Below are 144,179 nucleotides of genomic sequence, written 5' to 3'. Positions count from 1 at the left end.
TTGTCCTCCAGCAGCCATTCTCTGACTTCCTCTCGAAAGGGCTCTCCCACGAAAGGGCTGACTGTAGGAGGAGCTTCCTTGTCCTTCCTGGCTAAAAAGTTTGCCGGAAGAACTTTCCCTAGCAGTCCTTGTGATCAGATCTTGCGTTGATTGTTGCGCAAGGGCTGCTGATAAGTCCTTAACCAGCTCTGAAGGAAGAGCTGTTTAGATAAGGAGCATACAACAGTTCAGATTTCTGAGCTAAAGTCACTCCAGAAGACACTAACGAACACAACATAGCTCGTTTCTTGATAACACCTGCTGTGAAAAGGGCAGAAAGTTCGACCGACCCGTCCCTCACAGCTTTATCGAGACAGGCAATAAGGTGCATTTGCGTGTCATTCTTCTGATCTGAAACCTCTGCAAGAGCTGCAAGAGTCCAGTCCATCAAGCTGAAGACTTCAATAGTTCTGAAGACGCCTTTCAGCAAAATGATCCAACTCAAGTGGACCACAGAACCTTGGCTTTAGTCATGGCTGTTCTCCGTGAAGAGTCAACGAGTCTGGAGAAGTCCCCTTGGGAGGAGGCAGAACTCCCAAACCGAGAGCTTCCCCAGTCTCACGTACCACACGCTGGATCTAGAAGCCAATCATGTCGGGGAAAGGAAAAAGTTGTCTTTCCTTGTTCCTTCTTCTTCAAAATCCAATCATTCAGTGTCGAAAAGGCTCTCTTCACTGATTTGGCCAACACTGTCTTTGAATGAGGAAGACTTCTGGGTCTACCCATCAAATATTGCGAGGGAGGACTCCGAGGTACGGCCTGATGAAAATCGTTAGGAAATAAGTCCACCAAAAGAGTAAGAAGTCTTTTCAGATCAGCGGCATGAAGAGTTTCTTGAGTTTCCTCTTCCGAGATCTCTTCCAAAGGATCCGCTATTTCCGATGTCGAACGAGAGGGGGAAACGTGTGAATCGTGCTGCTTATGCGTGCGCCACGCATCGCCCAACTTGCTGCGAGGAGCCGCGATCCTTGTTCCCTCCCCGTCACTGCATGCGGCTTGTTGCGGGAAGCGTCTATGAGCGCTGCAACTTGCCGCCAGTTTGCGATCTTGCTGGCTGTTAGCGTCTTGTTGTTCTGATTCTTGCCTTACCCCTCTTCTTGGGTCTGTTGACGTCCTTAGATTCCTTCTTGTGTGTTTCTTCTCTTAGTCCTTGCGACTTGTAAGAGTCAAAAAGAGACGCAAGGGACTGCTGGACTTCCAACAAGAACTTTACTTGAGGTGCCACTTGCTGCTGGGAAACAACTGGAGATGGCACTGCACGAGCTTCCACAACTTCGGAGACTCTAGCTGGGATCTTTTGATGAAGAGGTGGTGACGCAGTTGGCGACACGTCCCATTCTGGGGCGGGAGAAGCGTGAACTGAAGTCATGTATACGTCTTCTTCCTCCGACGAGCTATGCGTCTTACGCCTCTGTTTAGGCGCAGAAACGCCGTCTTCTTCCGACAGGAATCTCTCTGGAGAGCTCCATTTGCTGCAAGAGGGTTGTTGGAGCGGGAAGGGGGACCTGCATCTCTTGATAGGTCTAGACTCTTGTGATTGACGCCAACCACGCCTGGGTCTTGCGTCATCCGAGGAAGACGAACACGTCCTCATCTCGCCTTTCCTGCGGCGGGGGAGCGTCCTGGGATGCGTCAACAGGATCGCCGAGGGACGCCCGCTCGTTGTTCAACGTCTCTCACCTCCCTTAGCCTGTCGACGCCTTCTCCCAGGGTTGGGGAGCATGGAAGAGGTCTAGGGCTAGGAGCGTGACAGACACGAACGGACGCACCCTCCACTGCACTAACACTGTCACCGAACTTTTGTTGCAAACTATGCAGCCCCATATCACTTCCTATCCGAAGAAAGGGATTGTGCAAAAACTCCTATGGCCGAAATAGCAGCCATTATATCCTTTAAAGACGGATTACTTACTCCCGACTCCGCAGGAGGATCGGGTACTATAGCCTTAGGGTTAGGATCAGGAATATTAGTATCAGACAAGTTAGAAAGGACTTGACTATCAGAAGACCTAGCTGAAAGGACACTGGAAGATCTAGCTCTCCTAATTCTGTCCTTTTCCAATCGCCTCACATAGCGATCATACTCTCTCCACTCTTTCTCGGACAAACTTTCACACTCCTTGCATCTATCATCAAGTGCACACATGATCTCTGCATTTCTAACAAACTGTGTGGGGATCAAGAGCAGCCTTGGGAAGCCGGTTCTTGCATCCCCTAACACACTCTCTAACAACAGGGTCAGCCATCTTGAAAAGCAAGTACAAAGAACAATTGTAACAGTCAGAAACCGAACAGATAGGCTAACAATGAGAAACGAAAAATCCAGGGAAGATCCAAAATCAGCGAAAGCCATCAACGAAACCAAACAAGTAATGGGTACTTCACCAATTGTAGTAAAGCAAACCAAAGTAGAGCGAATTTCCAACGTGTTAATAGAACGACGGCAGGGAATTTCTGAGGACAATTGGGAATGGTTCTAATTACCTGGTAGAGGGCGCTCAGGTATGGCCACCTGACCATCTATCGCGATTGCCGCGAATTTTGAATTTCTGCCGTGCGCTACGACACTAATCGGGGATAAAGCTATATATATGTAACTACCAGGGAAGTTAGATATTTAAAACTTCACTATTTAAACCCAGATATAGGTAGTCCCCGGGTTACATCGGTCTCACCAGGATCAAGGTAAATCAATTGGGAAGTTTTCAAGACAACCAAAGGATTAAAGGTAAGGCTTTCACAACTTTATTTCTTATTTTTAGTAATTTTTTAATACGGTGTTCCGGATTACGTTGAGCTTCAGAAATGGAACCACTGAAGTAACCTGGGGACTGCCTGTACTTAGCATGATATAATTTGAGCTCTTCCTCTCCCCTCATGTTTTCTACGGTTACTTTTTTATGCTTTATTGCATTCTCATCTAATAACAGATGTTTCTGTCCTGTTACTTCATATTTCAGTATATTATTAGCTTTCCAGCACACTGATATAGTACTACATTCCTAAAGTATGTCAAGTCTGTATTGAACGTCTGTGCCACTTCAAATATGGTTGCTTAAATTACAAATCTACTTTGACATTCACCTGCATTTTCAAATTCCAGCTTTACTGAAGTGCTAACCCAATACTGTATGATGTTATACTCACATGATACAATGTAACTGGTATAAGTAATAGTCCAAGGGTAATAAACTCTAGACTTGGATTTGCTGTTATCCAGTCAGGGGCCAGCTGGTGTCACCACTGGCCTTTACTTAAGTATTCAGAATTGAGGTTCCTTGGTCCAAGCTCTAACAAGATAAAAGCCATCAGGTGATCAGTTGTTTATTTATTATAAGAACTGTCATTTCATTCCTCCATTTTTTATACACATACCATACTTCCTGACAGCTTGGGTACACTAATTACATAAGTCATCCAAAAGATTCATGCATAAACAAGTAGTGAACATAAGATGAAGTTGGTTAGCTATGTGGACACAGCCCACAAGGAACAGGTGTTAAGCAAATGGCAGAAAGCAATGCAGCCTTTAGCCAAAGGACTCTAGAGGACTTTTAGCACCATCTAAAGTGTGCCACGTGAAGTACACATCATGCAGTAACCAAAACACTGGCTTTTAGTAATTTCCCATTACTTGTAGTTCATCATATATTCTGTTCTAATTTCTCTGCTTGTTTCATCTGAATACTGTATACAAATATTATAATATTATGCCACAGTCAATCAAAGTAAAATACATATGAGGTAATTAATTTTCATGAAAAAGTCCATTTCTATATTATGCACACATAATGAAGAAACTACGATATCTAATGAATATAAATTGTAAAAGCAAAAATGGTAATGAACTTCCTGATAATTTAAAATAACTATGCTGCCTCATGTATGCTTACTGGTAAGTATCCTTTACGAATACAATTAAACATGCCTAGTCATTTAATGAACATGTACTGTAATAGTTCCCCTTGGTTTAGTAGCCAAACTTTGTGATTATTATGACAGATCAGTTTAACCTGTTCATTGCAGCACATTCCAATAAGCCTGGCCTGATGAGCCATCCTTAAATTGGAAATGAACACTGGAGCAAACCCTACAGATGGAGACTAAGCACTTTACTATAACATTTCTCAATGTAATTTTTTTTTTTAAATATTATAAGAGCCAAAAAAGCACAGCTCTTTCATGTAATTCAAGACAGAGCAACATGAAAAGCCCACACAATGAAGGACTTGTGATTGCGTGGAATATGAAGTCCAAAACTGCCTGAGAAATATAGAGACAACTTTCCTTATCAGGCAACTCATAAATTACTGGTAACGAACAGCTACAAGGAAACACTCTCATGAACAGTGGGATGCAATGGCAATTCTTATTTTAAATAAACAGCTGATCATAAACAACAAAGGAAAGACAGAGGAAAAGTTCATTATGATATGAAACATCAGAATGGGAAAAAAATTCACAAGATACTTCTGCATAACCATATCAGGTAGGTGATGAAGTTATGGGGATACTACCAACCACTGCCCACCAGTAACTACTCAGACATGCTTCTCTGTGCACTCTAGATAGCATGCCATGGAAGTTAATAAAGCATACGACATGTAAAGACAATTTATTTACCAATGCAGGCATGGTATGTCTATTTAACCACTGGACTTCTTTCAGCCACTAAGTGCATCACTTACTTTTTTCACTTATCACAAATTCCTTTGAGCCTCAATCACTTAGTTGTAAAAATACTTCCATGTTACCATTTTTTTTTTACCATTCAATCAAGATTAAAATCCCTTGATGTGTGAAAACGTTACTTAGTGCTCTCATCAGACAAACTTATAAAAAGAAAACAATACACTCAAAAGACAATGGGGATGTATTCTTCAGGCAAACCAGTCAAAAGTTCCTGGGTAAAGTATTACAGTCTTCAACCCACTAGATGAATCACACGCCTGAGGTAAAACCATTTCCGTAGATCTGAAATTCTACTTAATGCAGATACTGTACTTCTAAGTGCAATGTCCCTTAGTCCCTTTCCTTGAATTTTTCAGATTCAATCCCAACTGCTGAATATTTATGTAAATATTATATTTTCTATCTACTGTATTTGTTTATTTCAAAAGTATCTCAGCCTCATTTTTATCATCCTCCTCAAGAAGGTATTCTGTTCTGAAACAGCTTGCTCAGTAAGCAGGCAGTCTTTTTGAACTTGAATAATTTTGTTTGAAATCAATAAGAATTAAGTTTAGTTTGTTATTTAACAAATCCTACTTAAGTTCAAGTTCTTGGACACTACAGTATGTATCACAAGTTATCTCTCCAACCACATTTATGTGAATCCTCTTCTTTCAACAAGATGGTTAATTTCACATCAAGTCAACAGAATTCATGTCCCATAGTTGCAATAACTTCTCACACCTTTTGAAGCCCATTATTTCTATTACTGTATGCAACTCAACTTTTATGCAAAGCAACAAAACTGAATACCAATATGGGAAGAAGGAGACAGTATAAAAAACATTTTAGATTCAAACCTAACTAATTACATATACTCTGTATACATATACATTACACAGCAACTAATAATAAAGCATGGAAAACGTATACTAGTTCAACATACTCAATGACCTATGTTGTTAAACAGTGGAATCAATTATGACTGTAAACATGTTTAAAGGAGTACACAATTATAAAAACTTTGTTCTGCATGAGCTTACAAAAGTACCTTGTAATGAAGTTGTTACTCTATACAGTACTTACCAAAAGTAAGTCATGGTGCCATCATCAAAAAAGCTTTTGTCCTCCACCTTCTCTCCTTCCCAGTCGTGCACTGGACGGCTGGGAGTAACTGGAGAGAGTTCTGGGGAGGAGGCATCAGGGGAAATTCCCCCATCCGATTCACTCAATCGCTCTGTTCTTCTCATCTTTCTGCGAGGGGAAAAAAGAAAGAAAATCTGATAATAATCCCATATTCAGGATAATCTGCATTTTTCTATAACAAAAACCTTGAAATCTCTTTTAAGAATATACTGTTATGGTCACTGAAGTTGGTAACAAGGTATTATAGTTCAGGTACAGTCATTGAAGCTACATTTTCCTTAAGTAACAGGGACAAATGTATGGTTGTTGAGGTGGTATTATGGTAAAAGATTTCCAGTTTGCTTATCCAGGAAAAATGCAAGTTAATTTTCTATTTGTTTCAACAAGGATAAAAACTTTCATCTTTTATGTAGATTTAATCCTTAGCTGGGTGGTATTTTTTGGATAGCAGCCTGGCATATGTGATGTCAAGGCTGACAAGGCCCTACTACTTCACTTGGTTTTTGTAGCACACTCATTCAAAGGCAATTTAAGATTCAGACTTTACATATGTGATGGGAAAACCAGTTTTAAATGTAGCAAAATTACCAAGTTGACTCAGCATTAATAATGTAAACACCCATACGTTGCTGGGAAAAAGAAATTACAGAAAGGGAACCAGTCATCTAGGTTTCATCCAACTTTCAACCATTGTAAACCTTAAGCAAGATGTTATTAGTTGAGCTCAGATAGCTACAAAACATGTTGAGCAGCTCCCACAGGTCCAAAGACATTGGTATCAAAGGACTTGTGGGATGTAGGAAGAAGTAAATGAGTTCTGGCACACAATTACTTTTAATACCTAGGTAACCAAAAAGTTCCTCAACATAGCAAGGCACCTAACTTTGTGAGCACTTGCCTGATGACTGTGTACTAAAAGACTCCCTTAGCTAAAATGAGCGTTCTTTGTTACTTCCCTCTTGTATCTGCCAGTACTGTACTAACAAAGTCATTAACTCTCAGTCCTAGGAGGTTGTGTCCTGTGTACATATAACAACAAAATCTAACAGAACACAAAAGTATCTTGTTGCTATCATCACCTACAGTCCTGGAAGGAAAGGAATTGAAACCCTCTTGTAACTAACTACAGTCCTAGAAGGAAAGGCACTGAAACCCTCTCGTAACTAACATCATGAGCTGGTAGGTTTTGAATCTTTGCTAAGAGCTCAGGAACAGGAATGATCCAATCCTCAAAGTATCACACTAGGTAAGAGAGACCATACAGTTCACATAAGGTTTTTGTCAATGGTAAAACTAGCATAAAGAGCAATGTAGGCAACATTGCTGTCCAAAGCATCCCCTCATAGGGTCATACAGTGCCTAAGTGAGACTACAAAGCATAAGTATTACACCTCACCCTTGAGGCCTGAGCGCAGGAGGAAAGCAAGATTACGCAAAGCAGTAGACATTTACCAGAGAAAGAGAAGAACCTGTCTTAGTGGTAAACAGGTAAGTCTGGAATCTGCTATACAGTACAGTATAATGGTTCTGACTAGAGGGAGACCCCCTCCATGACACCAAAATCAGATGATGGCCCACTTAGCTTGGTACACACCTGTTGTGGACCTATGAATGTAAACTGACATCTCCCCTACAACCCTGCAAGAAAAGCTACTTTCTCATGGGAGCAGCTGGACAGCCTGCAGCTGTGAAGCAACTTCAGAGACTGATGGCTGCCAAAGCAGTATTAAACAAAGGAGTAACTTCCTCAGTACCTCAAGGACTCAGTGAGAAGCTCCTGCAGACTGGGATACCACCAAGCTTGTGACCAACAGGAAGAAACCTGAGTAATCCTGAGACAAGTAACCACCACGTGGTTGATAGTGTGACAGATCAGGCTAAACAGGGAAAGGCAGATAACAAAGTTGTCACATGTGCTGGAAGGCATCCTCCTGTGTATCCGATGGGTCTGGCACAAGAGAGCAGAACACCTGGAGCTTTCTTGTAAACCCTTGGTAAACAGGTCAATCACCTGCATTTCCTAAACCTTAAACAACCTTTCCACCATGTGTAGGTGCAGATACACTTCATTAACACAGTTACTGCTGGCAACTGAGCTTATCTTTCCACTACATTCCAATGACCTCAGAAGTATCTAGCTGACAGCTCAATGCGTAGCAAACCACCCACAGAGGCATTTGCCTTGCCAACCAGCAAAGGATGGAAGTGAGAAAGACTGTACCCCCTTGCTTGTTTGCATATGCTACTATGGTCATGCTGCCAGTCATCAACACTACCAAGTATCCCATCAACCAGTTCCAGATTGATTGCAGTGCTAGAGGCAATGCATCTATTTTGAGAATGTCAATGTGCAGATGGACACTGTCTTGTTCCACACTCCTAAAGTAAACAGGCCTTTCAGGTACAGTAGTACTGTATATGTCCCACCCCAATTTTGATGAGTCTGAGAGAAAGCAGTTGCAAAACCCCCATGAGGAGGTTATTGTCACCCACCACTCATGCTAGATCCTTCTTCACTTTCTGGCTGAGGGGTAAGGGGATTTTTGGAGAATCAAGCAAATGCAGTTGGATACAGGCAGTTCCCGGTTATTGGCGGCCTCAGTTATCAGCGATCCAGTTTTACAGCGCTTGTCTAGCGATAACAATAACTGGATTTTCGGCACTGATATGCGCCAATCCCCAGTCACCAGTGCCGATACCCACTTAACAATGGCGCTGATCCCAGGTTATCAGCAATGATAACCGGGGTTGGCGCTATTATCGCCAATTTTCAGTTATCGTCGCACCATTGGGAAAGGAACCCCGTTGATAACCGGGGATTGCCTGTATACAAATAAGGAACGAGCGTTTCCAGAGACAGCAAGAGGCAAAAAACAATCCAACCTTGTTGTTTGTTCCTGTTTAGACAGGAGCTATGCTGACATTTCCCTGAATTTGCTGTTTGAGCCTATATAAAAGACTCTCTGCTACTATATCAACCAACATGTGCAAGTACCTTGCAGGTTGCATTGGCTATAGATTTCTATTTTTCCGTTTTCAGTGCTCCCTTCTCCAGCACTGGCCAATTCTGCAGAGAATGTGAAAGATTAGTATGGTCCTTGAAAAAAAGCTGGGGATGGGATCAGTTGTGGAGAAAGGGAAGGGCATCAATACTTGAACAGTAGACTGTAGCCAATCTGAAAGAGACAGACTACCTAGGACTCATGCTACTGTCACTGACACATTGCCCAAAGATCTAACATGTAGTAGCAGGAGAGGACTAAGCCCTGAAAGAACACTGAAGGGGCTGGACAATTGTTGGCACTTTGATTAGGAAGAATACTGAGGAACTGATGAGGCCTTGGAAGAGGGCTGTCTTTATTCCAGCCCTGATCACAATGGTGTTGCCACCCTGACAACATAACTATGGTCCCCTTTGCAGATGCCTAAGGGACTTTAAAAGAAACTGCATTGTGGATATTGTTGTCCTGAGCATCAGATCTCCATTTCTCTATTGTCGACATAATCTTGCTCTTGAAACAGTGACAAGGACCCAGCACAGCCCCATCCATAATGAGAGACTGCTCTCAGCCAAAATCTGTCTTGAAAAGAACCCACAGAAAGAGTCCTGGTGCCTCAAGACAAGACTCACCAGAAGTTTGTGGACTGATGCAAATGGAAAGTCAAATCCTTCCCCCCTGATGCCAAGAACCCTTGGAACATCACTTTGTCTTCCTTGGAAGGCACACCAGAGAGGACCAAGTCAGCTATCATGTTTACCAATAAATCTAACCATGATGACACTTGGAATGAAGCCATGGTGACCATGAAGTAAGAACACCTCCAGAGAGGTACAAGCAGGATACAAGATTAAGGGTTGGTCCACCCCTCACAAGAAGATCACATAGGTGACCTACCACCTGCAAGCTCTTACACCAGGGATTTGTCACAAGCATGCCTCTGACACAAAACTGAAGTGTGTTGTTCTTGAAGGACACAGACAGTGCCTTCTTAGACATATTCCTCTTTGACCCCTACTTCTTCCACTAGAATGATGCAAAACAAGGACTCAATGCAGTTCACAAGTGCAAAAACCCAAAAAGTATAAGGATTGATGTTCACATGTGACATAGAGCACACATACACCTCTTCATGCCCAGAATATTTACACCAACTGAACTTTCTAAAAGGTGAAGAATCAGGCCTCATCATTTGTACCACAATCAAACACATAGTCACAGAGAAAGACAGAGTTGGTGACAGTAATTCATAAAAAGGAAGCAGCCATTACAGAGTCTAGAGGAAACAAAGATATTTGCATTAAGTACAGCTGTTAAAAAAGTGATGCCAAAACTCATTTGGAGAAGAAAATTGTGAAAACTCCAGCATCCAACAGCAATGTAACTGGAGAATCTCAAGATATAATTACTGATGCATATGTGTATAACCAAAATAAACAGTACCACTGATTATGGGAGAATAATGCTGAAACCTTTTAATTTAATTGATATCTTGTAACAGTAACACTTAAACTTAGCACAGTGTTACCAGATGATATGAAAACTTGCCTAATAGTTTTGTCAACATGATCCTATGCTACAGGAGGATGCAGTGCCTATCATTACAGTTACAGGATAAAACAGATAAAAAGTAATGTACAAAAGAAAAGGTAATACACACAGTACAGCCATCTGAGATTCTGATGATATCTCTGGAGTCATACAATTGTCAACCCTTGAGGCTGTAGTGACTATATATGAAGTCATGCTTGGAAAATGTTTGGGCACTATAACTTGTCATTAAAACTTTTTTACACTATAATAAAGTACTGTATGACCACTGAACATCCAAAGGACAAAACTTTTGGAACCACCTAGGAATCTCAAGGGTTAAGCATAAGACAAATGTCCACTAGTTACTACTGTTCAGTAATATCATTCTCAGCTAAAGTGCACCCAAGAGAACAAAATTATGAAAAAAAAATTCACTATACCATACAATGTACTAAGAAGACAGACTAGTAAACAAGAGCATGCCATCGATATCTTTTTACATTTTTATCATTTGCTGTATATCATAGCTGGTATAACGTTGCATCTTTCACACGAATGATTTATATTGTATTTAATTTCTCATCAACAAAATACTGTATAAGGAACTGGTTTAACTGGTTCAGCACTTAAGAAAACAAGTAAATCCACAAAACATGTATATCCCTCACTCATCCTGATCACCTCCACACCAAAAGAACTATCTTCCCCTTTAAAGTAGAATGTCTGTTTTATAATTTCTCACCATACATACTAAGGCTTTACATCACAGCATCTGTGTGGAATTCTCAATGAGGTCATTCATATTACAGGTGTAAAGTTTACACAAGACATTGTGGTCTCTATTAATGACACCTGTCTAAACAATTTACACTTGCATTTAACGAAGTCAGACTGGACTGAAAAGCAGGAAAAGTAAACTTTAAAAAGTTTTGAGTGTCCTTTCTACTGACCTTTCAAAACTCTGATGATATCATGCAAATTCCATCACTGGAGAGAGTCAAATTGCTTAATTTATTTAAAATTACAAAAATAACCATAAATATTTTGATGTTGGATAGCACTGGAATGGCATCAGGAATATGTTGGGGGTTGGTGTAACTCCCGTATGAGTAAGGGATGTTTGAAGTATACTAACCTCTCATTAAACCTGTCCAAAATAGAAAATAATTTTTGCCATTTTTCTTTGATTTTAATATGCAATAGCTGATATAATTAGCAATAACATATATGGCCTAATATTGGAAAGGAAATTTATTTTACTTTTTCACGTTACAACAATTTAAGGTATATTTTTTCTAATTCTGAATAAAGGAGTCCCCGGTTTACGGCGGGTTCGAACGTTTTACACATATATATTTTTTCTAATACTGAATACTGTATACTTAAAAACTAAAATTTCTATTCAAGTCATTCTGACCATAACATTTTTTTGCTTTGGCTACAATGAAAAAAAAATTTATTTGGCTCAAAAACGAGATACATCAAAGAAAGTTACCCCCAAGCTTGCAAGTGGTAAGTCAGAAGGTGAGTGTTTGTTCAAATCCCTCCCTCAAAGGAAAAGTCAAAAGGATTAATGATAAATAATTATTATGGTAATGAGATGACTAACAATATTAAATTATGGTTCTTGTGCAATATTATGTTTTGAACAAAACTCATACTGATTTTTGCCACAAATATAAAAAATATGATATTTTCATAATAAAATTAAGTTTCATATACTGTATACTTAACAAGTTTTAACCTCGCACGGCAGCCTTTTATATTAAAAATCGCTGTAGCACTTTGATAAGTTAGTGTAGGTGACAGGCCCCGCCCACTTAACAGGAGTGGAACAACTTAGCTGGCAGGGTCATTCTGTTTGTGCCGTTATGTCCATTAGAGGGGAGGAGGGAGGGCTCTGATCCAGTAATTACTTGGTAAGTATATATGAAACAATTTTACTATGAAAATATCATTTTCATATAAGTAACTTACCAAGTAATTACATAGCTGAACCCCACATTGACAGGGGGTGGGATGAATGGACATATTCTACTCCAAAACATTAAAGTGTGATAATGACTTTGAAATAGAAAGGCTGGCTAGCATTAAAACAATGCTTGTCGTTTCCTTACCTGGTAAGAGAGGTACTGCAAGTGAATACTGCCTCTGGTTGGTGCTCATCTTAACCTATAGTGGCGTGGCGGTTGATCCGAGGGTCGCCTCTACATAAGTGGGAGTCTTGCAACGGAGGGTAGGCCTGATCGCTGACAAGACATATATATATTATAAGTGCCCTTGCCCTGGGTGCAGTACCAATAAAACAAACAACCAGACAATGCTATCGCCTACACTGACAAAAAACCACTACCCATCCACTAAGACCGATGGGCACTCCAGGTACAAAGTAACCCCAGGCTCCCCAAAAACTCGACGCCTTGCGTCAAGGCTAAGAGACAGAGGAGAGAAAGAATGCTTCCTATGCTTCTTCCCCCAGTAGCATGCCAGCCACTGATAATGGCCCCAGGATACTGCAATTCTCAAATACTGTTTCAACTTCTTTTAAGTAGTGAGATGCGAAGATCGATTTGCACCTCCAAAAGGTCGACTGAAGAAGGATGAAAGGGACAAATTATGCTTGAAAGCGAGAGGTAGTGACTGCTTGGACTTCATGTGCTTCTGAGTGAGGTCCTTTAGGGAAGCGGAACTGAGGGATTTGAAAGGAGGGCCTGTGAGCCACTTGAGCACAAAGTCTATGTTTCCAGGAAACCAGCTCGGCCTTCTTCTGTTTAGAAGTTTCAAATGACTTGATGAGGACATTAAGGTCCAAGTTTGAGGATAGGTACAGACCTCTGTGTTTAAAAACCAAGCTAAGCATAGCTCAATACCCTTTAATGGTGGATGAAGACAGACCTCTAGAGGTCCTCAGATAGAGGAGAAAGTCTGCTATTTGTGTTAAAGATGTCTTAGAAGATGATACATTTTGTCTGAGACACCTTCTGCGAAAAACTGTTCAAGTTGCTTGGTAGATGTCACTAGAGGATTGTCGTCTGCATCTCGCGACAGCTTCCACAGCTGCTCTTGAAAAGCCTTTTGCTTTGACCAGCTTCCTGACAGTCTGAAGCCTGTCAGAGCAAGAGTGGACAACCTTTACTAGTATCTCTTGAAGTGAGGTTGTTAGAGTAGCCATGGTTCTTGGGAAATAGCCTTGGGAAGTCCGCTAAAAGCCATAGAAGGTCCAGGAACCACTCCTTCACAGGCCAAAACAGAGCTACAAGGAACTTTGAGACTTTGTGGTGCAGGACGAACTTGTTCAGCACTTCCCTTACCATGTTGAAGGGCAGGAAGGCATACAGATCCAGGCCTGACCAGTCCTGGAGCACTGCGTCTGTCACCCATGACAGGGGATCTGGGACTAGAGAGTAGAAGAGAAGAAGATGATGGTTTCTTGAGGTGGCAAACAGGTCCAATGTCGGTTTACCGATAATCTCCAAAGGTCAAGACAGACCACGGGATCCAAGGTCCACTCGGTGGGAAGGACAAGCTTCCGACGGCTCAGTTTGTCAGTGAGAATGTTCAGTTTCCCTTGAATAAACCAAGTGACCAGCATCACTCGATTCTGGTCTGCCCAAAGGAGAAGATCCTTTGCTGCCTGGCAGAGAGAAAAGGAATGAGTGCCCCCTGCTTTCGGATAAGGTCACAGCGGTGGTGTTGTCCTCGTGGACTATCACTGTCTTGTGGTAGGTCATGGTCGAGAAGCACTGAAGACCTAGATGAATTGCCTTTAAACTGCCTGACATTGATATGATGGTTCCATTCTTCTGGGAATCACGTCCCGGAAACTTCCTGACTTCCCAGAAGGGTTCCCAGCCTAGATCCGAGGCATCTAAGTAAAAATCTCGGTTGGGGCTCAGAGGAAGAAAAGACTTTCCCTGCGAAAGTCTTCCTTCAGACAGCCACCACTGGAGGTCCGATTTGGAGTGATGGGAAACACAACAGAGTCAGGTTAGGTTTTTCTGTCCCAGATGGCTTTCAGGTAGAATTTGAGGACTCTCATGTGGAGTCTGCCCAGCTTGACGAATGTCTCTATAAACGCTAGAGTCCCGAGTAGGCTTATCCATTGATTAACTGAACCAGATGAGAGGGCGAGAAAACTGCGGATCATCTTGAGGCAGTTGGCGATTCTCTTGGGGGACGGAAAAACCCGAAAAGTCCGAGAATTGAGCATCATCCCCAAACAGAGAATCTCTTGTGCCGGGGGTAACTGGGACTTTTGGAGATTTTACCACTAACGGACGGGAATCATCATATGAGTATCTATAGCAGGTTTTGAGTGATAGATGGGATAACTCATATGAGTATTGATATCAAGCACCATTCGGTTTAGATGAATTTAGCATTAAAGATGTTAACAGCACTTCAACGGTCCATAAATGACTTAGGGCAACAATAATAGCTCAGCACAGGAGACATCGATCAGTAGGCCTTGAGATTTCAGAGGGGGATGTACTGCCTACCTGTAGCTCCAGGATGTCTTTTTACTTATTTGTTCATAAATATATCAAAATATATCAGAGAATTGCTGTTGGTTTTAGTTCTTATCTTTTATGATAGTATGTCAGCTATAATTGTAATTTTGAAAGATATATTAGAAAAAACATGTATACCTCACAAAAAATTACTATATCTCCCCATCTCAGTAAATCTCATAAATATTTTACAATAATTATACTCAGAATTTGTTACTGATTTTAGTTCCTATCTGTTACGTTATTGTATGAGCTGTAATTATAATTTTACAAAATAAAATAAAATAAATTATTAGAAAAAAACATGCATAACTTGGTAAAGTTACATATTTTTACGAGTCTTGTAAAAGAGGGCCTCACACAGGGTTGTAAATAGTCAAGTGAGTCTTGTAAAAGAGGGCCTCACACAGGGTTGTAAATAGTCACTTTCTACTTCAAGTAGAAGGCAAGGAAAAATTTAAACAATTTTTTCTTACACCATGTGCATTTGCATATCTTCCTCTTTCCATTTTGTGTTTTTTCTTAAATTGGCCAACCTTTAAGTTTGCCTGGTCTGGGGGGTGTGCTTGAAATATCTTTAGCCCGTCCCTTAACATTTAAGAGTATTCCTAGTTCCTGAGTAAGGTGAAGAATGGTCTGCAAGTCTTTCATGCACTTCTTTGAAGGGGATTGAAGAAGCCAGTCATCCAGGTAAAGGCTGATGTTGATGCTGATCAGATGAAGCCATTTTGTGAGAGGGGCAAAGACTAGTCAATACTTGAGGTGCCATGGAGAGGCCGAAGCAGAGAGTCTGAAACTGAAATACTTTGACTCGGATGATGAACCCGAGATACTTCCTGGGAGTCCGGATGGATGGGGATGTGGAAGTATGTGTCCTACATATCCAACGTTCATATCCAATCGTCTGGGTGAATGGATGATACGACTGACTGGTTCCTCTCCATCTTGAACTTCATCTTCCTTATGTTGAGGACTGGTCTTCAACCCTCCGACACTTTGGGGACTACAAACAAAAGATTGTAGAAGCCCTCTGTGCAGATGTCCTCGACTTCTTCCATGGCTCTCTTTAGGAAAGAGGATACTCCCTCCAAAAGGGCCAAATGCTTCTCTGAGTCTTTTGAGTAGGCTGTCCAGATGATGGGAGAAGTGACCAAAGGAGGGTTCTACATGAAGGGGATGGAGTAGCCCTCCTTCAGAATCTTGATGATCCACTAGTCTGCCCCCTCCGTGACTCCACTTCTCCCGAAAATGGAGAAGTCTGGCACCTATTGGGCATGACAGACTTCCTGTTCATTTCTTAGGCACAGCCTTGGAAGCGCTCCTCTTGATGGTTCTAGCTGAAAACTGGACATTGGAGCAAGGTCTGGGTTGCGACTTGGGCTTGCTTTCATGAAAGGGATGTTGCTGAAGCAGAGACCGTCTTAGGCACAAACGACAACATATCCTTAGGGTGATTGGAAGACTGTGCTAAGAGGTCTTGAGTCGACTTCTGCTGGAGGTCCATAGCGATTTCTTCCACCATCATCTGAGGGAAAAGGTGAAGCGTATCCAAAGGCGAGTGTAATAACATTGCCCTCTGTGACTGTGTGACTCCTCTGGTGGTGACGGAGCACCAAAGTTCTCTTTTCTTCAGAACCCCAAAAGAGAAAAGGGCCGCAAGTTCTGAAGAGCCATCCCTGATGGCTTTGTCTGTGCAAGACAGAACTCCAAACAAATTTCGTTGCAAAGTGCTCATTCAGGTCCTTGTGGTCTTCGATCTTCTTAGCAAGGGTCCCATTGTCCAGTCTAGGAAGCTGAAAACCTTAAAAACCTTGAAGAGTTCTCAATTAGGTGGCCCAGCTCTGTTAAAGAGAACATAATCTTCGCTGAAGCAAAGCCCGAGTGACGGGAAGAGTTGATGAGGCCGGAGAAGTCCCCTTGGGAGGAGGCAGCAACTCCCGAAGAGCAAGCTTCCCTGATGGCATACGACAAGTATCTCCTCTTAACCACACGAGAGGGAGGATGGGCAAAAGTAGCTTTACCTTTCTCCCTCTTAGCAGAGAGCCAGTCTCTGATTTCTTTGATTGCCTTTTTAGAAGACAAGGAAGAACCATCTTGGGAAGCCTGAAACTATCTTCTGGGAGGCTCCTCATCAGAAAGGAAGAAAGAAGCAAGACTGGGGCAGCTGGAGCAAAAAATGAAGGAAAACTCGCCAACAATTTGAAGAAGAGCTGCATATATGCTAAAGGAGGAGCAGGGTCTTAGCTGAACTCCTCCTCTTCTTCAGAAGCAATCGGAGACATGGGCAAGTCATGAGCAGGATTGGAGGTGGGAGCTTTCTTGAGAAGCTCTGTTGCCTGGTGGGCGCCAAAGAAGGCTCATACTGATCTAAAGTGGGAGCTTGGCACTCAGGAGAAGAGACAGGTGATGAAAAGTTTGTGCAGGGTGCTTCAAGGAACTGGCACTGGGTGCTCAGGAAGATGGGCGTCTGAGGTGGTCCTTTGGGCACTTGTGATCCAAAGGAGGGCGCTCAACAGAAGGGCGTTCAGGAGAGAATATTTCTGGAAAATCTCATGGGTGAGAAGGAAGTCGGGCCACTGCACATAGCATGTGAATCATAACACACCTTAGTCAGTCTAGTTCTACAGCCATCACTACAACAGCGAACAATAGAAGCACTCGAATCAGACATTAACTCAAAAAGCTGACAAAAGCTTGAAGGCTAGACAAAAGTGACAATACTTTCCAAATTCCAGTGAGAATAATCCAAAAACCCTATAAAAAAGCTGCAGCAAGCTCAACGATGTTGACCATGTGAGCGGCAGAAACAGAATTACACTGCTGGCTAAGTCGTTCCAACACTCCTGTTAAGTGGGTGGGGCTTGTCACCTACACTAACTATCAAAGTGCTACTGTGATTTTTAAATAAAAGGCTGCCAAGCGAGTCAGAAACTATAGCTATGTAATTACTTGGTAAGTTACTTATATGAAATTTATGGGTTCAGATGATAGCTTTACTACTGTTATCACATCCTCTCTAGTTAAAAGGGATAGCAAAGGGAATCACACCTTACAACTGTGAAGTCTACTCGCATTGTGGCCCATCCAGGATGTGCTGGGCCTGGCTGCTACCTTAAAGAAGAAGGAAGAAAGGAAGAAGGGAGAGAGAGCCAGTTGCTCATCCATTCAACCTCCAACCTTGTGCCATTCAAGCAACTCAGGCAAGATAGTTTCTTTGTCTGAAAAGAGCTTGGAGACTACAAAACCTATAGAGCAGCCACCACAGGTCCTATGGTGAAAGTAGTCAGGCATCACAAAATCCAGTGAGTTGAAATGCCATGCCAGTGTACTTCCTTCTTGTGCCTGCCAGTACAGTACTGTACTAAGAAACAATTATAGACACTCAGGTCTAAGAAGTCAAGTCCCATGCAGGTAGAACTATTAAACTCACTCTGGACATAACAGAATTTCATCTTGATCATAATCTATACAGCTCGAAGGAATGAAATTGAGAAAGACTTGTATCTTTTATCAGGATCTAGGGGGTTCTGAGTTTTAACCAAGAACTCATAAACGAACAAGAACAGGAGGGATCCCATTCTTCCAAATGTTACACTAAGTAACAAAGACAGTGCACTTTACCTACTCTCTTCATTGATGCTAAGGCTAGCAGGGAGTCTTGAGTTTACTGTATCCATCTGTAGCCTCCCTGAGAGATCACACAATGCCTGGGTGAGAGAACGGAGGATGAGAGAGTCACATCTACCTTTGGAAGTCTGAGTCTACAGGCCAGGAAACTTTAAAGCTTCACATGAGCATGGAAACCTGTGTTGAAGCAAAGAGGTCTATGCCCTCAATCCAGGCCTGGAAAAGGGCTGAGAGTAGCCTTTGCATGCAGAAACAGAGAAAAGTTTATCTCAGCAGAGGTAAACTAGAAATTCCATGACCTGTTCCATTGTTGTCCTGACCACAGAGATAATCTTAAAACATCAACCACAGAAGATGCCCCACTTTGCCTGGTAAACAACTGCAATGCCTCTCTTCATGGTACTTGACATCTCCCATCAAACCCTGCAAGAAAAATCTCACTCACAAAGGATGCTGGATAGTCTCCAGCCACGAAGCACAAGCAACTGTATGGATAGGTAATACCTCGGAGTTATGACTGCCAAATCTATGTGGCCCATATGGTAGTTATTGCAGTGCCTCAACAAGAAGGTCCAAGCATATCAGGATATTGCTTGGCTAATGGCCAGCAAGGAGGCACCAAGGTCATTATGGGAGCAAGGGTGACCCACACTTTGTTGACAGCCCAATGAGTCAGGCAAAATGGCAGAAATGCACAAAGGTCAAAGTTGTCCCAAGGGTGTTGGGTGTCTTCCATAGGAGCCCAGAGGTTAACACGAGTGAGCAGGAACTTCTTGTTTAGCTGCATGGTACAGAGGTCAATTACAGGGGTTCCCAAAACCCCAAACACCTTCACTATGTGTGGGTGTAGAGACCATTCTGTTCCTATGACATGCCCTTGGTGGCTGAGCTGATCAGCCAAAACTCATCAAAGGTCCAATATGTGTCTGACTCACAGCTCAACAGAATGATGAACCACTCTTTCATGCACCCATCTCACCAACCAGCAGAAAGGGTGAGAGACTGTACTTCATTTCTTGCTGACATATGACACCATGGTCGTGTTGCTGCTCATTAATATGACAATGCTCCAACAAATGATCCAGGAATGCTTACAGTGCTAGAAGTACTGTGCCCAGCTTGAGAACGTTGATGCAGAGGTGGGAATCCGGAGGCGAATGAGCTGCTCAGGTGTGAAACCCACCCACCTTTGCCCATTGATGCATCTAAAACATAAGATCCCTGGTGGGGAGAAGTTTAGCAGAACTTCCAAAAGGGGGTTCACATCATCTAATCACCTACCAAGACCTTCCCTCCCTTTCCTGTTCAATGGAGCAGGGAGTTTTCATGGCGATTCAGGCATCTTTTCTTTCTGAGTCACCTTTCATGGCAATGACACTCTCTCTCCTTCCCATGCTTCCCTCCAAGGAATGACACCCTCCCCTTTCTCATGAACTTATACCACTTCCTTTTATAACCTCCAGAGCCATTCAGATCTCACTCTGTTGACTGACATGCTGACAATGCTGGGGAAGGATGCACTGTAAGTCATGGATAACTACTCTTCAAGCTTCTACAGTTGTTTCTTCCTGTCAAGGGTGACTGGAGGCTGGAGGCCAGTCTTCAATCTCCTTCCTCTGAACAAAATCATTCATAAAACTTCTTGTGACATGCTGACTTCTATCAAAGAGGGCAACTTCATGCTTTCGATAGATCTGAATAATTTGAATTTCAAATTACACATCCACTGGAAATCTCGCAAGCACCTCTGCTTCATCTGTGATGGGACATTCTATCAGTTCCAAGCACTAAGGTCCAGACTGTCAACTGCTCTACAACTGAGTCATTTTGGATCCTAAATCTGTGGATTGTAATAAACCAGAAATCCAATCTCCTTCCCAAAAAACAGACAAAATACCAGGGACAGTTGATCGACACAGAAACAGCAGGAGTACAACCTGAAAATAGACTCGGGGAAGAAACAGTACAATTCCTTTCCTGAAAGGCACAACCAGCTCACCTTTGGCCAATCCTTCTCTCTCACTGTTGTCTATGGAGGAACTCATGCCCCACAGGTGTAGGCTATCCTCCTCCCTCCCTTCCCCTTGCCTCCAAAGGCCAGTATGGAAGACTGAAGGGGAAGACTCCTGAACATTTCCTTGAAAAGACCCATGTTGACAAAGTAGCACCTTGTGGGCTTGGCTATAGCACCCTACAGGGACAATGAAGGAACTTTGATGGAAACCTACACAAGAGGAGTAAGGAGGGACAGAGAACCAATCCTTTCTGAAGCGCAAGATTACTCTCAGTTGTAACCTGTCTTGAAAAGAGGCTATGAACACTGTCACTCATTTTCAAGACCAAGTCAGTAAACAGGTTTTTGAAATGATGGATGAAGAATGTCAACATCCTTCATCCTAACCCACCAGTCTTTGGAACTTTGCCTTCTCTTCCATAGATACCCTGGAAAAGGCAAAGTCCACCACTATGTTGAGCCACACTTCCAACCATGATGTAGCCAAGAATGAAGCCATGACAAAAACTCAATGGCAACTACATTGGAAAAGGAGAGAGAGATACCGTTTCCATGAAGCCAATCCAAATCAAAGTTCTTTATCAGCCCAAAGACTAACTGTAGGGGGGGGGGCAAGTCTTGGCATTCCCCAGGATGTATACATACTTCTGCTGCCTTGCCACACGTGGGGGAAAAAGCCTGGCTTAGCAACCTGACAATAAGGAACTCTCTGATCCACAGATTATGACGAGTATCCCAGACACCAAATCATGGTACAAAGGCACTAAAGGTAATCAAACACAAGAAAAAATCAACAAAAACAAGAAAAGTCAAGGTCAGCCCTCCTCTTCTGAGAATGGTGTGCAGGTTAAAGTTAGTGAATGGAATTGTCCAGGGAGATAGTCATAAGAGAACTCATCCACCTGCCCCAACAAATGGGTTCTGGGAATGTTGTCACTCCCAAAAGAAAAGCAAACTGCTGAGAGAAGACTTCTTAGCCCACTGGAGAGTAGCCTTCCAGAGCATCTTAAGGAGGAGGAGGAGGACTTCTTCAACCTTCCACAAACATAAGCCTCTTTGTCTTTGCCAATGTCTGCTGACAACAAACACCCCCACAGGAGCTGCCAGAGAAGCTCCAGTAGGAACTGCCTAGAACCCACAACACAAGTGCACTTGTGTTTGGCAGATATGCCAGGATCTAAGCAATGGGATCCACTGAGACTGATGCACACAAAGGGTCTCCTGGCATGCCATGGGAAGGCTGCAATGCCTTAACCATCCCACTGGAAGCAGCAGGGGTCAAAGCAGAGGAAAAACAAGCTATGATGCCAGCAGTATGATGCCCTCAGAAGACACAAGAGCCTTTGACTTCTTCCTCTTTGATCCTTACTACTACTGTTGGTCAGACAATCAAGACATTCTTAGAATTCAGACAGTGTACACGCAAGACCTCTGCAAGGCCTTTAAACAAAAAATCAGGGTCAATTATCACTGGCAACATAAGCAGAAGGCACATTTGTTTCTATCCAAGGCATTTTCGCTGATCATTCTTTCTGGATGAAAATTATCAGACACCATCTTTCTAATCAATTCACAATAAACACAATCCATATACACGCCAAAGTTGTCAAACATTAAAAAGGAAATACTTTAGAAGCTCCAACTGCAGCCATGGTATGAGAGATACCCAAATGTGACTGCTCAGCAATGTGCCCAATGAAAAATTGACATGGCTTATTGAATGATTGGGTAGTCCCTGACCAACTAATTCATCAGCTGCTATCTAACTACCTTGTTAAGATAATAGACTTCAATGACTGTACCAGTTTCTGCTGAAGGTATCCATATAAAAGAGAAGGTTTGTATTTTTATAAGAATAAATGAGCAAACCATACAAAGTGTCTTATGCTTTGTTGTATGTTGGCAAAATAGAGAGCTATTAAATTTGTTACAATATTCAATTCTTACCTATTTGCATTTGCAGGATAGGCTTATAATTCAGGCATCACTTTACAATGTGAGAAATACACATCAAATGCAGTACTGTATTCCACTCTACCAGCTGAGGAGGAATCTAAAATATGCAACTCTCAATATTTGCAATTTTTCAGATCTCATTTTTGGCCATTTACAAAACAAACCTTTCTCCCTTTCAAAAACAATTTCCAGCAAACTTTATTTCCCTTTTAAAAATTTGTGGAAAAATAAATACTGTAATTTATGTTCTTATATCAATGATATGGCATACTCACTGTTTACTTGTCCTGCCCCATAAAATCATATATGAATGGCTTATTGCATACTGAACTATCCATGTATAGTTATACAGGCAGTGTGCAGTGTCTTTTAAAAGGACAATATACTAGTTCACAATCCAAGTTCACTCTTTCAACTTGCATCTGGCAGTTCAAGAACTAACTGCACAAATAATGAAATAATTGGTTGGTTATTTACTGTCTGATTAGTTAATCAGTCTATCAATTCTTATACAGGGTATTGTTAACAAATACACTTCCAACTGCTTCCAATGGTTATATAAGCTGTTCTTGTTTTGTTAAGGGAATTTAGTACTACTTTATAATAATTAAAATGTTAGAAAACTATAACAATTATTGAATACAAATACTGTACATCATGGTTTGAAATTTATTTTAGATGGAAAAAAAGAAATGTAAACTGAGGGTTGGATATTTTACATTACACAGTATTCCATTATTACTATATACATAAAGAACAGGCAACTGTACTTGATATTCCTTTCTCAAAGTAAAACATCATACATGTGCCTATTTAGATAGATAAATCTATTAAATCCATCACATTAAAAAGATGTAAAATTTAAAACTGGGTCAACTAACTGACTACTTACATGACAAAGTATCATGCTGAATATTTTATAAGGTCTGCACATTTTTTCCAGTCTGCGCTGGTTTGCAGTAAATATCAATGACATTCAACAATAAATATGGTAAACTAAGTAAATATACAAATTACAATTTATGCATTGCACATTACCTTTATAACTGTATAAGTAGGAAAAGCAATAAAAAAGTATTCCAGTTAGCTAGGTGAAAAATAAAACGCTGTCAATAACAAAATGTAATATTCCAAGTTAGCCAGAAAAATGTATGAAAAATTTGAAAACTGGTAACTATGAAATTTTTCTGGATCAGTGTGCAGTTATACATTACATAGAGGATTTTATTAAATCCTGTGAAATATTTTTCACCAGGCTAACTGGAATACTTTTTGTTATTGCTTTTCCTACTTGCAAATGTACAGTTATAAAGATAATGGTACAATGCATAAACTGTAATTTGTATATTTACTTAGTTTACCATATTTATTGTTGAGTGTCATTGATATTTACTGCAAACCAGCACAGACTGGAAAAAATAAGCAAACCTTATAAAATATTCAGCATGATACTTTGTCATATAAGCAGTCAGTTAGTTGACCCAGTTTTAAATTTTACCTCTTTTTAGTCACGTACATGGTACTAGTTTTATTGGCAATTAACTCCATGTAAGTGGGACCCCTCTACTTCCTGTCTGTCTATCAACTGGGGATTTTTAATTTTCTTCTTTTTTATTGACATGAAGATCAGCAGAATATTTTCCAGAAATGCAGGCAGTAATGGACTTGGTAATGTGTCAAAGCCTGAAAAGGTTGCATATACTGTACTGTACATGTTTTGTAAAGTAATCAGACTAGGCTACTTACAAATTGGCCAACATAATTTTAAGAGTGAAATATTGAATGACTTTCATGAATCTGAAGGACTTGTCTAACTTGTTATACATTGTCTTAAGTCTAACAACAATAGGAAACCTGATTACAGAACTGTACCACTGACTTAGGCCTAAGGATCAGGTTAAGTGGGGAGGTGCAAGGGCTGCCCACTCCTTTTGTGAATTTGTGGATGTTAAAGAAAATAACATGTTAACAAGATATGATTTACAAAATTCTAGGTTAAATTATGATGTGTCTTTGTTTCATCATTTAAAAATCTCCCACTGAAGCTGTTGTTAAGATCTAGTGAGGCGTGTAGTGGGTTAAGCAAGAATTCCAGGGGGAACCGAATGTCAAATTCAAGACAACATTCAAAACTGAAAGAAAAAGTATATATATTTCTTTTTTACTTAATTACTAATTTACAACTAGCCTAAACTTTTCTTTAGCTGTTGGTCTGAAAACCATGATGGGACCATAGTAACTAGGCTAGATACCCTGCTATAAGTGTCAGTACTAGACCTATAAAGGTGCCATGATGATGTATTTCGACGCGTTTCCTCTATTTCTTGGGATAACCTGACAGCCCGAAGTAAGTCTTTGTGAGATAAGCAACTCTTTTGTTTCGGCTTAGGCCTACAGGCTGTTACAAGGCTCAGAAAGGTCAATCTTTCAGCATAAATGACTCCTACTGGACATTTCTCATATACCGCATGTGGCCTAACCAGCCCGGATATAGGCCTAGGTTAGTCTACGGCGAGAGACCTATATTTGCCTGCTGGTTAAATACCGGTGCCCCTGTCCACCTACCACAGTCCCTACACCTAGCTTCATGAATTCGGGGATTACAGGGGCACCACTGAGTCTTACAGCATCGTCGTCCCTACCGAATAACCTGAGCCAGGTCACCCGAAGTGTGGAATACCATACGTAAAGTTTCATTAAACCCGACTCACCTTTAAATGGACTGGGTAGCCTAAACCCCAAAAGAACCGCAAACAAAAACAAACAACGTCTCGCCGAACACCGATGAAAAACTGGGTTACCCCGGCGAAGGGAGTGAAGTCATGTGTGTTTTCGGGTATTTAATTCCTCCTGTGAATTAAATAATAAGGGCTAGGCGTGACACGAGCGAGCACGTCGGACACACATCTTGTTTACACAACAGTTACCGGGCGACTGATGAGGACTGACCTCATAGGCCAGTCCGAAACCGACAGTTAGTCTCAGGTTGCAGTGTTCGGATTCCTTAATTGTGACTACTCTTCATTCTTTCATTTAACTGGTAAGAAGATGGGAGGTTTTATTACCAAGCAAGATATTTAAACTCACTAGGAAAATGTAATTTACGGTTAATGCACTGGAATTAAACGTATTGTCAAACCATGAACTATATTCACATGAAAAATCTAATAATCAGAAATATCAGAATAAATGTTGAACGTTTTATCTCTCGTTTTTGAACACCAGGAGAGAGAGAGAGAGAGAGAGAGAGAGAGAGAGAGAGAGAGAGAGAGAGAGAGAGAGAATTGGTGTTAAAAGAGATGATAGAGAGATATATATATAGATAATAGAGATAGATAGAATACAGTATATATATATATATATATATATATGTATATAAAAGTCCTTTAATATCAAGACGGTTGTAGCTTTTGATATATATATATATATATATATATATATATATATATATATATATATATATATATATATATATATATATATAGTGTGAGTGTGTGTGTGTGTGTGTGTGTGTGTGTGTGTGTGTGTGTGTGTGTGTGTGTGTGAGAGAGAGAGAGAGAGAGAGAGAGAGAGAATTCTGTAATTCACCTGTTACGTGTGTAACTTTATTGTTAGCTGATGAAAACCTGTTTGTTTGTAAGTACTAATACAGTATAAATGAAACATATATAAATAAAATATAAACACAAAAAGAAAAAATCTACAACACCTGCTTCATCCTAGGTATAAAGTTCATCAGCATTGCGTCGAACACCTCAGACACTCTACTACTCATCTGTATCATGCTCCCAGGATGGTAAAGCCTTTCCGTAATGTGTGAGCGTGTATGTATGTCTGTGTGTGTGTGTGTGTTTTGAGCAATTAAATCACAAATCAATTAAATATTAGGTGCCTTAATTTATTCTTTCTTCAGTGACAAACAGTATAACATATTCGATGTTACAATGATTTCTTAATATTTCTTTATCTATAATGAAACGGTCCGTTGTCTTCTCAATGCTGTTATCATTTTTGTTTTGTTGTTTTTTTTACCTAATCATTTATTTCCTTCAAATTACTTTCTATCTGGATTTTACTTTTTTCTGGTTGATGTAAGTATTTTTTGTTCAGTGCGTATTACAATCTCAAAAAGAAGCAAAATACATCTTATTGGGTAAGGATGAGCCAGTCTTCTTATTTCCTTTAACACAGTACTATATTTTGGGAAAGGGCTTGCGGTGGCACGAGGCCGTCTTAAAGTAAGCCAACCATTAACAGGGAGGAAAATTCAGAGAATATGTTCAGTGCCGGAATGTCGACCGGAAGTAAAAAAACTTGGACATCTCAAATAAAAGAAGAAGTATCAATGTGACTGGATCAACATCAGATCATTTGATTATCCTTAGTGCTATCATTGTGACAAGTATTCAGGGGCACTATATGTACTTCGACAAATTTAGCCTGACAACGCTAAGGAGTTGGGGAAAGATGGTGAGTGGAAGGAGGCTTCATTAATTTGTGAAAGGAATAGGAAAGGAGTACCGTGGTAGATAATTCAATAGAGAAAACAGGAGATAATGAAATACAAGGAAAAGTCAAACATGCTCAATATTTGAATCAAACTATGTCCAGTAGTCACTATCAACCAAAGAGGCCTCATACTCACAGTTAGTCATAGATTAAGCTCTTGGTCTAGGGCGGCCCGTAAAAACACATACGGGAGACAAGAACATCGCAGCGCTATTATATGTAGATGGCATCATGTTCTCTAACAGCAGAAAGGAAGGGGTTAAGGTGGCAATAAGAAATCTTGAAAAACTGACCTCCTTCATGAAGCCAGAAAAGTCAGGGGTCCCAGTCAAAATAGAGAAGAGGAGAAGCAAATGAAAGGCTGAATAAGAAATGGTTGAATGCAAAGAGTACACATACAAACACCTTTCGGAATGGTAAACAAGAGAGAGGTGACTATAAACTAAGTACAAAATAGTAAGATAAGTGGAATTCATAACTCATGAAATTATGAAATACGGAATAGTGGGAAAGGCTGGAAATATGGCTCTAGAAATAGAATTAAAATAGATGTGACTGGCAACCTTACTATCTTCACCAATGTAGAAACTTGGGGATAAGAACAAAGGAAAATTCCATATACATAACAGTGGATACGGTAAGGGTGGTGAAGAAGGTAGAAGAAGACCAAATAAGAAATCTTATAAAAACTACGGAGGAGACAGTACGATACATGCACATTGGGAGCACGAAATTAATGGAGAAGTAGTCGGACAGAATAGAAAGCGAATGCTCAAAAAGGAAACAAAAAGTAGGATTTACCAAGGATATTGAAAAGAACATATAACGCACGTATATAAAAACATATACAGTATAAGCTTACTTCACTGATGGGATGAGTAAATGGATATATATGGATGAATTAGGTAAAAGAGAGAGGCGGTAACAATGAAGGCCAGTTTAAATTTATCGGAACAGAATTTTAACTTTAAAGGAAAAATGAAGACACTAATTGTGAATTATGTGGGGAAGAAGAAGAAACAACACATCTGAGAGCAAAAGCCTTCAAGGGGTGAAGACATTAAAAAGCTTTTACGGTGAAGGAACCAGAAACCCCAGCTGAGGAATTAGCAAGAGTTTTAATGAAAGTAATGGAAGTCAGGAATATAGAGTAAAAACTTAGTCCTGTCACGATAGCGTATGCCCAACGAAGGTGAAATTTCCGTAGGTACCAACTCTTTGCACCTCCTTAAACAGTTTGGAGCTGTGGGTGGAGCATCGAGGAATCAGGAAACTTGACCACTTATTAAAAAATGTATAGCAACCGAGACAACAGGCCACACCAGTCTTCAGTCAATCAAAAATAGGAAAAGTGCGGCCTGCTGAAGAGCAAGAGCCCGTGACAGTCAGGGACTGGTTGAATCTAGGTAGTAGTATGAGTTAACGTTAATTCATTAAGATAAAGATGTCCTATAAGTAGGGAAGTTTCATTGAAACCGCACACGTAAAAGGGGCCTGAAATACCGGGCTGTTACTAAGCATATCAACAAAAGGTGAGGGAAATAATTAACTCATAATTATTTGTTAATTAGAACAAGAAATAATAACCCTGATATCATTTGTGCCATCTCAATGCACGGCGCCTTGTTTTAGGAAGTGCGCTGTGCCCACGACAAGTCGTGGAGTCAGCTAAGAGGAACCTGAAGTCCAGAACCAATTATGAACCATGAGAAGGAGACATCCAAGGTTAGAGATTCAGGGAGGTACTAAAGAGTCTCAGTGAAAAGACGATGACATGTGCAAAGGAGCCTTTTCCAAGGTAAAGATTGTAGGACTACAGTAACATTCAGCAGTCAAAAACAGTGCCAGAGAGAGAGAGAGAGAGAGAGAGAGAGAGAGAGAGAGAGAGAGAGAGAGAGAGAGAGAGAGAGAGAGAGAGAGAGAGAGAGAGAGAGAGAGAGTGTTGGGAATTATTGACAGTTATAGCATAGGCATGTGACTTCTGCTAAAACCACTAACATAGACGCCAATCATGATAATAGCATACATGCACTGAAAGAGGAACAATGTTCAGCTTAGTAGAAGGAACTTAGCGCACTGTAAATGCTACTAAAGATTTTGGCTAAATCCCATCGACGCCTAGCTGCAATACTTTCTGTTTTTTTATTCTTCACCTATTTCGGCTTGTCTCCTCTCACTTGGCTGTCCAACTATTTCAGCTTCACCCTGGTCCCCTTTTTTCCTTATAATAAAAAAAAATCTGGCAATGTGTCTGATTAGACTTTCAGTTATCCATTCCGGGGACAGTCTCTCACCACTGGCGCCTATAAAGCATGCACAATGAAGATACTTTCACTGGAATGGTGCGTAATGTTCCCATGGTAGGAACTTGCCATAAGGTGCGCAATCACACCACAAGTAGCTATGTTTGATGGATTTGCAGTATTACTCCTGCAGTACTTACACGTTCTGTACCTTGCCCCAAAGAGGAAGTGATACTAGAATCCACATCAAGTTTCTAACTTACTAAAGTAAGTCTAACTCAGTATTTAAAGGTCTGTGTTTCAGTCTTCATCATTTACCCTAATCTTTCGAATGAATACCATAATCCTGGGAAGCTTGAATTTCAAGTCATCAGTCCCTGTGGGCTTGTTCCATATGAATATGGAATTAATAATAATAATAATAATAATAATAATAATAATAATAATAATAATAATAATAAATAATAATAATAATAATAATAATAATAACCTCATCATGCATTTTGTTAAGCTGAACACTGAGCACCTAGTAGATTAAATACAATCAGTGTTATTTCATTCATGGCTTTTGCGTCTGGTTGACGACCTGACAGCTATTTTTTTTTTTTTTTATTTTCAGTAATTCTGAGTTATCGATCAATATTGTATTTTATCAGAGGCACTCTTAGAGTTCGTGAAGATGTTTCAACGGCTTTGCAAATGTGATTACATTCCACACACACGCACACACACACACACACACACACACACACACACACGGGTTGCCTTGAAGAGTAAACTGAAGATCAATAATTATGAGCTAGTGACGAATTCCTGTGAAACCACTGATGCATTCCAGGAGTCAGAATTATGTTCTCGTTCTCCCTATCTGTCTCGTAAGTTATGCGTACTGCTTTAACGTTTTATTTCATACACGAATAAAAAAAAGAGAAAGATTTTAATTTTTGAAAGTATGAGGCACTGTCGGATGGTAAGTGTTAATTAATAAAGTTTGCCCTAGTCTATTTATCTCTCCACAATGTTTATTTTAGGCACAAAATACACAACAGATTTAATGTAAAGGGAATTGAATATCAATTAATTCTAAAAACAAGCATTATGTTACGATGATGAGTGCTTAATATACATACATTATATATGTTGTATATAAATATATACAGTATGTATATATACATATGTATACATTATATATATATATATATATATATATATATATATATATATATATATATATATATATATATATATATATATATATATATATATATATATATATCGATTTTATCTGTGAGCAAATTCTGTGTGATTTCACTCACTTCAGGGACAGGACAATCACCTTAACCTTGAAGGGGGCAGAGCATCTCTTCCTGGATCCATGATGATGCTTAATAATCATTTGAAAATATGCCTTGGATAAGAATAAGAACATGTTGTCGTAAATTGTACATCTTTTTGTGACAGATAGCACCTGAATTCACACCTTGGTCAAAACAGATATTGGATCACTGACTGTAGGAACGGACTGATTTATAAAGTTAACCTACACTAAAGTAAGGTATTATTTTTAATATAGTTCTGCAATTAACCATTTTATCTGACACTTTACTCCATGACACTATATTGATATCAAAGAGATACTGTAATTTAGCAAGTAATTCTTTATTTGTAGATGAACTGAACAACAAAGGGTGAACTGTCTCATGAAAGTATCTCATTGAAATCTTATGGTCTGTGGTTTATAGATTCTTTGGGAGCTTCAAACTTAAGTGTTAATTAGGGTTTTCGTGTAGATCTGCCTTGATTCTAGATGGCGGCCAGTCATAGGCAGTCACCTCTCAATGGAAAGACCCACCACAACAAACCATCAGTCCTTGGAGAGCTAAGTTATCCACCGATTTGTGAATTAAATGTGGCCACAAAACTGCTCCAATATTTGCTGTTTGTTGTGTTAGTTGTGAAAAAAAAACTTTGGAATCATGATCAAGTTATTTTCCATGAAAAACCAGAAGAAAGATGGAAGCGAAGCACCGAAACAGGGAACACAGAAGAGAGCTTCCGCGGCCCAACTCAGAATTACTAAAGGTAAGAATTTACCCATTGAATTTCTCATTAGGGTCCCGTGGTGGGCCTACGGTCACCTGTCGCTCAGGTGTGCAAGACTCCGGACGCAGTCTACTCTCGTAATTTCACTTCAGTCTGTCAGTGTCTCTCCGAGGCTGCCATCTTCATAAGCCTGCGGTAGGCTATGCAAGGCATAAGGTAACTAGTCTGTTCTTACCTTAGGAGCAGGATAGGTAGGTAAAGGACCCTTAGGGTAGGTTTACCCATCATGGCAATTCAGATGGACCAGTCGTCAGTGTGTGAAGAAACTTAGTATTGCAATTTGATTTGCTCTAGTTTTTTCTGAGCTTACTCCTGGAGAACATTGCCGTAGTGAGGTGTGTGCAAAAAGAAATGATTTTCAATGATTTACTTATTTATTAGCCAGATATACTGCCACAAAAAATTATCTTTTATGAAATAGCCTAAATATGAGAGCCACTGCAGACCATAGGGTATAAGTATGTATTCTGGTAAAAACTCAAAAAAACATAATATAAATAAACTTTCCAGTAACCTAACCTGACACAGGACTTTGTGCCTTGACTTGATGTTGGCAGAGGTTTTGCCCCCCCCCCTTGATATATGAAGAATTTGGGTCCTACTAAGATCATTTAGCATATATCCCTTGGTCTCCAATCAGTCCTAAATGTTTTTAAATGATATACAGTACACTGTGCATTGGTGGTATGATGAAAGCACCTATATGTTTGAAAAAAATGTGGCATATGGTCATTAAGCTCATTTTATTATAGCTATTAATCATTTAAAGTAACAAAAAATTAGAGACTTTAGCGGATGATATTTCACTGGGGTTCAAAGAAAAAAGTTCACCATTGCATAGGCCAGTATAAACTAGTGTTTTTTAAACATGCAAAATAAGGAAGTCAAACAGCTCTTTTCCTGTATTTTCAGCAGTATAATTTTTGCCAAATGTTACGTTGAAGATGAAAATATATCAGTTATAGAATTTTTCCATTAAATCAATAAAGGGGAAATGAAAATGATAAACACCTTCATTAACCCTAGGCTGGGTTAAATGTCATACACATAAAATTGTAGGCAGGTTTTTGCTGCAGCCCTTCATCCCAAGCTGCACCCACTTCATAGCCTTTTACTGCTTCTTTTCACTGTCTCAAGTGCTCATTGGGTATAAGTTCCCAAGTGCTTGGCTATATAGCATAAATGTCACTTTTCATTCATTCTTTAAACTTTGGGAAACTGGATCAGAAGGATGGGAGATACCATACATGAATCACAGCATAATCCATTAAAAAAGTGAATAACTCATGTATGTCAATAGTAACAATCACCCAGAAATCTATAAAGTGGGAAAATAGTGTATAGCAGAGACGGATGAATTTAATTTTAAATGTTTCCTAACTTAACCTGATCTAGGGCACTGGGTACTTACTTTGCCTTGGGTTTTGTCCCCCATGAACCCCCTCCTTAACCCAATGTATACTATGGGACCACGTGCAAAAACTATCAGAAACTCCCATTTCATTTCTGCACTTGACACCTGAAGGTAGTCATATCCAAAATCTAAATACAGTATATGCAAGTATGATGATGTTTCCCCATGGAAGTGGTCAAAGTCACATTAAAAACTGTTAGGAATACCATAGCCTATTTCACATTTAAAATAACTTACCTCCTAAGTAGGCTGGTTATATGCAGAGCTTGTACACATTGAAATTGGTTAGATGCATGTAATTTCTGCTAAATTATAGTTTTGACCAGAAACACCTAATGGTCTTAATTTTACATTTTGAAGAGATTGTATTAGGAGGCAAAATAGTCTTCACAAACTTGCAAGGTTGGGATAGGGTTGTGTGTGTAGTCAAATGTTAATGAAGGGCCAACACTGCCCATAGATAACACACAGCTAACCAACAGTGAAACACTCAGTATCTCTTGGATTAGAAAAAATGTTCCTCCACCTGTTACCCATGTTGGTGATGTCTAGTGGTGCATTATAGATCAGTTGATGGAAATCAAGATAAAAAGAAAGGCGATTTTTCATGGACATGATAACATCATATACTAGAACAACATTCTAGAGCACATAAAAAGGGTAGCAACTCATGTAAAGTATCAACTTGTCAGTCAAGGTAGAAAAACATGACTTTTTTGAGAAAGGCAGGTGTTTTGTCCTTGATTTTTTAGGTGATTTAGTTATTCCTATGGAAATACAAAGCACAAAGAGAGTACTTCTCAGCATGAGCTGGAAATGATTGTTTAAGTTTGATAAAAAGTGATTACTGTTATTGGAGGTAGGCAGGGGAGTTGTGGTGGGGGGAAAACATACTCACTTGCTGTAATCCAGGACGTTTTCGTCTGCCGCATTTAAACATCTTGCTGGGCTCTAACAGAGAATGAGGTTTTAACTTTTTTTTTATCTAATTTATTGTATGTTTGATATTTGTGTTTTTTGTTCAGCATGGTTTTAAACAAGAAAAGTGAAGGATGTGAGTGGTGGTTTAGTTGCTTTATGTTGGTGTTAATGTAACCTGTTTGTTGTTCTGCAGTGGTAGGTCATGTGAGGAGTGTGCTGGTTATGCTCCATAATAGAAAGGTTCTGAGCAGTAGAGGAAGGCTAAAGGGTATTCACATTTCTTTAAAGGGGATTTCTCTGCCTTCGATACTGTTGAATCATTTTGGGTCTCTCTCTCTCTCTCTCTCTCTCTCTCTCTCTCTCTCTCTCTCTCTCTCTCTCTCTCTCTCTCTCTCTCTCTCTCTCTCTCTCCAGGTACTGTATAGTCTCTTGTGCAGAGGTCTCCTTAGGTGAGACTGTAGAGCATGTTTGTGTTTTGTCACTGCTTATCCTTACTTTAAAGATGTTGTCATGGTTTTTTCCCCTCTTGGGAACTTTTAAGTTATTGAAGAGGTATGGAGTGAGAACAATGGTTAATTCAACAATCTTAGGAAGTAAGTCAAAACAATTTCTCTAAACCTAGATTGATTTGCTACTAATTTTATTAAGAAATTTTGCAGTCAGCACAGGTTATCTGTGTATATTGCAATACTGTACCCTCCCTGAACACCTGAATTAGCCCTGGTTACCCACCAGCCCGAACTATATCCCCGTAACTTTTACCCACCAATTGGGTAATTAACTGTCAGCGTTACCAACGCTTACAAGAAATCTTGTCAAGATGAGTTACCTGAGACACCGTTGGCAACGCTGCTGCAAGCTCCAGCCGCGCGAGACCGGGTTCCTCAATTGCTTTCTGTTCGCCGTGCTGCTTAGATGTTTCCTGCTTCAGGTGAACTTTTGGTTGTTAGCCAGATCCCCGTATACTAACTTTATTGATATTGGATGATGACTTTGACCTGTTTTTTGCCTTTTTCTCCTGGATTGTTCTGTCGCGTGGCATTGGATTTTTCTCTCCTGTCTGGACTATGGCTCGTTTTGGACTCGCAGCTACTGTGACCAACACCACTACTGCTGGAGACGCTGCAACTCACCGATCGTACACGGCTTGCAAACAGAGGACGAGGGCCCTCAAACATGATAGACATTCAGTTTGTATAGCTTGTAGGAAGATGCAAGGTAGCTTAACTTTGAGATGTGACGAATGTAGGTCATGGTCAAAAGATCAGATGGAGGATTATGTTTAGCATAGAAAATCTCTATCTTCCAAGAGGAAACATAGGGAACCAGCTGTAGAAACTCGGAGTCTAGATAAAGAAGCTATAGAATCGAAGTTATTCAGGAAGTTGGAAGATAAATTATCAGTTAGCATGACAAATTTATTTTCTAGTTTTATGACTAAGTTATCAGAATTCAAAGAGCAAAATATAGGTAATAGGGAAATAGAAACTAACCATTCTTTTTCAGCTCCCCTGCCTGTTCCAGAACCAGCCCTAACGGGTGCTGGGGGTTATGGAGAACCGCAAACCTCGAAGGTAGGATCTGCCGGCCCCCCCGGTGCGAAGCAGGCAGTGTTAGCAGCAGATTTCCCCCTTTCTTTGGATAGTGTAAGTCCAGAGGTAAATTTAGAGATAGGATTGACACAGACGAATAGGGATAGCGAGGTAGCAAAGAGTGTACTGTAGGAGAGAAGTTGAAGGTGCAGTCTTCGGGGACAGGTGTAATTAAGGCTCCGGGATCTCTGTTAGATCCAGCAGCTATTCTTTTTCGGGCTGCAGTCTCCTTGCAACAAAATGTTGCTAAATTGGTTGAGGAGGATGTAGATTTAGTAGTAAGTTTGCCAGGTTCAGGAAGGTCGGAGGATTTCCCTTCCTCTTCGAGAGTTCCTTTTCCTTCTGGGGATAAATTTTCATTGGTTGGTGATGGTTCATTTGATTGGACATTAAATGTAGCAGAATACTGTATAATGCTAATTTATTGGGTCTTTCCAAAGGGTATAGTCATTGGTCAGACAGTTTTAATATAGTGTATTCGAATATCCATGATCATATAATGAAGAATTTCCCAGAATTCACAAATGATGTATTGCAAGGTTATCAGGGAGGACCAGAATCTGTATATTTTCTTTCTCTAAAATCTATGTCCTCTTCTGTAACCTCAGATTTCTCCCTATCCTCTACAGCTTCCAAACCTTCTTCTGCTACTCTTTCTCAACCTTCCCTTTCGGGCCACCTTTCGGGGGACATTCCGGGTGTTTTGGTAGTTCATCTGGCATCTATGCCATCAGCGGGTTTGTCTTCAGTGCCATCTGTGGCGAATCCTGTACCATCGCAGGCTTCTGATCTAGTTGCTGCTGCAGTTGGCGGCGCTCTTACCGCAGCATTTAATTCTGCGGTTCCAATAGTTTCCACAATTCCTCCAGTACCTAAGATGTCTGGTGTTTCGTCTTCTCCTGTTTCTTTGGGTTCAGTACCTCATAATCTTCCCTTCGAAACCCTTTCGAGTTTGGGACCAGCTGGAACATTCTGTACCTGCCCAACATCGTCAACAGGAGCTCCAGGGTAACTCCGAGTGTGGCATTTTCCTTTCTTCTTCCTTCAGTTCCTCCTTTCTCAACTTTTCCGACAGGTTCCTCTGTCCCTCCGGCTAAGGCGGTCTATGTAGGTTTGGATTTGATTTTGGGTAATCAGGGACCCTGTCCCTCTTCTTCTTTAAGTAGGGGGGCCTTCTGTTCTGGATCCCCAGTCTCATGTGACCCTGCTACATCCGGGTTTACAGGGTGCGGGTGTTGCGGTCTCTCTGCTCTCAGGAGTGGGTGTTGGACTTATCTACTTGGTGTATCCACAGTCCAAGGCTCTGGAGGAGCTGATACAGCATAACCAAGCAATGTTCGAGTCGCTTTATGCAATGAAGCCGGTGGTAACAGTCACCAAAGAATCTAGTCTGGTTTGGCAGGGTTGAGCAGGCTTTGAGAGAGGCTGACAATAGGTCGGCATGAATGATAGGATCGGGTAAGCAGGATTCAGCCTTGCTTCCTATTCAGAAGGGCTTTTATAGGGTCGCGGGTAACCCTTCTGCAGGTGTTAGGGTCCGCTGAACGAGTCGGTAGAGGCTGTCCTATGTCGGGTTCCATCATTGAACCGTCTTGTATCTATCTCGGCCAGAGAAGCCAGTATCTTAGAAGACACCTTCCACAACCAGGTGGAGGCATTATCACACACTATGTGGATGTTACCCGGTCTGATGGGGTTCCTCAAACAGGATGGTTATACTTGTCTGGCCCAACTCTTTTCGACAACCTCGGTTTCCACGGGGCTTGCACACCAGGCAAACATTTCTGCAGGATGTACTACGTTCTTAGGGAAGAAGAGGAGCTTCCTTATCTGAACCACCCACCTCCTCATTTTCCTGACATCCATAAGAGGGCACTGCTGAGGGCTCCAATGGCACTCAGTAGCAGTTTGTTCAGAGAAGAAGACATGTTGCGATGGTCAACTTTGTCATTTACTTCTGCAATGGAGTCGCTGCAGGCAATGATTAGGGTTGCAGCACAGAGTGCGAGATCCCCAAAGGGGACTAAAATGTCTTCTCCTTTGAAGCGCTCTCGCTCTAAGTCGCCGGGAAGTTCTCCTAAGGGAATACGATTTGCTTCCAAGCTTTCCAGTTCTGCCTCGGATCCGAAACCTTCCAATCGTAAGAAGGATTTTTGAAAATAGGAGACATTCCCTTTGCTTGCACCGGTAGGAGGTTGCCTTGCCCCGTTCTGGGACATCTGGAAGGATTGGGGTGCGGAGAGTTGGGTAGTGGAGGTCTTAAGGAAGGGTTACAGAGTCCCTTTTCACTCTCGTCATCCGCTGTCCAACTCACCAGTACATCTTCCCAGTTACTACCCCTCTTCCATCAGGGGGGGTTAGCTTTGACAGCAAAGATCTGAGCCCTTTTAGAGAAGGGAGCCATAGAGCCCGCTCCCCCTTCTCCGGGGTTCTACAGCCAGATCATCGTAGCCCCAAAGTGGGAGGATCTTGGAGACCTATCATAGACCTCTCAGGTCTCAACAAGTTTGTAACCTCGACGAAGTTTCATGTGGAAACTTCCCAGTCGGTAGTGCGGTCGGTCTGGAGGGAAGATTGAATGATTTCAGTGGACCTCAAGGACACTTATCTCCAGGTTCCGATTCATCAGGAACCTCGGAAGTTCCGTCATTTCTCGGGTCCAACTGGAACGTTTCGGTTCAAAGTCCTCTGCTTCGGTCTGACCACAGCACCTCAGGTATTCACGAGGGTGATGTCTCCTGTTTCAGACATCATGCATCATCGGGGATTCTAAATAAGAAGATACCTCGACGACTGGCTGGTTCAAGCTTTGTCAGAAGGCGAGGCTCTGTAGGCGAGAGATTTTCTTTTGAACTTATGCCAGGAGTTAGGCATAAGAATCAATTTCGACAAGAGTTCTCTATTTCCAAGACAAGTAAAGACATACCTGGGAATGATGATTCAAACGCGCTTTTTTAGGGCTTTCCCGACAGAGGAGCGGGTTCTAATGACTTTAAGCCAGCCGGAAACTTTCATGTCAAACAAAGTTCAACGTGTGAGTTTATGGAAAAGACTGCTGGGCCAGATGGCCTCCCTATCCCTTCTTGTTCCAGGGTCTCTTCTCCTGATGCGTTCTCTGCAGGTGTGTCTCAGGAATCGCTGGGACTTTCGAGAAGAGAACGCATCAATAATCTGGGATGATTCTTGCCTGAAGGATCTTTGGTGGTGGTCAGAAGAACATCATCTGACCACCGGCGTAAGATTGGACCCCCCCCTTCCAGGCGTACATCTGTACACAGATGCCTCAGATCAGGGTTGGGGTGTAACCCTGGAGGAATCTCAGGATCATGGTCTTTGGAGGGATCTGAATCGAGAGGAGTCCATAAATTACAGGGAATTAAGAGCAGTCGAGGAGGCTCCAAGATGCTTTGCAGAACAGGTAAGCAACAAGACCTTAGCATTGTTCTGCGACACCGTTACAGTAGTATCGTATCTCAGGAAGGAGGGAGGGAACAAGATCACAGGCGTTGAATGATGTAGCACAGAGAGTTCTCCGCTGGTGTGAAGAACACACAGTTTCGCTCATTCCCCAATTCTGAGTCGGTCTCAGGAAGTTCTCGGAGGGAATGGACTTTAGTGCAAGACGAGGTGCAACTGCTGCTCAAGAGATGGCCAGCGACGTTGGACCTATTCGCCACCAGGATGAACCATCACCTTCCAGTTTACTTCTCCCCTGTAGCGGATCCCATGTCCTGTGGGACAGACGCAATGTTGCACCCATGGGACAACTTACAAGTTTATGCATTTCCTCCTTCGGGATGATACAGGAAGTGCTAGCAAAACTCAGGATCTGCAAGAACACTCAAATGACCCTGATCTGCTGATTCTGGCTCAGATACCTTGGTTTCTGGACCTCCTGGACCTGTTGGCAGAAGTTCCGGTAGTCCTCCCAGAGAGGAGAGATTTACTCAAACAGGCGTGCTTCCACTACTTCCACCGGAACTTCCGCGTGCTGAAGCTAGCTGTGTGGAGACTGTCCAGCGAGTGGCCCGTCATGCGCGACTCTATAAAGCAGTGGCTAGACAACTGTCCTTCTTAAGGAATTCAACCAGGAAGTTATACCAGGCCAGGTGGGCAATATCTTGGATGGTGCTGGAAACAAGGACATTGTATTTCGCTCCTGACAGTTGCGAAAATAGCAGACTTCTTGCTATTTTTAAGGAGAAACAAGAGACTTTCTTACTCTACAATTGCTGGGTACAGGTCAATGCTGAGTAGTATGTTCCATTTTCATCTTCTGGAACTCTCAACCAGCAAGATTCTCCATAATCTGTTAAGATCTTTTAAAACAGAGCTCCCAATTCTTCCGCTCTGGGTCCCCTTGTGGGATTTAGCGGTGGTATTGAATTTCCTAAGATCGACAGCCTTTGAACCTGTAGAGTCTCTACCCCCAAGGCAATTAACTAAGAAAGTTCTGTTTTTAATTGCGCTGGCTACGGCCAAGAGAATCTGAGGAATTCGGGCGGCATCCAGGACAGTCTCCTTTTTGGGAAAGATATTTTTTTTTCTTACCTACTGGAATTTGTGGCAAGTCCGAATCAGAAATGAATCCTTTGCCAAGGGCATTCAAAGTCGCATCCTTAGCAGACTTTGTAGGAGGCAATGCTTCTGAGATGCTATTATTCCTAGTTAGGGCTTTAAAAGTCTATCTGTCTCGGGCCGAGAAACTTTTGCCTTGCCCGAGAATGTTATTCGTCTCCTAAATGCCCTTCGTGTTCGATCTCCAAGAACGCAATCAGTTTCTTTCCTCAGGAGGTTATCCAGCAAGCATCAGAAGGCTCTTCATCAACTTCGGAACCTTCCACTTCATTTGCGCATCCGGGGGTGCATAGTATCAAAGAAATGGCGACATCTTCGGCCTTCCTTAGGAATTATGTGGTGTCGGCGATTTTAGAAGCGGCCATTTGGAAGTCGGTGTCGGTCTTTACAACCTTTTACCTCAGGGACATCCAATTTTCGTCGGAGAAGGGTTACTCTTTGGGTCCTTTTGTGGCAGCCAACACGATCTTGCAAATGCAGGATGGGGAGTTAGGGATTCAAGATAGGCTAGGAATTTGGAATTCTCAATTGATCAGGATCCATAGGGGGAGCATTAGGCAGGACATTAGCACGATGAAACTAGGCTGAGCCAGATTGATAGGATCTTTCTCCAAACCCCCCCCCTCTTCTGCACAGGTATCGGCTGCATCATACGGCGAAGAACCCGAAGAGACTGCACATTCAACTTCTCCTCCATACATGCGAGGCTGCAATAGCCACATGGGAGGTTCATCGTACCCCTCCATACATGAGAGTGCTTTGATTAGCCACATGGGAGGTTCATCATCCCCCCATACATGAGAGTGCTTTGATTAGCCACATGGGAGGTTCATCGTCCCCTCCATACGTGAGAATGCTTTGATTAGCCATGTGGGAGGTTGTCGTTCTCTGCTACTCATGGGAGGCTGTGATTAGCCACATGGTAGGTTGGTTTTGATACCCCTCTATCCATGAGGAGGTTTGGATACCGAATGAGAGGTAGCTCGACTCAGACAGTACCGTTGAGACTGACGTCGAGGATACTCTGTCTACAGGCATCCTCTCCTGCCGAGTGGATAACCAGGTGAGGATACATGCCCCCCCGTTTGGCAGGTTGGGCTGAAACTAGATTGATCCCACTTCCTTAAAATTTTGTTAATTGGGCTAATTCAAGTGTTCAGGGAGTGTATTGCAATATGAAGTTTTCATAATAAAACTAATATTGTAATACTTACCTGAACACCTGAATGATTCCCACCCTCCTCCCTACTTCAATTTGATTAGTGAATTACGCAATTGGGAAACCTGGTCTCACGTGGCTGGGACTTGCAGCAGCGTTGCCAACGGTGCTTCAGGTAAATTATCTTGACAAGATTTCCTGTAAGTGTTGGTAATGCTGACAGTTAACCCCTAAACGCCGACTGGACGTATCGTAAGTCGACTAAAATTGTCTGTCGGGTGACGAGTGGACGTACCGTACGTCAACTACAAAAAATTTCAACGTTCGGTCAACTTTGACTCGACCGAAATGGTCGAAAAATGCAATTGTAAGCTAAAACTCTTACATTCTAGTAATATTCAATAATTTGCCTTCATTTGCAACAAATTGGAAGTCTCTAGCACAATATTTCGATTTATGGTGAATTTAAAAAAAAAAAATTTTCCTTACGTCCGCGCGGTAACTCGCCAAAAATTTCAGAAATTCTTTCACCATTTTGTCATAATTTTTGCACCATTTTATATTAGCCAATACATAAAGTTTTATATATGAAAATGTGCCCAATTTCATGTAAAATACAACAAAAAACAACCCATGGTTGTAGCTTTTATCAGTTTGGAAATATTTTCATATAAATCACGATAAGTGCCAAAATTTCAACCTTCGGTCAACTTTGACCCAACTGAAATGGTAGAAAAATGCAATTGTAAGCTAAAACTCTTACATTCTAATAATATTCAATCATTTACCTTCACTTTGCAACAAATTGGAAGTCTCTAGCACAATATTTCGATTTATGGTGAATTTTTGAAAAAAAACTTTCATTTCGTCCACGCGCGGTAACTCGGCCGAACATCTCAGAAATTCTTTTGTCACTTTGTCGTAATGTTTGCATCGTTTTATATTAGTCGTTACATAAAGTTTTATATATGAAAATGTGTGCAATTTCATGTAGAATACAACAAAAAATAACTCATGGTTGTAGCTTTTATAAGTTTTGAAATATTTTCATATAAATCACGATGTGCCAAAATTTAAACCTTCGGTCAACTTTGACTCAACCGAAATGATTGAAAAACACAATTGTAAGCTAAAACGCTTACATTCTAGTAATATTCAATCATTTACCATCATTTTGCAACAAATTGGAAGTCTCTAGCACAATATTTCTATTTATGGTGAATTTTTGAAAAACTTTTTCCTTACGTCCACGCTGTAACTTGGCCGAACATCTCAGAAATTCTTTCGTCACTTTGTCGTAATGTTTGCACCGTTTTATATTAGTCGTTACATAAAGTTTTATATATGAAAATGTGTGCAATTTCATGTAGAATACAACAAAAAATAACTCATGGTTGTAGCTTTTATCAGTTTTGAAATATTTTCATATAAATCACGATAAATAGAAAAAATTCTACCTTCGGTCAACTTTAACTCGACCGAAACGGTCGAAAACTGCAATTGTAAGCTAAAACACTTACAGTCTAATAATATTCAATCAATTACCTTCATTTATCAACAAACGGGAAGTCTCTAGCACAATATTTCGATTTATGGTGAATTTTTGACAAAACTTTTTTTTATGTCCACATGTTACGAATTCATGTATCATTTTGTGATAATATTTTCTCTGTGTTGCTTTGATTGTTTTACAATTTGTTATATACAAAAATCATCGCAATTTAGTGTACAGTACAAAGAAAAAAAAACTCATTAGCTTTAACCGTTTTGCTCACAGCGCGATTTGTTTACAATTATATATGAAATTTTTTTTTTTGCGCTGTCATATATATTTCAATATTTATATATGATAATGATATTTTTTCTCATTTCTGATAGTTGCATACTAAACTTCAGGCAATTACAAAAAAAGGAGCCAAAAATGAACTCTTAATCTTGAAAGCTAAGCGTGCTGTGATTTTTTGAAAAATTTTTTTTTTTCCGCTTCGGCGCTAACTCCTGAACTCTGCCGGCATACGGCAGACACTTTTGTAAATAGAGGCTCGGCGTTTAAGGGTTAATTACCCAATTAGTGGGTAAAAGTTACGGGGATATAGTTCGGGCTGGTGGGTAACCAGGGCTAATTCAGGTGTTCAGGTAAGCATTACAATATTAGTTTTATTATGAAAACTTCATTCCTGTTGGCAGTAATTCACTAAACCAATCCCTACATATCCGGTAACTCGCATAGATCATCTTACTTACACTAACCTAACAATAATTTATTTATAAATTATGGCTTACAACATTCTTATGACAACCCCTTTAGTGACATGAATAGGTGACAACAATACAAAGAATGTACATCATGACTAACAGAACTCCAGTATCCATTTTCTTCATATCCTTTGAATATACACAAACTACTGTAAATGGTTTCCAGGTTGGATGCACAGTGCAATTAGGTCATAAGAATTTTGAAAGAGTCTGATCTTGTTTGTATGGCAGATGTCAGTTTTGCACAAGCCTCTATCAGTGTCAGTGCACACTTTCCACTTCCTTTCAAACCCTGTTTACATACAACAGATTTAAAATACTGCAGACACCAGACTGCACAAAATTTACTGACAACTTTCTACCAGTCTGTTATTGGGTACTCTGTACTCACAGTGCCTGTTCACTTTCTATTGTCTTTTCTTATATCACTCCAATCACAACGCAGCCAGACACCACATCAGAGTGATAGTAATCCCTTCCACCACAGCTGACCTGCAGCAAGATGGAGTTACTATTAGTATTAATGGGAGAGAGAACAAGGACAACAAAAATTAAAAAACTGACTATTAATTTTTGAAGCATTAATAAATGTGACAATAAAACATTTTTTTTTTATAATTAATGCCTAAAAACTGGCCAATGTACGGCCACCATAATGTGAGTTTCTCTTGGTATTCAGGGAAACCCGTTGTTCTTTAGCTTTTTGGATCACTTAGTTACAGCTAAGAGTTCTTCTCTGATGCTTCTATTGCTGTTGTTCCCAGGTCTGTTAAGGAGTGCTAACCTTACTGAGCCTTCCATAGTTGTACCTTTGGAGATATGTGTGTGGTATCAAGTTGTACCACTTTATCTGCTGCATTTCCTGCTCAGATGAGATCTCAGAGTAAGTTCTTTCTCCTTGTCTTCTTCTGCCCTTTCTTCCTCCTAAAAGAAGAAGAACACGAAGAAGTAGTCCAGAATTTCCGATGTACACATACTTGATCCATGGCGCATGCACTTGCAGACAGATGGTTCATTCATAAAGTGCACTGCTTTATGTAAGGTGTTGTGGCAGGAGGTGTGCACCAGATCATGCAGACACTCGTGGTATTCCTGGTCTATGTAGAACTTCCAGCTTAAGCATATATGAGAGTGTGCAGGAGCATTCATCCTTACCTATCTAATTCAGTCTCGGCTAATCAAACAAAAGTCTACAAAAATATGGGCCACAATTTTGAGTAGCTACAAGTCAGTCTTTCGGAAATTTGTTCAACCTCTGAAGAAGCTTGATCATTGTCCTTCTTTTCTCGACTTACTGAAGTTGGTGCTGTTCTTTTCTGTCTTCTCGCAACCTTGAATAAGCAAGACATCTTTGGTATCCATTTACATCTGGAAGCTTACGTCTTTCATCATTCTACATGTTTTGAAGGTGATCAGTGAGATGGATCATTCCTCTTCTGTGGTCCTGTGGTTCCAATGACAGTATGATGTCTTATGTTGCCTCCGTAAAGACTAGACTTTCAACCCAATGCCAATGACTCATTTGTTAGTTCCGAGTTGGCCAAGAAGCGTCCAAATTGTCATTTTTCTCACTAGTGAGATGATCAAACAGGCGTACTCTGCAACTTCCTGTGGACATCAGTATGTTTTGGGCCAGATCTTTCGAGGCCAGGGCCATTGATCTGTCCATCGCATTCAGGAAGAACCTGTCGGTCGAGTACTAGGATGAAATGTAAGTGTGCAGATCACATTCATCTCCTTTTACCTTGGGACGTTGCCCAAAGGTCCTTGGACTCCTTTTTCTTGGATCCCATGGTGGATGCTCAACAAGTCATATACAGTAGTTCACCCAGCTCTTGAGGGACATGTTGCATCTTGCCTAAGGTGTGTGGCTGCAAGGAGAAGGTGTGTGTGGACTGGCCTCCTCCTTTTCTCTTGTCTTCCTTCCCCTTCCAGTGGGCAGAGGAACAGTGAATGAGCCGTCATATACTGAACGGGCGTGCATACAGGTGATCTAGATGACTGAGTATCCTATCTAAAATCTAGCTCCATTTGGATGCAAATCTTTCCTTCTCTCTAGCAAGGGGAGAGAGGGACTGACTATGAGCAAACCAGTTGGTTTCTCTTAGCTTTATAGTCTCCGACACTGTGGGTTCATCCAAACCTTTTTGAATCAAGGATATTACTTTCCTTTAATTCAAAATGCCCAGAAGTCTGACGATTGAACATCTCTCTTGTTCAGTAGATCAGAGGTATGGTCTTCTTCCTTTGCTCTTTTATGACTTGGAAGAGAGTACCCAGGTGAGCCTAACTACCAGTCAGTTCAGAGACTTACTCAGAATCCTCCCTCCAAGAGTAAGTCTCCCATATGTAAAGACCAAGGATTTTTATTTGTGTAGGAACAAATGACAAATTTTTTAAGTAATTTGTATTTTTCTTATCATACAAACCTGAGGTCTTTACATAAAGGGCCCACCTCTTACCACACCTCATTCTCTTACCTGGGCCAAAAGGTAAACTGGGTAGAATTGAATGTGCACCAATCTGGTGGGCGGTCCATCTGCCCCTACCATCGGTAGCGATTACCATAACCACCTTGCAAGTGTTTAACGGCTGGATTTCCAGCTCGCTGAAAGTTAAGCCTCAGGTTTGTATGTTAGGAAAAATACAAATTACTTTAAAAATTTGTAATTTTTCTAGTATTAGTGCTTGCAAACTTGAAACTGTTCACATTTGTGGAGGCAGTGTTGCAGAAACACTAATTGGCAACTTTTATGTTGCCACTGATGTTGGCAACTTATGCCAAGTTTGACAATGAGGAATGTTTGTGACACTGCCTTAATGTTCACTTGTGACATTGTCATATGATACTGCTTTAACATTCTTATAGGATATTTCCTAAATGTTCTTGTGACATTTCCTTAATATTCTCATATGATAGTGTCCTAACTAAGTTTAGTTTTGATAGATGGGTGGTGTGAATACTGTACCTGTAATTTATTGTTCAGAGAAAATTTCTAGTGTGGATCATGTGAGAATATGCAGTAGCAGATCACAAAGAATTTGCACACTGAAATTTATTAGTATTTTTATGCGTAAAAAGGTTTATACTGTTAAGGAAAGGAAAACATCTAGGTCTCTTAGCTGTTAAGGTGTCTATGTTTTGTATGGCAAGCCAGAGCATTTGTAAAGTGTCTTTTCCTGTTACTCTGTGAATTCTGTCTTGGGAAGTATTTTTGAAATGAACCTTACCTCTCCATTAATTCTGTCTTGGGAAGTATTTTTGAAATGAACCTTACCTCTCCATTATAGCATAGCTTTTGCAGTACTTCCATGCCAGCGGTTAGTTTGACAGATTGAAATAGGGGGCTAGTCTCTCACCATCTTCACGATTTGACAGTCCAATTACATCAGTGGACTGACTAGTGAGATGATGAAACAAGCATACTCTGCAACTTCCTGGTGGACATCAGTATGTTTTGGGCCAGATCTTTTGAGGCTAGGGCCCTTTGGTTCTGTCAACCAGGTACATTCCAGGCAAAAGGAACGTAGTGGCAGACAAATTGAGTCGTCCAGAGTCAAGTCTTGGGAACAGAGTGGTCATTGCACCAAGGAGTGGTGGAAAGGCTGTTTCTCCTTTGGGGAACGCCGATGGTGGATCTGTTCGCCACATGTTTCAACAGAAAACAGAAAGTATTCTTCTAAGTAGTTCTGGAAGATGCCCTTCAACATCTGTGGGACAACCTTGATGTTTACGCCTTTCCACCCTTTTGCCTGATTCGTCAGGTGATCAACAGGGTAATGACCTCCCAGAACATCAGGATGACTTTGATAGCTCCCTTGTGGCTACATGGCGGGTGGTACCCTGACCTTCTAGCTCTGCTGACAGAAGCTCCAAGAGATTTCTCCTTGATACAATCTTCTTTGCCAGCCTCACGTTGAAAGATATCATCAATCATTCAAGTCCCTATCTCTTCATGGTTGGAGACTATCCAGTATCTCCTGCAAGCGAGAGGTTTCTTGTGGGGCAGCGTCAGAGATGTCTGGATAACTCAGGAAATCATCAACAGCCGTGTACCAAGGGAAGTGGGCAGTCTACTGTGATTGGTGTCGTCAACGGGGTTTCTCTCTGGTTGGAACTTCTATTCAGCAAGTAGCTGACTTCCTCATTTTCCTACGTAGGGAAAAGCTCCTTTTTGTGTCAGCCATAGGGCTGCCTAGGCCTAGTTCTTCATCTGAAAGGAGTGGATCTTTCTTCTTCATGGGAGATCTCTATGCTCTTATGAAGTTTTGAACAATCCTGTCCACCTAGGGAACTCAAGCCTCCTAACTGGGATTTGATGCTGGTTCTTAGCAGCCTTACTCGTGCCCCTTTGTGCCTTTATGGGGTTCTTCGGATAGGGCTTTAACCCTCAAGGTGGTATTTTTGCTTACCTTAGCGTCAACCAAAAGAGTGGGGGAAATTCATGGCCTCTCTTTAGAGGTGAAACACTCAAGGGGCTGGAGTCTAGTGTGTTTTGAATACGCCCCAGAATTTGTGGCTGAGACTCAGAATCCATCGGTTTCCCAATGACAGATTCAAGTCCTTTTTGATTCTGTCCCTTGCAGATATTGTTGGTGATAAGCCTAGTAAAATGCACTTTTGTCCAGTTCAGGCATTACGCTACTATCTAAAAAGAACTCGATACCTCAGACCTGGGTGTCAAAGGCTTTTTGTTAGTACTGGCTGGAACAAGAAAGAAGTGTCCAAGAATACTATCTCCTTCTGGCTATGGGAGGTTATCAGAAGTGCATGTACTTCTTCTAACGTAGATGACAACTCAGTACAACCTAAAGTTCATGGTGTCAGGGGTCTTGGCCCCTCCATCGCTTTTAGGAAGAATCTATCGGTTCAAAGAGTTTTGAAGGCTGGTATATGGAATTGTCAGACCACCTTCACCTCTTTCTACCTGAAGGACATCACTCATAGGTCCTTGGACACTTTTTCCTTGGGTACAGTGGTGGCTGCCCAACAAGTTGTCTAATTTGCCAGTGCTCCTTATGGATAAATTGTATCTAGTCTAGATGTTGGTGTGAAAGAGGTTGTGATTGTGGTGAATGGTCTTATTCCTTTCTCCTTTTCCTTCTTCACTCATGGCGAGCAGCGAAGAGAACAATCTTTGGTAATGGATCTGTCTAGATATGGGTGAGGAGGACGTCTTTATTTTTCTTTACTTTTCTTACAATGAATGAATTTCAGGAGTAGAAATGATACCTTCCTTCCCTCAGTAAACAGAGTATTCTTCTCATAGATCAAGATAGTTAACCAATTGTTTAATTTTACAACAAATACAAATCCTCCCTTTCTTCTTGGTGCATTATGGAATCTTATTCCCCTCGTGGCAAAAGCCCAGATGTCTGGCTACTAGGAAAACATTTTCTCCTCTTAGTCAGAGGCTGTCAACTCCTTCCTATAATCCAACAATGGTCAGGAAGTGAGCCCAGGTGAGCCAGACCTACAATCAGTCATTGCTTACTTTTCCTCCTACCAGTAAGTAAGTCTCCCAGTGTAAAGGCTGAAGGTTTGTATTTGTATGGGAACAAATCACAAATTTTTAATCGGTTTATATTTTCTTAACCTTGAACGTCGAGCCTCTATTTACAAAAGTGTCTGCCGTATGCCGGCGGGGTTTGGGAGTTACCGCTGAAGCGGAAAGAAAGTTTTTTTTTAAAAATCAAAGCACGCTTAGCTTTTCAGATTAAGAGTTCATTTTTGGCTCCTTTTTTTCTCATTGCCTGAAGTTTAGTATGTAACTGTCAGAAATGAAAAAAAATATTATCATATAAATATTGGAATATATGACAGCGCGAAAAAAAAATTTCATATATAATAGTATACAAATTGCGCTGTGAGCAAAACGATTAAAGCTAATGAGCTATTTTTTTCGTTGTATTGTACACTAAATTGCGATGTTTTTGGTATATGGCAAATTGTAAAACGATCAAAGCAACATGGAGAAGATATTATCACAAAATGATGCATGAATTTGTAACGTGCGTACGTAAAAAAAAAGTTTTTTCAAAAATTCACCATAAATTGAAATATTGTGCTAGAGACTTCCAATTTGTTGCAAAATGAAGGTAAATGATTGAATGTTACTAGAATGTAAGAGTTTTAGCTTACAATTGCATTTTTCGACCATTTCGGTCGAGTCAAAGTTGACCGAAGGTTGAAATTTTGGCACATGATTTATATGAAAATATTTCAAAGCTGATAAAAGCTACAACCATGAGTTATTTTTTGTTGTATTTTACATGAAATTGTGCACATTTTTATATATAAAACTTTTTGTAATGGCTAATATAAAACGGTGGAAAAATTACGGCAAAGTGACTAAAGAATTTCAGATTTTCAGCAGAGTTAGCGCGCGCGGACGTAAGGAAAACTTTTTTTTCAAAAGTTCACCATAAATCGAAATATTGTGCCAGAGACTTCTCGTTTGTTGTAAAATGAAGGTAAATGATTGAATATTACTAGAATGTAAGAGTTTTAGCTTACAATTGCATTTTTCGACCATTTCGGTCAAGTCAAAGTTGACCAAAGGTTGAAATTTTGGCACTTATCGTGATTTACATGAAAATATGTCAAAATTGTTAAAAGCTACAACCATGAGTTATTTTTTGTTGTGTTCTACATGAAATTGTGCACATTTTCATATATAAAACTTTATGTAAAGGCTAATAGAAAACGGTGCAAAAATTACGACAAAGTGACTAAAGAATTTCTGAGATTTTCAGCAGTGTTAGCTGATGCTTTCTTTTGGGATAAGAAAGAAATTCGTGCATGCGCAGCTGGGTCACGCTTGTAAACAAAACAACATCGTGAGCCGTGAACTCCCAGCATCCCTCAAGGCGCAATTTAAAATTTTTCGCAAACGAGGCCTATATTTTTCCACGAATATTTAAAAAAACTTTTTGGAGTTGACATATTTTACGTCCACTTGGCACCCGACAGACAACTTTTGTCGACGTAAAATACGTCCAGTCGGCGTTAAAGGGTTAACATACAAACCTGAGACCTTTACATAAATGGCCCACCTCAGCCACCCCTCATTCAGTTTTACTTGGCTGGAAGATCACTGGTACGTCACGAGATTCTTTGGGGCAAGCAAGAGGAGACTCCTTCCACTCGCTGGTCCCATTGGGTGATGCTATGAATTAATGTACTTCGCCATACCCTGATCGTATTATGGCAGATTTTTTCATAACCAGTATTCCAGCAGTGCAGGAGAATTTTTCCAGTTTAAAGGCCTCAGGTTTGTATGTTAGGAAAAATACAAGTTGATTAAAAATTTGTGATTTTTATTAACTCTCATGATATGTTTTTTGTTGAGGGAAGGGTTATGATTGGATAACTGTGTGAATCGTAGTTTAATGAAATGCGGAGATTGATAGCGAGTGGAGAGAGCTTGTTAGGTTGTAGAAACAACTGTGAGGGATAAGTCTTGTAAGACTTGAATTGAAGTGATGCATGTTTTGTCTGCTTCCCCTTTTAGTAACTGGTTAGATCCTTTGCGGCTTCTCTGCAGTCTTTTACTCCAAATGACCTCATCGGTTCAGGATAGATTTGATAGGATGGAGCCATTTTTATGTTTCTGTGCTACCCTCTCAAGAGCCTCATTAAGTTAGGGTTTTTCCCATGACTGAGGAAGGGTCAGTGTCCCCACTATTTTCTTGCCTTGTCCTTGGCACGTCCTGTCGTACTCCCTCGTGGCTTGGAGTAAGAGGGAACTGGGCATGTTAGAAGTGATGCAGATCAGTGCCCTTTGTCTCTCTCCTTAGTTCGGTCTGGCTTTTGCTGCTCCACTACCTATGTCAGCAGTGGGAGTTCCAATGTTAGCAATGCCAAGTCCCGCTTTAATGGCACCAAGTCTGGCGTTAGCGGCATCATGCCAAGCATTAATGGCGCCAAGTACGACATTAACATTGCCAAGCCCCACAATAGTGGTACCACCTCTGGCACCAGAATTCATTCTCTGATAGGATGGCTTGGTTAAGAATAAGAGGAGTCGCCCAACGTTTTTCCTTATTTTAATTTTACTGTATCGGATCAGCTTGGTAGGAGTGATGCTTCTACTCTTTCTGGTAGTATTTAAGTGAGTTTTAGCTGCTTCTGCCAGGTAATAAGCATCAACTAAAGCTGCCTCACATAGAAAAGCTACCTTTTGCTTTTATGAGTTTCGCTTGAATCCTATTTAGCTTTGTTTATTTACGGCATCTATCACTGCTGATTGCCTCTAAGAGGTTTTCAGCCCTTTTAGGAGTTTTTTAGCGAAACAGAAGTCTTCTCATCAAGGTCATGGTTTGGGGAAGTTTTTTGACTTTGCAAAAATCAGGCTTGGATTATTTCCTTTAACATGAACATGGGTCAACAGGGGGTCTCCATCAGGCTCGATGTTAGTTCAAGCGCTCATGGGAAGATGGATCCAGTCCTTTAGATGCCCCAGTGAAGGTCTGGGGCATGATTATGAAGATTTAGAATTTCGGGAGTTGAACGAGTATTTGAGGAGTCCTGTTACACCTATAATCCCGAATTCTTATCAGTAGAGTAGGAGAGTCCCTTCTTTGGACAGAAGCTGGGAAGATTGTGTCATTTCCGTAGGTTGTTCTGAGTAGGAACAATGTACTAAGGGACCAACTAAAGAGTAGGAATCTGATTCTGTCTACAGAATGGTCTCTGAATTTTCAGCTGTGTCAATTTCTGTAAGAACTGTAATAAACTCCGATTGTAGGCATATTCATGACTCGGAACAGACAGTTGCCAGTCTTTTACTTTCACTTTCAGGTCTTCAGACTGGTTTGGTGGGAATTTTTCATCTGTATTAGTTGGTAAGAACCTTACATCTTTCTTATTTTATGTTTGGAAGAGAGATTCTTATCAAGTTTAGAGGATCCAAGGACTATAGGATGTTCCTAGTACAGGGTAGTTCCTTGGTGTGGTTGTGCTGTAAGAAGATTGATTTTGCATTCTGTTTCCTCTGTAGTATATCTACCTAGAACTCATCCTTTTAGGAAGTTGTTCTAAAACTTTTTTAGCCCTCTAAGAATTTCAGGACTGAGTGATGGGGCACTCCTTGGTGTTGATGAGCGACAACACTACAGTGGTGTCATATATCAACAAGCAGGAGGGCTAGCTTCCTTCTGGCTACATAAATTTGTGGTGCAGGTGCACGAGTGGGCAGTAGCACACTCAGTAGAGCTGTCAGCCAGGTTTATTCCGGGGTTCTGGAACATTGTGGCAGACAAGGTCAGTCTCAAGAGTCAAGTGATAAGGACAGAATGGTCCCCACACCAAAACATTGCAATATTATTCGAACTTTGGCGGCCTTCCAGTCATAGATATTTTTGCAACCTGGTGCAACAGGAAGCTACTGGTGTTTTTTTTTTATTGTACCAGACCCATGGGTGGCAATGGAAGACATATTCCAGGCCCCATGGGACAACCTAGAAGCATACACTTTCTCTCCGTTCTGTCTGATTTGTCGAGTGATCAACAGAGTCATGAACACCCTGAATCTCAAGTTGACTCTGTTGGCTCCCAAGTGGCTACATGCTGAGTGGTACTCGGACTTGCTAGCGAGACTATCTGGCGTCTGAATACCTGTGGAAATCCTCAGTGGCTACATACCAGGGGAACTGGGTCATCTTCTGTAGTTGGTGTTGTCGGTGGGATAGTCAGATCTCAGGTAGGAGATTTTCTCATTTATTTCTCTCAGTTGCGGCCGTCAAGGGCTATAGAGCTGCCCTTGGCCAGGTCCTCTGGTTGAAGGGGATAGATCTCTTGTCCTCATGGGAGATCTCAGTGCTTTTGAGAAGCTTTGAACAACCTTGCCCACCCAAAAACTCAGGCCCCTTGAGTGGGACATGCCTGTTGTTTTAAGGAGCTTGACATGCACCATATGAGCTGTTGAGAGTCATCGGACAGGGATCTGAACTTTAACTGTTTTCTTGCTTGCCCTGGGTTTGGTGAAGATAGTAGGCTAGCTTCTTGGCCTTTCCTTTGATGTTAAGCACTTGAGGGGATGGGGATCTGTTATGCTCAAGTTTGCTTAGGAATTTGTAGGGAAGACTCAGAATTCGTTGGTCCCTGATGCCAATTTAAGTAATTTTCAATCCCCTCCCTAGAGGACTTAGTAGGTATTGATTGTGAAGAGATGCTGCCTTGTTCAGTTAGGGTGCTGCAGTACTACCTTAAGAGAACTCGGCATCTCATGCTTTAGTGTCGACACCACTTCGTTAGTACTGGCTCAACCAAGAAAGAGGTGTCCAAGAACACGATTCACGAGGCATTGCCCTGTCTCTCGCATTCTGGAAGAACCTGTTGGTTCAATAGGTATTACGAGCAGGGTTGGTCTCGCCAGGCCACATTCATGTCATTTTACCATCGGGACATTGCCCGCAAGTTCTTGGACATGTCTTCCCTGGGTCCTGTGGTGGCTGCTCAGTAAGTTGTGTAGCTCATGTGGCTCTCCTAAGGGGACACGCAGCATCTCGTCTAAGGTGATTGGTAAGCAGGAGAGAATGTGTGTGAGAGTGACTGGTCTCCTCTCTTTTCTCTTTTACCTTTCTCTCGTTTGGCAGATAGGCAGGTGGCGAGCCACCATGCACTGGAATGGTAAGTCATGCAGGTGAGTATATATGACAGCGGCACCCTGTCTTTCATCTTATTGTAGATTGTTAGATGCATGTCCCCCCTCTCTCTAGACAAGGGGAGAGAGGGATCGAGAGTGAAACAAACCTGTTGGTTTTTATTAGCAGTTTTATTGTTTCCGACACTATTGGGTTCATCCAAGCCTTTATGGAATAATGATGCAAATTCATTACTTCATGCCCAGGAGTCTAGCAGTTGCAACATCCCATATATTCAACATATTAGAGGTGTGGGATTCCTTCCTCAACTACCAGACCGGGAAGGTATTCCCTAGTGGGAAGAACTAGCAGTCTGTTCAAAGATTTACCCAGACTTCACCCTCCAAAGGGTAAGTCTCCTATGTAAAGAACGAGGGTTTTTATTTGTGTAGGAACAGATAGGGAATTTTTATAAAGTAGTTCATGTTTTTCCTAACATACAAACCTGAGCTCTGTACATTTGTGTCCCACTTCAGCCACCCCTCATTCTGGTACCTGGGCCGAAAGGTCAAGTGGAGTGCAGACCAATGAGTGGGTGGGACTTCCCCCTACTGTCAGTAGTTAATGACCTTGTCTGAAAGTTAAACTTTCAGCTTGCCTCAGCAAGTTAAATCCTCTGTAAAGAACTCAAGTTTGTTAGGAAAAATACAAACTACTTTAGAAATGTGCTATTTTTGCTTGATTTAGGTCTTTGTATCCATGCCATTAACATTACACTGTTCAAAACATGAGGAGAGGTAATTTGAACTAAACTAAGCAGCACAATGTTAGTAGTAATTAAAGGCTGTTGTTGAATTGTTGTCTTTCATTTCAGATATCAATGAGCTGACATTACCAAAAACATGCGACACAGAATTCACAGATCCTGACGATCTCTTGAATTTTAAACTAATCATATGTCCAGATGAGGTAAGTTGGATTAGGCACTCCAAATCTTAGAAGTTTTTATTTTGTAATTCTCTGCATATGTACAACTGATTTATTTGGGATGAATCTTACCTGCTGTTAAAGATAGCTTATATCTCCGGGCCAATAAGCGAGTCAGCATTCAAATAAGAAGATCCAGTGGCTGACCCGAAAGACCATCTAATACACCCGTTCTCTACCAAGTTTGTTTCAAATGTTTTAGCTCTTGTCAGAATTCTCCTTGTCACCATTGTATATAGATATTCATTGGTATTTCATGGTTTTGGCTGTCTGCTGCTTTCATGGTAGTGTACATTTATTTTTCCTAGGATGCCTTCCACCAGAATCAGAGTAGAACATCAAGTTCTGTAGGAACGATTACTGTGTTAACAGGAGGTTGATTTTTAGGGTAGCTAGACACACTGTTTGTGCCAGCTGCAGGGGTGTAAAGTGTGATCTTGAGAGTAGATTTGATTTGAGGAATATAGGGATTTTTGAAGGGACTTACTGCTAAAGTTCATTAGTATAGGAAGAGAAGGGAAGCTGATCAATTTCAAAAGCAAATAGTTAGGTCTGGTCATAAACATGTCATTTCTCTCCCTTCTCCAGGTCCTTTTGTTTTTAGTTATCTTTACTGAGTCTATGGCTTTTCCTCTGCTAATGCTTTAGCTAGTAGTGCTAAGACTTCCTCTTTAGCTCCATCTTCCACTCTCCTTTCAGTCAGGACACAAACCTTATTTTATTCAGTAAAATATTTGTCTGAATTTATGTTAAGGGAACCATCCTGGGTCCTCCCATAGGGTGCGATCATTTTCGCGTTCTCCTGAAAGAGGTTAGGTACTGGTGCCCTCGCCTGTCTGTAGCCCGAGCTTACGATTGCTCTCCAACAGTTGGAAGAGTCTGCTGCCAGGGGAACTGGGTTGGTTCTCGGGACAATGTGGTTCTGTGCCCTCCATCACCTGCCTTTCACTTTTCACGCTCTGAGTCTCGTTTAACCCTTTCGCCGCGAGCCTGTTATCGCCACTGGTGACAAGATCAATGTTCTGGTAATCATGTAACTGACTAATTTTCTTCCATTTGTATTTGTATTTCAGTTCTTTGTTATTTTCATTACTGTAATATGTTATAATGTATTATAGCAGAGTGATAGAATATGAAAATGTTGTGTAGGTAATTATTCAGATACTGAATTAAAGGATTTTGACAAAGGAAAAATCTATTTCTGGGGAGAGACCTGTGTCACCCGGTGAAATAACCTTTCAGCACTTATTTCTAGGTAAAGCTATTGCTAAATATACCAGAGAAAAGCTAAAAAGCTAAGCTGGAGTTACTACCCCGTGCGAGCTCCATGAAATGGAGTCGTGTATGAGAAAGGGTGAGATTGTCACAATCACAGGCCTCTGCCCTGTAAACATTCCCAATGTCCAAAGTCCCGCAGTGAGGTGCGATGCCAACCCCGCACCACTCGCGGACCGTAAACAAACCCGGCGTCACCCATTCCACATTAGCACCCCACACTGGAATGGTATTTTACCAGGGGGGGAAGAAGGAATCATGGGGGGGTCACCGGGTGACACAAGTCTCTCCCCAGAAATAGATTTTTCCTTTGTCAAAATCCTTTTTCTGGGTTTTCCAACCTGTGTCACCCGGTGAAATAATAACAGAGAAATCAAAATACCATCCTGAAACAATAGGAGACTTGTAGAGGAAAGTAATAAAACTAAATTTCCACAAGAGTTTTTAATTATCCCAGTAACCAAGGTCTTGGTATTAAGATATAATAAAGATATAATAAATATACTTAAATTTAATGCAATATTAAAGTGTGCATGAATATAAATCATCCTTAGATTAATGAGTACACTAAAAATTGAAAGTGGGTACTAAACATTTATACTTAAAACTAAGGTGAAACTATGTCCCTAAGATAATACATGTAACATTTAAATTAAACACATAGACAGGACAAAACTATGACATGGTCAGGAGATAGGCTGTGAAGCATGCCTGACCTGGAGATGACCGAAGGGGAATAAATGAGGCAGGTAGGAGGGAGGAGAGTGACTGAGTACTGGAAGGAATTAAACTGGGGAGCGATGTTCCCTACCGCCTGTAATTAATTTCAGAGCTTCTAGTGATTTCAGGTAGTGGCGTTTAAAAACTTCTGAGACTTCACCCGTGTATTTTGAAGATCTCCCGAAATTCATATAATGGAAATAGTTGATGGAGGTAGCCACTGCTAATGTCATGTACTTTGGGACTGAATCTGGGTTTGCATATTTAATGAAACTACAGGATCTGTTGCCTAATGAAGCTTTCAAGAAATAGTTCCCTCCCCTTCCCTTACAAACAGAGGCCTGGAGGTTATGTGTGAGAGTCCTGTCTAAATAGGCTTTCAAAGGTAAAAAGAGACTGGGCATAAAGGCAGGTCCTGTGGGAGGATGACCTTCAGAGACCACCTATCTCGAGGATCTTCATTTTTGGCTAGGGCTTAGGGTGAGAGAGCTAGCAACACTTCACCTGATGGAAGGAAATCAATATGATTGGGTTCTAGACAGGGCAGACAGTTCAGAAATTCTAGCACCTGAAGCTAAACTAATAATCCAAAAATAAGGTCTTCCTCAATAAGTTGAGTAGAAAGAGCAATTTTGATTATCTGTTCTGAGGCTAACTTGAGAACATCATTTAAGAACCAGGAAACCAGTGTGGGCGGGTTACTGGTCTTAAACAAGCTTACAGGCTTTAGGGATAGGCGAAAATAAAAAGAGTCTGTTAGGTTAATCTTAAACCGATGCAAAATATCTTTTCAAAGCCCAGTTTTGCTGTGTGTCAATGGTACTTGAGGCCAGACCTTTCAAATAATGACACAAGTAAAATAGCTAAATTAGTGGTCATTACAGTAGCTTCAGATTCTTTTAAAGTGCTAATTTCTTAACTGCTGAATCATACTGTCTAAGAGTGGATTCCCTTTTATCTGATTCTAGGAACAAAGTGTTAATAGGATCAATATTAGCATCCTTCTGAGCTGCAAACTTCATGAAATCCACAAAGCCAGGGCATTCTGAATTCTTGAGGAAGCTGACACAGTCTGAGTTTGTACTATTTAGTCAGTTTGGTTGGAATTTGCAAACACGACTTCAGCTGTAGAATAAGTGGAAACCAAGTTACTCTTGACCAGTTTGGAGCTACTAGGGCTATCTGACCCTTGAATGTCTGAGCTTGTGAAGGACTTTCCAGTAACAGGTTTACTGGAGGAAAGGGGTGAATCCCTTTTCCACTTATTTCCAATCTATGGACATTGCATCTGTGGGTGAGCTAGAGGGTCCAGGTCGGAGCAACATAACAAGGCAGTTTGTGGTTGCATTCTGTTGCAAAGATCTCGCCGAGACCAGACTTGATTACTGGAAATCCATTTGAATGAAGTTTTGTCCAGGGACCATTCCAGAAAGCTCCAGCGGAGTTGTCCTGGATAGAATCTGCAATGACATTCCGGACCCCTGCAAGGTGGGTAGCAGACAGATGCCACGATTGTTTACATTTGCTAGAGAATATTGCTATCATAACCTGGTTGATCCACGACTCGACTTGGAACCTCCCTGTTTAAACAATGTAATATTACTACTACTGCGCTGTCAGGACCAATCTTATATAGATCAGATTGTTCGGACATGTTTCTTCAAGGTCTTAGAAAGACTGCCATAGCTTCCAGGACATTGATATGAAACTGGCGGAACATGGAGCAAGTCTGTACCTTCTTGTGTTGGGAGTATCACTCCCCACCCGCTTAGGAGCGTCGGTGTGAATCACTAATGATGGCGGAGGAAACTGAAGAGGCACTGACTTGATAAGCTCTTGACGGTTGTCCAGGCGAGTCTCTTTTTCAAAATCCCAGTAGGAATCAGAGATATTTTGTCTCTGAACCTGACATTGGCTCGACTCCGCCATACCTGTTTATGTCTTTCAGTTTGGATTTCAAAAGAAAGATCCGTCACTACAAGCAAACTGAAGAACCTAAGACTCTTTCTTGGAGTACGATGGGAAGCTTTCTTATTCTTAGGAACTGTCTGGTTGCTTGCTATTTCTCTCCCGTTTAGGCGGCGGGAAGAGATAGTCTGTGTGTGCACAGGTCCCATTGAATTCCTAACCATGAAAGCGACTCTCCGGCATGGTGGATTTCTCCTTGTTTATCTGGCTTAGTGATTCAGAAAGCCCGATTACTATGGCTGTTGCTTTCGGCATTCGTTGGCGTTGGATGCCCAAACAATCCATCTCGTCTGGTATCGACTAGCATGATCCCCTGAGACGGGTTGCTGAACTACCGTATCTGCCAGTTTGGTGGCAGAAGAGATTCTGGGAGCTATATTATTGAGACCGAATGTATGACCCTGAATGAGTATGCTTGATTTCCTAGTCTGAACCCCAGATAAGGAGAGAACCTTCTCACAATCGGACGTGATAATAGAGCGTCTAGAAAGATCTATGAGGTGATTCTGGCTCCGCGGGGGCAGTAGAGGTCGAACCTGCGAGATTGTAAGCGTGCCGAAACTTGTCGCATTGGATGCTGCAGGAATTTGACAGGACAAGTCTGCAGGAGTACTCTTCGCTGACTGGAACCTTTCTTTGGAACACTGAACAGTCTGCCTTGAAATTTCAGATGTCGCTTTCTTTGTGCCCTCTTTAATAATAGATCTTTTAAAGTCCTTCAGAGCCTTGGGGTGATTGATGGAACCTGACTGGGTGGGAGGACTTCTGCACCAACTCCACCCCAGTCCTTGGGAGCCTATGCTCTGGGCCCAGGGACTGGCTCCACTGGTCGAAAATGGTCATAACCTCCCACCTACTGGGATCTCTGCTGGGCGGGAGAGGTCTGCCTCCTCTGGAGCCTCTGCCTCCCCTTCCTCCTGGAGGAGGCGGGATGTTCCTCTACCACGGAAGTACCCTAGCTCGTTCCTTTGCATTTTGGATGGACCGGAAATGCACCTAGCCTTTCATAAGAGCGTTGGCGGCTGGGAGGAGACGTATGAAGAGGCTTGCGAGAGGTTGATGTTTGTTCAGTTGGACCAGCACATGCAGGGATTGAGGTTGAGGCTGGGAGGTTGAGGATGACCAGGATGGGACCTGGGCCAGCCACTGCAAGACAGTCTGAGTCGAACCACGTTTAAACTTCTTGAACTTCTTCCTGGCTTGGGATGAGTTCCGGCGGGCTCAGACTGCTTCCTCTTGAGATAAACCCCATGGGGCGGAATAGTTGGCCCTAGTTGCCTCGGCTAGGACTGCATCAACCTCTTCCTGGGAAGGTGGCTCACAGATGGATCTTTTTGTAGGCCTGTTAAGAGGCTCATAGCAATGGATGAAGCTGCCGAAAGATATGTTTTATGACAGTTCAACTAGACTTAATGAAATCATACAGGTCCTGCAAAACTCCTAAGAGAGATTTAGTGTTAAGATACACATCTTATATATACTACTGGCGTTGCCTCTGCCAAGTCCAGAAGTTTAAGGACCTACTAAGTCTGTCCTTAGACTCAGCTTCAGCCTTCAGGAGCGACTCCGGGATCTTAGGTTGCTCGTGAAAGTTCAGCGCCAGTCAGGGTCGGCAGTAACCGTGAAGGTATCGGGCTCACCACGTACTGGGAATCTCGGGTAAGACAAGAGGTGGGATCTGTCTCCCGAGATGAGGAAGGAGCTTACCCTCTATACAAGCCTGGTTGGTGAGGAGGCCACTTTAGAGAGTGCAAGGGGTGGGAGAATTTCTCCCAGAGAGAACATTGTAAGAGGCACCTTTGGCCGGGAGTGAGTTTGGTGTTCTCCATGCCACTCCGACCAAGGTCCGTGAAGTAGGGCAGAAACTGGGCCTGGTCTCGGAAGATGACAGTTGTGAGGACCTTGCCGGACCATTATGCCTCCTCAGTAAGCCTGCATAACCTGCATAAGATGATTTCCAGGTTAGGAGGAAGAATTTCCATTCTCCAAAGCCCTCTGAGTGCTGGGACCTCGATGAAGTGAGGGTTACCCTCATGCTGGGAACGAGGTCAGCTTAGGGGTTTCCTTTATCAAGGAGGTAGGCTGGAGGTGTCGGGACGGAGAAAGGTTTTGTTGTGCTCTTGCACTCTTGAACTCAGGAGATTAAGTCCTTTGAGACTTAACCTATTCTACGACAATGCCACGGAAGCATTTGGCCAGACAGCTGACTTGAGAGTTGACAACAATCGTCAACCCCTTTGACCAAACAACTTCATAAGAAGCTCTGCAAATGCTTCAGCATCAAAAGGAAGGAGGGGTGGAACCTCCTTACTTTGTTTAGCTGTACTCCCTTCCCAGAAGTAGAGGCCTTTCGTAGATGGCAGGGGCTGGGGAGCCGTGGCGTCTTCGGGGAACCCCGGGCGGACTTTCTGGGACTTTAAAGGTCTTTTCTTAACTGATTTAACCTTAGGGGCGGTAGACCTTGCACCGTCCATAAGGCAAAGGAACTACGATCCTCGGAAGGAAGAAGCAGTGGAAGAAGGAGAACTGAGAGATCGCCTGCCTCCTTACCCCCTTACCTGCCTGCCGTCCAGGTCAACGTTCATTGGCTCGAGTCCAGTTAAGGCGCGGCATCTGGCGGCAACTCCGCGTGCAGCGACTTCTTCCTGGGAGGGCTCGTCATTTCGGATCCCAGCAGTCAAAGGGGCGGCTACCTGCGTCCGCAACTGAAGCTGAGATCAGGCGCCCGAGAAGAGCGTTACAGGCGTGCCCAGACAAAGCGTAGGGTTTCTGCGACGTTCCTCCCGAAGCCGTGACCCAGGTCTTGAGGGTGCGACAGAAGAAGTCGAGCTGCGGTCCAGTACGGAAGGAAAAGTCAGGTGACTGAGCCCTCCTAAAGGGAATATGTTATAATTATCCATAAGAGACAAAACTGAAGGTGAGCGTAGATGCAGTGAAGGCTAACTTTGCTCATCCAGAACCTGCTAGAAGTAGAGAGCACACCTCACAACCATCAGGGTGCCAGGCAGTCAGGTCCCCACATGGACAGCACACCTGGAGTGGGACCTGCACTTCATGCCATGGCTTGATGCAGCTTTAGCGGTGCACCCCTGCTCCTGACACGCACCATCTGTAAGTTGACCCGGTATATAGTATGCTGATGAGCTGCGGTGGTGCAGACGATGTCTTAGTACTAATAGTTGCTCAGGTAGGTCCGCCCAGAGGCTTTAGGGAGAATAGAGAGCCTACTGGAACATGCAGATCAACTACCTAGAGGACCACGGAGTTAATCTCTGGGCGACGGGAGGGTCCCAAAAGGCCAATTAATCTAAGGTAATAAATAAATGTGTATATATAAACAATATCCAGATAGGTCCCACCGGAGCGTACCGGGAGGTTAAGGGGCCTACTGGAACATGCAAGATAACCTAAAGGGACCACCGGAGTTAGTCCGGGCGACGGAAAAGGTCCCAAGGTAAGTATATAAACATAATATAATATATATAAAATGAATATATGTATGCATCTGAAAGTCAACTATAAGTGGATAATTGGCTTGGAGCCGGGGTCTGCCAATGCTGGTGGCGCGGAGGAGGTGTAGTAGGCACTGTCGACCAAACTCCGTACCCACGGAGTGGAGCGACAAAACGTCCGACTACCTAGCAGAGAAAACACAAAAGACCATTGGATTGGCGGAGTAGATACTAGGGGCCTCAGGTGTTCTGAGTGAATAGAAGATATAAATGTCATGCGTGTGAACAACGGAGAGAAGACAGTCAGGTAGGAAACTCTAACTGGCAACATGAACACAAATTTTCCCTCCCCGAGATATTGTTCTGAAACGACACTCAGTTGGAAAAAGCGCGTACTTTATTTACTATAGGGGAAGAAGGAGGAGGATGAGTATAGGCCATGGCGAGAGGATCCAAAGGTAGCGACAGGGTGAGTAAGCACTTTCTGGCGCCATGAGATCCATCCTTCTCTGATCGGACAGAACATACGAGCGATACTGAGAGAGGAGACAGAACTCTAAGGCCAAAAGCAAAGAAAGGAATGGAAACAGGGGTGTAGGGCACGGTCCCTAACTGAGGTCTCGTTGGGTGTGGCCGGGTAAGGTCGGAACCGTTAGCGAGAGATCAGACCAATCAATGCAGAGGAAGGGAATATAGAAGCTATGAAGGAACAGGATAAACTCTCAGGCCTTGGTAGAGTTAACTTAATGAAAGCAGACAGGGTGGAAGGTGGGGAGGAAGGAGTAATGGGGTAGGAGAGGGGGTAAACATGAAGATGGAGAATAGCCGAAGATGTATGGATTCCCGGGATGAAGGTAGGTATGCGAAACCCTTGCTATTCCGAAAGCAACCTTTTTAGGACTCTAGAGCCCCTAGCGGAAGGCGAAGCAGGGAGAGGGAGAGGCGCTAAGCCGACTTCTCTAACCAAGCGCCACACAGAAAGCTCAACTATGAACCCTCCTACACACCAAACCTTCTCTCCCTAGCAGGGGAAGGGCATGCAGCTACAACCTGGGCTAACTAACACAGCCAGTGGCGCTGGGAGGCTTGGAAATAGTTATCTACTCAACTAGGCCTAAAGTTAACTTCACTCTAGGCAATAAAATAATAATGATTTAACTATCCCTTAGAACATGTAGAAGGAGGCCAAACTAGCGCGATATGAGCGCGGAGGAAATAGCTACGACCTTCCAGATAAAAACTAAAAGGATATAATCATAAATATAAAGACATCCGTGCGCTAGGCTTATGAAATAAACAAACAGCATAACTGTACCATCTCAAATAATATATCCAAGCACTGGAGAAGTGAGGGTCCTAAATACTTGCGTATAATAATTGATAAAAGAGCAGATAGGCGAGGGAAAGCTAGCAACTAACGGCCGGGACTAACTACAGAAGGATAAAAGCAATAATATAAAAACGAATAGATGGCAGGGCACAACATAAGAAAATGAAGGGGCGAAGCCCGACATAATCCCTTTTGAGACTGATGAATTCACATGAGGTCGGGAGAAGGTGGATAAAGACGAACGTGTAAATCCTCTAATTATTAAATTAGAGGAAATAAGAACCTCAACCGCCTAAAATAAAAAACAGAGATGGTACTCAACTTAGGTGAAGAGAATCCAGGGAGGATGCCATAGTAAATCAATCAAAGAAACACAAAGAAGCTTTACGAACAGAGCAACAACAGCGAATGCGTGCTAAAGATGGAATGTAAGGTGGCGGTTTGTTTACAGTCCCATGGTAAGTGCGGGTTTGTATCGGCACCTCACTCGGTGGGACTTTAGCATTAGGAATGTTTACGGGGCGGAGGCCTGTGATTGTGATAATCTTGTTTCTGTCACACGACTCCATTTCATGGAGCTCGCTTTTGAGGTTAAATAACTCGGCTTAGCTTTTTTAGCTTTTTCTGGTATATTTGTAGCAATAGCTTTGCCTGAAATAAGTGCACAGTTGTTTGCGGAGTGACACAGGTCGGAAAAACCAGAAATGTGAACACATTGGTGATTATTTCAAGTATGATACCTCTCAAAGCATAGAGTAAAGCAACACCATTTTTGTTTTCGAGTTTGAAAATCTTTATTACAAAGCTTGAACACATGCACGTGGCCAAAAATTTCATCCAGAAAACCTTGAAAAAAAATTCTCAGAAATAGACTGCATTCCAGAGAAAATGTGAATTTATTATCTCCAGCCAAGAGTTTCCAAACCACAATTCTTTACTGAACTTAATCTTCAGTAGTCTTCCATTTGCAAATTTTGCCATTTTCTTTGTTTACTCTATATAGTGCTGGTGCTTATTGATCACTTCATCTCTATCGTTCTCGATTCTTGATCATACAATCAAAACTAAGTAAAAAAAATTTATCTAAGGTAGGTTTGTCTATAACTATGATATAATAAACATCACCACATTCACTGCTGTCACTATGAGAACTGTCAGATAGTTCAGGTCTACTACCATCATTGTCATTTCCATATAAAAGCCTCTGTACTACTCCATCATGAGAGAAACCTCCTCCCTCAGAAACAATTTGATGGTTACTGGAGGTACCTTTTGTCCTGGGATTATCCTGTAAGTTGGAAATCAAATGTTGCCATTTGTTGGTAGAATATAAACAAAATGAGGAAAATGTATCTGTTGTTACAAGATGCTACGATACGAGAATGGTGACTGAGAGATCTGTGGGTATTGCAGTGAAGGACAATGTGTCAACCAAGGGATCATTTTGATGACATAAATGTTGCACTGTGTTTAACTATTACAATAACGACATCAAAGTAATGAAGTTATTGCTGATAGGACTTATTATGTAGGTATAGACATTGTTAATAATAATAATTAATCTGTAGTAGTTTGTTTCTGGTGTTCACGTTGGCTCAGTCGATTATTAAACCTATGTCTTCATCTACTTCTCATTTCTAAGCCCCTTGTCTTCTATTCCTCTTTCTTGATGCATGTGTTCTTTACACCTGCTTTTCTGGTTTTTATTCATCTCTCTTGGGACCAATGTTAAGCAATTTTGAGGTGTGGGCACAGTAGTGGTCCACTTACGATCTTGAGGTAAATCAATTCTTTTCTGCTGCGTAAAGGTTTATTTTTCTAATAGTTTTACAAAATTTCCAGTCAGGCATAGGTTAGCATCCCTGTAGACAATGCCTAACTGAACAAATCGCCCTAACCAGGGACTAACAGCCCAAGTTATCATCAATTGAACAGCTCTTGACCTTTTGTAAGTTCAGTCACAGGAATCTATTTAACTGCTTAAACAAACTATCAATATACCAACACAACACACTGACACTTGCAGCCTGTTAACTCTTCCATGATTATCAACCCTTGCATAGAATAGTTTGACAAGAGTAGCAAGCTTGTTGCAGCACTGTCTGCAGGCTGCACACAAGTACTATTGTGTTCGCACAACGTGCGTTTTCACACAACAATAGCCAGCATTGGTGCTTAACTTTCTTCAGTCGAAGATTCCCTTTTTTTTTGCCTGTCTCATTCCTTTGAAGAAACTTACCCTTGAGACTGACTTAAACTGTCCTCAGTTGAAGATTCATTTTTCTTTGCCTGTCTCATTCCTTTGAAGAAACTTACTCTTGAGACTGACGTAAACTGTCTTCAGTTGAAGATTCACTTTTCTTTGCCTGTCTCATTCCTTTGAAGAGACTTACTCTTGAGACTGACAGAGTGCTTTGGACATGCTGAGACAGAGTTTGTTATCCAGACCTCTGCTTATATTGTTGAAGTTTTATCTTTTACTGAAGTTTCACTCAGTATGATTGCCTCTTCTCTGTGCCAGCGCACAGACATTGTGGCACCAGATTATTGTTTGTGGTGCCAGCTTAGAAAGTTTTTGGCCCCAACTTAGAGAGATTGTGGTGCCAGCTTAAAGTTATTGTGATGTCAGTGGGTTTTTAGCTAGTTCTGATGCTGCCGAATGTTCTCATGCTTATACAGTACAGTACTAACTTTGTTTTGAAGAAGTGAGAACAGTTGTGCTCATATCTGTTGTCCATGTTTCTCCTACAGAGGTGGTGGCAGCTGTTTTGGTTTCTCCTTCCGGTCGCCTTCTAAGCTTGACTTTTAAGGTGATAAGGGAGGATATGTTGGTACAAAGTCGTACCTCTTTCTCACAGGTCTTTTTTATACCTTTTGGGGATCTGTTCATCCCTCAGGTTCTGGTAGGAGGCCAATTGCAGGCCTTCTGGCATGTTTGAGAGACTCAGGAGCAGAACCTTGGGTGGTAGAGGTACTGAAGGAGAGTTATGATTCCTTTTGGGTTTCCCCTCCACTAGTGTAGTCTCATAGAGCCGTTGCTTCACATCTTCTCCAGCAGTATCATTCTTTAATAGGAGGTTGTAATTAGAGAAGAATGTAGTGGAGCAGTGTCAGTAATTCACTGGATTTTACCTCTGGTACTACTGATTATAAACTAATGGTGGGATCAAGCGGGTTGGGTGATATCAGTTACAGACAATACCATGTCTGCCTCTTTCCATGGGATACATTCCCTCCGCAAAGTTCAATTATTCAAGCATTGATGATTTCTGTTGTCATGATCTTAATCATTCAGTGAGTCCTTGATCCCGCAGAGGATTTCGCTGATGTGTTAGCCAACTCTATCCGGTATCTTGAAGCCCAAGGATCTGCTGCTTTATCTAACTGAGTCTCTGTGCATTATTTTCCGGTAGACTTTTCTTTCTTCATAGTTCTGTTATTTTGGGAAAAGTATTTTTGTCACTTGGTCATAGCAATTTTTATGTAACTGAGTGAAGGGAAATTGTCATCATAACCTAGTATGTTAAAATATTTTACATTTATGTTTATAGATTTTACTTTACTATGTACATAATAAAGTATTAGGCTAAATTACTGTAGACTTTCCTTGTCTTTGCCATTATTACTCATTTTATATGAAAATACAAACTGTTACAATTCTAAATCATTTGACTTAGTACTTTGAAGAACAGGCGGGGCAACTATTGTTTATAGTAGATAAGACAATTAAAACAATAATTTATTTGATAATGAGACTGAGAAATTGCTTTGAAAGTCACAATTTATGGTTTTGTTTACATTTTCTTTTTTATTTATTTAATTGACTTCTTATATGGGAAGCAATCAATGTTCTGTATGCGCTCAGAAGTGATGCTACGTGACTGCATAGGATTTCATTTAAAATTCACTAACTGGCAATCTAACATGCTGCATATTTAGCTCTTATTTCATTGCAAAAACATGATTATTTCATTGAATAAGGCCATCATATATTTCATAAGAGTGAAATCTGTTGTATATATCAAAACTGTAAGAATATATTGCGTGTTGCCAAATTTCGTAAAAACAGTGACAAAACATTTCCAAAACTTTCGGTCATCCAGCGCTGATGTGTTTGACAAGAAAAATCTTCATCAAACCTATGTTCAAATATTAAAATAAAAAAAAAAAATCTTTGTAACATTTTCATCTTGCTTACATGCAACCATAAAATTCCAAATATTCCTGTTTGATTATTTTTATGCCTCGATGCAGAAAAAAGATAAAGAAATAAATTCAAAAGTGTTACTGCAACTAAAATGCATACCTTTATTATGGATGGGCCTGGCCTGTGTGATGCAACTAATATTTGAGTGGTGGTAACATGAACCAACTGGAACATAGTTCTACAATTTGTCGAGTCAGTGGAATAATTTTGAAATTATTTAACTTATATTTGTTACTGGAATAGTATTGTCATTAAATTTAAATTATTTATGTTATATTTCATACCTTCAAAAATAAGAGCTTAATAGTGAACACTGTATTCCGCGCAGTTACATTTTTGTTGACACCAAGATTGTGTTCCTAGGCCTAGGCATGGTAGTTTTCTTTACTTGCTAAAAATACATTACACTGAACAATCACATTTCTGTATTAACAATTTCTGGCCAGAAAGTACATGAAGTTATCTGTACATTTTGCACTTCAAGATAGCTTATGAATGAATAGGTTATACACCAAAAGCAAATAGAACTTTCAAGAAAATAGTATTCTTCATCAGTTAAGAAAAAATTGTTGCATAATCCTTTGCATTGTTACTAATAAATATTTAGATCATAAGCTATCTTCTTGATATAATTTAGAGAATTGTCATCTTTTTTTCTTCAAAAATCAGGTAATCTGTAAAAGTAAATCTTTTAGTAAACGAGATTATATCTCAGAAATCTTAGATTATTTTTGTTAGGCGTATAAATCATTTTACAACATACAGGCACCTTGAATGTACCTAAAACTTAAAAACCTAAAGAAAACTTTGTGTGATATATGGTCTTATTTTGAAAATTTGTTATGACCGTTAAGCTTATTAGGTCTACTGTTATATGTAGTAGAGGTGGCTATGAGGACCACGCCGAGTAACAAGTTGAGCGTGCTGGTATTGATGAGAGTGCTAACCTTCTCACACTGTGCTTTGAGCTAAGCAGTGTAAAAAAAAAAAAATTAATTCATGTCAGTTAGATATGAAATATACCATTGCATTAAAGAGATCATATTCCTGTACCCTTAAGGAAATTAGTATTAGCTGTGAATTTGCAGACTTTTTGATGTATATGACGTTGGATATAAAAAAAAGAAATTCAGCACTACTAGGCAGCCGTTACACTGAAACTGATATTTTGGATGATACAAAAAGAATCTTGCTGCATCACTTACGTACAAGCCTTGTGAATAAGAATTCTCTCAACCCCTCACTTATGAGCATGGCTGTACAAGCTTTATGAATAAGAATTCTCTTAACCCATCACTTATGAGCATGGCTGTACAAGCCTTATGAGTAAGAATTCCCTTAACCACAGTCAATATTTCATAGATGTTATGCATGGGAAATTAGTACATCCACTCATGTTTTAATCTGTTATAAGAGAGAAATCTGAGAATACTTTGTTTTCTTTCAGGGCTTCTACAGAGGAGGGCGTTTTGTTTTCAGTTTTAAAGTTGGTCCCAACTACCCCCATGAGCCACCCAAAGTCAAGTGTGAAACTATGGTAAGTATTTTATGATAAATTTCAGTGTCTGGATAGTTGTTTATGTGTCAATGGATTTTTCTTCTCTTTTTTATCAAAAGGGTAGTGAAGTGGCAGGCTAATGCCTATTTCTAGACCAGGTTGGAAGAGGAAAACAAAAGGAAAGGAAGAAATGTGGAGCTTAATCACAAAGGAAGCAAAGGCTCTGCTTCTTGAAGGGGTAAAGATTACAGCAGTGAGGGGAAACAAATGGGAAGAAAATGGCCCACAGAGTAACTGTGGGAAGAGGTGCATGAATGCCAAGCATTTTTTTGGTTTTGTGGGCTGTCGTACATGGTAAAGTTGGGTGCTTCAGGTTGAAATGAAAACCAGTTAGTGCAGGTAGTAGTGCTGTTTGGTAAGCTAGGAGGACATTAAAGTAACTCCCAAATTTTGTTCTGCTGTATGTATTGCTCCAAATTTGATATGGCTCTGATGGAGCTTCTGTTGTCAGTGTTTTGGGTTTCTCAGCTGTGGTTAGACCTGTGATTACCGTATATCTCACTGATTTTGTACTTTGTTTCATGCCTCTTGTGATATAGCACTTAGTTGCATATTCGTGCAATTCACCTTGAAAATTTCTTCTGATGTTGTTTGTTATTTTTGACAAACAGGTAATCTTTACTTAATGTTCTCAAGTGCTGTGGTGCTTTATTAGGTATGACATTGTCTTGTGCCATTATTGACCCCTTTTGTAAATGTAAGTATTGTCAGACAAAAAAATAAACCAGTAAAAGGAGAAAAAATATTTATATTCTTTAAATGTTTTCGGTCCAGGTGATTCTTGTACATCTACTTTCTTTTGACTTTTTTTTTGCTCTTGTCTGCGGTCCTCTTGTTGCTGGATCCTGGTTGTAATGTCTTGCATATCAGCACCCCTCATCTTCTAAGCAATGATTTAGCTTGTATGGTGATGTGCAGATTTGTGTGTGTGACAAGGGATGCTTCCTTGACATAATGGTTTTCTGATTCAGGGTTTCAGTACTGATGACTATTGTTCCTGTACCATGACTATGAAAATGTCTTTTAGACATGTCCGTCTTCATTTAGCACTGTGCACACTAATTGAGGTATTATCTTCAATGGAACTGGGTTCTGTCAAGTTTTTTAAACTTGACCAGACAACTGAGTCACATCTCCAGAATTAAAGTTGGTGTGGAGGATTTGTTTTTAAGTCAAGATTGAAAATTTGATGGTCACTGCAAAGAATCTTATGTACTGTCTATGGCTTGCCTTACAAGGCACACCAGATGGTAGTAGGAGGAAAAGGATCATCATTGTCATCAATCAAGGACACCAGTCTTATGATTATTGTTCCTGTCGTCTGGGGAATCCCGTAACAGGTTTATATAACCCCTTGAAGCTGGCAGACCTAATATTAAGGCCTGTACTTTGCATATGAGTATCCTCATTTGGATGAAATTTGTGGGAAAATGTTTGTATGGCTTGAAAGGGCTATAAATAACTAATTGGTAACCTAGAGGCCTAAGTTCAGTGAATGGGTGTCAGGCCAATAACCCATAGAATTTCATGAGGAAAAGTACTGCTTTTAATCCTGGATCTCCCCAGCTTGGTTCATCTACTGCAATTTTGGCCTCATTTGAGTTAGCAGGGTTGGATGATAGTTATACTAACTGGCAACTTATCATGCCTTAGCTCAGGAAGTATCTTGGCTGGCCAGATGTCCACAGAATTATGTGAAAGAAGTAATGCCTTTAATACCGGATATCCTCAGCTGTTCACCATCTTTGAGTTAAGGGTTATTAAATGGTACTGGTGATGATGATTCAATTTATCAGCCAGAATACAGAGGTGCTGAAAGTGATATTAATGCACATTATGATTTGGGACAAAGCAGAGAAACTCATAAGAAAAAAGTTATTGCTGATGTGTTATTTTGTCAGCTGATGTGTTATTTTGTCATGCATTTTAGCAGAGGCTGTGTCCTGGGCCTATACTTCCAACTTTCCCAGACAGCTGCTTCACCACACATTGTTAGCAGATCATTGTATGTTCAATTGTGGTAAGAGCAAAAATCTTGTTACATTTTATCATATATATTTTATATGTGCATGACACCCTCTTTCTATTGTGATTTTTTTTATTTTCTTACTTTTAGGGAGGCTGATGTAGGTTGCCATATATTTAGCCCAGAGTGTGAGGATTAAAATTGCTACTTTGCAATATTAGATGCTTATGGCCACAAATGGCTGTGTCCCCTAAATATTGTTGCCAGTTTCCATATTTACTACATATCTGGATATAATAACCTTGACAGAGATGAGTAGAGAAAATTAATTTCATGTCAGACTCCTTGAATGTGCAAAAGGACGTGAAAATGTTTATGGTGATGACAGACATAACTATACCATTGGAACTATTGTGTCTGGTTATTTATTCTAATTTATGAGGGCGGTAAAGAAGAAACCGAGGCGTTGTTCCTTCGATGCATTCAAGAAGGAACTTGACGGTTGCCACTTAGGCCTATCTGCCTACCTCGTTGCCACCAATTCCTTGTTTGCTGGTTTCCAGCTGGCACTAGAGTAATTATCCACAAGCTAAGACTGCAGGCTTTTTTAACTATGAAAAATACAAATTGATTAAAAAATTTGTCATTTCGGTTTGGTCCAGTGATGACCCTTGTTGCATTTAGGTGACCTCTATGTGAGTTTTTTGTTAATATAATGCTTTCTTTCTAGACCTTACTAGGAAACTTTATGAAGTACATCTTTCTTAAGATGATCCCACTGAATTGCCATGTCATACATTGTCAGCCTACCTCCAAAATTGCTAGTCAGGCACATGGGTATTAAAGGTTTGTTTTGAATAAGCAGTTTTTTTTATAGTACATAAATGTCCGGAAGTACATTGGGTAGCTTTGGCTGGCTGGACATCCTTTCTACCCTTTTTCCACCTGGGTACCCTCCTTGTTAATCATTACACGACCGGTCCAGTGCATGCTTTGAAGGATACTCCATGTATGAAAGACCCCAGTTTGTATACCTAAGAAAAATACAAATTAATCAGTAGGGGTTTGTACCTCCTCATCCTATCCTTGCAATTGCTCAGTTTAGACTATGAAAGCACAAGAGTTGGCTTTAAACGTAGACCCTCGCATGCACAAAGGATTTAGGGTTGATGCAAAGAGCTGGGATGAGTGTAATGGTGGAATTAGTGGGAGTATTCAGTTCAGCTAAAGCAGGTTGGTAGTTTTGCAAAGTATAAGGCATTCTGTGATTAATTCTTAAGGGGATAATGCCAGCAGTGCATCTCTTGTCGTCACTTTAGGCATTATCAAAGGGAGTTTGCACCATACCTTTGGCCCCCAGCTGCACTCACTTTTTAGCCTTTTACTTTACCTCCATTCCCAATTTTTTTCTTCAGTCTTGCTTTCCAACCTCTCTGACTACTATTTCCTAGTACAACTGTGTGGTTCTCTCCCAATTCCACCTTTAGATCCTTGTACTTCATCTCCCATGTTTTCTGGATCTCTTCATCTTGCTGTCCAACCACTCCTTCCCTCTTTTCATTGTTTAAAGCAGTGATTGGTCAAAAGTGCTCCAAGGCTGGACTTGACAGCCTAAATTTCATACAGTAATCAGAATCTTATGACTAATGAGTTATGTGAAAAGCTTGTTATTTTATAAGAATATGACTTTAATTCATGTTATGTATAAACTGATGGAAAGGAGCAAGAAGAATTATCATATTTTGGTTAAAGGACTGACTTAAGATGAATATTTATTACCTTGAGGACTTCATGGCACTGAAGTGATTTTTCCCCAGTTGGTTCCCTTTTTCACCTGAATACTGAAGATTCATTCACTGATGGATGCCATTATGGTATTCATTGGTTCTCAGAAAAGGTAGTTAGATTAGTTTGGTGTGATCATTGATCTTTGTACTTTATCTTTTATCACTCACCCCTGTCAAGCAATCTGATCTCTATTTTCCTGTTGTGTTTGATTGACTGAGTTTTTGCAATGAGATGGCAGAGGGCAATGCCAAAGGTTCTTAGCAACATCCTTGTAGCACATGGATGTATTATTTGCTGCCCTTTACTTTTCATCGTTTCTTTCTAGTCTCTTTACTAGCTAGGTTCCAAGATCTTTATTTTCTCTTGTCACAGTTTTCACCTGTCTTCTATGAACAAATTCTTGGGCTAGCCCTGGGAATCTGAAAATAACGTTGTGGTCTTGTGGGTTCTTCAGTTTCGCCAGTAAATGTTAACCCTTAATGGATGGGAATCCTCATATGAGTACAGGCAGTCCCTGGTTATCGGCTGGGGTACTGTTCTGAGGGTGTGATGATAACTGAAAATTGCAGCTAACCAAAAATCGGCGATTTTCGGCAGTTCTTTGGCGAATTTTCGGGCTTATCGGCGCCTCTGTTAGGTATGTATTGGCGCCAGTACCCAATTATCGGCACCAATAAGTGGAAATCGGTGATTTTCGTTGCTATACAAGCGCCATAAAACCGGGTTGCCGTTAACTGAGCCTGCCGTTAACTGGTGACTGCCTGTATCTATAACAGGTTTTGGGTGATGGATGGGAATCCTCATATGAGTATTAATATTACACGCCATAATCTTTGAATGAATTTAGCGGGAAAGATGTTCATAGCACTTCAGTGGTCCATAAATGACTTACAGCAACTTGTTACCTCAGCACAGGAGAGACATCATCAGTATGCCCTGAGATTTCAGAGGAGGATGTACTGCCTCTTTGCAGCTCCAGGATGTCTTTTTATTTATTTGCACATAAATATACCCAGGGATTGCTGTTGGTTTTAGTTCTTATCTTTTATGATGGTATGTCAGCTGTAATTGTAATTTTGCAAAGATATATTAGAAAAAACATGTATACCTCACAAAAAAGTTGCTGCATCTCCCTATCTCAGTAAATCTCGTAAATATTTTACAACAAATATACTCAGAATTTATTACTGATTTTAGTTCTTATCTGTTATAATATTGTGTGAGCTGTAATTATAATTTTACAAAATAAAATAAAATAAATTATTAGAAAAAAACTGCATAACTTAGTAAAATTAACATATTTTTATGAGTGTTTTGTAAAAGAGGCCCCACACAGGGATGTAAATACAGTAGTCACTTTCAACTTCCTGTTGAAGGTAGAGAAAAATTTTTAGAATTTTTTTCTCACACCATGTGCATTTGCATATCTTCCTCTTTCCATTGATGTGTTTTTTTTCTTAAATTGGCCAGCCTTAAAGTTTGCCTAGTCGGGGGATGTGCTTGACAAATATTTAGCCCGTCCCTTAAGGGTTAAATAGCATTGCTCAGTTAGTGGGAATGGAATATCATAAGTCTCTTGATAAAAAAATGAATTTTTTTACAGTTAGAATAAGTTGGTTACTACCTGGTAGACACATGACTTTTTGCAGTACCAGAGGTGACTTAAGATTCCAAGTACACATCAGTGGCTAAGGGAACTCTTGGTTGAATGATGCAAATAGCTTTCAGAATTTCCTTAGGATAAAAAGTGTTTTTCACATCTGCTGGCCCTCATGGTTCCAGTGGTGAAATCGTGAGAAAAAATGCTCAAAGATTTTCTTTTGTATGTCAGGAACTTGCCCTTTACAGTCCTGACTTTCTTGATGTTGATCAAAAGTAACATAGCACTTTTGTATTAAAGGAACAGGATGAATAGTATCGAATTTTATATATTTGAAATAACAAGATGTTATTTGCCTCACATCAAATTAACTTACAATACATGAGTTGATGAGGATGGAAGGTAATTTTAATGGCTCAAATGTATTTTCAGGTTTACCACCCCAACATAGACTTAGAAGGGAATGTATGCCTTAACATTTTACGTGAGGATTGGAAGCCTGTCCTCACCATCAATTCCATTGTCTATGGACTCCAGTATCTGTTCCTTGTAAGTACTGTATATTGTTATTGCCTTATTGCTGTAGTTTTGTAGCTTTTTTATGTATATTTTTCTTTGTAAATTATATTCTTGCTAATTAAAATAAGGTTTATTCATAGCTAACCCATCATTCGTAAATAGCCCAAATTGCAGTTGGAATGCCCTTAGACATGCCAGTTTTGAAATCTTTAGCTACTGAAGACTTAATAGAATACTGCACCCCTAAGGATCATTGGTCATAGGTAAGAACGTACTTCATTCTATCATGTGTTACTCAGTTATAAGATTTTTAAAAAGCTATAATGTAATAAATTAAACCCAAACTTTTTATTAGTAAAGACAAATCCTTCAAGCTAGCCCTGTGAGGGGTGAATAAGTTATCTTAGGGGCCTGGATAACCTTTTTTCTACAAGCCTGTGATCACTACTAGTGACGAGATCTGTGTCCTGCTGATTGTGTAACTAACTCAATTGTCTCCTTTTTATATTTGTACTTTGATTCTTTGTTATTTTCCTTACTGTTATAATAGTGCATTACTATTATGTTGTTTTAATGTTTTATTATAGAAGAGTGGCAAGATATGCAAATGATTTGAAGGTAATTATTCAAATACTGAATTATGTAGCTTTTACTGGTGATTCATTTCATTGTGATACCTCTCAAAGCATGGAGCAAAATAACACCATTATTGTTATTCATTTTGAAAATCTTTATTGCAGACCTTGATTTCTTGCTCTTGGCCAAAAATTTCATCTGGAAAACCTGACAAAAAAAAATAGACTGCATTCTGTAGAAAATGTGAATTTATTATCTCCAGCAAAAGTTTCAGAGCATTGATTTTTTATGAACTGAATCTTCAGTGGTCGTCCAGAAACCTCCTCCCTCTATGGTATTTTGATTGGTTACTGAAGGTCAAGCCCATGTCCTGAGATTATCTTGTAAGTTGGAAATCAAATGTTGCTATTTCTCGTTAGAATATAGACAAAAACTTTTAAAAATGAAATGGGAAACGAGTCATCTTTTATGAGCTGCATAACTTGAACCAAAAGAATGACCACTGAGGAGATCAGTCCCATGCAGCAGAAGGGCTAAACTACTTGATAAGAATATTAACATTGCTGTGTGCTTCAGCAAGAGTTATCCTCTAGCTATGTATTGAGCCATCATTTTTTATGTATTTCATATTCATTCTTCCAGTCTTTTCTTTTTTTTTTTGGCCTTATCAAGTTTAATTAATCCTTTTATTGTAGAAATAAGTGAAGTTCTAGTAGTCTGGTAGGAACTTGTTATAACCTTCCATTGGGCTCCATAAATATGAGTGGATTGTTGCTACTGTACTTAGCTGTGAAGGGCAGAATTATAAAAAAATATAAGGCCCTGTCTTACAAGTTACGGTGTTACTAAAGTAACCTCAGTAACTTCTGTGTATTGCTTGTTTGTCCTTCAAAACTTTAAGCTGGGTATAATTTCAAGTGTCATAACCAGAATGGTAGCTTTTGAGACTGAAGAAATGTAACCTGCCCTGTATTTCTTTGCATTTAGAAACTTTGTCACCAGCAATTTAGTGGGATTTTTAGTTTTACCTTTTTTTCTGGTAAGTGCAATAAGTCAGAGGGCTGCTTTCTGTCTCTTTCTGTGCAGGACAAATGTCTGATGGTCTTCCAATCTCAACCATCCATCGCTTTCTTATTGCCTTTTGATAGTGACTGCTCATATGAGCTGTTGTGTCTGTTCACATTCAGGATCCTATATGGATTAAAAGAGCATCACATGATTGTTGAAGCTTGGTAACAGATACTTAACTAAGGCCAAGCAAGCAAGAGGGTGGGAGACCCAGCCACTTACTTGACTGTTAGTGTCACTGATACCTTTATGGGAAACATCACTAGTTGTCTTTCAGATACCTGTGTTTCAGGAATGTCTTGGTCCCAATAGAGTTGAACCAAGGTTGGGGTTGGTAGGCCATTGTTATCTTGGCGGGCTCTTTCAATAGTATTGCTAGATTCTGAGCTCTTTGTTTTATCACACACCTGGGAACCAAGGTTTTTCAAATATCCTGGAGTAAGGTTATGTGAAAGCCAAACTTGGGTACAGGGCCATGTCAGTCTCAACACCTTACAGTATATGCCAGGCTATGTAGGTGGTCACAGGAGTCATCCATCTCCTGCTTACATACATGATTGAGAAGCTGGAAAGGTAGAGAATGACAACTTGAAAATAGTCCCACCCAAGAAGTGAGTCTCCATATAAAGGATGAAAATTTGTATTCTTGCAGGAACAAATTGCAAATTCAGGATAATTTGCATTTTCATAGGTAAACAAATGCACTCTCTTGGCCCTAACTAACTACCTAATTACTAGTATGCAATGACTGAACTAGCTTTTGCCAAAGGTATAGCCATGTAAAAACCAGCTACTATATTTTTGAGAAGTGCAAATTATCCAGAATTTACAATATTAACATGGAGTTAAAATTCTTGTTTTATATCCATTTTACAGACATGGCAGATAAAGCATATAGAATTTAAAAGTGGAATTCTCTGAAATATTGATATAGCTTTAAAAAAAGTTTGTGGGAGTTGAGAGCATTACATCCAATGTTGACATAAAATATGTCTTGAATGGTTTTCATTTCATTGATCAAGAAGCACATTATTAACATTCTTAAAACTCTTGGATTGGAAATATGAATAATGTTCTGTTTTAATGTGTAATTCCTTGTTCATAAACAGGCAGTCCCTGGTTTACGATGGGGGTTCCGCTCCTACGCTGCTTCGTAAGCCGAAAATCGTTGTAAGCCGAAAAATCGTTGAAAATTGTCAAAAATCCTAAGAAAACCTTACTTTTAATGCTTTGGTTTATTGAAAATGATGTAAACAGCATTTTTATTGAGTTTTTCATCAAATAAACCTCCAAATTTTGATAATTCTGCCATTTTGTAGCCATATTTCTTCCGTCGGATCGGCGTCGTAAGCGTCATAACCCGGGAACCTGTCGTAAACCAGGAAATAATTTCTGATGAATATATTTGAAAAGCGTCGTAACCTCGGAGCGTTGTAAGCCAGACCCATCATAACCCAGGGACTGCCTGTATTCACTTCTGAAGATGAAGGTTTAGACATTCCCCTGGTTTATCTGTAATTGTTGAAATACATAAGATTCTCATATACTGTATTAAAAAGAAAATTTATGGATTGATGAATTGCTTGTAAAGCATGAAGTTTGTAGCAAGATTTGTTTTTGTGCTTTAAAAAGGCTGTAATATTAGTTGTCTTGAAACTAAACAAAATATTAATTGATTTTTGGTTTTCTGTAAAAGAAAACTATTGTGCCGGCTTTGTCTGTGTATCTGCACTTTATTCTGTCCGCACTTTTTCTGTTCGCCCTCAGATCTTAAAAACTATTGAGGCTAGAGGGCTGAAAATTGGTATGTTGATCATCCACCCTTCAATCATGAAACATACCAAATTGCAGCCCTCTAGTCTCTAGTTTTTATTTTATTTTAGGTTAAATTTAGCCATAATTGTGCTTGTGGCAGTGATATAGGATAGGCCACCACCAGGCTGTGGTTAAAGTTTCATGGGCTGCGGCTCATACATCATCATACCGAGACCACGGGAAGATAATCTACTTTTGGTGGCCTTGATTATACGCTGTAGCTGCTACACAGAAAACTCGATTTTGCCAATGTTTTTTTTACTGGTTATTTATTGGTTCACATGACCATTTCCTAATTCCATACAGTAACCATACCCAATTATGCCAGAGTAACTGTCCCATAGGAGGTAGTCCCGTGAGTGCACATCACATGGTGCACTGTAAGCATTACAAATGGTGTGTGCAGCATCCCTTTAGCCCCTTGCTGCACCTTTGTTTTTGCTAGCCTTGTACTTTACCTCCATTCCCTTGTTCTTTGTTCAGTCTTGCTGTCCATCCTCTGTAACTATTACTTCTTAGGGCAGCTGTAGGGTTTTCTTTGAGTTCCACCTTTAGATTCTTTATCTTCTGAATCTCTTTATCTTGCTGTCCAACCACTCCAACTGGCTTTTTTCACTGTCTTTAGTTCTAAATGGCCAAAAGAAGGCTTGACAGCCTAAATTTCATAAGTCAGATCAAGACACTGCAATCCCATCAGAGTTTGTTATACTTGTGTACATCATAGAGGTAGAATATTGGCCTGGAGACGGGGTGAGGAGATTAAGCTGTACTCCTGGGTGAAGCCAGGTTGACAGGTACTCGGCCACGCCCAGTCGTGGCAAGAAGCAGGAGTGGGACACTTTGGGTAACTCAAACTCTTCACTAAATACGTCAGTATTTACTGTTGTTTATTAAGGAAATATTTACAATAGTGCTGGTAAAACATAAGAAATCAAAGCACGATCATTTTACTCATGAAAAAAGAAAGAAAGAAAAAAAAACATGCAATTCACATTAAATCATTGGCCGCTAAACTGGATAAGTTTTGTGTATGATTGTCTACTCTTCACTGAAACTTGAGTCTGCAGCTTAGCAGTTAGTCGTTTTCCAACGTAATGGTACCTTACATTCAAATATTTTTCAGCAACTGCTTTTGTTAATAAATGTATATGATTGTCCAAAGGATCAGTATCGTACATATGATACCCAAAGTTAGTAAAGATTTCTTTGTCTTTATAGACTGCTAAAACTGATGTGACTAACTTATGAAAATCTGTTTTTACTAAAGATTTTGTACAGGACATCATTTCTCTTAGTTTCTTCTCACAAATTATACATATGTCTATTACATCATCTGATGGGTTTATCAATTTTCCTTTGGTTTTCAGTTTAATAAGAGAATGGCGATCACTGCCATTCGACATGGTTAATGCATCAATGCATATTTCACAATGTAAACCCTTTTTCAAAGAAAATGCCACAAACCCCCATAATATATACAACAATGTGGTTTGCACATTTTGTCAAATGGGTAGCCTATTGCTTCGAATGTCAACATAATTATTCATCATCACCGCTGTTTGTCTCATCCGTATCACAGTCATCTAAAACTTTATTTCTCAAAAGAGACATATTTATACCTCTTATAGATGCATTATTTCCATATGTACTTGCAACTGTTAATATTGGCACGGATTTTAATGGTAAACAGTTGCCTTTAACAACATCCATTATGTCGTTATGCACAAGTAGCTTTTTATAGGCAGCTGAGAATTGTCTAACCGTGGGATTGTTGTTAGCTCCCCCCCCCCCATACTCCTTATTTGTCCAAAAAAAAGCTCAATATGGTCTTGACTTAATTTGTAAGTCAACAGAAATGTCAATGGTGCCTCAAAAGCCGAAATATATCTTTCATAGATAATTTGGAGACTTCTTATACAAAAGAGAAAACCAAGAAATCCAGTTTTTCTTTTTGTGTTTATTATATCTTGGCCATCACTAAATTTTAATGATCTAATATACGTTTCAGCTATTACAAGAAAATCCTTGATTTGGTCAATATTTCTCTTCTGAACTGGACATTTGTAGCCCCTAGATTTCAGATTTCTAGAGTTCATTATGTCATGCACACACACACACACATATATAAATATATATATATATATATATATATATATATATATATATATATATATATATATATATATTTATATATATATATATATATATATATATATATATATATATATTTATATATATACATACGTGTGTGTGTGTGTGTGTATGTATGTATACATATTTTCTCTTTTTACATTTCGTTGAAACTAAAAGAATTCAAGAAAGAAAGAAAAACGAATTTCTTCAGTATCTCCGTTTATTTTAATCAAACTCAGCAGGGAAGACGACAAAGCGGGTGGCTTACAAAATATAAAATTCTGAAGAGTTCGGTTGAATACAAAGCCAACAAGTCAACAGAGCTTAAACCAAAACAGTAATCACCTGGGCAAATTTTATGGCATCTGCTAATCTCGGTCAAAAAATTCTGAGCTGGTTATACTGACCATAGGATTAGTCCACATGTGTTTTAGGATTAAAAGCTGGACGATTCCCCTGGGAATTCATGAACATGCCACTAGTCAACTACAAGTAAAAACAACTTACAATAACCGTCCAATGATTTAAACGCACACACTAACCCTTACTTCTGAAACTTCTATTTTCGACATCAATTATTATTATTATTATTATTATTAAGTTAAATAAATATTCTTAGCTATTTTTACCTGGCTTGAAAAAGTTCTGTCATGCTACAACAAAACCAATGAATTGTCTGTAAAGGTACCTAAATAAGAAAATGTAGGGGGAAATGATTGTACACATTTTTAGGGTCATGAACATATCCACCTGGATTTTTTTAAAAGCTGTATACACCAAGGTTTACTAGATGTTATTGTACACTAATTCTATGAGTAAATTATGGAAATTAGAAATGCATAATTTGAAATTCACTTACCGATGAAATGTCCGAGTAGGATCTTGTAACTTGTTGTATTTTGCTGTGCAACCAAATGCTGAACAAGAGCTTGGCATTCTGTAAAAAATTAGCTATAAAAACTCCACACTTCTGCCTCGAATGATAATATGGATCTGACTGACAAGGAAGGTCAGTCACTCTTGGTATACTCCTGTGAGTGTCCCAGAGCCTCTTGCCACGACCAATATGGCTGCCCAGCTGTCAACCTGACTTCACCTTTTCCGCGGGACATCGCCTCCACCCTAATCTTTCCTCCAAGGTGTACATACACTGAGCAAAATTATTGGCAATTATTTCTACATGTAAACAACTTTAATTATTTACATAGGATTTAGCTTAGAATGTGAGCTGGAAATGGACATTCAAACTTTCTGACTGTGCCTCCGGCTGCTGTTGTGCACAGATAGACACCTTTTTTTTTGACAGACTTGAACTTTACTGTTTTCTTACAAATAAACTTTTTGCTTTAGTATCTTGCATTTTGTTGGTTTTGATTTTGCATTTATCACTGATTATGAGTCAAACTCATGACTTATCTAAGCCATCTTCCTCTATCCCAAGGAAGCCCATCAACCTTAGATACTCTCTCCTGCTAAAGAGAAGCTCTGCAACAAGTTCTTGGTGTCTATTGAAGTTGATCTGCATATCCTCTGTGTCATGCAGGAAGCATATGTGCAGCTGAGGTAGTCCTTGTACAAAGTGTCATGAATGGCTGTCTGAACAATGGGTGAAGTTTCCCTTGATGAAAAGGAGAGAGTAATTCTCCCCAGTGTCATAGGAGGGTAATACTCCACTGGGACACTTAAAGAGGTCACTAGTATCTTTCTCCCCGCTGCTAAACTTCCACCAGTTTTTGCTACCCCTAAGGGGCTAGCTTCCCCTTTGCTGACTTTCACTGATTACTTGGTGGAAAGTCACCAAGGGGAGGATGGCCATTCTGTCTTCTTTCTTGGGGTGTCTTTCCACTCTTAAGGCGAGTTCTTACCTGGCGAGCACTCTTTCTCAGAGTTGAGGAAAGTGCCTCCCATGAACATGAACTCTTTTGCAGGTGCATTGGAAGTGAAGAGACTCAGAGGGTTGGGACATTCCTGAGGCTTCTTAGGAGAGTCCAGTAATTCTACTTTACTTGATCACCATTCTGCCTTTAGGATGACCCCCTGTGACTATATCCACAGCTCTCTGACTGGCCCTGCCTACACCGTATCCCTGCATGTTCCATCAGCAATGTGTCCTTAGTAGTTGTCATCCTCCTCCCTAGGGGTGGTTCTCCATAAGCTCTTTTCAGCATTGACCTTGGCATGACTGGGCAGGAAGAAGTCAAAGATGCTTAGGAGAAGGTCGTCTTCATCCTATGGTTGTTCCACCTCATCTCCTTCTTCCAAAGCTCCTAAGCAGAGGAAAAAGGCCATAGCAGCCCCCTTTTTCCTCCCCTAAGAAAGTCTCATAGGACTTCCAGTGGTCAGTCTTCCTCTGTTGAGGTGACTGATATGGCTCACACTAGCTATGCAGCAAGCACTGCTGTACCCATTGCTTTGTATAAGGGTGCAACCACTACCCAGGATTCTTGGAACCCAGGCATACCAGTACTGGCCGGGCTGACCAGGATACCTGTACCACTGGTACAGGATCCTCTGACGGGTAGGGGTTCTGGGAAAGTGACACATCTAGAGTGGTGCCATTACCCAGACCTAGTATGAGGAGGTCCCCCATTCAGCCTTCCCCTCCTTGAGAAGCTCTGGCTTTGCGGAAGGCTGGGGCATGTTTGCGGGACAGCCCTTGCCCATGTTTATGTGAGCAAGCAAGCTCTCCCTAACTCGTGCAGATGTTGTTACTGCAGGTTGACAACTGCCCAGGGCCTCATTCACCTGGTAGGGGTCTCTGTCTTTACCATTGGTTTGTCTTCTTTGGGTGTTCTCAAGAAGCAGGGTCTGACTGGTACAGGGGCCGGGATCGGTTGCATTTGCGCTCTTTTCCCTCCCACGGAACCTGTGTTCCCGGGTCTTTCATAGGACTGGATAGGATGTACTCCTGAATGGTGGAGTGGCCCCCTGAGGGCTCTGATGAGCTTCCCTCTCCTACAGAAGGAGTGCCCTGGAAGGACTGAGAGCTGGAGGGACCCAAAGATCCTTCACCCAGGACTCTTGACACCCTAGAGGTGCAGAGGCAAGCACTTTCAGGTCATTTGGCTCATTTGTGAGCAGAATGATCTCAAGGAAGGAACTGACTACAGACATTCATTAACTTTTTCTCATCCATGGTCCTGACTTGCTAGCAGGATTTTAGATTAGGTGAATTTTATGGTTTTTAGGCAAAAGAATTCACTCCGGTTGAGCTGGTCTGGTAAGTTACTTCCTCCACGCCAGGCTTGTCAGAGGAAATACTATATCACAACCAGTAGTCCCCAGCTGGCACTGCAGATTGATCTGCCCTTGGCTGGCTTGTCCCTTAGTCTTTTGCTGGACTACCTCCATGCAGAGGGGGTCTCCCTCACAGGTGGAGGGGACAGCTTTTGAATTTACTGCAGTGGCTGCATTCCAGGCAGTCTTGTGGTTGGACTTGTGGTCTTTCATGGTAGCAAAAGTGGCATCCTCTTTGGAGCATTGTACCCTAGACATAGTTGCCTCTTTTAAGAGACTGCTGTTGCCTGGAGGTAGGGCAATTACCTACTTAGCCCACCAGACAGCAAATATGTGGTCTGACCTAGTCTTGGAAAGGTGGGATGCAGTGCTCTCCCAACTCCCCAGGTGCATAGGTTTGGAGTGGATGCTAAACACCCAGGAAGGGCCCAGTCTTGGTAGGTATCTACCTCTCTCTTCCCTCTGAGCAAAGTAGAGGTAGTGTAAGAGAGGTTGTATGTTGACAACAGTGATATCCTCCTTCACCAGGCAGTGTCCCACAAAGCCCCCAGGTTTTTGAGAGGCATTTTGACAAACCTCAAATTTGGCTAGCCCTTCATCTTCAGGTCAAGAGGAATCCCCAGGCTACTTCTGCTCCTGTAGATTACCCCATTCTTCTGCTCCAGTGGGGAAAGGGACTCAGTCACGTTCCTTTCAGCCTCCCATGCACTCTTGGAGGGCAGGCAAAGGGAAGAAGGAAAGAGGATGCCAAGGGTGGTGTTCCTCCCCACCAGCTGCAGATGTAACAATTTACTTCTTCATGAATATTATTGTACAATTTTCATTATATAACATACTTGTATGTGTGTAAAACTGACCCTGTGTTTACATATTAGTACTCACAGTGTTTCTTGTTGATGACACATGCCCAAAGTACTTATGGTGTTTCTCATTGATGACATGCCCAAAGCAAATTCTTTTTAAGAACACTATCAAAAAGTAATTACAGTAATCATCTTCTGTTACACGGTAATAATCAATTTTTCATTTCACCTCATATCATTGAAGCTTTAATTGTGTGAGTGTGAGTGTATTTACATCTATGTGTGGCATCTCATCAATGATAAGGTCACTGTTTAGGTTTTGTTTAACATGACTCTAACATGATTATCACACACATTACAGTACACACCCCCCTCGATGTGGGACCACCTTGACGTGGTGAAGGGGGCCCCTTGAACCCCAGGAATTGTTCCCAGGTTTGAGTCTAAGAGTCTCATATATTATTACATATTTCTTTGGACTAATTTTGTGGAATTTTCCACTTTTGCTAAAATTTATTAGGCCTGTTAAATAGAAAAATATATCTTAGCTGGGATTGGGTTTATATCCGGAACTAAATAGTGGGAACTGTGGTAGGATCATCAACTACCCGATAATGTTTGGGCCTGAGAGATAGCAGATTGATATTTCAAGGGCGGAACTATTCTGCAGGGCTGGGCCATGGATTCCAGGGGGTCTGGCTCTGGGGATAGGACTCTCGGCATTCTATTCAGTTTTCCTATAATATGATTAGGGTGGGGATGACTGCATTCTTGCAATACTCTCAGTCCTAGCAAGCAGGTTCGACTTATGCTTTGGCCACTCTAATTGTATTTTGCCATCCCTTGTGGGGCATGGTAGGGGGCAGACATTTGGGAGTCGGCTATCACTTGTGCCATTAGTGGAAGAATAAACACCATGAAAGGCTAATGATATCATTTTAAAGTTTTCAGGTTTATTATTTTTTTTTTCTATTCGATCTTTATGAATAGTAAGAATAAAGTCAAGTACCCCTGGGCCCTCTAATGATACTGTTTTGGCACAGATGACGACCTCTGCACCCACCCTGGAGATTGAAAATTCTCCAAATGTTGACGACCCATGCGAGAAAAAGGATATCCCTGTGAAAAAAGGACCTGGCATTGTTACAATGGATCCATTCTCCTGTGAGCCAGATGTTTCTGTGCCTGTGTCTCCATCAAAGAAAGGAACAAAAAATAGTTCAAACTTTTCAAGTATGGGCCCTTTGGAGCCTAAAAGACTAAATAAAAGAAAATATAGACCTGACTCAACCGTGGTTCACTTTGATTCCCTCTTTGGAGAATCAAACTGGTCAAGGTTTTTGAAATTACAAGCTGACCAAGATATATTCTTATTAAAATTGGAAAATTTCTTGTTGAACCGATGCCCATCAAAAGAGATGAGCATAAGACAAATTAAAAAAAGGATATGATTGGTTGAAACTAACCAGAATCCAGTCAGAAAATTATCAAAACATTAAAAGTATAGAGAACATAAATATAAGCATTACAAGGCATGATACCATGAATAGTGTACAAGGCACAGTAATATTGCTGAATCTAGAAGAAGAAATAAAAAACAAATCAGTGTTTTCATATTCATTACAGAAAAGATACAACAATGTTGAAAACTTTGAATTATATGAGGTCCCAAACAGGAAATACAAAAATAAATCTATCAAAATAGCAAAAATAAAGTTCAGTAGCCAAACCTTGCCCTTGAAAATTAAAATACTGGGATTAAACAGGGAATTAAGACCTTATGTTCCCAAACCCATGCAATGCAAGAACTTGCAAATATGGCCATACAGCCATTAAATGCAGAAATTTTCCCAGATGAGCCTATTGCAGTTTGCAAGAACATAAAACACGCTGGGACTGATGCCAACCAAAATGCATAAATTGTGTCCTAGAACATCATGCCCGATCTAAAACGTGCATTCTATAATTACAATACTGAACTTAAATTACTACAAGAACGAACTGGAATGTCAATCAGGGAAGCAAAGTTAGAACTAAAAGTGAGAGGATTGAATGACCCAGCTAAGAAATTTAGGTATGCAGATACTTCAAAATCAAATAAGTGAATGACAATGGAAATAAAGAAATATCACTAAAAAAAAATACATGATCAAATTGTTCTCTTCTATGGAGATTTCATACAACAATGACATTATCACAGTGGACAATAGATTTACCTCCTTACCAGAAGTAGATATGAATATTGACACAAAGAAAGCTGAAGAAGAATTAAAGTTACGAGAATGTGATAAAACAGATAACACAAATCGGAAGAGGCAACTAGGTAAGACCCCACCTAATTCCACCAAAGAACGCTGTAAAAAGATAAATAACCCGCCAATCTCACCAAAAGCTAAAGTTCAGAAACAGAACACTAAATCAAACATTCCACTGTCTCCCATAGTAACAATAATACCTCTAGGAGCAGAGTCACAAAACTCAGATGAAATGGAAAACCAAAACATAGAAACATAGATAACTACAATGAATGCAAAGAAATTCACCCTTCACCAATTATAGGCGCCACAAGAAGAACCAAGAAGGAACAACAAACTAATGAACATAAAGACACATATGGTTGTAGTAAATGCTTTGTAGCAATGTGCCACAAAAATAAAACTATAACTAAAGAAAGCCTAACCAACACCATAAGAAATTTCATGAGGTATAGAAATAAGGAAAAAACAAACATCAAATCTCATGAAGAAGGTTGTATGTGTATTGAACATTTAGAATATTACAAAGAAAAACATATCAGTGTTGTAGATATTCTTAAAAAAATCAAAATGGAAAAATTAAATCAAGATAGTAAAAATGTAACAGTTAACGAAAGTCAAATTAAAACTACAACAAAAAATGAATCAAGACCTACAAAAATACAAATTAACTTATAACAAATTTTTAAAAATATCAGCTTAAATAATTTAGAGTAATTTGACCACTCTCATGTTACACTATTCAACGGAATATAAATGAATTATTAACCCTTAAACGCCGAGCCTCTGTTTACGGAAGTGTCTGCCGTATGCCGGCGGCGTTCGGGAGTTAGCGCCGAAGCGGAAAAAAAGTTTTTTTTCAAAAAATCACAGCATGCTTAGTTTTCAAGATTAAAAGTTCATTTTTGGCTCCTTTTTTTCATTGCCTGAAGTTTAGTATGCAACCATTGGAAATGAGAAAAAATATCATTATCATATATAAATATTGAAATATATGACAGGGCAAAAAAAAGTTTCATATATGATTGTATACAAATCGCGCTGTGAGCAAAACGGTTAAAGCTAATGAGTTATTTTTTTTCTTTGTATTGTACACCAAATTGCGATGATTTTGGTATATAACAAATTGTAAAACGATCAAAGCAACACAGAGAAAATATTATCACAAAATGATGCATGAATTTGTAACGCTGGATTTAAAGAAGTTTTTTTCAAAACTCACCATAAATCGAAATATTGTGCTAGAGACTTCCCGTTTGTTGCAAAATGAAGGTAATTGATTGAATGATACTAAACAGTAAGTGTTTTAGCTTACAATTGCAGTTTTCGACCATTTCGGTGGAGTTAAAGTTGACGAAAGGTCAAATTTTTTCTATTTATCGTGATTTATATGAAAATATTTCAAAATTGATAAAAGCTACAACCATGAGTTATTTATTGTTGTATTCTACATGAAATTGTGCACATTTTCATATATAAAACTTTATGTAATGACTAATATAAAACGGTGCAAACATTACGGCAAAGTGACGAAAAGAATTTCTGAGATGTTCGCCGAGTTACAGCATGAGGCGTAAGGAAAAAGTTTTTTTCAAAAAATTCACCATAAATCGAAATATTGTGCTAGAGACTTCCAATTTGTTGCAAAATGAAGGTAAATGATTGAATATTACTAGAAAATGTATGAGTTTTAGCTTACAATTGCGTTTTTCGACCATTTCGGTCGAGTCAAAGTTGACCGAAGGTTGAAATTTTGGCACATCGTGATTTATATGAAAATATTTCAAAATTGATAGAAGCTACAACCATGAGTTATTTTTTGTTGTATTCTACATGAAATTGCGCACATTTTCATATATAAAACTTTATGGAACGACTAATACTGTATAAAACGGTGCAAACATTACGACAAAGTGACGAAAGAATTTCTGAGATGTTCGGCAGAGTTACTGCGTGGATGTAAGGAAAAAGTTTATTTCAAAAATTCACCATAAATCGAAATATTGTGTTAGAGACTTCCAATTTGTTGCAAAATGAAGGTAAATGATTGAATATTACTAGAATGTAAGAGTTTTAGCTTAAAATTGCTTTATCGAACATTTCGGTCAAGTCAAAGTTGATCGAAGGTTGAAATTTTGGCACTTATTGTGATTTACATGAAAATATTTCCAAACTGATAAAAGCTACAACCATGGGTTGTTTTTGTTGTATTTACATGAAATTGCACACATTTTCAAATATAAAACTTTATGTAACGGCTAATATAAAACGGTGCAAAAATTACGACAAAATGACGAAAGAATTTCTGAAATTTTCAGCCGAGTTACAGCGTGGACATAAGGAAAAAGTTTTTTTCAAAAATTCACCATAAATCAAAATATTGTGCTAGAGACTTCCAATTTGTTGCAAATGAAGATAAATGATTGAATATTACTAGAATGTAAAAGTTTTAGCTTACAATTGTGTTTTTCGACCATTTCAGTCGAGTCAGAGTTGACTGAAGGTTGAAATTTTTTGTAGTCGACGTACGGTACGTCCGCTCGTCACCCGACAGACAATTTTAGTCGACTTACGATACGTCCAGTCGGCGTTTAAAGGTTAAAATCATTACATAATAATAACATACATGGCCATCTTTCTAAGTTTATTAAAAACTTTATGACTGATTGCACTTTCCAGGTGAGAATAGATAATGTTTATTCCGAAACATTTCCACTTGAAAATGGAGTTCCACAAGGGAGTGTCCCTAGTGGTACTCTATTTACATTAGCAATTAGTGATATCAGTAACATGCTACCAGTTGGAATTAAAAGTAAGCTATGTATGGATGATTTTGCCATATATTATACAGCATCACGCATAAAGCATGCAGAACGAATGATTAATAAAACCATAATAAAAATATATGAATGGACCTCATCTGTAGGCTTTAGATTTTCCGTAGAAAAAACTCAAGCTGTCATGTTTTATAAAAATATAAATTGGAAAAAAGGTGAAGAAATAGAATTGAAAATCAGAAACCATATGTACCAATTAGCCAAACGGCAAAATTTTTAGGATTAATATTTGATGCACACCTGAATTGGAAAGCCTATATAACTTACATAAGATCAGAATGCAAAAGGGCACTAAGTCTAATTAAAAAACTATCACACACAAATTGGGGAGCTGATAGACATACTCTTACCATACTGTATAAAGCAACAGTGTTACCAGTCATTGACTATGGAAGTGAAATATATGGTTCAGCGTCAGAAACAGCACTGAAAATATTAGATCCAATTCATAATGAAAGACTAAGAATGTGCACAGGAGCATTTAGATCCTCACCAGTCTCCTCGGTACAAGTCAAATGTAGCGAACTGCCATTGTTCCTCCATAGAGAGTTCATAACAATGAAAAGTGCATTAAGAATTAAGACAAGTGATTCACAAACAAAAAATCTATTTGATCTAAGGGATATATTTATAAACAATCATCCGCCTCCTTTCCCAGTTAGAGAAACCATAGATCATATAAGACAAAAACTTTCACATTAAGCGATTTATACAGGTTTGCACAGTTGAAAACAGAACACCATAGACAAAAAACCATAGATCATATAAGACAAAAACGTTCACATTACGCGATTTATACAGGTGGGTCAAAATCACAACATTCGGTAGGATATGCAGCTATATATCAGAACAAGTCATATCAGTTATCTTTGCCTAATAATGCCTCAGTCTTCACAGCAGAGTTGTGTGCAATCAATTTAGCCATCAAAATTGTAAAGCAAATGTCTTTCAATAATTTTGTGATTTTTAGTACCCAAGAAGTGCTATAGAAGCCATTCAAGGTTACTATTCAAAAAATAGTATTGTACAGGAAATTAAATATGAACTCCACAAATTGTATAATAATGGAAAATATATTGAAATATGTTGGATCCCTGCCCATGTAGGGATTAAAGGAAATGAAGAAGCTGGTAAAGCAGCTAAAGAAGCAGTCCACATGGCAAGAGCAAATGTAAAAATCCCAGGTAGTGATTACATAAGAGATATAAAAACAATCATTGTAAATAAATGGCAAAATATATGGGACGAGGAACTTATAAATAATAAATTGAAACAGATAAAATCCACTGTTGGAAAATGAAGCTCATCATTTGAGAGAGAGAGAGATGCACACAAGTAATTTTGATGCGTCTGTGAATAGGCCATACTTGTTTGACACATGGACACTTGATGAACAGTCCACATGGCCCTCCTCCCAAATGCTCAGAATGCAGTGTTGATAACAGTCAAACATGTTGTGTGACTGTCCAAAATAGAATCAACAGCAAGTATTAGCCTTTGGAAATAAATCGATGGGGGAAATTTTGTTGGAATCCTATACATTTTCAGTCATCCCAATTTTAACATTCATGAAGAAGTGTAACTTAATAGACAAAATATAAAACCAAGTAAATCATGAAAATACAGAAGCCCACAGGGTGTTTAATGAATAAAAAAATTGTGTAATTTATTCTGAATTTTATTTTTATTAAATATTTTATTCTTTTTAATCTTTAATTTTTTTGTATGTATGGAAACAAGCAGTGTATTTTGTTGGTATACATGTGTTTCAGCTTAAAAGCATGTTCGTTTTAGTTTTTCCTTTTAAACTTCATTTTCATTTATTCATTATCATGCGAATGACCTGTTTGGTCCCAGTTCTAGGCGTATGGCCTGGACCTGGTATTTCATCCTAATCCTTCGGGCCAGCCCTATGGGAGCTGATAGTCAGCTCAGTGGTCTGGTTAAACTATTTTAGTAATAATAATAATTTTGTTTTTCAGTTCACCTCATAATGTTTATAACTTGTGCAGTGTTTACATTCATATTTCATAAGCTGGTAATGGAGATGTGTCCAAAATCACTTTAACTTTATTTCAATGCCTCTCAGATGATTATCACACTATATTAGTTTATTATAGAAAAACAACTAACCAATATTGGTCTTTTGTTTGATCTCAACCATTAACTTATTTCATAGCATACTGTTCTAAAACATTTATGCAATGTTTACATTTTTGGTGGTGTTGCTTACATTTTTCATGTTGATTTAAGTGTTTTTTTTTTTAGTGTATAGTGTGAATGGTTATTAAATTTCAGTTTTTACACACTAAATGTTATAATTTCTAATTGTGTTCCATCAATGTTTTGATGTATTAACTTTTCAATCATAGAAAGATTCAACAGGTACATTGGGTAGTTACATCGTACTATTTACTTTTATTTAGTGTACAGTAATTACAAATATATAAAATACTGTAGAAATTTGTATCGGACAGTATATCGTACAGAAGGTCAAGTTATTGTACTTTACAATAATTATTGTATGTCTTGGAACCTTGTGTTGGTTTCACCTCTCCTGCCACTGGGTAGTGTTCATAATTGTCATTGCCACTCGGGACCATCCCAGGCATGTGGCTCACAAGTAGATTTGTACCAAATCAAAATGACCTTGTTAGAAAAAGGTACAGTACTTCTATAAATACTGTATTTGCCTTTGATCTTTAAACCCGTGTTATTCACGAGGTGACTTTAGTGGCATACTTCAACAAGCAAGAAGGGTAAGTATGTCTTCCCTCTACCAGTTGATGAATCAGAAACACCAGAGGGTGGTAGACTTCTAGGTACATTCTGTGGTCTCAGAATGTAGTGGCAGACAAGCTTAGCCACCAGAAGCAGGTAATAGGGATGGAGTGGTCCTTACCCACTTGTGTTGCAAGGAAGCTATTCAAGGTTTGGGGGACCCTGAGCATAGACCAGTTTACCACTTGGCACAACAAGAAGCTCCTGGCCTTCTGTTCAATAGTCCCAGACCCATTGGCAGCGATGGAGGATATCTTTCAACACCCATTGATCAATCTCAGTGACATGCTTTTCTGCCATTCTGCTTGATCAGAAGGGTGATCAACCCCAAATCTCAGGCTGACTTTGGTGGCTGCTAGGTGGTCTCATGCTGAGTGGTATCTGGACCCATGGCACAACCTGTTGTGTCAGCCACACATAGAGAGTTATTACCAGGTGTAGAAGCGCTGGCACTTCATCCCTGGAGACTGTCCAATGTCTTCTCTGAGCAAGGGACTTTTATTGCCAGACTGAGAAGGAGATGTCTTGATACCTATGCAAGTCCTCAGCAACTGTCTGTTGGGAAATGGCCAATCTTCTGTTGGCGTTGTAGATGGGATATCTCTCTAGCCAGAGCCACTCTTCAGCAAACAGCGGACTTCCTAGTCTACCTTTGACGTGAGAAGCTTCTCTCAGTATCAGCCATTAAAGGCTATAGGTCTCCCAAGGGCCAGCTCTTGGGACTAAATGGAGTAGATCTTCCATCCGTTTTGAATGGTCTTGTCTTCCCAAGGACCTCGGGCCCCTTGAATGGGACATGACACTCATCCCTAGGAGTCTGACTTGATGGCTTACAAGCCCTTGGATCTCACTCTAAAGACTGTTTGCCTCCTAGCCCAGGAATCAGTGAAGACAGTAGGTAAGCTTCACAGCCTCTCATGTAATGTTAAGTACTCAAGGGGGTGGGGATCTGTTTCACTTGGATTTGTCTCAGATACCAGGTTTGAAGTCAGGTTCAGGTTTGTCTTGATCTCCTCCCATTTTGGTGCTGAAGTACTACTAAAGGGAGCTTGACATCTCAGGTCTGACTGTCTAGGAACACACTTGTTCCAAGAGATGATCAAGCAGGCAAATGACTCGGCCAGTGAGGAGGGCGAGTGTACCGTCTGGGTGAGACTCATGGGTTCAGGGCCATCGCCCTGTCTTTTGGCATTCCAAAAGACCTAAAGTTCTTTACATTTACTGGGCCCCCCTCATCCACCCCTTTTGTTTGGCACCAAAAGGTGGGCTAGGATTCCCCCTGCCTGTTGATAGTTAACTACCTTGTCAATAAGTCTGAATGTCTGTTTCTATCTTGTACTGGAAGCTTAATCCTTTGTAAAGAGCTTCAGGTTTGTATGTTAGGAAAAATAAAATACCTTCTAAAATTTTATATAATTTAGGCATGAGGCTTTATTTAAGACTAAAAAGATTCATCTGTATGATCAGGGCTTTAAACAGTAATTTTGTAATAAGATCTATACTTTACACTAATGAAATTTTAGTTTGCCACAGTTGAATGAAAATCAAATTAGCATAAGTAAGACATTTACATTCCCCTACTTCTGAATTTATTCATTCATACTGTGTTTTAACAGGAGCCCAATCCAGAGGATCCATTGAATAAGGAAGCTGCGGAAGTTTTACAGAACAATCGGCGGCTATTTGAACAGAATGTAACGAGGAGTATGAAGGGTGGTTACATCGGCAATGTTTACTTTGATCGCTGCCTTAAGTGACATGTGACACTAATTACACAATTCTTAAACCTACCATTGGGGTTGGGACGTGTAGTGTTCAAGCAACAAAAGATATAGTGGCTATGTTATTTTATACAATGGAGTTATTTAACTGGCTTGCAGATACAGCTTTTTATATGGTTACTGTGGTAAGATTTGTGCAGGTTCTACAGGCAGCATCAACAGTGCACCAACAGCAACCTTTGAAGGTAAATGGGTTCAGTTAGAATCGTGGTGCTGTCTCTGCCAATTTCCATTTCCCCTCTGCAGCTTTCATTCACCCAACCATGGACCTGCTACAATGACAGGATTTAGACATTCAGTTGTTTCTCTCAAGTGTTGTTGAACCTTTGCAGTGTGTTGAAAGTATTCCGTTCATTAGTCTTTTGAAAAATGATATATCCTTTGCAAATTAAATTTGCAAACATTGTAATGCTAATACAAGTACCTAGATTGTGAGGACTTTGTGTGAAAATAGTTATCCTTTTAAAACTACACCTTTCAAGTGACACTGTGGTGATGAAACTGTGCTGTTCCACATTTTCAACATCAAGGATAGTCGTGCAGGAAGGAATTCTTAACCTCTTTGAGTAAACAGCCTATTCAGCCGATTCTTTGCCTCTCACGCTTTTAAGGTCATACAGTACAGTAATTGGAAGTAGATAGGTGAATGTGTCTTGATGTCATCAAAGCTTTTCTGTTTAATACCTCATGGAAAGATAAGTTTACATTTATCAATAAAGAAATAGTCATTAAGTACTTTGGCATCTTGCCCATTACCGTCACATTAAATGGTCGCTGCATCATACTGTACAGTAGGGATAGAATATTGTCCAGTCTTGCACAATACCCACACACTTCATAGATGCCTCTGGATATAACCTTTGGGGATTGGAAGAAGTAACTGATGTTTTGAAAGGGAGGGAATAGCATACATTCTCACCTCCCTTAGTTTAGTGAGTAGAGCTTTTGATTTTATGCTTTTCATTCAGAATTTTATGGAGTCTTGTCTTGTCCATGGAAATTTTGAGTCTCACTGGCATTAATGTAACAGCAAATGTTTCTTAACAACAAACCTTGGAAATTATGTAAATTTTTTTTAGAAATTTTATAGTAGGTGATAACGTTTGCCCTGATTATCTCAGTTTTCTCTCTCTCCCTTCCTACTTGTTGTACCTTTTTAATGAATCAGGGTCCATTTGTTCTCCTTTGTGCTTCTGTTAAGTTCTTCATTGTTTGAGGAAGTTGCCTTTAGACACCCAACTCTCTGCTCTACTTTCCACTTCATTAGTGTACAAATGTTTTTCCCCTTTGTAGGCTTTTTGAGTAGTGTTTCTCCTCAAATTTGCTCTGTAAAATTGTTTCTGTCTCTCCCACAATCTGTGGCTATCTGTTTTTCTTCATAAAAGGCTATTTCTTTTTTCCTTGCTTTCTTGTGTATTTAAATTTACTGTCATCCCAAGAGATGTTTACCTTGCTCATTCCTTTCTTTACCATTTCTTTTGTGCCCTTTTGTTGTTAAGGGTTGCTGGGGGTTGTAGGCTATAACAGGGTTCTTCCCCCTCACAAATTAATTTTCTTATGTCGCCAGGATTCTCATGGTACCTTTTTTCCCTCTTATGTATGTGTTTATGTGTGAGGGATGTCCTCTCCCCTGTAACATTTAGTCTTGTCATCCTGCTCTCTCAAGATCCATTTCTTTATACATGAGGGTCTCATTATGTTAATTTTCTCTCCCACTAATAAAATTTCCTTTATGCGAGGGTGTTCCATCATTTCCCTTCACATTTCTCTTTCACAGTTCTCTCCCTTGGTTGGAAATCTGTCTAATATATTTAAGAACTCTGGGGAATATCCATATTCTGAGGAATTTAATATTTTAGGTTGAACCCTCTAATGTCCATAATTTGTCAGTTACAGAAAGTTTATAATGTTGCTTTTGTTAAGAACTGAATCGAAATTTCAGCTCATAGATTACATTGTCTCCTACTGTATTCCATAATTCAAGATTTATTTAGTGGACAGAGAATATGTCTACCTATAGTAGGTTTATTTTATTTTAGTGATCAGGTGCTTAATTCATTCTAATAAAAAGTTTATCCTGTACTTATTTTCATCCTGTACATGTGACAACAAATGAAAAATGAAATGACTTGCTTATGGGAAGCAAATGACTGTTGTAATGCGAGATTTGGCAATTTTTTTTTTTCTTATGTTACAGTGAAATTAACCAAATCCTATATCATGGTATTTTGATGGATTTTCCTGTAAAGCAAATAAAGAAGTGAAGTATATCAAGGTGTTTCTTGTTGTTTATGTGGAAAGACAGGAGAAGGATTATACAAACTTTTTTTTTCACAAGAAAACATTGTTGTTAAAGCAGGAGGGCAGTATTATGTTCTGTCATGATGTTTAATGAGAGAACTGTTGTTTTCAGAGTTGAGACAGATACTATTTTTTGACAAGTTTTTATTGATGGAGAACTTATTTCATGTGAACCATTGTTTATAGGTAAGTGAGAGTAAGTTGTGGCAGTCATGATTTAAAGTATTCAGTTCTATAGCACTATGAAACAATCCACAGCTTCTCAGTTGAGAGAGAGCACCATGAGGGTATTTACTAGAGCAGTGTTCTAACCAGCTAAGGTACAGTATGCAAATAGACTGATATGTTGTAATTACTGCTTTAGGAGTCAAATTCAGCAGCCTCACAAACCCAGTAAGAATAAGGTCATGCTGACGAGAAAGAAATATAGTTTGATTATAAGGCCCATTGAATTTATCCATGCTGACAGTAAAAATTAAGCATTTTGATATCATACTTTGCTTAGAATGTAATCATCAGCCTGAAACGTAACCATTTAGATGTTTTTAGTTCATGATGAAAGCTGAAATAATGGCAAAGCCTTAGAGGGTAATATGTTAACTTCATTTCTCGCTATAATGTAGTTTGGATTCCACAGTAAGCTGTAGGTTCCGTTGCTAGGTAACCAATTGGTTCTTAGCCACGTAAAATAAATCTAATCCTTCGGGCCAGCCCTAGGAGAGCTGTTAATCAGCTCAGTGGTCTGGTTAAACTAAGGTATACTTAACTTTTTGATCCTGCAAAAATACCCTTTCATATGCAATACAAGCACTTTTCAAGTACATTGCAGTCTGCTCTTAGTCGTCATTGACTGACCCAGATATCTGCCTTTTTAGTTATTTTATGTGTTTTGGCTTCCTGTATGCAGTAAGCCACAAAATAAAACCTCTCTACGCCACTTTGGCAAAGAATTTTTAAGAAAATGTGGTAAAAATAATGAAACCACATTTGGGAAAAGACAACTGTTTTTCAGTCAGCAGTTTGTCAAGTATATATTTTGTTGTGCACAAGAGGGCATGAAGCCCCGAAATTGTTCAAGGTAATGTTAGATATCGTTTGGTGTTCTAAAATGCAGATTTTTTAATAAATTATATCCTCACCTTTTTTATTTCGTGCATTTGCATGATTTCACATCTTGTTCAGGCCCCTGTCGGTGCAATTTCTGGATCGGGGTCCCGTGTCAGCCAGTGAAATAATCCATTCAGCACCCACCCCACTAGATCAGCCTGCAAAACCAAGCTAAAGGAACTGGATGTTGTACACAACATGGGGTTGAATATGCTCACGGCTTTGAACTTCGCCTGTTGAAAGCATATATGTCGAGACAGATCATTTATGATCTAAGAAGGCAGAGCTAAGTTTGCGATACATGGCTAGAATAGAAAGATGCTCCCAAATCCCTCCTTTCAAGCACTAAAAGGAAACAGACTCTCAGAAGTTTTTCTGGTACAAGAGTTTCTAAGCATTAAATTCGACTGAATGAGGATGTTAGAATAATCATGTTAAATCCCAGAAAGTCCTGGAAGTAGAATATCCTGTAAATCCTCATGGCTTATCCCAGAAGCATCAATATATAAGAAACTGTTTAACAAAAAGACTGCACTGTAGAGAGGGTGGGGAAAATTCTTAGAGCACGATGTTACCCATACTAATTTACAAAAATCTATACAGATGGATCAAAGTCAGATAGTAATTGTTGGTGCGCTGTTATCCTTGGTGATACAGCGTACACAATAGAATACCTGACTCTGCATCCATTATTTACTACTGAATTAACAGCCATAGTGTCTGCCTAGATTTAGTTTTCAAAGTAGTGACTCTAATTTTTATTTATATACTCAGACTCTAGAAACTTATGAAGCCTATTGAAAAATTTAATAGCTTTCATCCATTAATTCAAAAGTTCAGGAGTGGCTTTTCCAGTATATGTGTCGACGTAAATCAGTCTCTTTCTATTGGGTCCTTCTCACGTGAGGGATTCGGAAACGAGATGGCAGACGAGAAGCGAAAGCTGCTAGTGTTTTATCAGAAGCCTGCCTGAAAAATTGCCTCATACGGACCTAAAAGGTCCAGTAGATCTTATGTTTGAAATAAAGTAACTAGAAAGGTGGACTTCTATCTCTTCTTGCCAATAATAAGTATAGAAATATTGGGGATAATATACTACCATGGTCTTCGTCATTTCCGCTTGCCTGACAGACAGAGGTTATTTTAACAGACAAGGATTGGGCACACTTATCCTAACCCATGAGTTTATTTTAGAAGGAAGCAGCCCTCCAGGTGTACTTACTGTGACGAGACACTAACAGTGGAGCACATTCTGATGGTCTGCCCCAGATATTTTAACCAAAGAGAGAGATAATTTTCAGGGTAAATCCTGTCTGATATTTTGGAGATGAAGCAGATATTTCTGCTATCATCTCTTTTAAAGTGTATTAAAATTTTTAACGATATTTAATTTATTTAATATATTTATTACATCACGTAAATTTAATGACGTTAAATTTTTATGTATATATCACATCATTCATTAAACTTCATACACTTATTTATTGGTCACATCACTTCATTTTATTTATTAATCATTTCCTTCATGAATTCATAACTTTAACATAATCTATTTTCTCTCCATTAGGGCGCTGAATGGCCTTGTTGGCCCCAGTGCCTGGGCTTGTGCCCTAAATATCATACATCCATCCATCCACTGAGCTGACTTTCAGCTCTCACAGAACTATTGAAGTATTCGATTAAAATATAGGTCCAGGAGCTGAAGTCAAACTCTAGGACCCAATAGATCATTCGATACAATGATAGATAATTAGAATGAAGTAAAAAACTGCATAGATACATCCTCTCTGTCCATCATTTACTCAGACTTCCTTACATACATACTAAAACGGTATATTAAAATTCAGAATATAAATTAAGCTAAATTTTAACATTTTCTCTTTTTTGTAAAATTCAAATGTTAAAAGGCTTTTCATGCTTTTATTATTAAGTTACTTTTATATTTTATTAATTAAATTACAGTTCTTCAAGAACATCAAGTGGAATGATTGAAAATGTGAAAGATTCCTGACAAAATTTCTTTCATTGATCTATTTCCAAAAATGGAGCATTCGTTGTTGGTCATACTTTGGACATTCACATAACACAAGGCTGACCGTTATCATTACTCTGCATTCTGAGCACTCGGGAGCCGGGCCATGTGGGCTGCTCATTAAGTGCCCATGTGTCAGACGAGTATGGCCTATTCTGAGACTTGTTAAAATTACTTGTGCGTGTCTCTCTCTCTGATATAATGAACTCCATTTTTTTAACGTGCTTTATTTCTTTCCAGTTTATTACTTTCAGGTTCTTCATCATATATATTGCCATTTATTTTATGATATCCATTTTTATGTGAGGTTACCTGTAATCTGTAACAGGGATATTCATTTGATCTTGTCATGTGAGTTTGCTGCTGCTTCTTTTGTCTGCATCTTCATTTCTTTTGATCCCTACATGCGCAGGGATCCAACATATTTTTCATTTTTCCATTTATTATATAAAATTGGGAGATATAATTTATTTGTTGTACTATATTATTTTGATTTAGCAGCTTTGAATAGCTTCTAAAGCTCTTCTTGAATCACTAGATATCAAAATGATTGTGGATGATGATTCTTTATTTGTACATAGCTGGTGCAATTCCATACAATTCTGCTGTAAATACAAGAAGCATTATTAGGAAAGAGAGAACTGATAAGTTTTGTCTTGGGACACTGCTGCATATCCTGCTCCGTGTTCTACAGTTGCAGTAATCTGTATATATTTGCGTAATGTGGACCTTTCGGTTTATAATAGCTCCTATTGTATATTTGTCTATGGTGTTCTGGTGTATATGAGTTACTTTTGATAAACTTGAGGTGTGTGCAAATTCTCATTTTATTCATTGTCAGGGAGGTAGTTTTACCATTAAAGGCACTTGCATGTTATATTCAGCGACAAAACAATCTTCTACCTCTAATTGGGAAAGGTGGTGGATGGTTGTTTGTGTATCTCTTAATTCAAATAATTTTTTGGTTTGAGAATCTCTAGTTTGAATTCTTAAAGCACTTTTCATTGTTACTAGCTCTCTATGGAGAGACAAAGGCATGATTTTGGTGATGATTTAAAGGCTCTGAGCATATTCTAAGGCCTTCATTGTGAACAGGGTCTAACATTTTCAGCACTGCGTCAGATGTCGAGCCATATGCTTCGCTTCCATAATCAATGATGGACAGAACTGTTGCCTTATACAGTACAGTAAGGGTATGTCTATCGGCTCCCCAAGTAGTGTTTGATAGTTTTCTCATTAGATTTAATGCTCTTTTACTTTTAGATTTTACATATGTAATGCATGACTCTCAGTTCAAATGGAGGTATCAAATACTAATCCCAAAAATTTTGCTGTTTGGCCAATTGGTATACTGGTTTCTGATTTTTAAATCTATTTCTTCACCTTTTTTCCACTTTTATTTTTATAAAACATGATTGCTTGAGTTTTATCTATGGAAAATTTAAAGCCTACAGATGAGGCCCATTCATCTATTTTTACTATGCTTTTATTAACGATTCTTTCTGCATGTTTTATTCGAGTTGCTGAATAATATATGGCAAAATCATCCAATGTACAGGTTTTAATGCCAATAGGTAGATTTTACTGATATCAATAATTACTAAAGTAAACAGTGTGTCACTAAGGACACTTCCCTGTAGGGACACCATTTTCAAAATTGGAAATGTTTCTAGACATCATCATCAATTCTCACCTGAAGAAGTACGGTTTGTCAAAAGTTCTGTATAAACCTAGGTAAATGTCTACGGATGTTGTTGTTTTTGTAAAGTATTTAATATAGCATACCTCCATGTATTATCGTATGCTTTTCAATGTCACAAAAGACATTCTACAGTAATTTGTTTTCGTTCAAAACCTCTATGTATATGGTCTTCTAAGTTGAGAGAGGATCAATGTAGATCTGTTACTGTGACTCAAACTGAGTGAGGTTAAAATTTTATTTTCTCGAATGTACCATGTTAGTCGAGCATTTACCATTTCTCTAACAATTTGCATAAGCAGCTTGTTAAGAATTGGTCTGTAATTATTTATATTACTGGGATCCCTTTCAGGTTTGGGAATGGGAATTATGGCTCTGTATTCACCTGAAATAAATTTCGAAAACCATAAATGATTATAAAACTCTAATAGTATGACTTTGCCAAAGGTGACAGTGGCAGATCATCTCAAACAAATATTGTCATCCAGGAGCAGATTTATTGCTGTTCGAGAGAGCATATTCCATCTCTGACATTCTAAATTTTCTATTATAATATATATCTTTTATTGTTTCAAAATTTATTGTTATTAATTCTATTTCATTTTCTTTTGTGCGAAATTGTTCATCTAAATTCTCATCACTACTAACATTTGCTAAATTTTCTCCCATTATATTACTTATTTCTTTTGGATCAAGTGTTCTTTTCCCATCTTTTAATATGGCATGTCTAGGTGGTTTGACATAGGTTACCATTTATTTTCTGAATTTTTCCCATTTTTTTGTATGGGAGTATTGAGAGAGAGATGTTAGTATATATTTCCTCCATGAAATGATTCTTCCTTGAATTGTTTTTTTTAAATTTTGCAGATATTTTTTGTATAGAGGTTTTAATGTATAATTTTTAGTAATAATACAGTCATTTTTGTAAAGTTCTTTCTAATATCAGTAATTTTTATTCATTTATTGAACTTTCTATTCAAATTATCTAATTGTCCCTATTGTGTGTTTACATTTATTAATTTTGTTAACTCATCAGACCACCAGGAACTTTGTATTGTTTTGTTGGATGAAGTTTTGACTTTGGTATTGCTTTATCACAGCATTTTAATGAAATCCAACAGAAATTTAATGGCATATATTGTGGTCTTTCAAATGTGTTCAAATTGTGGGATATTTCTAGTGTGCATTTCATATCGCTCCCAATCTACTTTATAAATGTTATAGTGAGGGACATGTTTTGCAGGATTATTTTGCAATAAGGAAATTAATATTGGGAAATGATCACTGGTGTACAAGTCATCCAACTGTATTCTTATTCTAATCAATCTGTCCAACTATGCTTGTTGTACATAAGAGTTAAAGTCTACTGAGGAAAATGTTCCATGTACTTTTGAAAACATGTGCTAATTTCGTCCATCATTTATACAGCACATGTCATTTGAATCACGAACTCTTCTATTTTTACTTCCTATTCTATTTGAGTTTGTACAATGACAGTCCCCATATCTGAGTTTGTGGGTGTTAAATCACGTACTAATAATGTAGGTTCCTTGGTATTGTTAAGTAAATTTTAAGTTTATCAATGTCGCCCAACTTTATTAGATTGGGTATATACATTTATAAATTATGTAATTATCGTTTTTATTCGGCAGGAAGGTCTGGGGTGTTCTCTCAGTGGGAGCTGAGAGAGCACTGTCGTGGTTTATTACAGATCCAGGCGACTTATATTGCGGCCGACTGACGCCGGGCCGTGAGAGAGACAATGGAATTGACTGTGACCTGAGGTCGAAACAATAAACAATAATATGCAGTGAGCGATGCAATTACAATACGAAACATACAGAGACACAATATAGATACAGTCTTGATGCCTGTGAATGAAGAAACATGTGATACACAATGTGTGACATTCGTATAAATACCATAAAGTAAAAATGATTAAGATGCGTGACCTGGCACGTTTTAGGCGTGACTAATTTAGCTTGAAGAAAAACGGGGAAGTCACCAAAGAAAACAAGCTCAGCGGAGACTTAATTAATGGCGCCACCAGAAACACTATCCTGGCGCCGAATTGGTGACTTTACAAAGGAAAGAATTGTTCATACCAATCATGTAAAGGTAATAAAACAGACTCTTGGTCAATAAGAGATAGTTGAATTATTGAAAAGAAGTTGAACAGGAACCAATAAATAACAAATACAATTTAAGAAAAGATAAATTTATGTAAAGTGTTGAACTATTAGATATAAACAATGTGTAGGCATTAAAATACCTCATGTATACAGAATATCTGATAAGGCTTATTCTTACAGATACAAACATGCGGTTCTTCTTGGTTATCATAACACTGCTTTATGTGTCATCTGAGGTGGTGATCCGGAAGGGTGCACTACTAGAGAAAGGATCTGTAAAATTAATAAAATTAATAAAGGACTTGGGCATAGTGAGTATTGACATTACATCAGTGCTTATCAATGAAATGACATTGAAAGATGTCCAAAAGGAATTAAAATCATTAATTAGGAAAAAGTGAAAATAACAGTGTTTTACCATTGTTGGAAAAACTAGATAATGACATAGGAAGTGTGTTAAATACAAGATCAAACGATCCTCTTACCTTTTATAGGAACAGCACTTAATCAATTATTTGGAGTCGCGACAGACTCTAATGTAGAAAAGAAAGTGCCCATATAGACAAACTGGAGAAATGGGCAGCAACAAGAGGCATTGTATTAAATAAGATTATAAGCTCTCAAACTTAAACAGTGATGAATTGAAAAAAATAAAGGAATTTATTAATCAAGTGAACACAAAAGATATTACAAAGAGATTAAGATAATAACAGATGAACAACATTTAAGTACATTTATGAACAATGTTAGAATTGTATTGCAAGACCATAAAGATCTATTAAATGCCATTTTGTTAGCCTATAAAGGAATATTAAGTCCAACATTAATAAACCCAAGAGAATTAGAGGGCATAATTAGTGATTTTTGGTAGAAGGACATTATACCCCTATGGTAAAAGGATATAATGGTCTATTATAATTTGATAACCACCAAGGTAGTTAGAATAAGATCCTTCTAATTTTACCTTTTAATCAAAAAGAGGCAGATGTACTGATGTCCATACATCCTTTTCCCATGTTGATAAAGGAAAACGTAATTATCTCAAATGTCAACCACATCAATTTTGCATTAGAAGAACATGGACTAATGATGTCATTTATTACTGATGCTCAATTAAGTGATTGTATACTTTTGCAACCTTGACAACCTGTATGAAACTACTAATGCCTATCCTTGTGTTCAAGAAATAATTGAAAACAAGAATCAAGAGACAGTACTGTGTACACAATTATCCAAACATGATTTTGTTTCCATTATAGTAGAACAGTCAGTTTTGTGTTTTCACTAAGTTCAGTAACAGCAACTATTAATTGCCATAATATAAGTACTGAAATTAATTTCAATAATGTCCATGCTTTTGATAAGACTTGCAAGTTAGTTATTCCTAATAAATTATATTATGAACCTCATGTCTTCACAGAAATCACAATCCATAAAAAATAAGCCCTACATGAACTACTCTAGTGAAGTTAAAGAATTTAAACTGTCTCAGTTAGAGTTAAAACAAATAAATGAGTTGGCTTTAGTAGATGAATTTTTCTATTACAAAGAAAATGTTTCACCAATTCTGTCTCTGTTCAATTTGGGCATAATCATTATTGTAATAATAGTGTTTGCAATTTTGGTCAAACGTGTGGTAATTTCAAATGTAGAGCAGATTATAACAGAAATAAAGAGAACCAATGAAGAGTAAAATGATCTTATACATAATTTGCTGCTGAATTCTTTATGTATTATTATTGGCATTGTGTGTTAAAACAATTAACCATTTTACAGTATAACAATTCATTATATGTATATATATGTATGTATATGTATCTCTTTTGATTCATGATGTAATGTATGTGAAATTTCTCCATTATATTATTAATTGATTTTTTTGCATTAGTGCATTGACACAGTTTGTGCAATTTAAATATTTTTTGAGAATTGACTTGATGGGCAATCATATAAATACTTTATTTTGTTTGTGATTTTGCAATCATCCATTGAAATATATTCTTTTTGTCACACTGAGGACAGTGTGAGTAGCGTGACCAGTGATGTTGTGGTGTAGAATAGATAGGAAATTAAATAGAAAAAGAGAGAGAGATAGAAACAGAAAAGTTAGGAGAGAGAAGGAGAGAGAAATAAGAGTAAAGAGAGAGGCAAAGAACACAGTGATAACGGCCAAATGCTGTTGGTCGTGTTATCAATATCACGAGATGTTTACATTGCAGTATATCGTGTTTAAGCCATAAAAACAGTCGTAAAAATGGGAAATAATGGCCTCACGATTGAAGCCAAGCAAAACATGAGTCAGCACAGTCTAAATGCTTTGCAACAGCTGATTCTATAGTCCCGCCTTCTCCGGAAGGTGTTTTGGGAAGTTCCAGGAATTTGGGGTTGACCCAAGTGATATACTTCTTCAACCTCCGATCAATTATGTGTGGGAGGGTCTTTCCCACACCCTCCTAAGATCACCTCCTATCAAGTCCTCTAAGGAGAGATTTGAATCACACCCACTACAGTCCTTCAATCAGCTACTTGAAGGGAGGCCTTGCTGATTAATCCTTCCAATAAGGCTAGAAGGAGGTGGAGATTTACAGATGTAAGTTTCCTGAGGGTTCAACGAGTGAGAGACCGACGAGGGAGGCGAGTCAGAACTGTGTCCTTCAAGGAAGAGTACTTCTCCCAATCAGCTTCGTGTTCCCCATATAGACTGATTCAAGAGTGAATCGTTTCTATCATGTAACTTGTTAATTTTGTACTGATCTTTATAATATTAAGTACTAATTAAAGTGAAGAAATTACGATCTCGTCTCTATCGCCTTTCTGAGAGATATCAATATTTAAAAGGAATAAATATACAAAGATAGCACATCATCATGAACAATCTGAAGGACACCTCGAAAGAAACCAAGGTAAGAAGAAGACTAAAATCTATGCAAACATATAACGAAGAACGTAAAAGAAAATAAAAACTTACAGAACGGCTTGGGGGAGCCGGGAAATGTTCGCTGTCCCCGCCACACCAACTAGGCTAATATAGTAATCTAGGACGTGCAAGAGGACGACTTGAGGTTGGCGATCGGAGAACGGCTTGGGGGAGCTGGGAAACGTTCTTTGACCCCGCCACACACCCACTAGTCTAATATAGTAATCTTGGACGCGCAAGAGGATGACTTGAGGTTGGCAATCGGAGAATGGCTTGGGGGAGCCGGGAAACGTTCGCTGGCTCCGCCACACACCAACTAGGCTAATATAGTAATCTTGGACGTGCAAGAGGACGATTTGAGGTTGGCGATCGGAGAACGGCTTGTGGGAGCCGAAACGTTCGCTGGCCTCGCCACACACCAGCTAGGCTAATATAGCAATCTTGGACGCACAAGAGGACGACTTGAGGTTGGCGATCGGAGAACGGCTTTGGGGAGCCGTGAAACGTTCACTGGCCCCGCCACACACCAACTAGACTAATATAGTAATCTTGGACGCTCAAGAGGACGACTTGAGGTTGGCGATCGGAGAATGGCTTGGGGGAGCTGGGAAACGTACGCTGGCCCCGCCACATACCAACTAGGCTAATATAGTAATCTTGGATGCGCAAGAGGACGACTTGAGGTTGGCGATCAGAGAATGGCTTGTTGAGCCACGCGACACTCATTGGCCCCGCCACACACCAACTAGGCTAATAGATCTTGGATGCGCAAGAGGACGACTTGAGATTGGTGATCAGAGAACGGCTTGGGGGAACTATGCAACGCTCGCTGTCCCCGCCACACACCAACAAGGCTAATAAATCTTGCACTTGCAAGAGGACGACTTGAGGTTGGCGATCGGACAACGGCTTGGGGGAGCCGTGAAACGCTCGCTGGCCTCGGCACACACCAACTAGGCTAAGGAATCTGGGACACGCCAAAGGACGAGCCAAGGTTGGTGGGCGAACAGCGGCTTGGGGCGAGCCGTCAAACGTTCACTGGCCCCGGCACACACCAACTAGGCTAAGGAACCTTGGACACACCAAAGTACTAGCAAAGGTTGGCGGGCGAACAGTGGCTTGCAGGAGCCATTAAACCCTCGCTGGCCCCGGCACATACCAACTAGGCTAGGGAATCTCAGACACGCCAAAGGACGAGCAAAGGTTGGCAGGCGAACAGTGGCTTGGGGAGCCGTGAAATGCTCGCTGGCCCCGGCACCTACCAAGTAGGCTAATGAATCTCGGACACACCAAAGGACGAGCAAAGGTTGGCACGCAACAGTGGCTTGGGGGCAGTGAAATGCTCGCTGGCCCCGGCACCTACCAAGTAGGCTAATGAATCTCGGACACACCAAAGGACGAGCCAAGGTTGGCGGGCAAACAGTCCACCATTCCATTTGCTGCAGGGTTGTAGGCGGTGGTGCTGTGGCGAGTGGTCCCCAGCAGGCGTACCAGGGCGGTCCACAGCTAGGAAAGGAAAATAGGACCTCTGTCTTTCGTTATGTGGTCCGGGACGCTGAAACGGCTGATCCAGCTAGAAAGGAGGGCTTCTGCACACTCACGGGAGGTCCCTCTTACATGGGCGTACCTTCGGGCCACCTGGTGGAGAGGTTGACGACTGTTAGAAGGTATCTTGCTCCTCCTGATTGGGGATGAGGACCCACCACGTTGACGTGGATGTGCCCGAAGCGTCTCTTCGGCTGGGGAAACTTGCCCACCCCAGACTCGGTGTGCCGTCCTACTTTGCTGGCCTGACACTGCATGTACTGCCTTGCCCAGGCCGCTGCGTCCTTCCGTATGCCATGCCAGATGAACTTCTCCATCAGAAGCCTGGCTGTCATCCTTCCGGAGGGGTGGGATAGGCAGTGGATGACGTCGGAGACCAGCCGACGTCGGGAGGCAGGCACTAGGGGGCTGGGGCGGCCAGTGGTCACATTGCTCAGCAGTGTTGAACCTCCAGGACCAAGGGGCACGTCCTCCCACTTCAGTGACGTTATGGCTGTGTGGTAGGATGGGGTTTCTGGGTCGGCGGCCCGTTGGTGGGCGAGGTCCTCGGAGTCGATCCTGAGCTGCACTGCGTCGATCTCGATCCTAGAGAGGGCGTCGGCTACTGGGTTCTTCCCGCTGGGGAGGTTCTTGATGGTGCAGGTGAACTCTTCGATGGCCGCGAGGTGCCGCTGCTGCCTAGAGGACCATGTGTCCCCCAGCTTCATGAAGGAGTGGACCAGCAGCTGGTGGTCAGTCCAAATCGTGAAGGGCGTCCCCTCCAGGAGGAATTTAAAGTGACGTACCACCTGGTAAACTGCAAAGAGTTCCCTGTTGAAGGTGCTGTAGCGGGACTCGGTGGGGCTGACCTCCCTGCTGAAGAAGGCGATGGGCTGAGGGGTCCCTTTGATGACTTGTTCCAGGATGGCTCTGCAGGTGACATTGCTGGCGTCCGTCATCCGCTGGAGGGGAGCGTTGGGGTCTGGTTGGCCAAAGATGTTGCCTTGGCGAGGGGGCCTTTGTCAGGAGAAAGGCCTTCTGCTGGTTGGGGCCCCACACTAAGGTCTTTGGACGACCCTTGAGGACCTCCGCCAGGGGGGCCATGGTGTGCATGATCCCATGGATGAATCTCCTGTAGTAGTTGACCATACCAAGGAATTCTTGTACGGCCCTGATGGAGGTAGGGGTGGGGAACTTCTCGACAGCCTCAACCTTCGATGACATTGGGCAGATGCCCCCTGGGGATATCTCGTGGCCCAGGAATTCCACCTTCTCAATGCCGAAGGTGCACGTGTCGAACCTGACAATGAGGCCACTCTCCTGCAGGTGCTGCAGGACTTTCCGGATGTGCTGCAGGTGTTCCTTCTGGGATCTGGAAAAAATTAGGATGCCATCGACGTAGCAGACACAATTATCCAGGTCCCCCAGGATGCTTTCCATCAACCTCTGGAAGGTCGCGCCCGCGTTTCTCAGGCCGAAGGTGGAGAAGGCAAAGACTTAGGACCCGAAGGCGTGACGATGGCGGTTTTGGGGATGTCTTCTGGCGCTACTGGTACCTGAAAATATGATTTTAAGACGTCTAACTTTGCAAATATTTTGGCCACATGGAAGGAGGGCGTTAGGTCCTGCATGTTTGGTAGAGGGTAGTGGTCAGGTTCTGTAGTGAGGTTGAGCTGCCTGTAGTCGCCGCAGGGCCTCCAGGTGCCGTCTGCTTTCTGCACCATGTGAAGGGGGGAGGCCCACGGGTTGGGAGCCTTTTTGCATACGCCCATCCTTTCCATCTCAGCAAAGGCCTTCTTGGCCTCCTGAAGGCGCTGTTGGGGAAGCCGTCGGACTTCGCATGCGTCAGGGGCCCCCTTGCTTTGATGTGATGATATATCCCATGTTTGGCTGGGGCCACGGGCACCTGGCGAAGCTTGGGTTTGAAGACTTCTGGAAATTCCTTCAGGAGGGAACCATATTGGTGGGGCATGACAAACAGATGGTGAGCTCCCTGAGGACCGGTGACAAGGGTAGGACTCGGTGTCCAGCAGGCATTTGCGGCAGATGACAACTGCTGGTCCGGAGTGGGCGAGGAAGTCTGTGCCCAGGAATGGGGTCCTAACGTCCACGACGATGAATTTCCACTTGTATCTCCAGCCAAGGATGGAGGTCGACAGGAGCTTGGTGCCGTAGGAGAGGATGGGGGACCTGTTGGCGCCCGTCAGAGAGGCAGTCGGGTCCGGCTGACATCTGCAGTCCTCTCTGGAAGGCGGGAGCACTGACCGCATGGCTCCAGTGTTGAACGACATCATCCTGCCGGAGATGGTGTCGAGGACGTAGAAACCTACTGGTGCGGGGCCCCTGGGTGTTTGAGTTGCTGCTGCCATGGCGGCCTGTGTGGGTGGCTGCCGCCTCCCCCGTTTTTTGAAGGGAAGAAAAGGCAGGGGGCTTCACATCTCTGGGCAGCTTTCCCGAACCTCTGGTGGTAATAGCAAAGCCCCGGCCTCTCCTTCTTCTGCTGGTGGGATGGCCTCTTCTGGGCGACGACGTTGATGGCCTTCGTGGTGGGGTCCTCCGGCTGGAAGCAGTTGATGGGGTGTGCGGGCGTGGACGCCCACTTTGCCTCCTCCGTGGAGTCCGTCAGCTGCTGCGCCACCCTGATCAGGTCCTCGACCGGCAGGGTGTATGCCTCTGTGATCTGCTCACGGACCTCTGGCAGTAACTGCCGCAGAAAGATCTCCCTCGACAGACTGATTTCTTTGCGCCTGCTGCTGCTGTTAATCTCGTTTCCAAGAGGTTACCCTCCAGCCAGGGGTTGAGGGCGAGTCGGGGGTGCGGGCGGCTCTCTTGGAAACCGGCAGGGAGCAGGTCTCGACAAGAGTGGCTTTTAACTCCTGGAAGGTGGCGGGGCTCGACGACGTCATTAACCACGGGGCGATCTTCTTGCATATCTCCTCTAGGAGGGTGTTGATGGTGATGTCCGCCTTCAGCACCTCATCGGTTAGGCCTGCTACCCTGAATTGCCCCTCGACCCTGTAGAACCAGGATGCCGCATTTTGATTGGTGAATGGCGGCAGCCTTATGCTGAGGACCGCCTTTGGTTGGTCTGACAGGGGGCCATCGCGCGAGGTGCAGGTACCGGTGTGGAAGAACGCACAGGAGGGGGTTGCACAAGGGAGGCATCTGCCTCTGAGAAGTTCGCGGTAATTTGTATGTGGTTGGGAATGTCTGCGTCCATGCTCATTCCACGCTCTCACTTGGAGTGTGAGGGAACACTTGCGTCAATACACGCTTGGGAGCCTGCCATGTGGGTCCGCTAATGACACCAGTGACCTGACGACGAGGGTCAGTAACGCCTGAACGCTTTGTTAGAGTGCCGTATTTAGTCCGGTAGGGGCATGGATTAGGTTCATCGGGCCAAGACTTAGTCGCTGTTTGGGTCCGTTAATGGCTTCTGAGAACCACTCTGGGGGTCACCACTGTGAGAGAGGTACAAAATAATGAACAGGAAGACAAATACTGCTAGTTTATTGATGAAGCAATCCACTTATAAAACAGCGTGCGGACGTCTGCATATAACGCAGAGACCGCGGGTACAAAGATTTACAGGTGACCTGAGGTCAAACTATTTCTCTACAAAAAACAGGACAGGTACATACAGAGAACATAATGATTAACAATGTCTGGTCTGTTACAAAAATACTCTGTTACATATACATAATGCATGGTCACTTGAACAGACAATAAAATATATAATTCACAATAATGATAATATATGTTCGGCCGACCCCAGGTCGCATGGGAAGGCACCGCAGAAAACAGGATGTTCATCACAGAGAACGTGTTGAGCGGGGACTTTACAAGCTAACATAGCAAACGGATGTGCTCAGTGCTTTTTCTAAGCACTCTTTGTTTCTCCCTCTTTGTGTCCATCATGTGGGACGATTGTTATACCTAGCGGACCATGGAAGCTTAATGCAACTGATCATTGCATAATTTAACCCAGCGGTAAGTTGTATTGTGATAATTACTCCCAGTTTCTTTCTCTTCAACTGAATATCTCATATTTCTTGTTCAAATTTTCATCTCTTAAAAAGTCCCTAACTAGAACCCCTAGCAAATCATATTTCCTTTATCAAGTCATATAGAATTGCAGTCGTTGTCTAGTGAAATAACATAACACCTTCATGGCATTAAAGGTACTTTGTTCCGACACAATATACAAACCCTCGGTCCTTTACATTAGGAATTACCTTCAGGCGTAGGCTGGAAACGGCCGTTACACTCTTGAGCAAGGTGGTTAGGCAGTAACTATCACCAGGTAGGCCGGGATACCCGCCTGCCCGGATGTAAACATTCCAGTTTGCTTTCGGCTGTCATGCGTTGCTGACGTGTTTTCGTTCTCTCCGCTTGACTGTCGTTAAGCTCTTATTATCCCGGTGGGATCTTTCTGTTTTTTTGTTTATATATACGTGTGTTTGATATTTATTAATACAAACCCACAATTTGTGATAACCTTGCATAAGCCGTCGTTCCCTGCCTGTGTCTTGGGTTTGACGGCCAAGGGTTTAACTGGAGTAGCGTAACCAAGTGGTAATGCTTCTCTCCCAGTTCAGCAGCTCTTTACATAAATACTGAAGGCGCCCCTGTACTTTCGGAGACATAGTTTGGGACGTAATATCTTCACTCCCCTACATTGATCGGGACGTAAGAGTTCGTTCCCTTCTTGGGCTTCCGCCCTCCGTGTATAAGGGGCATCACTAATTCCTTCCTACTTATGCTGAGTGTTGCTCGCCGCCTGACCTTGGAGAATTACGGGCCAGGTGGGAGGTTGCGGGCATCGTCAATAAGTTCTGCTTCCACGGCGCCCTTGCTGACCTCCCCTCCATCCTTTTTTCTCTTCCCGTAGGTTCTTCCTTCCCCCCTTTAGTAGATCTTTCTCCTTCGCCCTCTTCGCCCACTCGTCGGGTGAAGTCCAGGGGTGGGGAGCAATCGGGCGACCTCTTGTAGAGTACCTCCTCCCGCTGCGTAGGGCAGTTCCCTTGTAGCGGGAGGGATCTCCCTCTACTAATCATCTTTGCTTGTCATTCAGGTTGACAGTGAGCATCGCAGACACAGCAGTAGTTGGCTGGATATATCGAAGGGTATCTCGCATGAAGCAGTCCCAACATTCATTCAGTGTTGCTTCGGGATCGACCACAATACCTGATTAGATGACATATTTCCACGTCGGAATCGTTCTGACTCTTTCCCACCAATGTGGATCGATCGCTGTCATTGCTGGTCTTCATGTATGCTGTTGCAATGCCTCCGGCGTATCTGTGTTCCATCTGCTCCTGTGTTATGCTCTTGTCAACTCGACGACAGACTGTGGGCTGCTCTTCCTGGTCTCCTGCCGCAGCCGCCCTGATTGTTCCTGTCGCTGCTGGTGACTTTCAAGTGACATTTCTGTCCATTGCAGTAGCTCCTGCCTTCCGAACTGCTAATGTAGCTTCTGCATCGGGTGTCCTGATCGTGCCCGCTACTTCTCCTAGTGGTCATGCCCGGGGCCGCTTCCATTGTGTTCCTGCCAGCTGCCTTGGAGGTTACGATGTCCGCCATCCTGTAGAAGATGTTGGCGTGAAGGGGAAGGAAGTCGCCTTGTGGAAGTGACGTTCCTGGCCATTGCAATAGCTCCTGCCCTCCGAACCTCTGCTGTAGTTCTTGCATCGGCTGTCCTCCTGGCAGTCGTGCCCGGGGCCGCTTCAGTTGTGTTGCTGCCAGCTGCCCCAGGGGTTACGATGTCCACCATCCTGTAGGAGATGTTGGCGTGTAGATGAAGGAAGTCGCCCTGTTGAGGTGATGTTCCTGGCCGTTGCAGTAGCTCCTGCCTTCCGAACCACCTCCGTAGCTCCTTCATCGTCTGTCCTGATCATGCCTGCTGCTTCTCCTGGTGGTGGTGTCCTGGGCCGCGTCCGTTGTGTTCCTGCCAGGCTGCCCTAGAGGTTACGATGTTTCGTGTCCACCATCCTGTAGAAGACGTCAGAGTGGAGATGAAGGAAGCCGCCCTGTGGAAGTAGCCGGCGTCTTATTCTGCGTCTTCCCTTCCTCTCCCAAGGTCCAAGGGGGTCCCGAAAATCGGACAGACCTCCGTTGGCCGAAGGAGAGGAAGGCTGCTTCTTCCCTTGATGCCCTTGGACGTCTAGGGACTGCCTCCTTCTGAGGAGGCAGTGGGTCTCTCGGTGGCTCTTCCCAGCCTTCGGGTTAGGAAACCGATTTGCATAGCCCTGGGTTTTGTGTTTCGGAAGCCGCAGGCACGCAGACCTCGGTTTGCATTCCTGTTCCCAGTCCTAGAGGTTCCGCCTCTAAGACGGGGGCTGCTTCGGGCGCTCGTTCGCGAGCCGCTCCGATTGCTTGAGATTCTATGGAATATCGAGTATCCCGATCTGGTCCAGAGAGATTTTTCTCGGCCCAGTTCAGGAGCAGTGCGAGAGAAAGGGCCGAGGCACCCAGGTGTCTCGGCTCCTCTTCCTGCCAGCACCGCAAGCGCTCCCAAGTGTTTGCCAGTGCTCGGTCGGGTTCCCAGCTTGGTGTCTCGATCCTGTCGGCTCGAACATCAGAAGAAGCAGGGAAGAGATTCCTTTCGGGAGTCCTGCGGTACTTCTAAGGGACTGACTCTTCCGGGAGACAAGTTTCTCTCGTTGGCTCTTTCCGCCCTTGGGCGGGAACCGATTCGCATTCTCCTGCAGGATCTTGCATTTCAGGGACCGCAAGAGTGCGGCCTATCAAGGCCACGCCCTCGTTGCCAGTCTTGGAAGTCTGTGTCTAAGACTGGTTCTGTGCTTGGCTCTTTTGATCTATTAGGAAACAAAGCAGCCGCTCCCGATTTTTGGAAGTCTTGTGGGTAGCTCGAATTCTATGAATCACGAGCGCTCTCCTTACGAGAGGCACAGGACGAGAGAAAGTGCTGAGACACCCAGGTGTCTGGGTGCCGAGACGCCCGGGTATCTGGGTGCTGAGACGCCAGGTGTCTCAATCTGCCCGCCAGCTGCTTCAGTTGCTCGGCCGGGCTTCAGTCTTGTGTCTCGAACTTAAGGGTTTGAGCATGCAAGATAGCAGACACAGAATTCCCCTTTGAACCTACTCGAAGGGCCTTGGCCTCGAAGGAGTTTAGAGTTCGGGAAACTAGCAATTGTTCACAGCAGACGAGTCCGGCCTGCCCAGTTACGATTGTGTTCGCGCGATCGGCTCGGCTTGGCCCCCGGTCGCGCTTACGAGACTGGCTCGGCTCGACTCGGCTTGCCAGACTGGCTCGGCTCGCTCGCCCGCTTGCCTCACAGTCCGCAGCATACCAACCAGCTGGATCGCGTTCGCGTGATCAGCTCGGCCCTACTTGGTTTTTTCCGATTCGGGTTCTCAGCTATGTTCGAGTGAACTTTTTGCTCTTCCCAGGAAAGCGCTTTGCCACGGCACAAGTGCTCTTCTTCCCCCGTGTGGCAGTAATCTCCTTCAGTTGATTATCACTCACGGTCCGCCTCTCCTGCTTATCTTACCGGCAGGACAGGTAGGGATACTCTTTCTCCTCACCTGTTCTCTTCTCCTATCGGTTGTTCCGAGAGGCGCGAGACAGACAGAGAGAGCTCCGACGAAATTTTCTTCGGAGTTCGGCCACCTGGCGTGCTTTGGGTGTCGGTCCCTCGATTCTCTCATATTATAACCAGGTAGCCGAGGAGGGTTTCATGGGATCTGTCAAGGTCTCCCTCCAAGGGGAGAGGTATAGGAGTTTCACGCATCGGAAACAGCGAGGGTCTTCCTCTTCAAGTTGCGATTGCCCCCGTGTTTTCGGAGAACTTCGCGCCGATTCGTTGGCGTGAGGATCCCCGGGACAGGACCGCGGCTCCCCCAATGAATAACCTTCATCACTCGCAACCCTTGCAGTTCCTGAGGGGCCGAGAGTGTCAGGGACTGCTGCGATCCTGGTTTCCGAGAGCGTTCTCGACCTGATGAATTCTTTTCTTCAAAGGAAATGATTGAGGTCGAGACACCAAGCTTCCACCCCTGCCTCGACAGAACATGAATTCTTCTTGCCTCGGAGGGTCTTGCCGACTGCAGTTTTTTGGGCAATTCTGGTGCTAAGAAGAAGGACTTTGTCCCAATTCGGATCTCCGGTTTCGCAAGTCCCGAGTTGGCTCGACCCTTAGGAATTAACCTTTACTTGGTTCTGCCTTTCTCTTTCAGAGATTTGCCAGATACCCCGGTAATCAAGGTGCCCACCAGGGCACTGACTTGTCCTTTGGACAATGGCCAAGAACTTTGGGTCTTAGTCATCTCAACTCGACCTTGAGTTCAAGCCGGCCCCCCTCAACTCCTTAGCTAAGAAGTCCTAGGCTTCAGAAGAAGATTGCAACTGCTGATGCCTGGACGAAATGATACTTAACGAGTCTCTGGAACTGGCAGCGACATTGCCGAGACCTGGGAATGGATTCTTTCAGGAGGAGTATCTATTTCCCGTAGGTTTCGGCAATTCTTTCCATCGAACTTCCATCCCGCCACCTCTTCCATGCTCCCGTTTCAGGAAATGCCAGCCAGCTAGAGCTAATTGCCTCGGTACCCTGTCATCTTGCAGAAGCTTCCCCATGGTGAAGAATGGAAGTCTGCTTCCTTTCCTCCGTTCTTTCCTCTTCGATGTATGAGGAAAGAGTTAGGCTAATGCTTGATTGAAGGAACCTTCAAATATGCTTGCATATTCCCCTCACATCTTGTGTCTACTTACGGATTCACAGATTGAGGAATAGGCGCACACTGGTAAGACCTTGTCTTGAATTTGTGTGACCGAGATGATTAGTACCTTCTCATCACCGTCCTGGGCTCGGGGCAGCCTTTTGGCCGTCCGAGAATTCAGGATGGGTTTTGCGGCACTCACTGGTTTCGTTGAACAACAAAACCACAGTAGTGGCATTTGTCAACAAACAAGAGGCAATCGTTTTTTCCTTCTGTTTCATCTCGACATTTGCAGGTACTCAAGTGTTGTTCTATTGCACACTCAACAGCTCAACTAACCAGATGCATTCCTGGTGGGGATGTATTGGTAGGCAAGCCTGGCCTCGGGTTTGAGTGATCGGGACGGAACATGCTGCTCACTCTTTCTTCACGAAGATTCATGCAGAGACTGCTCGACTGAGAAATCCCTACTGTCCTTCTGTTGCCTCCCTGCACACAACTCGGTAGTTTTTTCTCGCTCCTTCATACCAGACCAGGGGCCGCTCCGGTGAGGCATGCTGTCTTTTTGGTGAAAACTCGATATCGACGTTTTGTCTTTCCGTATTTGTCCATTTCGCTAGCGGTTCACAAACATTGCTCACCCCGAGTTACAAACAAATACTTGAAGACTTCACCTTCATCCGACCTGATTGCCGAAGCATCGAGAAGAATTCGGTTTGACCCAACCTCCTGTAGCAGCTACACAAGAAGCGGTTCTTGAGGCTGTACATCCCTGTGTGTTCAGGACTGGGATACTTTCCAGCTTTCCTTGCAAGCACAGGCTTTCTTGCTGAGCGGCAACAGATATAGCTGGATATCCCTTGAAGTCCTCTGCAACACTGTCCCAGGGACTGGGTCTGTCTTCGCTGGTGGTGTCGTTGTCGGAACTTCTTCTCGGGTCAGAGTCGCTCGTCAAGTTTGGACTTCCTTGTCTTCTCCGCCGAGGCTTGCTTCTCTCCCTTTCATTTGTGAAGAACATAGGCCCTTGCGACCTAGTCTTCTATCTGAAGTAGCCTTCGTCTCCTCAGTCAAGAGTTAGCTACGGACAAGAAGCTTCTTCAGTTGTGCTCTCCCAGGGAACTGTTTCCTGGGTGGCATGCGACTCTCGTTTAGGGTTCCTGTCTGTGCTCTGCACGCACCTTACGAGAGTCGTCGGATAGAGATATGCCCTCTTAGGACCATCTCTCATCTTACCCTGGCCTTGGCGTAGAAGATGGAAGAACAGGGATGGGGATCATACCTCGACTCCTCCTCGGATGTCGTAGGTGGACTCCAAATCCATTGGCACTGACTGTCGGGTTCGAGTCCTTCTTGTTCCCCTCCTCCTTGGACTTTGTGTCGATGATCCAGATCATTCGTTACTTTGTCCTACTGGGAGCTGTGGTACTTCCCGAAAAGCTCGACATTCCTAACCTGGATGTCGTCAACGTTTTCGCTAGTACTGTCTCTCCCAAGGAGGAAGTGTCTAAGGACACATCTTCCTCCTGACTTCATGAAGCGATCAAAGGAGGTACTTGGCAGCTGACGACGACGATACTGGTACCTTTCACCCGAGAGCTCACGAAGTCGATGGCTTAGTCCATCCCTCGCATTCCGGAAGTTTCTGTCGGTCTGGAAGCAAGACGTGGTCTCTTAGACCACACTCTTGTCTTCTTCCTTCGGTCTTGCCCACAGGCCCTGGGAACCCTTTTTCCTTGGCTCTGTGGTGGCTGCTCAACAAGTTGTGTTGTCTTACCTGGCTCCTTCAAGAGGACGAGTAGCATCTCGCCTAAGGTGTTGGTTCTGGAAGTGAGAAGGATTCCAAGAGTGACTGACCTCTCTTCCTCCTCCATCCCAGTCCTCCAACTTCTCCTTCTTAGGGATGAGAATAGGACTCGAACCAATAGCTGCTGGAACTGGCACTGATGCAGTAAGACTACACATCGAGCACCCATTCTATTTTTCTTATAGAATCATAGGAGCAATTCCGCTCCTTCCTGTAGCAAGGGGAGGAAGGAGAAACTGGCAATAAGGGAACCCTATCTCGGCTTTTTCTTACTGCCTCCGACTCTAGATCCTTCCAGCCTATTTCGTAGGAGTTACGTTTCCTCATTCATGCGAAAAGGTCCAGTATCTGACATTTGATCTTGCAGTTCCTACACTCCGATCAATATGTCAGAGGCACGGTACTCCTCCTCACTCTTTCGACCAGGAGGAGTAACCCAGGTGTGCAGAACTCCAGTCAGTTCAGGAGACTCACTCAGATTCCTCCCTCCAAGCAGTGAGTCTTCCTAATGTAAAGACTGAGGGTTTGTATATTGTGTCGTAACAAATAATTTTTAAAGTAAATTGTATTTTTCCTAACTATACAAACCCGAGGTCCTTTACACTTTATGCCCACCTCATGCCACCCTCAATCTGAACCTGGACCTGAAAGGCAAACTGAATGTTTACATCCGGGCAGGCGGGTATCCCCGCCTACCTGGCAGTAGTTACTGCCTAACCACCTTGCTCAAGAGTTTAATGGGCGTTTCCAGCCTACGCCTGAAAGTAATTCCTAATGTAAAGGACCTCGGGTTTGTATAGTTAGGAAAAATAGAATTTACTTTAAAAATTGTTATATTCCTGAGATAAGATTCATCCCTTGTAATTAAGTAATTATGAGTGAGAGCTTCTTTAATGCAAGTTTGTTAATATCTGGATACATATTTTTCAGATTTGTGTATATATCTTGAGCCTGGAGAAGAATTTGCATCATCAGTGCCAAGAATCCACAGTTCAGTGTTCACTGAATTCAGCTGCTGTATAAAAGCAGTTGAAGAGGCTTATTAAATCTGTTGCGATCGTTTCATTTAGCATTGAGGGATCTGTCCTGATTAGGACTAATATTTCGAGCTGCTGTTAGCTCCTGTAAATAATCCGTTTCCTTTTATTTTACTTTTGTTGAAACTAGTGTTCAGTAAGTTTACTTAATTAATCCACATGGTTGTATAATGAAGCTTATATTTTGTAATACTAGTTTTCAGCTGGCAACCTCATCCATTTCATTATCTGTCCTTTAGAGCTTTATTTGGCCTTAACTGGCAGAGTTAATGAGGGTCTTAGGTAGAGCAAGGTAATATAACTCCAATTAAACGATTATTAAAGTAAATAACCAATAAACCCACGTAATTATATATATATATATATATATATATATATATATATATATATATATATATATATATATATATATATATATATATATATATATATATCGACAGGGTAACGAGGGAAAGCACAGTGCATTTTCATGATTTATTGTGCCGATGTTTCACAACACATCTCAGTTGCATTTTCAAGGCTGTAAAAATTTGAACCATATTATTACTCATAATAACTCTTAGAATATTTCGACAAAATATATAGATTTATTACATTGACATCCCCAGTAAAAGTAAAACATAGCAGAATAGTGAAATTTCAAAAAACCACAGCAGAATACAAAAAGATATAGGAAAAAACCTCAAGAATGTAAAAAACAAAAAATAAAAAAAAAATAAAAAAATGACGTAAAATAGGGGCCAAAGATTTCCAAGTCATAGGACACGTAGAAAATGAAAACGAACTTCACGTCTTGGAGTCCATAATGATAAAAAAGCTAGTTCCATCGTTAAACGCGCAGAATTCTTCCATCCAATTGTACATTACGTAATGGCCCGTTGCACTTCATCTTTCGTTTCTCGGTCTCTGAAGGTTCTGTTTTAGTTTCTCTTTGAAGCTGCCCGCTGGGTGGGTGTTTTACTCTGTAGTGTTTTTGCATTTTTATGTTTCTTCCTTTAGCTGTATTAATTTTATTTTGGCCTTTACTTTTTTTTTACTGCTGGTTTTTAGTAATTTTATTTTGTCTCACTTTAAATATATTGATGTAACTAGTGATGTCAAGATTATTTTACGTCTTTTTTTACATATTTTTTATGTTTTTTATGTTCTTGAGGTTTTTTCCTATATCTTTTTGTATTCTGCTGTGGTTTTTTTGAAATTTCACTATTCTGCTATGTTTTACTTTTACTGGGGATGTCAATGTAATAAATCTATATATTTTGTCGAAATATTCTAAGAGTTATTACGAGTAATATGGTGTTCAAATTTTTACAGCCTTGAAAATGCAACAGAGATGTGTTGTGAAACGTCGGCACAATAAATCATGAAAATGCACTGTGCTTTCCCTTGTTACCCGCCGATGTGGTTGAGCAGTGGCTCCTGTTATGATTTTATATATATATATATATATATATATATATATATATATATATATATATATATATATATATATTGTTAAGAACTCTTCAACAAGAACCACAAATTATTTTTTTCTTTTTGTTAAACCAGGTCCTCTGTTCAATAAATCAATTGCCAGTCCAGACAAAGATTTACCACACACCAGACTTTAGGTAATATACACTCAAAGAGGGTGACAAAAAAGATCAAATGCCTAAATTTAACACTTATTTATTTACAAAACAAACTTAATAATTAAAGTGTCCCCAAAAACCTGCTTGAGGAACTAGAAAAAAAACATACAAGCATGTACAATACCCTCACACATACCTCATCAATCTCCTACCTAACTATTATACTGAAGAGTAAGAGAGAAATGTCACAGTAGTAGAACGAAATCAAAAATCACTCACGTGTACACGATAGGCAGAGACACAGTGAAGAAACTCAACACTAATAACTAACTTTTTAACACTTATATTTACAAAACAAATGTGATACGCCTAAATTCATACAATTAATAAATGTTCACCAAATATGGTGAAAATACACTGAAACTGCTTCAGTCAGAGGGAAACTGTCTATAAAAGCTCCTACGGGAGCTTCCGCTCGATGCTTTGAAGCAATGCTCCGATGGGATAGTCCACTCACAGATGAGAATAAATATAGGCAAAAGGGGATGCTCACCCTTCTCCGGCCTAAGAAGGCCTCCTGACGATTCCCGGAAGATAGAGCAGTGCACTCGTCAACGCAAGGGATGGCCCTTGCTCACAGGTGGGCAAAAGCAAAACCCACAGACAAGCTTGTACAAGGCACACCCTCTCCACCAACAGCAACCTCACGTTGAAAAAAACCGAGCGTCAAAAGTCCTGGCCTTGGCCAGAAAGCAGTGTTGCAGCCAACAAATGATGAAGAGTGCAGTGGAAATATAGGATGCTGAACCTCCCTTCGGGGAACCTAAACTAATCAATCCTTGCCTGATGGAAAACTCCCCCATATCAACTAAGGGCGACGAGAAAAGCAGCGAAAAACCATTGGGCAAAAGAGGCAATTACTGAAGACTATACTCCGTTCGTTGAAATATGAAAAAAAGAAACAAGCTGATAAATATAACTATATAACAATAAATACAAAATCCTTGAGAGGAGTGAAAAGAACCAACAAGCAGTTTCTCGTGACTTATGTAAAGATGAAAATTTAATTTACGTTAAAGAGAAACCAAAGAAAAAATTTAATTAGTAGTTACAATATATATATATATATATATATATATATATATATATATATATATATATATATATATATATATATATATATATATATATATATATATATATATATACGTATACATACATATAATCAGTAAGCTACAAACGTCCTTTAATATCCAATTCGCTCTACCTCGGAAATAATATATTTTCATATACAGTATGTTACCGAAGGGGAATTTTTTTAGTTGATAATAAGTTCGTCGTCCCGTGGGCTCCACTGTAGTCCTGAGTTCTTGTCCTTCGCTGGTTCGAGCCCACGGGACGACGAACTTATTATCAACTAAAAAATTTCCCTTCGGTAACATACTGTATATGAAAATATATTATTTCCGAGGTAGAGCGAATTGGATATTAAAGGACGTTTGTAGCTTACTGACTGTATATGAATCACGGTGATGTGATAAAAAGTCATAATATGGCTGCGTGCGACAAACGCACTACACGGTTAGCATGGCAGAGGTGGGTGGATATCGTCTCTAATACAAACACCTGAGTTCGACGGGCGATTTGTATATGGGAGACGATATCCACTTATACCTCACTTGCTGGCCGCGTGGGTTGAGTGTCCACTGTAGTCCTGAGTTCTTGTCCTTCGCTGGTTCGTGCCCACGGGATGACGAACTTATTATCAACTAAAAAATTCCTCTTCGGTAACATACTGTATATGAAAATATATTATTTCCATGGTAGAGCGAATTGGATATTAAAGGACATTTGTAGCTTCCTGATTATATATGAATCATGGTGATGTGATAAAAAAGTCATGCATACATATATATACCTATATATATATATATATATATATATATATATATATATAATAATATAAATATACTGTATATATTACACACACTAGACCACCTGTGACCTCTGTGTCACTTAATGTTAAAAAATTTTGGGGAGGGGAAAGGGAAGGCAATTCTCATACATTATTTGTTATCGAATAAATAGGTTATCTGGCGTTACAGATACCAGGGAAAAAGGAAGAGAATGAGAACAGAGATGGGTTACGTAAGAGCGTAGATGTCCTCTTCGCGTAAAATTAAAAGCCTCCCTGATTTGAGAGAGAGAGCGGCTCAAAGGAAACTTATGGAATTGCCAGACAGAAACCACAGATGCACAAACTTATGCAAAACAAGGACTAAAGAGAGACGAATACAAAAACCAGAGTAGCGGTAATTGTCAATAACATGTGAGTATGCCAGTTACTAATATGGAAGGAGTCGCTCCTTAAGGGCCCCATAGACAATACGACTGGCAGGTCCGGTTCCGTTCTAACTTCGGTATCCGCGTTGCCCACAGATGTTCAGATTCACTTCAGTTTGCCAAAACTTGGTAGAGTGAAGATATACAGTATGTCCGCTGATGATGCTATAGACTGCACTCTTGCAGCAGAAATTGGAAAACCCCAGTGAAAAAGGAGAACCTGGATTAAAACTGTGGATGAAGAAGAGAAATGAATTATCTCACGATTGTTTATTAATGAATTGAAACTTTACCCTGGTGACGGGTTTAATTACCAGAGAATGGACGAGCAGACCGATATGGAATTATTATACATATATGGTCTCCCCTCTTCTAGAAATAAAAAGCACACTTATATGAGAGGTTGCTTGACACACTTTGCTTCCGCACCACAAGTCATTCCTTGGGGCATATACTCCCAGAGACATGTAAAGCAATTATTCAAGTTATGTAACACGAGTTTACAAAGGTAAAAAGTAACTACGGTGCATACACAGCATCTTGCGTAGTCTAGTGGTATATAGGCTACTTTGGTCCAGTATACAGTAGGTCTATGATCCGTTAAAGCAGAATAGGCCCCTTAAACCTATTTTTCTATAGCCAAGTAAGAGCAAAATTTTCAACTCTTGTACACAAAACTTTTAATTTATACAAGGAATGTTGAAATATTATTAAAAATATTATCATAAACTTTTATTTTATGTTCGGAAAATAACAATGTAACTTAAATATTAGTACTAACACACACACACACATATATACGAGTATATATATATATATATATATATATATATATATATATATATATATATATATGTGTGTGTGTGTGTGTGTGTGTGTGTATATGTATATATTCACATATTTACATACCTCCCTCATAGTCAGCTAGGGAATAATTCAAATTTCTGAATAAAAGCACTTCTCATTTGAATGTTAGGCCAAACAACATGGTGGAAAAGGAGGGTTATCTCTTGTTTTGAACCAAGAACTCATTCCTCTCTGCACCTGAATGGAAGTTAGTACAATGGAACCCCTTTTGACCCCTCCTGATTACGTGCCCAACAAATGACCCCTCCAAAAGCGTTATAGGCAAACCCAGGCTGTGAGGTAGATAGGAACTTAGCCTCTAAGTACTTAACAATAAGACTTATTTTTCTCCGCCCTCTTTGCTGGCTTCTTTCTCTCCATGAAATTCTTTTCCACTCTCCAAGTTCAATTTTCATTCTCCTAAACAAAGCTCCCTTGCTAAACCAACCTACGAACCAAGCAGCCCGTGAATCACCCAGTGACTTGCTTTGAGACTAATCTAATTCAATTTAGTGAACAATACTCAATTATTCCCTCCATCGTGTTAATTAAGGCCCAATTAACTTAAGTAACTCAAGTGATCAATTCCTCCATAGTGCATAGGTTCATGTGAGAGAAATTATTTGTGCTAGATCACTAATCCTGGCTTTTCTTCCAGGAGTCATCCACGCTCTGCTCAAGTCGAACCACTGCCTTGTGAATCAAATCCTTAAAGAATACTACCATCTCTGAAACAAAGAAAGTCTAGATAGCATTTCCCCCAGTTGCGCACAAAGCCAAATACGGAGACTAATTCAAGCCTTATCACACTTTCCAATTTGAGACGTGCCATTTACGTCATCGTAATTTCCATGTTCTTTAATTTTGATTTCCTGCTGGACCCCATTTCAGTTTCATTTGATTTCTTCTTGTGTAAATAAATTCACTGTAACGTAACCCTTTGTTCATTGCCCATAGTGACCTCACATTCTTGGATCAAATTGGTAAAATAAGGTAAGTTTTAAATTTTCCCTTCATTTTGATTACATCCTGGTATTCTCCTTTGGCCCCTCTTGCAGTAAAAATTCACAAAAAACCCTCTTGCATCCTTCCGAAGAGACCCAATATGTAATAATATATATATATATATATATATATATATATATATATATATATATATATGTGTGTGTGTGTTTTGCATCCTTCTCCTGTAATTTTCCAACTTATTTATCATAAGCCTCATTTCGAGGTAGCTGCCTTGCTTCCCTTTTAGCGTCTAGTTGAAACTGAAGTAAATCTTGAGCCACCTGGACTGAAACCTAAGTCAAAACCTGGCAATGGCAGGTTGCGAGCCGGTCGGAGAGGCCGACAGACTGCCCGCTTTCGGTCAGAGGAGAACACCATGGACAGTGAGGCTTACTTCCGGTTCAGACGACCTGATCCGGCTATTGTATCGTCTTTGGGGCCTTTAAGACCTGTGGTTTCATTTTTAAATTTGGGAAAAAGCGGAAATTCACATTGATCTCGAAAGACACTTGATCTTGCCTTGCCTACTTTGGTACCTGGCAATTTCAAAGTACGATTTATGATTATTGCTTTCATATACTTCCCTTGTAAAGACGTCAGACATCTCTTCCTTTCCTATCAATCACGATCATGTATCACATCTATCAACACAGCAAGAATCTCATGTATATTTTTATATGTAGAATTTCCTGGCCTTTTCGCCAATATATATTTTATCACTGTATGCACATAATGTCTCTTATTATTGCTATTTGATTGACTGTTAACAAACACAAATTGCTCTCACTCTGCATATGGGTCACGGCAATCGAAGGTCGAGCACTTCGTTTCTGTTCGCACGCTGCTATGTACATCTGTGCCCAGGTAAATAAATTAGTCAGTACCCAATTCTGTCTCTTTGACCTCACAACTTGTGACCTGAGGAGCGATGGTAAATACAGCAGTTTTGGCTTCGCCATTAACGGATTTACTACGGCCGCTTTACTTTCAGAGAGCCTTTAACGAAACCATATGGCGACAAAGTCTAGGCCTCTGAAAGCTCCTTCCTCGGAGAACACCCACACCACTAACGGACTAATTATGGCTTACTTCCTTCAGGTACGTTCTGGCATTCTCAAATGGTTTGGACCTGCCATTTACGATTCACGCCGACCGTATTCAGAAGTCATTAATGGAACCACACGGCGTATAGTTTTGACTTCTGATGAGCCCCAAACACCATTAATGGACTAAATACGGCGCGCTTATTTCGCATTTTGGTGTGAGGCAAAATGTCCGACACTGAGGTAGAAAGTTGTTCCAAGGATGCACAGATCCTCTGCAGCCTCCTCTCGCCTTCGAAGGCAGCAACAAGCCAGGCGATAAAATTCCCATCGTTCTTGCAGCAAAATACTGCATCCTGGTTCCTGCAGGCAAAAATCACAGACAAGGAAACCAAAGCAGACGTCACCATGACAACACTGCTGCAGGTCTTCAACAAAATCACCCCATGGTTGGACTCACAGCCGGACGAAGTCAAGTACGCGCCCTCGGCGTGAAGACCTAGCCCCTGGGGGATGCATCACCCAGGGATGCCTGGGACGAACTATGAGGTCTCCTGATGCTGCCGGGCGTCGACTCAGACTGACGGAGGGAAATCAGCTTGTCGTGGGAAATATTCCTGTGACGCCTTCCGCAGGAGGTGAGGTCACAAATCATGGATGCGGACGCCCTTTCAATGGACGAATTGGTGAACATTGCGCACAAACTCCACGAGGACACAACGGCCTCCAAACACACCGCAACACCTGCAGCCTGCAGCCTGGTAGCAGAAGAAGCTGAAGTGGGAGACATGACACATGGTATACAGGGAGAAGGAGCCACCGCAGCAGCAGAAGACAAGGACAAATCCAGCCTGGTGTTACTTCCATCGGATGTTCGAAAGCGACGTCAGAAATTGCAGAGCCCCTGTTCTTTCACAAAAAACTAGAAAGATGGCCACCCATAACAGCAGTGGCTGCAAACCTTAAGGAACCCCAGCCAGTAGGATTCTTCATCCACGACGCCATATCAAGACAACGGATGCCGGTAGACACCGGGGCTATGCAGTTGGTATTTCCGCCATCGAGGGAGGACTACGACCGCACGTCCAGCGCTGAAGCCACACCAGTGGCCGCAAATGGAAGCCCCATCCACTGCTACGGAACTCGGACCCGCAGAATATCCATCCTGGGCCATAAATATGAATGGCCCTTCGTCATCGTGGATGTCAAGTATCCATTACTGGGTGCCGATTTCCTTGCACATCATGGACCACTAGTAGACGTTGGCCAAAAACGCCTGCTGGATACCTGAACCTGCTGCTCCCGACCACTCTCCAAAGGACCGGGAATGCCCGCCATATGCTCCATCTCATCAAACAAATACAATGCCCTCCTCCACAAATTCCCAGATGTCTTCAAGCCAGAACTGCGTCAGGTGCCAGGTACCCAGGCCAAGCACGGCATCCATCACCACATCACCACCACAGGCCTGCCGACACATGGCAAGTTCCGCCGCCTGCCACCCAAGAAACTCCAAGATGCTAAACAAGCGTTTGCCGAGATGGAAAGGATGGGTATCTGCAGAAAGGCATCGAGTCCATGGGCGTCTCCCCTCCACATGGTGAAGAAACCAGATGGTTCCTGGAGGCCCTGTGGGGACTATTGTTGGCTGAACCTAATGACAACACCGGACCATTATCCCCTGCCAAACTTGCAGCTCCTAACAGGTACCCTGCACAGGGCCAAGATATTCATAAAAATGGATTTCTCAAGTACTAATTTTCAGGTACCAGTACATCCCGACGATGTTCCGAAAACAGCCATCATCACACCATTCAGGATATATACATTCTCTTACTCCACCCTCGGCCTCAGGAATGCCGGGGCCACATTCCAACGCCTGATGGACAGCATCTTGAGGGACCTACCTTTGTGCATCTGCTACGTAGATGACATCCTGATCTTCTCCAGGTCCCCAGAGGAGCACCTGGGTCATATCCAGGCTGTGCTGAAACGCTTTCAGGAGAATGGTTTGGTCATCAGATTCGACAAATGTACCTTTGGAGTGGAGAAGGTAGACTTCCTGGGACACGAGGTCTCTCTGACAGGTGTCCGTCCCATGGCCTCCAAGGTGAATGCAGTGAAGGAGTTTCCAGCACCAAAAACAATAAAGTCCCTGCAGAAGTTCCTCGGCATGGTCAACTACTACTGATGATTCGTGCCGGGCATTGCCCGCATCATGTATCCCCTAACCAGAGTACTGAAGGGGAAGCTGAAAGCACTGACTTGGGAAGCCTCACAGCAAAAGGCGTTCAAACAGACAAAGGCAGCCCTCACCAAAGCCACCACCTTAATATATCAAGACCCCACCAGCCCCCTGAGACTTACCACCGACGCCAGCAACATCGCCTGCGGAGCCGCGCTGGAGCAGATAGTAGACAGTTCCCCCCCGCCCGCTTGCCTTTTTCAGCCGCAAGTTAAAGCCGCCAGAGACCCACTACAGTGCATTCAACAGGGAACTGCTGGCAATCTACCAAGCCATGCGGCACTTTAAGTACCTCTTGGACTGCAGCCCTTTCACCATCCCGACAGACCACAAGCCATTGGTACATGCGTTCACGAGGGCGGGAGACTCATGGTCAGCAAGACAACAATGGCACCTGGCTGCTATCACCGAATTCAGCTGCACCATCAGTTACATCCCAGCAAGAAGAACCCAGTAGCTGAAGCCCTATCAAGAACTGAAATAAATTCAGTCCACCTGGGCATAGACTACAAAGACCTGGCGAAGGAACAGGCCGCAGACCCGGAAACGGCAGCTTACCACACGACACTTACCGCACTGAAGTGGGAAGATGTGCCAGTCGGTGGATCTGGATTAACACTTCTCTGCGACACCAGCACAGGATGCCCACACCCCCTGATACCCATGTCACAAAGAAAGCAGACATTCGACATCATCCATGGGCTGTCCCATCCATCAAGACGGACAACAACGCGCCTGATGACAGAAATTCATGTGGCACGGGATCAGGAAGGATGTACGCAAGTGGGCAAAGAACTGCATACTGCACCAGACAAGTAAGATCACCCGGCACATGGAATCAGGCATCGGAGACTTCCCCCCAGCCACGATGGCATTTTGGGCACATCCACGTAGACGTCATAGGACCTCTGCTGCAATCAGGGGGCACCAGATACCTCCTGACAATCATAGACCGTTCCACAAGATGGCCAGAAACAACCCCAATTGTAGAAGCATCAACAAGCGCCTGCGTCAAAGCCCTACTGTCAAGTTTGATTAGCCGTTTCAGTGTGCCTAACGACATAACTACAGACAGAGGCCCATCATTCTTACCGGGACTCTGGGTCTCCCTGGCATGCCTGATGGGGACAACACTCTGCAGTACGACGGCATACAACCCTGTGGCCAACAGTATGGTGGAAAGAACCCACCATTCATTGAAAGCAGCTCTGATGGCACGTTGCACTGACGAAAATTGGAAGGCGCAGCTGTCCTGGGTCCTGCTGGTCTCTGCACCGCACCAAGGGCAAATGGCGACAAATCTCCAGCAGAGAAAGTCTACAGTGAAACATTGGCCATACCTGGAGAATTCTTCCCCACAGAGCCGGACAACCCGGACACGCCCCTTCCAAGGCTAAGAGAAATTGCAAAGAAGATCACACCCTGCAAAAAGACTTTCGCGGACAGGACCCATAACTTCAGCCTTCCTAATGGACAGCAGAACTCGGGAGGAAACAGGCAGGCATCCCAGAATTCCTCCACAAAACAAGGCCTTAGATGAAGTGATCAGCATCCTGAAACGTAGTCAAGGACATCCCAAGGGCCACACTAAGGATGTCATCTGCTCGGCAAAACTGCCGGGCGATTCAGTAGTCGAAGCCGCCGACCACCACAGGTGGAGTACTTGTGAAGACGTCAGACGTCTCTTCCTTTCCCATCAATCACGATCATGTATCGCATCTATCAACACAGCAAGAATCTCATGTATATTTTTGTATGTAGAATTTCCTGGACTTTTCGCCAATACATATTTTATCACTATGTACATTATGTCTCTTATTATTGCTATTTGATTGACTGTTAACAAACACAAATCGCTCTCACTCAGCATATGGGTCATGGCAATCGAAGGTCGGGCACTTTGTTTCTGTCCGCATGCTGCTATGTACACCTGTACCCAGGTAAATAAATTAGTCAGTACCCAGTTCTGTCTCTTTGACCTCACACCCTTAGCACCGCTCTCTGTTGCAGTTTCGAGAATAGATGCAATCTTTATGTTTCTCTTATGTTCGAAAACCTTGAATTAATATACGTTAATTTCATAAATGAGTTTATTTTTGAAGGAATAATTGTTTATTTCAGCGAACTTTTGTAGGTTTTATCTAGTAAAATGTTATAGGTTTTATTTATTTTTAAATGCGTGTTAATTACGATTTTCTTATTCCAGACTGCCAGAGTTGGCAAGAATGATTTAACAACTGCATCATGGTATTCTCCCTAGAATGCCTTCTTTCAGGAAGATCTGAAACAGTTGCATGCTATGAAGTTTTCTAAACTTCCATGTGCTTCAGATAACGGCACACTCAAACTTTTTTCTAGACCCTATGCACGAAAACACATAGAAAATGAAAGGGAAAAAGGATGATCAAAGAAAAGTCACTCCCTTAACGGAGGGGTGAGACAATCCAGCTGACCACACAAATGAAAATATAAAAAATAGCCCAGAGACTGTAGAAACAGATTTGCACCAAGTAGTATCATCTATAAATTTACATGTCCTGTGGATGGATACCACCACTAAATACGGATGACTACTATTTAGGCCTCAAAGCATCTCACATGTCACCCACAGGAAGGTGTTCATTTATTTTTATGTTTGAAGACTGACCCATCATAGTCGCTAGTTAAAGTTTTAAATCAGATTTCAACATTTGTTGTAATAATAACGATTTACAATTTGCTTAGAAAAAAAAAAGAGTATTTGAAAATGTAACATATTATTTTCATAATATTTCGTATATGTTGGGTTTGAATGAGACAGCATCTTGGTGACAAGTTTATTGTGAGAGACCAGAGAGCCGACTGACTCGGAAACATGTTGCTGGTCCATGCTCGGCAGTGCATTATTGGAACATATCGTACATCCCCCCCTCAAGATTATACATAAACATGGCAAAAAATTAAAGGGGCAAATGTCATTATGATTATGTTAATGAGAGATAAGAGAGAAAAAAAAATTTAACTTTTGAATACCAAAACACGCAGTTACATACACTGAGCACGCTGCTTGGTGGCGTACAAATACTACAAGTAATACATATACAGACAAAAGAAATAATATGGATTCTTGAGAAATATCAATTCTTGATACGATTGCATACATGTGCAAACAACAAATAATAGCAGTACTATGTGAAGTCCTTGAGCCACTTGGGTCTACCGGCGGCCCTTTTTGGCCTACTAACGACGCTGGGCTCCTGCATGGGGCGTGTTACTGGTTCTAAGGGCGTAGGGCTCGCTGAGGTGTCGTGCTGAGGAGACACGGGAGCGCTGGGGGGCGGAGCAATGACTCTCAAGTGTCGTCTGTTCCTTTTTGAGAGCCTGCCGCTCCCGTTGAGCTTGACTGTGTACTGGCGATGGGGCCTAGTTTCCGATACTACGCCTGTTCTGTCCCACTGCTTAGTAGTTTGGTTTTGTATGCGTACATGGGTACCTAGTTTGATGGGCGGCAGTATCCTGGTGGTATCAAGGGCGCGCATAGCCTCCTGCGATTTTGCCACCTGTAGCTCCCTTCGACGTATCGTCCGTCTCCAATACCTGTCTACTAACAGGTGTCTTTTAGCCGTCGGTACCCCGTCACGCAGCTGGCGACCCGTTGCAAGCTGAGATGGCGACTTGTTAATCTCCCTGAGGGGTGTGTTGAGATATTGGAGTATCGCCAGGGCCGTCTTGTCTGACTCAAGGGCTCCACCTTTTGATGTGTTTTCTCGGAGTAGCCTCTTTGCCGATTTGACAGCTGCTTCTGCCCTGCCGTTGGACTGGGGATACTGGGCTGACGACAGACGGACCTTGACTCCCCATCTCCTGAAGAAGGCCTCCATCTCCTCGCTGGCTAAGTTAGTACCTCCGTCAGTCGATATTTGTTCTGGGGCTCCCCAACGTGAAAAATAGGATTGAAGGTGAGTGCTTATTTTGTTGGACGTGGCGCCACTGGGGAAGTGAGCTACTTCTAACCAACCAGTTAGTCTATCTGCGTATACCATGTATACATTGCCCTCTATTTGAAACATATCTGCGACGACTTGCTGAAAGGGGTATTCTGCTGGCGGCGTGTGCATCATTTCTTCGGGAGGCAGTGAAGGGGTGTGTTCATCACATGAAGTGCATTGGGCACGGCGATGCTGAAGGTCTCCTTCTATTCCTGGCCAGTAGACTGACTGCCTGGCCCTTCTAAGCATAGAGTCTAGGCCTTGGTGCCCTGCATGTAGGTTAGCGGCTACCTGATGACGTAAATCTTCGGGGACAACCAAACGTATGCATCCTTGGTCCACAGAGTATGTCACCAGATGCTGGTTGATGGCTAGCCGATCCCGAACGCTGAAGAAGGGACGAAGGCAGGAGAGTTCTTGTGACTTCTGTTGGGGCCAATCGCCCGCTGCGACCCTAGCAAGCAAGAGCTGATACACTGGGTCGTTAGACGCGGCGCTCCTAACGCAGTCTTCATCCAACACGATGATGTCCGGTTCCAAAGCTGCCACGGTTGCACATGCCACTGCCACCTGAATGTCGTCCTCCAAATCCACGTCGGAAGCTTCGTGGGGTGCTCGCATGGTCGGGTACCTTGAGAGAAAATCCGCGGCAGTGTTCCTTTTTCCGGGCAGATACTTGATGTGGAACTTGAACTGGAGTGTCTTCTCCTTCAGGTTAAACAATCTTGGGTTGATGACGTCCTTAAGAGCCCTATCACCCAGCAGTTTGACCAGTGGACGGTGGTCCGTGATGATGGTGAGATTAGGGCACCCAAGTAGGAACAACCTGGCCTTCCGCAAGCACCAGGTGACTGCAAGGGCTTCTCCTTCCACAGGGGCATACCCTGCTTCGGAGGGGGTGAGGTGTCGACTGCCACATAGGGCAAGACGCCAGCTGCCTTTGCAACAAAAGGGGCTGTCAGCTGACTGACAAGCACAATACTGCTGAAGGACGACGAAACCAATGCCTTCCTTGCTCCAATCCGTCATGATTATCGTAGGGCGCGTCTTGTCGTAATATGCCAAGCCATCCTTGGCTAATTGACAGATAACCTCTTGTGCCTGCTGGAGTTTGCTACGTAGCTGGCTGTCCCAGTAGACGTTTTTCCTGTGGGCTTTCTGAGGAGGTCCTAAAGGGCTCCATGATGGGAGCCGTTGCAAGGAAGGGGGCTAACTGATTCACGAATCCGAACCACGACCTAATATCAGTGATGGAGGGCTTCTCTGGCATGTGGAAGTTACGAATGGCATCTAGTCATTTGTCTGCAGGCTTGTATGACTCCCATCCCAAGTGGTACCCAACGAAGGTAACCTCTCTCTTGCAGAATTTGAACTTCTCGGGCTTGAGCGTAATACCTGCAGAGGCACACGTTAACAAGAATTCATATACGTGCCAGAATGCCTCTTCGATGCTGTGATCGTATAGCAAGGTGTCGTCGATGCATTTATGCTTTCTGGTGATGTCTTGCAGAGCGTCGTCGAACCTTTTTGTGTAGGCGTCGGAAGCCGAACAGTGACCCATGGGTTTTCTACGATAACGATACTGTCCCCATGGGGTGATGAAGGTCGTGAGTGGGCGGCTACTCTCGTCCAATTCCACTTGGTGGAAACCCCAATGGGCGTCCGCTGTAGTCTTGTACGTGTGTATGGGGATGCTGGAAATCATGTCAAAGGGTGCCGGCGTATGATGAGTCTCACGAAGACAGTGGGCGTTGAGGCGCTGGAAGTCTACTGTGCAGCGAGGTTGGCCCGTCTTCTTGGCTACCACAACCATCCTTGCGCACCACTCCGTTGCATCCCCTGCCGGAACTGGTTCTATCACTCCCCTCCAGACGTCCTCGTCAAGCTGGGCTTTTACCTCCTCTTCCCAATGTTTAGGGATTGCTGTCGGCGTGTGACAGGCATAAGGTACGGCATCAGGCAATAAATGTATGTGGTGCTGCTTGCCCGTCATCACAGGTAAAGGTTCCCTGGTTGTGTTAAAGGTCGTGGATGAGAAGTGACGTAACAACCATTCTTCGAGTCTTGGTATGTTCTCCTCCATGGGTTGGATAGGTATGGTGGCTGGCTTCGTTGTCTGAGGGGAGTTAGGTTGCGGGACTGCCTCGCTAATAACGTCAGCTGATGCAATGAGAGGGGAAGGGTGAGGGAAACCAGGAGGTACTATTCCCAGCTCCTTACAGGCATTCAGCGATATGTAGAAGTTCTTGGCCGTCGGCACGAAGTAAACGTCCTGCTTCGTGTGTCTCCCACCTATTTCAATGGTGCATGCCGTTGATCCGAGGCATCTCACTCGGAGATTAGCTACGTCCCTCAGACCTGTCCGGGGTTGCAACTCCAGGGGTTTTACTTGCAGGCTTGAAAGAATCGTGGGTCCGGCAACGCAGATCTGTGCTCCTGTATCTGCTACGACAAGTGTAGACACCGACCTCCCGTTCCCATGGGAAACACAAGCCTTGACTGTAGGGTGGGGGGAGAGGTGTGTGTCTGCAACAATCACTGAACTCGAGGTGAGCGGCGCTTTCTTCGTGCTCCTGCAACATTTCTGGAAGTGCCCTACCTTTTGGCACCCGTGGCACGTCATACCTTTTGCTGGGCACGATGCTCGACCAGGCGAATGACGTCCCCCGCAGTTCCCGCAATGCTTTGCACTCGAGTTACCGCGCAACACCGCGACGTCTGGCTCTACATCATCACTGCCTGTGACGTCATCACTCGATGCACCGGCCGACTCCCTCGCACCGCGTGGGACACTTTCAACGTCTTGGTGAGCAGCTTCAAAAGTACAACACAAAGCCTGAAGGGCATCGACACTTTTAAACGTATCACATGCCTGAAACACATGCCTTTTTAATACAGGATCACTAAGACCTACCATTATTTTCCGTAATAGCATATATTCAGCCAAGCATTCCCCGCATTTGGGACACTGAAAATCACAGTCGGTGGCCTTTTGAGTACACCTTGAGAAATATTCACTCACTGACTCTTCGCGCCCTTGTGCGAGGGCAAAGAATTCAGACCACTGCACCGCCTGATTCGACGACCTTAACACAATATTCCTGATGGCATCCAGAGCTGTGTCTGGAGTAAGGGCATTCCATTTGGCCTCTGAGTACCGAGCGTCCAGTGCACGTTGCAGCGCCGGCACACAGTTGAGTCTAATGTGCAGGACAACATCCTGCGGCGGGAACTTGTTGAGGTGGATCCAACACGTCATCGAACATCTCCAGGACCTGAACGCTGCTGAGGACATCACGACATCGCATTTCTCAGGGGCAGCAGAAACAGGGACTTTGCCGGCACGTGGTCCAGAACTGGGAAGGGCATCCTGAAGGGAACGGATGGCGCGTTGCTGGTCTGCAATTATCATCTGTGCTTGCATCACGGCCCGTGACAAGGCCCTTGGCATTGCAGGAGAGCCACGCCTTGGCGTGGCCTGGGGTGGTCGACGTATCAGGGGCATGACTTGGTTCTCATCCTACTCACTGCGCCATGTTGGGTTTGAATGAGACAGCATCTTGGTGACAAGTTTATTGTGAGAGACCAGAGAGCCGACTGACTCGGAAACATGTTGCCGGTCCATGCTCGGCAGTGCATTATTGGAACATATCGTACAGTATACTTTGTGTAATATATGCAAGTAGATCTCCGATGTAAGCAAAGGATATTGTCAAACATACTTTTAGGTTTTCATGTTATAGTTATTTTAATTGTCAATAGATGGCCATAGCGGCAGTATTCCGAATGGCAAATGGAAAACAAGCCTAATATTAAATACGAAAATGTTGTGGAACCACTATGTGGATTAAATATATGCTAATATAGGCTAGTTATAAATTTATGTAATTGACATTTATGAATTGACATTGACCATTTCAGAGACATTTCTTTATTTTTCTCTTTAGTTTCATTTCTCCTATAGAAGCTAGCTTTTTCCGAAGAAGTTTCCGAAAGTTTCATTATAAATGAACTGTTATTTTTTTATATTTTGTGTTGTCGTTAATTTTTATTAAAATTTAAGAAAACTTCGGTCCTTAAGTTTTTGTTGACTGTGTTTCTTTATTAGCTGGCCGTAACAAAGGTGTGCTTATAAGGGGTGCAAAAGAAACGAGCAGGTAAAAGTTACTGCTGATTTATTCAAGGTCCAGGCGGTTTATATAGCAGCCGACTGGCGTCGGGCTGCGGAAGACAATGGAAGCAAGGGTAACCAGAGGTCGATAACGATTAATAAATAAATACAGCGAATGAGTACAATATAGGTTACAATGCAACAATAGACAGAATTAAAGTTGAGTATAATCTTGACGCCTGCGAAAGAAGAAGTACACGGTACACAGTTGATGAACAGATAAATAATTGCATACACAGTTTAAACAATTGAATTTTTGTGACCTGGCCCGTCCAGCGTGACGAATCGTAGGTGCAAAGAAAATGGGCCGTCATCAAAGAAAACTTGCTTAGCGGGGACTTTACAAACAACATGATCAGCAGAGACTGTACAACATGGCTTTACAATCAATGTCTCTCTCGCTACTATATCAAAATGTAAGAAAAATTAACAAGCAACTTTTTTTGTAATAGTAGTCAATTCTGTCACTCATATCGCAGTGTTGCCAATTTAGCGACTTTGTTGCTATATCTAGAGATAGTTTCTAACTAGCGACTTTTTTCAGCAGTTAGCGACATAGCAAAAATGTAGAGATATTTAGAAATTAGCGACAATTCTAGAGAGTTTTGTATTTGTTAGATGAAATCTAACAAATTTGTTAGATGAAATCTATGAAATTAAATTGCATAGATTTCATCACACACATGAATCTTGGTTTCATTCTGTATGGTGAGAACAGTTATGTTTTGAACATGTCAAATACCTGTCCGTTTGGTAAGCAATTCTCGCTTCATTCACAGCCGGGTGGAAGAAACTACATCAAGTGGTTTGGATAGAAACATCAAGTACTCTAAATTTCTGGTCAGAAGTAGCACACTACAGGGATGCGTCAGGTGAAAATCCATACCTGGATCTATCTGAAATGGCTCTCTCTCTCTCTGCATTATCTTGACCGCATTCTAACACTGACGTGGAGCTGTAAGAGGTGCAAAAGAAACGAGCAGGTAAAAGTTACTGCTACTTTATTACAGATTCAGGCCATTTATACAGCGGCCGACTGGCGCCGAACCGCGGAAGACAATGACATTGAGCGTGACCTGAGGTCAAAAACAATTAACAATAATATGCGGCAAACAAGTACAATTTACAATACAAAAATGTATAGAACTTCAATATGGATACAATCTTGATGCCTGCGAATAAAGAAGCATACGATACATAATTCATGACCTGGCACGTTAGGCGTGACGAATTGAGTGTGAAGAAAGTGGGAAGTCACCAAAGAAAACTTGCTCAGCGGAGACTTAATTAATGACGCCTTCGAAGCACTCCGCTGACGTTGATGTGGTGACTTTACAAATACTCCCCCGCCAAGACGTGGGACATGTCTGACTAATCTGTGTATCTGCTGGGACGCTGAAGGGTACCACGGCTTCTTGAAGACAACGGAGGGGTCTCCCACGCGTGAGGGTGCTGGGCTGCTGGTGCAGGCAGGCCCTTCATGGGATGGCTGTGCTCCCGCTGTTTGCGGGGGTCTGGGTGTGGCGAAGGGCAGCTGGGCGGGGAAGGTGCTGCGGTGGCATCGGTGCTCTCCCCCAGGAAGGCGGGCTTTAAGCGGTCTATTGAAACCCAGTCGTTCCTCCCAGGGAGTGCCAGCAGGAATGCCTTGCTGTTCCGCTTCAGCACACGGAAGGGGCCCCTGTAGGGCCTGGTCAGTGGCGGGCGGACGGCGTGGACTCTGACGAACACGTGGGTGGCGGATGACAGCTCTGGCGGTGTGAAGGTGGCTGACCTGCCGGTGTACGTGCGCTTGCAAGGGGCAAACTTGCCGGCCACGTCACGGAGCCTCTGCAGTGATGGGGTGTGGCGATCTTCTGTCACAAGCTCGCCCGGGACCACAAGGGGCTCCCCATAGGTTTTTTCGGCTGCGGACGGGGTGCCGTCGGCTCTGGGGGCGGTTCTCAAGCCGAGGAGGACCCACTGCAGCTGATGTTTCCAGTCCTCGGCGGTGCAGCGGGCCATGAGGATGCCTTCAGGGATCTGTGGAACCGTTCGACCAGGCCGTTGGCTGCCGGGTTGTATGCGCCGTGGTGGTGTGATGCGTGGTCCCCAGCAGCTGAGCCAGGGGCCATAATTCGGACAGGAAGGCGGCCCCTCGGTGATGTGGTCGGGGCGCCGGCGGCTAACCCAACTGGAAAGCAGGGCCTCGGCACACGCGCTGGCGGTGGCTTCTTGCATAGGTGTGGCTTCAGGCCACCTTGTCGAACGGTCTACCACCGTCAGGAGGTATCTGGACCCGCCTGATGGGGGTAGGGGCCCGACGACGTCGACATGAATGTGGCCAAAGCGGCGCTCTGGCTGCAGGAACTCGCCAACCCCAGACTGCGTGTGATGACCCACCTTGCTGGTCTGGCACTGCAGGCACTGTTTTGCCCAGGACGTGGCGTCCTTCTGCACCCCGTGCCAGACGAACTTTTTTGAGAGCAGTTTGGCCGTAGTTCTGCCAGAGGGATGTGAGAGGCCATGAATTATGTCGAATATCTGGTGGCAACGTGAGGCTGGGACCAAGGGGCGGGGCTGACCCGTACTGATGTCGCAGAGGAGACTTGGGCCTCCGGGGGTGAGGGTCACATCCCGCCACTTAAGGGACGTGATGGCGGTGCGGTAGGCTGGGGTTTCTGGGTCAGCAGCCTGTTCTCTGGCGAGGTCTTGGTAATTTACTCCGAGCTGCACTGCGTTCAACTCAACTCTAGAGAGGGCGTCTGCTACAGGATTTTTCTTGCCGGGGAGGTACCTGACAGAGCAAGTGAATTCGGCTATGGCTGAGAGGTGGCGCTGCTGCCTGGAAGACCATGCGTCCCCTTGCTTCGTGAAGGCGTGAACCAATGGCTGGTGGTCCATGAAGATTGTGAAGGGCGTCCCCTCCAGGAGGAACTTGAAGTGCCGGACTGCGCGGTACATCATGCAGAGTTCCCTGTCAAAGGTGCTGTAGCGGGTCTCTGCGGGACTGAATTTCTTGCTGAAGAAGGCGATGGGCTGGGGGACACCGTTGATGACCTGCTCCAGGACAGCACCACAGGCGACGTTACTGGCATCCGTCATTAGCTGGAGAGGGACCTTGGGATCCTGGTGTGCCAAGGCGGTTGCCTCGGCAAGGGCGGTCTTCGTCAGGGAGAAGGCCTGCTGCTGGCTGGGTCCCCGAGACAGGGACTTTGGTTGGCCTTTGAGGACTTCTGTCAGGGGGGCCGTGGTGTGTGCGATCCCGGGGATGAACCGCCTGTAGAAGTTCACCATCCCGAGGAACTCCTGGACGGCCTTGACGGAGGTGGGGTTGGGAACCTGGTTACGGCTGCTACTTTTGATGTGAGTGGGTGGACGCCTGCCAGGGATACCTCGTGGCCCAGGAAGTCTGCTTTCTGGACGCCGAAGGTGCACTTGTCAAAACGGACGACGAGGCCATTCTCTTGGAGGCGCCGCAGGACTGCCCTGATGTGCCTTTGGTGTTCACTGTGAGACCTGGAAAATATGAGAATGTCATCAATGTAGCAGACGCAGAATTTCAGGTCCCCAAGGATGCTGTCCATGAGCCGCTGGAAGGTCGCCCCGGCGTTCCTCAATCCGAAGGTGGAGAAGGAGAACACATAGGACCCGAACGGCGTGATGATGGCGGTCTTTGGTATATCCTCTGGTGCGACAGGTACCTGAAAGTATGATTTAAAAAGGTCCAATTTAGTGAATACCTTGGCCCCATGAAAGGCGGCCGTGAGGTCCTGCATGTTGGGCAGAGGGTAGTGGTCGGGCTCCGTTGCAATGTTGAGACGTCTGTAGTCACCGCAAGGTCTCCAGGAGCCGTCTGGTTTCTACACCATGTGGAGGGGGGAGGCCCACAGGCTGGAGGCCTTTCTGCAGATTCCCATCCGCTCCATCTCTGCGAATGCCTTCTTCGCCTCCTGAAGGCGCTGTGGGGGAAGCCTTCGGAACTTCGCATGTGTCGGGGGCCTTTAGTTGTTATGTGATTGTATATGCCATGTTTGGCTGGGGCCCCAGGGACTTGTCGAAGTTCGGGCTTGAACACTTCAGGGAACTCCGACAGCAGGTGTGCATACTGGTGGGGGGCGACGGAGCTGATGGTGGGTGCCTTGGGTCCCGCTGTTAATGGGAGAGACCAGCAGGAGTCAGTATCAAGGAGGCGCTTACGCCTCACATCGACTAGCAGGCTGAAGTGCGCAAGGAAGTCGGCCCCCAGGAGTGGGGTTCCTACGTCCGCGACGATGAAGTCCCAGGAGTAATTCTGGCCAAGGATGGAGATCGACAGGGGCCTGGTGCCGTAGGAGAGGATGGGGGATCCGATGGCGGCCGTCAGGAAGGCGGCTGGGTCTGGTTTCTGGTTGCGGTCCTCTCTGGATGCCGGGAAGATCGATCTAAAGGCCCCTGTGTCGACCAGCATCATCCTGCCAGAGACAGTGTCGTGGACATAGAAGCCTACTAGTTCTGGGCCCCAGGGTTTTTCGGTTGCCATGGCAGTTTGTCCTGCTGGCCGCTGCCACCCCCGTTTTTTGAACAGGCGAATGAGCAGGGCGGCAGGCAGTTTCAGGCGTCTTTGCCGAACCACTTCCGGTAAGACAGAGGCCTGGGGAACTCCATTTGTTGTGGGTCGGTGGATGCCTCCTGGCGACGGCGTTGACGCCCTGCTCCACTTCTTCTTCTGGCTGGACGGATCCGACCAACTGTGTGGGCGCTTTTAGCCACTGTGGCCTTCACGCAGTCCGTGAGGTGCTGTGCCGTTTCTATGAGGTCATCGAGAGGCAAGGTGTAGGGGTGAGGAATCTGGGTGCGGACCTCCGGGAGGAGCTGGCGAAGGTAGATCTCCGGCGACAGGCTTATTTCCTGTCACTTTTTCGTGTCGTCGAAATCTGGTAGTGAAAGAAGGTCCACAACCATGCTCCATGCGTCTCTTGCGTTGAGGTCATGCAGTGGGTTGATGGCGAGGTCGATAGCATGGGCGCCCCGCTCGGCGATAGGTAGGGAGCACGTTTCGAGGAGGAACTTCTTCGCGACGTTGTATGTGAGGGTGTGTGTCTCGGGTACCCGCGAGACGAGTTTTCTGTATACATCCTCCGGGAGGGCGTTAAGCACCGTGTCGGCCTGCAGGATTTCGTCCGTCAGGTGCGCCACCCTGAAGTGGCTCTCGACCCTACGCAGCCACATCGTTGGGTTCCCCTGTATGAAAGGTGGCAACTTTATGGTGAGGGTGGCCCGCGACTGTGTTGCCGGGCCATGGAGTGTTCGGGGCGCTGGCGTGGGTGTGGAGGTGCGGGAGGGCCTCGGTGCGGGGACGAGCGCGGGTGAGATGGGAGGAAGGTAGACCTCCGAGTCCGTGAGGTCCGTGTTAACTGCACAAAGGAGGGGATACCCACGTCCATGCTAGCTCCTTTGCCCTCTTACTGGAGTCGGGTACTCGCGTCAGAACGCACTTTCGTGCGCCGTGTGGGTCCGTTAGTGATGCTGGTGGGGTTTGCCGACGAGAGTCAGCACGCTCAAACGCTGGTTACGGCACCGTGTTTAGGCCGCTAAGAGCATTGGAGAATTCCTGGAGCCAAGACTGAGTCGCCATGTCAGTCCGCTAATGGCTCCGGGATACTCCGGGGTCACCACTGTAAGAGGTGCAAAAGAAACGAGCAGGTAAAAGTTACTGCTACTTTATTACAGATTCAGGCAGTTTATATAGCGGCCGACTGGCGCCAAACCGCAGAAGACAATGACATTGAGCGTGACCTGAGGTCAAAAACAATTAACAATAATATGCGGCGAACAAGTACGATTTACAATACAAAAACGTATAGAACTTCAATATGGATACAGTCTTGATGCCTGCGAATAAAGAAGCATACGATACATAATTTATGACAGTTGGACAAATACATATAAAGTTGAAATGGTAGAAAATGCGTGACCTGGCACGTTAGGCGTGACGAATTGAGTGTGAAGAAAGTGGGAAGTCACTAAAGAAAACTTGCTCAGCGGAGACTTAATTAATAACGCCTTCGAAGCACTCCGCTGACATCGATGTGGTGACTTTACAGAGCGAGCGCACATTTAGCAATATGAATTTGGTGAAGTCAAAGTTGCGAAATAAAATGAAATTGTTAACACTCAAAGCAATTCTTGTCATAAAATGTGGGTTAAAAAGATATAATACCTGTTGTTCAAAATACAGTTTACCAAATGATATTCTTAGAAAAATCGGTACATTGGAGACATACGGCACTTTGGATCAAGCAGACACATCAAAAGCTTCAAGCAGTCTGCCTCTTCGTGTAATTGATGACTGAGGAGGAGGACTGGGATGCAGTGATAATTGAGTAACCGGTAAGTGTGCTTATTAAAAACTACATATCATTATTAAATTGAAGAACAGATGTTCATATAGTAAAAGTTAGACAGTCCGTAACCTTCTTAATTAAATCAATCAATGCTCCAATAAGATCTTTATTCTTATTAATGCAGCATTCTTCATATATAACACAGTATATGAGTTCCAACATCATTTATTATACATACATATATACAGTGCATGTATGTATATATATATATATATATATATATATATATATATATATATATATATATATATATATATATATATATATATATATATATATATATATATATATATATATATATATATATATATATATATATATATATATATATATATATATATATATATATATATATATATATATATATATATATATATTATTGTATAGTATATGAGTCTCTCTCTCTCTCTCTCTCTCTCTCTCTCTCCACACACACACACACACACACACATAAATATCATATATAATGAAGTGCTTTCTTCAAAAAATAATAATTGTTCACGCTGAATTTTACATATTTAGCAGGGGTTTAAAAATTATAAATAGTCCAGCAAAAACCAAAGATTTATTTAAAAAACCAGATTGTTTCTGGAATACAAAAATTACCCCATCCTTCCCTATTAGAGCTAATAGATTATTTATTAACAATGATCTTTATAATATTAGATTTTACAATTTTAACAAAATAATGCCTCCATGGATGATAAGTGCTTCCCAGATATGTAACAAACTATGTACAATACCAGTTAATAAATTGAATAACCCACTTGCTATGAAACTGTATGCTCTGGAACATATCAAGGTACACAATAATAATCATTTATATACTGATGGTTCCAAAGATGATATGGGAGTTGGACTCGCTGTTTACGGAAA

General features: G+C 41.8%; 2 protein-coding genes across 3 annotated transcripts in view; one reads left to right on the top strand and one right to left on the bottom strand.

The window, feature by feature from the left end:
- LOC136827958 (phosphatidylserine synthase 2-like) overlaps window positions 1-25,433 on the bottom strand; it is a 117,521-nt gene extending 92,088 nt beyond the window's left edge. Inside the window, exons 1-2 of one of the 2 annotated variants that reach the window (XM_067085521.1) lie at window positions 25,208-25,433; window positions 5,797-5,964 (exon numbers count right to left, since the gene is read on the bottom strand). In XM_067085521.1, coding sequence (XP_066941622.1) covers window positions 5,797-5,960 — 164 coding nt within the window. In that variant the 5' untranslated portion in view covers window positions 5,961-5,964; window positions 25,208-25,433. Of the gene's footprint in view, window positions 1-5,796; window positions 5,991-25,207 lie in introns of both variants that reach the window. The other variant, XM_067085522.1, reaches the window with a different exon arrangement.
- Window positions 25,434-31,032: 5,599 nt separating this feature from the next.
- On the top strand, window positions 31,033-96,784 carry UbcE2M (NEDD8-conjugating enzyme UbcE2M). The gene is made up of 5 exons (XM_067085520.1): window positions 31,033-31,330; window positions 54,733-54,827; window positions 69,245-69,334; window positions 75,142-75,258; window positions 94,350-96,784. Exons 1-5 carry the CDS (start codon window positions 31,225-31,227, stop codon window positions 94,488-94,490), a joined length of 549 nt encoding a protein of 182 aa, XP_066941621.1. The 5' UTR covers window positions 31,033-31,224; the 3' UTR covers window positions 94,491-96,784.
- The last annotated feature ends 47,395 nt before the right edge of the window (window positions 96,785-144,179 follow it).

This window comes from Macrobrachium rosenbergii, chromosome 42 (genome assembly GCF_040412425.1).
Source record: "Macrobrachium rosenbergii isolate ZJJX-2024 chromosome 42, ASM4041242v1, whole genome shotgun sequence".
NCBI classification, from domain to species: domain Eukaryota; kingdom Metazoa; phylum Arthropoda; class Malacostraca; order Decapoda; family Palaemonidae; genus Macrobrachium; species Macrobrachium rosenbergii.
The sequence above is the reverse complement of the archived record's forward strand: the minus strand, read 5'-3'. Positions and strand labels throughout refer to the sequence as shown.

What these genes read in the sequence shown, in the direction of transcription:
- UbcE2M (XM_067085520.1), top strand. Translation starts at nt 31,225, where the DNA reads ATGATCAAGTTATTTTCCATGAAAAACCAGAAGAAAGATGGAAGCGAA. An exon ending in TAATCATATGTCCAGATGAG is followed by an intron (nt 54,828 to 69,244) that starts GTAAGTTGGATT and finishes GTTTTCTTTCAG; the next exon opens with GGCTTCTACAGAGGAGGGCG. An exon ending in GACTCCAGTATCTGTTCCTT is followed by an intron (nt 75,259 to 94,349) that starts GTAAGTACTGTA and finishes GTGTTTTAACAG; the next exon opens with GAGCCCAATCCAGAGGATCC.